Source organism: Peromyscus eremicus, chromosome 2, assembly GCF_949786415.1.
Source record: "Peromyscus eremicus chromosome 2, PerEre_H2_v1, whole genome shotgun sequence".
Classification (NCBI taxonomy): domain Eukaryota; kingdom Metazoa; phylum Chordata; class Mammalia; order Rodentia; family Cricetidae; genus Peromyscus; species Peromyscus eremicus.
In genome coordinates, this window is record NC_081417.1 from 71,558,779 (window position 1) to 71,702,957 (window position 144,179).

A 144,179-nucleotide genomic window follows, 5' to 3' on the forward strand; every position below is an offset into this window, starting at 1 on the left:
TAAGCCCAGTCTTGTGGAGGCATTTTCTCAACAGAGGCTCCCTCCTTACCAATGTGACTCTAGTTTATGTCAAGTTGACATAAAACTATTCAGAACAAGCCAGGCGGCAGTAGTGCACACTTTTGATCCCAGCACTTAGGAGGCAGAGGCAGGCAGATCTCTGTGAGTTTGAGGCCAGCCAGGTCTACAGAGCGAGATCCAGGATAAGTACCAAAACTACATGGAGAAACCCTGTCTCGAAAAACAAAAACCAAACAAAAACAAAAACAAAACTCTCCAGAACAAAGAATGATGCAGTGTGTGAACCAGGAAGTATGGGGGGGGTGATGATGTCAACACCCAAGATCACTGTTGCCTGCTTTTCTTGGGGGTCTGGCCACCAGCCACTGGTCTTCATGGAACACTGACACAGGTCAGAGCTTCATAGTTGGTGATCTAGCCGTAGGCCTCCATGCAGGCGTCATGGGAAGCAAATAATATGAAACTCTAGCTGGTAGGTGCCCTGGAGTAGGCAAGAAGGAGAGAAAAAGGGAGGGGTCTTACGGAGTCATTGGTAGCTATTCAGACCACATTACTTTGCTTTGGCTATGCTTACAAGGCATGTACTGCTTTCAGTATAACTAGTGTTTAAGCTGAGTCCTCTCAAGCTTCAAGTACTAAAATTTCAGCCCTGCTGTGAGTTGTAAAGAGGGTAAGAACTTAAACCAGCTAAGGTGTTCACAGGTGAGTGGTTTGGAAAAGGTGATTTGAACTGGATAAAGTTGCTAGGGTGGGGTCCCCATGACTGAGCACAATGGCTTTACAACTGATTGCATATACATGCTTCAGATCACTTGTCCTGGACTGCCCTGTATAATCTTGGGACTCAGCAAGAAGCCTGTCACCAGCCCTGGCCCCTCAACTTTGCTCTTTCAGAATAGAAGCTCAAACAAACTTCTTCATGTATTTTCTGCTTTGCCAACAAAAAACAAACTACTGGAAGGCAGGAACAGGAAATACAGGGATAATAAATCTGTCATGCATATGAGTAGAGTGTGAATTCAGATGACCTAGCTCTGGGTCAAAGAAACTTCTGTTTCATGGTGTGTATTGTCGCAGAAAGAAAGAAAGTGGGCAACTGACTGTACAGGGACCTCAAAGTCCCACACAATGGAGGCCATCTCTTCCTGAGGTCTTTTTAACCACCCTAGACCCTTCCTCACCTCCCTCACTCCCAAGGAGGGAACAGATCTCCACCCCTCTAGCACAGGGCTGCTTGTGAATGCAAGCCATTCACAGTGCAGATGTGGATGGCTTACCTTGATAAGGCTTTCTGCTGGAGCAGATTGAAGGAAGCTCTTTTCTGTGGAAGGTGGACTGAGTGGGGTTTTGCTTGTCCTACCACCCACTCCTCTGCTCTCCCTGGGCCAGCAGAGGCCCTACAGCCTCTATAATGTATTTTCCCAGCCAGCAGCTTTCCTTCAGTCAGCCTTCTGAACTCTTGTTTGTTTGTACTCATTCAGTCATTCATTTAATCACTCATTTATTCATTAATAAATTCTAAAAGAGTACCTATCTCATGCCAGCCAGGTGCTAGGAGCTAGGATGCAGATACAAACAGACACTGCCTCTGTCTGGCTCTCTGGCTATTGGCCACCTTGAAATGTGCAAATACACACATGTATTGAGCATTTACACATGTTGTTCCAAACATTTCATGTAATAATTCAATGAATTGTCACAGAAACACTTTCAATAAATAGTATTATTATCTCTGTCTGACACAAGAGGAACTACAGCCCAGATGGGTGAAGAGGCTTGCCCTCCATCACACAGCTCCTAGGCAAACCAGGAATCAGACCAGACATCTTGGCCTTTGACTGTGAGATCTTACCCACTTTGACTAATGTAGCTGAAGTTTTCCTGGTCCTGTCAGGCTCCCGAGGCCCTGTGGCTGCTTGGACCCAAGTAAATACACAGAGGCTTATATTCATTAAAACTGCTCAGCTATTAGCTCAGGTCTACCACTGACTAGCTCTTATATTTAAACTAACCCATAATTCTTATTTATGTTTTGCCACATGACTTGGTACCTTTACTCAATTCTGCCTTCACATCTTGCTTCCTCTGTGTCTGGCTGGTGACTCCTGACTCAGCCTTCCTGTTCCCAGAATTCTCCTCTTTGTTCACTCCACCTATGCTTCCTGCCTGACTACTGCCCAATCAGCGTTTTATTTATCAACCAAATCAGAGCAACACACATTCACAGCATACAGAACTATATCCACAGCACTTCCCTTTTTCTTTTTTTTCAAAAAGGAAGGTTTTAACTTTAACATAGTAAAATTACATATAGAAACAATTATCAAGCAAGAATTATAGTTATAATATCTAGTCTATTTGTATTTGGCAAAATTAAAGAAGCTCTAGGACAAGCTAGGGACATGAGTAACAGAGCATAGCGAAACTTGTAAAATGACTTCTTCCAGAAGTCCTCTGAAACAGAACAGAGTGTAGCGACACACAGTGTTTGGCAGCACTAGGCAGAGGCAGCTTCGGTCCCCATGGAGACTACAACAGACACTTCAAGAAACACACACACACACACACACACACACACACACACACACACAAGCATGTGCGAGCACTCCACTTCCTAAGATTGTTATGCTTTCTTCATTGGCCCAAGGTGGTGTTATATGAAATCACATTTAATTTAAAAAGAAAAAAGTGAACTTACAGATGTAATACCTTTAAATGTATAAATGGAGAACAGGCCTGATGGTGTCTGGCTAGGGGGAGCCAGATTTATATAAATAAGTAAGTGTTCAGAATGGGTGCTTTGCTTTCTTCCCTGTTTGTTTTTTTCCCCGCCATTAGGTATACTTTTGTGATTTGGGTTCCTTTTAGATTTGGGGTTCTGGGTGTGTGTATGTGTTTGTGTGTGTGTCCAAACCAGTACAAGCTGGTCTATACAGTCAAACTAGATTCAAGTACTTCTACACTAAAACACATGAACATGGACATGGTGGTAGGATCATATCAGATTAGGAAGAAGAAAAATCAAGTCTAAGGGTTTGCAGAAGAGAGAGATGGACTCTGAGATGTAATCTTTTTCTTTTTCTTTTCTTTTCTTTTTCTTTTTCTTTTTTTTTTTTTTTTTTTTTTTTTTTTTTGGTTTTTCGAGACAAGGTTTCTCTGTATAGCTTTGCGCCTTTCCTGGAACTCACTTTGGAGACCAGACTGGCCTCGATCTCACAGAGATCTGCCTGCCTCTGCCTCCCGAGTGCTGGGATTAAAGGCGTGCGCCACCACCGCCTGGCAGTCTTGTTTCTTTTTTCTTCTCCACAGCATGCTGGAAAGGTTTAAAGAATGAAAATATGAGATACTACAGAAGTTCTTAAGGAATTCAGTACATGGGATAAGCGCAAATAAGGGAATGGTTTAAAAAGACATATGAGGAGTCAGTGTTATTGTTAATGATATTGTGCACGGGGACCAGGGCCAGGGTATTTTAAGGGTGCAGGGAAAACATGCCAGGCAGATGCAGTGACAAGCTGCTGTGTGTGAACGGTCACTCACAGTCAGGCACTGCATCCATGTGGAGATAAGTTTATTATAATAGAGAGATAAAGAGAAAGAGGGAAAGAGGGATACAGAAAGAGAGAAAGAAGGGTCGAGGATGCGCACACCTCGTGGGAATGGAGAGAGAGAGAAGGAAGAAGGGAGGGAAGGAGGGGCAGTTGTCTTTTTTAAAGGGGACCTTACATCAGGACTCTGGGCAGGTCTTCGAGGGGCAGGTTTCCAAGGGGCAGGTTCCCAAGGGGCAGGTTTCCAAGGGGCAGGTTTCCAAGGGGCAGGTTCCCAAGGGGCAGGTTTCCAAGGGGCAGGTTTCCAAGGGGTAGGTCAGAACACTAGCATTTACTCCCCACACATCCTGCCTGTGACAATACATCCTTTTCCTAGAGAACCAGAACCAGGGTGTGGGTACTTAGATATCTTGTGGTGGAGGAAACAATGCATAGACAAGGTTAAGCCAAACACATGTGCCTGAATTGTATCGCTCAGCTGTTGGAATTTAGATTCTAGCATAATCAATTCCTACCCTAGAGTCCCATTTCAGGCTCTCAGTCCATTATTATTCCCACAACAGCTTTCAATTTCCCACCTGTCTTGAATTTGCAACAATTTTCTCTGTAGGATAAAAATATTGTGACAATAGAAAACTTGTGCAAATAACTACTGTTAAATAGAAGATACAGTCCCTGAATCCATACACCAAAGGGTTGTGCTACATAGTTATATCACAGTTAACAAAAATCCAGGAGACCACACCCCGTACTCCTAAGAGAAACAGTAAAGACAAAACAATGTGTCATGTGAGGCATAAATATGGACGATTTCTGGTTGAAGTGGGGGCAGAAACATGATGGGTGGTAGAAACAGCTCACAAAAATAAAAGTTATTGGCTATTGTCTAGCACTTCTTATAAAGAGGATGAGACACTAGCATTTGCAGTGTGAAGAAGCAACAAAAATATTGTCCCTGGTGAAAGGCATCCAAAGGCATGCTCTTGTTTTTCTACCATCTAAAGGCATGGGGTCCTTATAAAGCTTTACTTTCCCTGAAGTCAGAAATGCAGCCACTGTGATATAACCCATGAGTGGGCTCTGCAATTACCAGCTTAGACAGTGCTGCTTCTTTTCAAACAACTTTATAAATAAACCTGGCATTTCTTGAGACTGACAGTAATAATTGGTCTGTAGCATTTTAATCTGACACTGCTGTTTCATGGCTGTCGAGGACATAACTGGCAAACCTCACTCTTTGAGTAGCAGGACAATCGGAGATGAATCTAAAGTATTGAATACAGTGTTTTTAAAAACCATACTGTTTTACTTCTAAGGAAACTTGAAGTTAGAATATGAAAATTCCAGTCTAAAAGAATGCTTTGGGGGAAATGGTCTCAATGAATAAATAAAAACAATTATAATTAGCCTATCATCTAAGGTATTTATATGCAAATGATGCCTCTAAAGTACTTGAGGTTGCCTGCAAGTAATTTCTTCTCTTAGTCATAAACTTTAAGCATTGTGCTCACTGTGGTTTTGCTCTATTAATTCACCTAATAAACCATTTCTTTATCATTAGTGCAAAGGTAAACTTCAACACAATTTAAAAAATTTAACAAAGTGTTGTAATCTATATAAATCTCTAATAAATGCAAATTTAAATGTCAGAAGCAGACCTTGAAAGTTATCACACAAACCTTTTTTATTGTATGTCTGTCTGATCACACAAGGTCTTAGATTAATTGACAGTTGTAACTGAAAAGAACCTAATCTCACTTATAAGACTGTATATGATGCAGAACAATCTTAAGACTGCTGATGTCAAAAGCCTGAGTCTGCCTATATAGGCAGCAGATTTTATACTTGCTATGTGCATTCTCATAAAGGGATCCTGTGACATGCTAAAACACAAGGCAGTCCCCAGGAGAGCAGCTTTCTGAATCTAGTTTTGATGCTGGGAGTCTGTGGAGGAGGTAGGAGCCACAAAGCAGAATCAGCTCCCGTGACAGAGACTCTCAGTTCAAAGAGGTAAATGCAAAAATATGAGAGAAATCACATCTCAGCACAAAAGCCAGGAGGCCCTTGAGAATAGATGATGCCAGAAAAATGTGAGATTATTGTGGCTGCCAGAGTATATTAATACTATAAATATAGATGATTTCCTGAGGAAAAAGGTCCTTGAAAATGTACCAAATGTATGATGCTGAATATCAAGTTCAACAGCCAAGACGCAGAGCTTCAACAGAGTGCCAGTCTCCCTGCCCATCCTTTCATGGGGTACTGAATTATGTCTGCATGACTCACATGCAACTGGGAAGCAACAAGGTGCTAAACAGAAAACCTTAATTCTTTTCAGATTTTTCTCCTCTTTCGAGATTCTCCAGCTTTGAGGGCTCAAGATCTCAAGCCAAGCCCAGTGCCTCTCTTTCTTCCTGCTGCCTGAGGATCTGGATGTAGAACTCTCGGCTCTTTCTCCAGCACCATGTCTAACTACCTGCTGCCATGCTTCCCACCAGGATGATAATGGACTAAGCCTCTGAACTATGAGCCAGCCCCAATTAAATGTTTCCCTTTATAAGAATTACTGTGCTCATGGTGTCTCTTCACAGCAATAGAAACCCTAATGAAGACAGAAGTTGGTACCAGGGACTGAGGTACTGTGGTGATAGGCCTCACCATGCTTTTGTTTGATGAGATGTGGACTTTGGGACTTCGGATTAGAAAAGCAGATGAAGGCTTTAAGTGGGGCTTAATGGGCCATACTTGTAAGAACATGGAAGACAATGGTGCTGAGGGTTTTTTGAACTGTGGGGGCCTGACTCAAGAGGTTTCAGAGGAGAATTCTAGTATGTGGCCTAGAGACTGTTTTTGTTATATTTTGGCAAAGAATGTGGTTGTTTTCTGTCCTTGGCCAAAAAAAATATGCCCAATACTAAATTGAAGAGTATGGATTAACATTATCAGGAGAGATTTCAAAACAGCCCAGCATTGACTGTGTTGTGTGGTTTAGTGGCCAGTCTTACGCAGATCTATAATGAAAAGGAGCAAGCTGAGAAAGGACAAATTCAAAATGTATGGTTTGAGGAGAAAAGGGGCACCAGGACGTTTAAGGGAGCTGAATCCTGTGTTCAAGGAAATAAAAAGATTAAAGTAAAGTCTGATGCTAAATGGAATAAAGGGAGTGGTGATTTTAGGGCAAGATTCCACCCAGCTAAGCTTCCACCTACTGAAAAGGAATTAAAGAAAAGCTTAGGACTATGTGTGGTGGTACATACCTTAAATCACAGCACAGGGAGGGAGAGGCAGGCAAATTTCAGAGTTCAAGGCCAACCTGGTCTACAGGGAGAGTTCCAGGACAGCCAAGTTTAGGAAGTGAAGGAAACCATTAAAAACAGAAAACTGATAAAAATGTATTTGAACAAGGGAGCCATTTTCCAGCCCCAGTAAGCAGCAGAACTTGACAACTTTGGTCATGTAGCTTTAGAGCCAAAGATACAAGAAAGTGGTTATGAAATCTCTGTCCATGACTAAGGAAAGCTGCTGAGTGTTATTTATTAAGCAGTGCAATGTTATTCACTAAGCGGTGCTGTTTATCATGTGAGAAAAGCCATGAGGTACAATAAAACCCACTATAAGAGTTTATTAAGGGAAGGGAACAGAAGGGGTGCTTAGGCCTATGGAAAGATTGTGCAGGGAGAGAAGGCAGATAGATAACTAGGACCCACTTTTATAGATTCCCCCACACATGTGCAAATGGGCTTACGTAGCTACACCATGCATGCACATAGATTATGTGATCACCCTGTGAGCAAATCACATGATCACACAGTGCATGATTATGCAGGATATAAGGCCCTGGGATGACTAAGCATCTTGCCAGTGCATGCACAGTCATGGGGGTGGAGGAGGATGGCTAGGAATTCTAACACTGAGGCCATTGCATGAAGCAGTAATAGTAAAGCCTGGATTGCCTTGGAGATCCCAAGATAATGGAGATGCCAGAGTTGTGGGTTGCCTGCTAAGGAAACCTGCTAACTGGGAATGGAACCAGCCCAACAGAGAGAAATGTGTCACAGTCAACAAAGCTGAAAGGAGTTGGAGACCTGAAGAGAACTTTGACACTAGACATGGAGATGCAGTTTTGAGTTTGCCCAGCTGTTTTTTGGTCTTGCTTTAGTACAGTATTTCCTCATTATGTTCTCTTTCCTCCTTTTTGGAATGATAATGTATATATATCCTGTGCCATTGTATATTGGAAGTATGTGATCTGTTTTTTTATTTTGACTTTAAAGAGGTTACAGTTAAAAGATTGCCATAAGTCACCAAAGAAACTTTGGACCTTTAAACAGGGTTAAGAATGTTGAAGACTATGGGGACTTTTGAAGTTGGACTAAATGTATTTTACATTATAATATGGCTACAAGCCTATGGAAGTCAGGGAGTGAAATATGGTAGGTTGAATGAAAATGTCCTCCATAGACTCATAGAGAGTGGCATAATTGGAAGTATAGCCTTGTTGGAAGAAGTGTGTCACAGGGGGTGGGCTTTGATGCTTCAGAAGCTCAAGCCAGGCCTAGGGGCTCACTCTCTCTTCCTGCTGCCTGAAGATATAGATGTAGAACTCTAAGCTACTTCTCCAGCACTATGTCTGCCTGCCTGCTGCCATGATTCCCAACATGATGATAATGGACTAAACCTTTGAACTATAAGCCAGCCCCAATTAAATGCTTTCCTTTATAAGAGTTGCCATGGTCATGGCATCTATTCACAGCAATGAAACTCTAACTAAGACAGATACCTATACAGTTGGTAAAGGCAGCCTGGGCTTAGCTATATAGTTTCCTGGCTTAAAAGTTTGGCTCAGTCATTGAATATTGGTATTAGTGGGCATGATTCTATTTCTGACTTCTAATGGAAATGTAGGCTGGGTATCTAAACTGGAAATGATAGTATTCACCAGAGTGATTGTTCTAAAAGTGGTGGTCACAGAGGTCTGAGCATGATGACTGACTAATCTGAGCCACTCTGATCTATGTAAATGCAGGGACTTTAGCAAAGAAAGCACAACCAGTAACAACATGTTTCCTTTTCTTCTTGTTTCCTTTAATTCAAGAATGAGATTTTGAATTTTAAGGAATAATTAAAATATTAACATTTATTTGTTGTCTGTGTGTGTGTGTGTGTGTGTGTGTGTGTGTGTGTGTGTGTGTAGGTCAGAGGATACTTTGCAGGAGTGCATCCCACTTTCTATCGTGTAGGCCCCAGGGATTGAGTTGAGGTCATCAACTTTGGTGGTGAGTGCCTTTATGCTCCTTCCTAAATCAGTTACTGACCAAAAAAATGGGATGCCTGTATTAGCTAAAGAATTCATGTATACTACTAAATTAGACTGAGAAGGAACATATGACAGAAAAAGGCTTTTCTTTTATAAATGGGAGAAATGATTGTTAAGTAGGCAATTAATGCAATTAATAGATTCTGTCACAGTTAGCATCCCATGTACCCTGGTTTGTCTGGACAATTCTAGTTTGTTCATACTTATGTTCCAGGGTAACAATAGTGTTTCTTTCACTCTTAAAAGCTTGTATATTCAGTTGATTAGCTTGAACTGTTTGGGAGGTCCCCAGGCAATGGAGCCAGGACCTGTCCTTGGTGCATGGACTGTCTTTTTGGAGCCTGGGGCCTATGCTGGGACACTTTGCTCAGCCTTGGTATAGGGAGGAGGGGACTGGACCTGCCTTCGCTGAGTCTGCCAGGCTGGGCTGACTCCCCAGGGGAGACCTTGCCTTGGAGGAGGTGGGAGTGGGGGATGGATTGTGGGGGGAGGGCTGGCGGGTGGGAAGAGCGAGGATGGGGGAATCCGTGGCTGATATGTGAAATTAAGTTAATTATAAAATAAAAATACTCTTAAAAAAAGCTTGTCTATTGATACTTAATTACATGACTAATACAACTAAAATAGTGCTACCCATTAATAATTAGAGTATAAAATATATGATTTAGTAATTAACTAGTTAATAGTGTTGTCAACGATGTCCATAGATAGACTCAGGAAGATAGTTTCTGTCAGTAAATTGCTTGACACACCAGCATGATAATTTAAATTCATTCCTTAGAACCCTTGTGGAAAAACAAAACAAAACAACAACAAAAAAAAAAAAAAAAAAAAAAAAAAAAAAAAAACAGGCTTGAGCATGGCGGCACATGCTTGTAATCCCAGTGGTGGGGAAGAGGGGACAGCGGGTCCGTTGGACTTGCCACTTAGGCTTGCCAGGCTAGACAGCCTAGCCTAAACAACAAGCTCAAGGCCAGTGACAGAGCACACACCCCCACTAAAAAGACAAGGTGGAGAGCAGTTGAGGAATGGCACTTCCTGCTAACCTTTTGCGTCTATATGCACGCACTCACATGCAAGTACAGGCACAGACATGCTCACTCTCCCCACCCCCCACCCCCCACACATGCAGAAGTAAAGGCCAGTGAGAAAAGGCTTAGAAGTGACTTGAGCAGTGATGACTGAAGCACTGTCATGGTTATGGGGAGAGAAAGAAAGACAATATTCTCACAGAAGTAGAAATTCAACATTGAGCATCTGTTGATATGAGATATGACAATAATATAGACTGAAAAGTGAGAAGAAGCTTAAGTATTTGAAATTTCATGACTGGGGACTAGTCACTAGTGGAAACTACAAAGTTAGAGAGTTCAGTGAGAACAATGATGAATTCAGGCTTGACATGTTGAATTCATTTCTTCTGTGAACGTTGGGTGAGAAATATCAAGCAGGTGTTTTGAGGCTTCTATCAGAGGCCTCTGTGGTAATTTAATTAGCTATATAATCTTATTGCTAGATTCTCATAAAGCTTTGAAGCCAAAACAGAAGTAAATATGTATTTTAGATCTACTGTCTACTCAGCAAATAGTTACTGTGTCAAAATGTTCTTCTAAAAACTGTGGAATCAGAAGTGAACAAAGTGGGTCAAGTCCTCACTCTTTTGGAACTAATGTGGGAAATCATATCAGACAAAAAAATATATCATTGTAGCATATTTCACTGAAGGCTGTGGAAGAAAAATAAAATTATTCAGTTGTTCAGGGTGGTCCCTTTTGACAAGGAGACATTTGAGCAAAGAGTTGAGGGAAGTAAACTCTCCAGGACAGAACACTTAGTCTAAGGGATAACCCGGACACAGATTCTTACTGGAAGTCTCTCATCATCTGTAGAAACAACAGTGAGACCAGTCTGGCACCTAGGGAAAGGGGAGGCTAGAGAAATGTTACAAGATCAGACAGGCAGCCAGAGGGGAGAGAGAGAGAGAGAGAGAGAGAGAGAGAGAGAGAGAGAGAGAGAGAGAGAGAGAGAGAGAGAGAGAGAGAGAGAGAGAGAGAATGAGAGAGAGAGAGAGAGAGAGAGAGAGAGAGAGAGAGAGAGAGAGAGAGAGAATAATGCAAATATTAAGTTTCAAAACAGTATGTTTCTAGTGTGGTGGCACAGGTTTTAATCCCAACATTCAGCATGCAAAGGCAGGCAGGTATCTGAGTTCCAGGCCAGCCTGGTCTACAGAGTGAGTCCCAGGGCTACACAGAGAAACTCTGTTTAAAAAAAAACAAACAAACATAAAATGGAATAGTATGTTTAAATGCTTAGATTAATACTTGATTGGAGACATTCACTTAATAGTTGAAAAGATAGAATTTGAAGTTTGAGGAAAGGTTTGGAATAGAGCTATAAACTCTGAGGTTATGAGAAAAAAACATATATTTAAAATATTGGGTCTTCCCTAGAGAATAAACACAGATGAAAGGAGAAAAACTGTCTAGCAACTGATAGCCCCGGGATATTTCGGTGTTGGAAGATCAAGGAGATGTCTTTGAAAAGTAAGGGATCTCTAAAATATGATTGAACTGATTCAGCAGTGTTTTGATAAATGTTTAACAAATGGTTCTCAAAACTTAAAATCCTTAGTTCTCAGTGCTTGTCAAGTTCAGTGATATATTTTTATCATGATCATTGTTCAATAAACTGTACCAAATGCTCCTTAAAGAACAAACCAGAACAAGATTACTAAATGATCATTAGGGGATAGAGAGATGGCTCAGAAGTTAAAATATCTTACTGCTTAATCATGAGGACCAGAGTTCCAATCCCAGAATCGATGCAACAAGCCAAGAGGGCTAGAAGTGGGGATAAGGGTAAGAGGGGACATGAGGGACTGTCAAGTCTAGTCCAGTCTAAACCCGTCTGGTCTTGTCTAAACCAGCAATGAATTTTATAATCTGAGCTGAGAGCTTTACTTAATTCTTTTCTGGACTGCACTGCCCTGGCATTTAAAGACATGTTTAATCTTATCTTTTATCAATCTCTGTTAACAGCCTACCTTGTGTTGTTTTTTATGTCAGAAACTGCAATGTCATCTTCAACAATTGATCCTTAGCACATCAATCTCGAACCCATCATTAATCTCATCAGTTTCACCCACAACTGTCTCCAAAATCTATCCCATCTACTTTTCCCACCACTGCATTTCTTTGGTTTAGACCCGCACAGAAATCATTTACTCACCAATGACTCTTCTTGCCTCCAATCTACTGCTCTAGCACCAGAGACGTGATTTATGATTTTTTTATCATCTGGTTTTCGGAGAACACTTTTGAGTCAAGAAAGTACCTCTGATGGTTAATCTTGATTGTCAACTTGACTACATCTGGAATCAACTAAAACCCAAGCTTCTGAGTGTTCCTGTGAGTTATTTTCTTAACTGGGATTATTTGAAGCAGGAAGGAAGACCCACCCTAAATCTGGGCCACACCTTCTGGTGGCAGCCCACACAACAGGACATGTGTCACTCTTGATGACAAGTTCATCTTTCCTATTGCTGCCACCAGTTTGACATGCAGCTTCTTCAGGATGCAGCTCTCCTGCAACACTCTGGAACACTGGCACCACACTGGCACTTCAGAGACATCCAGCATCACGAACTGAAAAACTACTGCATTCTCAGCCTTTCTGCTGTGAGATAGCTGTTGTTGAACTATCTGGACCAGAGCCTGTAACAAAGCTAATAAATTCCCCCTTTACTATTCATTCTATCTGTTCTATTCCTTTCGAGGACCCTGACTAATTCAGTTCCACCTTGTTTTCTGCTCTCCAGTCACAAATTTATTCAAAGAAGACCTGTCTGCCAGGCAATTCATTCCTTCACAAATCATGACTATAGAAGACAGAGTTTAACTTAATGACATTAACTCAGCCTACCACTTTCTACTTCAAATGAAACTCTTGTTTAAATAAAGGTCTTCTTTAACAGAAGAAAAATTGAGAGTGGAAAAGGGCCATGGTAGTTAGGCAGCTAACAAATTATCCACAAATCATGATATGGCAAAATGGTAGCTTTTATCCAGGTATTACTTCTTTTTTTAGGCAGAGAAAGAAATTCTTAAATGTAATAGTTAAACTGTGATATGTATCACTTTATTTTTAGGAATGTTTTCTCAACACTCACGTGAAAAAATATGCTAAAATATATATATATATATATATATATATATATATATGCACTAAAATTCTAACAATCATATTTGTACAAAATACAGCACAATGGATTCAGATAGTAATACATTTTATCTCAATAAATATAATTACTACATCTGCACATGACAAGTTGTATACAAACTTTGTACAAGTTCAAAAGCATGGCCAAGCTCATCTAATTTACGTCCTATCAATATCTGCCAATTTAATGGCAACACAGAGATTGCAAAACATTGGTCAATGGTATTGTGTAAAAGACGATGTAGACATATGAGAACGGGAAGAACTTATCAGGGTTTTTAAAACCTCAAGTTTTGGCAGGCAAATGCATCAGTGCATAAGGTTGCCTGCTGCTAAGCCTGAAACGTAAGTGTGATCCTGAGAAACCACATAGTGGAAAGAGAAAATCAATTCCTCACATTGTCCTGTGTCCTCTGACCTCCACACATGCACAATCACACACACACACACACACACACACACACACACACACACACACACACACAGAGAGAGAGAGAGAGAGAGAGAGAGAGAGAGAGAGAGAGAGAGAGAGAATAAATAAATATACATAATGTTTAAAAAAAACACTTTCATTTCAAAATACATCACCCTTGTGACACATTTGGAGTGCCATCTGTTTCAGCTTGGCCCTATGCTATAACTCAGTTCATGTTTTTCATCAATACACTACCTCATTAATTATTTTACTTTCATGTGAAGCTTTGAACATGTTCCACACCTTTGCAGGTAGATTGTAAACAACAATTGACAACTATTACCCCAAAAGGCTTACATTTCTTGTAGCAAGTTAACAGTGCAATCCACTAAACGCTCATTATTCACAATCATTTCTCTTTATGCACATTCCTCTTGGGTTTGTCTATTCTAGAATTTATGCTGATAACGAGCTTTTGAACACTGATTCTGTATGACATGGGGTCATATTTGAAAGCATTTTATCAAAATAACTGGAAATGTAATTTTAAATTCACCTCACTAATACAGCTGTCTTTAATCTCTAGGGATAAATAGTGACAAATGAGGCTTGGTTTTTGACCAGTTTAGCTCTATCTGAAAGAGAGTGGGTGTTTTATTGGAGCTTTTAAGTGGATAATAGGCATGCAGTGAGCATTCTGAGGTATGATAATGAGCTCTATGTATGGATACAGAATTATTTTCCACTATGCTTCTGCACAAGAAAGTATTTGCAATTTATAAAAGAATCAGAAGACTATTTACATGGCCACTGGGATATGTGCTAAATTTCCTTATGCATTTAAATATCCCTATTTTCACACCCACTACAACCATTATTTAGTTTGCAGATTCATTAAACTTCACAATGTGTACTTATTAGCTGCCAAAGAAATCATGCCAAATTAGGTGTGCATTTTTATTACTAAAAAAAAGAAGGAAAAGTATACAATAATGCAACATGCTCAAAAATGTTTGAATCACAAAATAGTAATAAGGACAAAAAATGTTTGGATAAAAATCTTTCAACCAAGTCTTAAAACTAACATGTTTAGTGCGAATGTACTCCAATTAAAGAAAATAATAGCTGTGATTTCATCATTGACTTGATGAAAGTAAATGTAATTATCTACTTGCTAAAATGTGACAGACCACAGAAATGGTCTGTGACTATGGCCAGAATAGAGGAACCATGGAATCATTGCACAAAGCAGAAACTTTCAGTTTTGCAGATCTAAATGTGGTTAGCTCAAATATATATAAAGGGTAAATTAAAAGGCTATGTGCCTTCACAATAAAGAGTCCTGATTTCTAATGTAACCAACAAGAGGTTTTCACAAAATAGGCTAATATGAACACATCTACAAGAATGAGAAATGCCATTATACCTTATATTTATGCTCATCCTTACCCTATAGAAAATAGAAATGTGGTTTTAAGGAAACAGCCTGGACTGTGATACAGACAACTCTAGATTCATACCCTGTCTCTGGCACTTCTTAGACATACAGTTGTAGGCAGACTACATATACCCTTTATTCATTTTTTTCACTATTAAAACATATCAAGGAGGGCCTGGGATGTTCAACTGGTGCATTGCTTGCCTACCATGCATAAAGCCCTGAATTCCATACCTAGCACTTCATAAACCAGGTATGGTAGGTATCACATGTCTGAAACCCCAGTACGTTGCAGGTAGAGGCAAAAGAAAAGACAGTCAAAGTTGTTTTCAGCTTTTTTAATAAGTTCAAGGCTAACCCAGGATACCTGAGACCAAGGCTCAAATTAAAATGACAAATGATAAAACTTCTAACTCAAGTGATGAACTGACTTTAAAGCCCCATAGAGTCAAAATATTCTGGAGTCCTTTAAGTACTAACTAAATAGATCTTGTGTGTGTGTGTGTGTGTGTGTGTGTGTGTGTGTGTGTGTGTGTGTGCTTTTAAGGTATTTCTAGAATTATAGCAATAAAGTTTAATAATCATGCAGCATGTCACTAAAATGAATTGTTTCCCCATAATAAGGCATGAACAGGCCCTGTACTTAGATTCTTATCTGAAGACTTTACCTTAGACCAGCTATGTAGTACAAGCATTAAAATGAAGAGCTGCATTAGGCTAAGAAGTTAAAAAGCAAGCAGAATTGGCTACCCATTGAGTAGCGGCATCAAGTTCCACACAAAGGCACCTGTCAAGTGTTTCTGAAGGAAAGTTTATCGTACATAAGCTCTCGGGATTTCCATGAGCTAAAGTCAAACAGAAACAAACTCACATTCAAAAGAGAGCAAAACGAAAGCCTACATGAATGTGGGGAAGGAAGAACAACACATTCTCAAACTCATTCGAGGCCAGCATCATGTTTGTAACAAAACTGTAAAACAGACATTAAAAGAGAACAAAACTATAAATTGACATTCCTTAACACATAATTAAAATTATTAACAAAACATCTGTAAACAGAATCCAACAATGACCCCATAAAATAAATGCAGATACATTCATATACATAGATACATAAATACACAATATATACATATCTAGGTGTGCAAAAGGATAGTAAATCATGAGCCAATGACCAGCTATATTACACAGATAAAAGCTATGTGACCCTTATAATTATCTCTTAGATGTAGATGAAGCCTTTTCCAAAACTCAATATCTCTTCATGATGCAATCAAAACAATTAAAAATAAAAAAAAACTTTGGCAGGGTTTTTAGAGACAGGGTTTCTCTGCATAGCCCTGTCTGTCCTGGATCTCGTTCTGTGGACCAGGCTGGCCTTGAACACACAAAGATCTGCTCTCTCAAGTGCTGGGATTAAAGGTGTGCACCATCATAGCCCAGCAAAGAAAAAAAATTTTAATAAGCTAAAAATCATCTGAAGGTGAAAAAAGGGCTGTTGAGATGGCTCAGTGGACAAAGCACTGGCTGAGTGAAATCTTTCAACCCACAGTGGAAGGAGAGGGCAGATTCCCAGAAGCTGACTTCTGGTCTCCACATGCATACTGGTGTGCATGTAACAACAACAACCATAATAAAATTATAAAAGTAAAACCTGCGAGTAGTATGCTTAGTTATAGATAGCTGACTATTTTTCCCCTAAGAATGTACTTCTTGGAATATTTTAACCAACATGGCACCCATTAACATTGACTAGTTCAGTAAGGCAAGAACTATAAATAAGAGCATCCTGATGATAAAGATTATTCTTTCAAATGTTTACAAATGTTTACTACATAGCTTTGCATTAGCTTTTTGTCTCTGATCAAAACCCCTGAGGAAAGGAAAAGCTCATTTGGGTTCACAGCTGCAGAAGTTTCAGTCATTCATGGTGGGGGAGGCAGGGCAAGGCAGGGCAAGGTTGGGCACTCATCTCATGGTGGCTAGGAAGTAGAGAGAGACAATGCCTATGCTAACTGGGTTCCTCCTCTTGTTATTCTGTCAAGGTCCTCAGCAGACTGGGTGGTCCTGCTCACATACCAGGGGCATATCTTCCCTCCCAATAGAATAGTCCTCCTAAAAACACCCCCACATCATGACTAGAAGTGTGCTTTACAAATCTCCTAGGTGCCTCTCAACACAATCAAGTTGCCAATCAGGATTAGCCATCAAAATTCTTTACATGAAATTAATTGAAAAAGAGGATAAATGAGGAAAAGTATAATTTAATATGTAAATGAAGCTTAGTGGATACATTATATAATTAGATGAAATCCATTTACCTAATATTATTAAAAGAAAGTATTTTTACTTCTCAAAAAAGACTGATGTTGGAATCATTAGAAATCATAATTTTTACAAAATTTGTTTCTTTTCCCTGTCCAAAATGAAGTACTGAGGAAGAAACTGGTTAGGAATTATTCTATCATTCATTATAATTTCACTTAATTCAGACTACAGTCTACAGTCAAGCTAATTATTCTTGTAGGATTAATTTCAGGTTGATATTAGTTTACTGTTTCTAGAACATTTAATTGAATGTTTAATAAGGAAGATAAAGCATTTCTGTGGATGGGTGATTACACTGATATTGGAAAACTAAAGAAAACATGGAGGTAATAATTCTGTATATTAATTTATCATTGTCTTCTATTTTAGCACAAGAAGCATTCTATTAACAAGGAATAAAATGAACTATAAAGAACAGACTGGGGCTAGAATTCTACTTAGTGGTAGTGACTGTGCTTATCATGATGAAGCACTGGGTTCAGTTCCCAGTGCTGCAAAGAACAGAAGAAACAAAGAGGGAAAGGCAGAGACAGACAGAGACAGAGACAGGCAGACAAAGAGAGAGACAGAAAGAGAGAAAAGGGGGGAAGCGGGGTTCTCCTAACAAGTCCATTGTTTGCACTTTTTCATAAATAGGTCTGTTTTATCCATTGCAGGTGCACAATACACTTTAATGTATTTTTTTTTATAATTAGAACTGAAACATACCTTTTTTTTAAGATTTATTTATTTACTATGTATGCATGAAGAGGGCATCAGATCTCATTACAGATGGTTGTGAGCCACCATGTGGTTGCTGGGAATTGAACTCTGGAAGATCAGCCATTGCTCTTAACCATTGAGCCATCTCTCAGCCCCCACTTTAATGTATTTTTCCTTACCCTTATGTTATGGATTTTCCCCATTTTTCAATGTTGCCTTTACCACAGCAAAAAAAAAAAAAAATTAATGGATAATTTGCAGTCTACAAATTGATACCTTGTTATTTACTGAATTATTTTCCAGTTTCTAAATGTTTATATTTCAATTTATCAGCATTATATGTAAGTTAATGAGCATTTTGCATGTGATTTTCCCCACTGTTCCTTAAAACTAATGAAGAATTTTGGCAATAGCCACAAGTCAGACAGAAAACTTGAACAATTTCAGTTTTGCTATTGGTTTGAAAAGTTTACTATAATTTATATTCGCAGCCACATACATGAAGATAACACTTTCAAGAAAAGCTCATTTATGATACATAACAGTTGTAATGGTAAGTTGTTGGTTTGGCTCTGGGAGGGGGGTATGCTGAGGAGAAAACCCAGGGTATTGTACCTGCTAGGTAAGCACTCTGCCACCAAAGTGCATCCTGGCCTATGACATCTGGTTCTACTTCTTTAATTAGCACATTAAATTTGTGTTTCATATTTGTATATTTTGTAGTATATGAGAGGAATTTAGTCTTTGGAGTCATATAAATGTGATTCAATATTCAGTTCTAGTTACATCTAGTTTTCTAAAGATACATATACATATATATTTTTGTACATAATAGCAATTAATGAAGAAAGAGACCATGAATTGGAAAGAAGGCAAAGAGAGTATATGTGAAGGTCTGGAGGGAGAAAACTATGCAATTTCAATCTCAAAAAAAAAATAAAAAATTTTTTTGAATAGAATAAAGTAAAATAAAACTCAAACTCAGTGGCTTAAAACATAGTTATATTTATTTATCTATGGGTCAGTCACATGATTCTTCTAGTTTTGTCTGGGGTCATTCAAAGAACTATAAATACTTGCAGTAAGAAGGTACCTTGGAGAAGATGGGAATTGTAGGAGCTAGAAGTGTTGAGGACAGCACAAGAAAAAAGCCAAGAGAATAAGCTAAGAAAAGCTCATGGGGCTGGAGAGATAGCCCAGTGGTTAAGAGCACTGGCTGCTCTTCCAGAGGACCCAGGTTCAATTCCCAGCACCCACATGGCAGCTCACAACTGTCTGTAATTCCAGTTCCAGGGAATCTGACCAATGCACATAAAATAAAGTTTAAAAAAATATCTAAAAAAAAAAAAAAAGAAAGAAAAGCTCATAGGGGCTCACAGAGATGGAAGTGACAGTCATGGAGCCTGTATGGGTCTGGGCAAGGTCTTCTGCATGCGTATTATGATTGTTAATTTAGTGTTTTTGTGGGACTCCTAAACAGTGGGAGTAGGGAGGTGTCTCTGACTCTTTTGCCTGCTCTTGGGGACCCTTTTCCTCCTACTGGGTCACCTTGTCCAGCCTTGATAGGAGGGCTTGTGCCTAGTCTTACTGAAACTTAATATGCCATGGAGGCTGATTTGAATTTGTTTGATATCTGTTGAAGGCCTGCTCTTTTCTGAAGGGAAATGGAGAAGGAGTGGATCTTGGGGAGAAGGGAAGTGGAGGGAACTAGGAGGAATGCAGGAAGGGGAAACTGTGGCCAGGATGTAATGTGTGAGAGAAGAATGAATAAATTTCTTTTAAAAAGGTATCTTGGAAAATGTTGTGGGGGGTGGTGCTGGCTCTTTTGTTTTATTTCGGTTTAGTTTGGGGTTTTTTTGTTGTGTTTGTTTGTTTGCTTGCTTATTTGTTTTTTGTCAACTTTATACAAGCTAGAGTCATTTGGAAGAAGGAACCTCAACTGAGAAAAATGTCCCCATTATTTGGCTTGTAGACAATCTTGTGGTGCATTTTCGATTGGTGACTGGTATGGGAGGGTTCAGTTCAATGTGGGTGATTTCACCCCTGGGCTGGTGGTCCTGGGTGCTGTAAGGAAGCAGGCTAAGCAAGCTATGAGGAGCAAACCAGTAATAAGCACTCCTTCATGGCCTCTGCATCAGCCCCTGCCTCCATATTCCTGCCCTGCCTGAGTTTCTGTGTTAATCTCCTTCAATGATAGGCTGAGATGTGGTGCTGTATGCTGAAATAAGCCCTTTACTTTCCAAGTTGCTTTTGGTTATGGAATTTTATTGCAGAAGTAGAAACCCTAACTAAGACAGGGCAGCTCTTTTATGTGCTTGGTTGTTAGGTAGAAATAAAATGATCTAGGATAATCTCACATAGAAGAACCAGGCTGTCTACCACATAGAATCTTATTCAGTCAGGGGCCAGTATAGATTTTTGTTTTTATTTGTTTTTGTTGTTGTTGTTGTTGTTGTTTGTTTTTCACAGAGCAAGTAATTATGTTCTAAGAGTAAGCAAGTGGAAGGCTTCATAAGGTTCTACTGGTGCTGGTTCTAATGTCAACTTGCCACAAATTAGAATTCCCTGAGTAGGGAGCCTCATCAAAAGAAGTGTCCTGATTGCCTTGATTAATGTAGAAAGATCCAGTCCAGTTGTGGGCAGCAACTTGTGGTAGCAGCCCAAATAAAAAGGGTACAGCAGAAGAAACATCATCTCACCCTTTGCTCACTTGGCCTTCCTCTTGCCCTGAGTTAATTTGCCTGTTGCTGATGTTGCTGCTGTTTCCTATGCTGATATTAGAAGTAGCACTTCCAAATTTTCATCCTGGTTGAGGACCAGCAGTTTTCTGGGCTTCTGGCACCATATAGCCTTGTGGACTGAGCAACTACCAGTCATTGTCCCTCACCCCACCCCCAGTGAGAGACACCGTTTTGAGGCTATTCTGACTACTGAGGCACCTAGTCCCTAGACCAAGTAAATCCTAGATTCTCAGCTCTCGGGTGTGATTCTGCTGTTACCATTTTACTAATTTAAAGGTGAATTAGTATATATATATATATATATATATATATATATATATATATATATATATATATATATATATTCATCCCATTGGGTTTGTTCCTCTAGAGTACTCTAATACAGGCTTAAACTAAAAATAACAATAATGATGATGATGATGACAATCACACTCAACATTCTCTTGGTCAAACACTAATCCCATGTGCAGCTCAAATTCAAGCAGTAAAAAGCAAACTTGCACTTCAAGCAGCATCAAAATTCTCATGAGGGAATGTGTGCTCTTCAAGCTTATTATGAAATTAGGCAGAATATTTGGTTATAAAGACCTTAGCAATGGCTGTGTGTTTAATGCATTCTCAATATGTGCCAAACTTGTATCCTTTGTATGGTTTTACCACCAAAACCCTGCCTGTAGTAGGTGTCTTATTGAAGTTACTAGTGCTGTGATGAAACACTGTGACAAAAAGCAAGTTGGGGAGGAAAAGGTTTATCTAACTTACACTTCCACATCATTGTTCATCATTGGAGGAAGTCAGGATAGGAACCTAGAGGCAGGAGCTGATGATACTTATATTGGCTTGCTCCTGCCTTGCTTGCTCAGCCTGCCTTCTTGTAATACCCAGAACCAGAAGCCCAGGAGTGGCTCCACCCACAATGGGTTGGACCCACCTACATCAATCACTAATTAAGGAAATGTCCTACAGGCTTATCTACAACCTGACCTTACGGAGGCATTTTCTCAGTTGAGTCTCCCTCCTCTCTAATGACTGAAGTTGACACAAAACTATACAGTATAATAGGTCTAAAAGGAATATTAAGTAAATATATTATAATAAAATCTTTGGAATGTGTTCTGAAACACATTTAAAATCTGAAAACAGATTTTAAAGATTCTTTGATATAAAAACATAGTTAATTAAATGCAATTTTGCCACAAAAGTATATTTAATTCATGTCCTATAAAATATTCAGCCAAATAAATACTGATGCTAAAATCTATGGCAACTTAGCTATTTATCTTCAACTCCTAAGTTTCCTAATTTATATTTTCAGACACATAAGAAGTGGGGATTTTAAGAGGAAATATTTGATCATACTCAATATGTAATTTGTGCAGTACCATTATTTGGGCAATAGATTTTCTTTATAGTGGGAAAATAGAGTATATAAATTCTACATTGTGTGCTGGGACAGAATCAGTGTGGCTACATACTTCTCATGCTTCAAGGATTTTTGCTGTAATAGAAATCTATAGGAACATGACACATTCGAACTTCACTGCCTCGGCGTGTCAGCAACAGACATGGTAAGAATACATTCCCATGAGTTCTACTTGCTGAAATAACGCACACACGCTGTGTAATAGCTAAACAAATATTACTACTTTGTTTACAATTTTAGAAACCATTTTTCCTTGTCAAAGAACTTTGAAACAATATGTGCATTTTAAAAATGGGTAGATTAAATCAGTTTTAAGATACTTATGTTTCTATATGTAATAATTCTCAGAGCTGAAATTTGAGATGATGGGAGAATATAATCATCTACAATAACAAAATGTGCTACCTCCCTAATTAATCTACTACAGGTTATGATGTTCTATGGAATGCTGAAATGCCCCTTCAGCCAGGGATAGTCATACACACCTGCAATCCAGCACTCTGAAGGCAGAGGCAGGCAGACGATTGTGAGTGTAAGGCCAATTCAGTCTAAAGAGTGAGTCCAGGCTAGCCTGGACTGAAGAGTTTTCATTCAAAGAGAAGACAGTGTAAGAGTCTTTAAACATGTGAAACTATACCCAAGCTTGAACATACGATGAAGAAGAGGATGGCTTGAGCATTTGAGCCTGTGGAGTTACCCCTTCAAAATCATGCAATAGTTCAAAAAGCTGAGAGAAGACATTACAATAATAAAAATCATGAGCTCAGCTGTGTTTCCTACTTTATTTTCCTTGTTCTATTCTTATTCTTATAGTTATATGTAAAATATCTTATATTCATTTAAAATATAGTTGTTCTAAAAACCTTCATGTTTTCACAATCTTTGCTTCTTCTCAAAGATAATCTTTCATTAACCAAATGCTTATCATTTATTTTTGTGTTTCTAATATTTAACATCTATGAATATATGAGTGGTATATTGATCTTTAAGTATTAATAATGTATAAATGATATCATACTGTATGTGTAACTTATTTATCCTTAGAGTGATGAACATTTTAAATATTTCCAGTACTTCCCCTTTTTCAGCAATGATGCCATAAAGTTTTAAACAAATCTTCTTTTGTATGGAAAAGTTTCTCTGCAAAAAAGAAAAATGTTATGAGGAATATACGTCTTCAGCTTTACTATATATTACTATAATTCATCAGCTATATCTGAAAATATCTGGGTTTTTGACAAATTTTCTTTCTAACAGAAGTTAGGTTGTACCTCTTTGTCGTGGCAGAATGACATCTCTAGCCTATTGTTATTCTTTCATCCTCTGTACTAAGAACTCAGTCTAGGACTCCACTATGACACTTGTCCACCTATCTCATCAGAACTGTGAACCATGCTGACACTACAAGGAGGAACCATATCAGCAATGGCCCCTTGTTTCAGAGCAAGGAAGGAGTTTATTTTGTGCTAGCTTGATGTAACTAATGTGAGAGTGGGCACTTCTTTGTATGGAGAAAATGTCTGATTAAAGGCTGCTTGTATCCCGGTAAGACTTACTCAAATGAGTCTACAGAGGTCCAGAGATCACAGAGCAAAACTTTTATCTTCTTTTGTAGCCTAGAATTATTGTTGAGAACCTCTTCCCCCATTTTGTGTGTGTGTGTGTGTGTGTGTGTGCGCGCGCGCAGAGAGAGAGAGAGAGAGGGAGAGGGAGAGGGAGAGGGAGAGGGAGAGGGAGAGGGAGAGGGAGAGGGAGAGGGAGAGGGAGAGGGAGAGGGAGAGGGAGAGGGAGGGAGGGAGAGGGAGAGGGAGAGGGAGAGGGAGAGGGAGAGGGAGAGGGAGAGGGAGAGGGAGAGGGAGAGGGAGGGAGGGAGGGGGAGGGAGGTGAGGGAGAGAATGCACTTGGGTGTTATCCATCTTCATTTTGTTCAGATGGAGTCTGCATTGGCCCAGCCCTCTTGGATTAAGCTAGGCTGGCTAGCCATCAGCCCCAGAGATCCACCCATCCTTATCTCCCTGGGATTTTGACTACAAACACATGGGATTTTGTTTGTTTGGCATGTGTTTACTGTGCATGTGTGTCTGCATGTTCACGTGTGTATGGGTACACATGTATTTGCAAGTGCACCCATGTGGAAGTCAGATATTGATATTGGGTGTTCTCCTCAGTCACTTCTCTCACTTGAAGCCAGAACTTGCCAATTTGGCTAGTTTAAGCAGGCAGCTTGCTACAGGGACTCCTTGTCTTTGTCTCCTGTGTCCTAGGGTTACAGGAGATCTCTAAACATCATTTATGTGAACCTGGGATCCAAACTATGGTCTCCAGTGTACATGGAAAGCACTTTACCCATTGATGCATCTCCTCAGCCCACACATGGCTTTTTGTGTCAGTTCTGAGGTTCAAACTCAGGTCTTCATACTTGTGCAGCAAACATGTTACCAAATGAGCCATCTCCCAGCCTTTGTTAAGCATAGTTAATCTGCTGTCCTGAGTTCTCTTAGAAAGCCTATTTACTGGGAAGTGTTTCTTGTTTTGGGAAGAGACATCTTTAATTTTCTCTGTATTACAGCTCAAGATCCAACTCCCCCCGCCCCCGATTTCTGACATTCCCCACAAAGTAATAGGCTTATTTGTGTCTGTAGCTCTGATGCTGATCTTTCAAATAGTATCATATTTGTCTCATAAGTAGCATGATCATAACTTCATCACTCCCAGATGATCCATTTATTATAGGTGAGACAACTGAGAATAAGGTAATAAAAGCAATCCCTCAAAACAGCTGTAAAGTAGTGAAGGTTGGGACACAGCTCACTCTTTCTGCTTCTTAGCAAAATGATGTTTCTACTACACAATTTACCCAAAATTATTCCCTTTAGTTCTTACAGCTTTTCTCCTGAAATTCTATTGATGTTGTTAAACAAATTAAGTTTTGAAATGTATTCTTAGTAATGTTCTGTAAGTATGAACTTTAACCTCAACATTATGTAACACTGTAGGCAGTATTCTAGTCAGAAACATTCTTTCAACCTATTGACTTACAGCAACAGTTACAGAGCAGAAACAGATCCCCATAAAGTTAGCTCAACATTCTTAATTTTCAGATGAGATAATGTAGATGAAGTCTAAAGAGGTTATGTTACTTGATCAGTGTCATGAGGTTTATAGTTAGGTAGAAGAAGTAACTAATAATAAATAAATAATACAAATTCTACTATTCACACTCAAGATGTGAAAGACATGAATCAAAGATGAGTGGCTGTACCAGGTAATGTAGAGGCATGAGAGTTTCACAAGAAGTCCAAATTAGGTATTGGGTTTTAGGCGAAGTAAATTTGGAGATACTAACAAGGTAGTGGAAATAATGATGAGGAAGTTGGATCCAGTAGCCTGAAGTTTGATGGATATGCTGGAGTATAGCAGAGTCTCCACTATGACAAGCATGGAATGAGGGGGTGGGCAAATTGATAGAGCATCCTGTAATAAAGAGGCTAGCAGATAGAGACTGCTTGGCTTGACCTATAGTCTATATGCCAACTCTTACTACTATAGTTGTGTGAAGACAGGCTAAATTAATAGTTATTGAATATCTATAGACAAATAATGTTAGTAGAAACATTGTAATATAATAGAATGATCCTGGATTTTAAACTAGAACATGATGGTCTTTCACAGAAGAGAATATTGTGGAATATTACTTTAACTACGTAAAGACGTTACATTTATTTACCCTGCATTTGTTTAATTATGTAAAGATATATTGCTTTTACCTTGCCTGCCTAAGGCACCTGACTGGTCTAATAAAAAGCTGAATGGCCAATAGCTAGGGAGTAGATGGATAGGTGGAGCTGTCAGGCGGAGAGAATAAGTAGGAGGAGGAATCTAGGCTCAGGAGAGAGAACAAGGAAGGAGAGAATGAGGGAGAAAAAAAGGGAGACACCCAGGATCAGCCAGGAAGGCAGCCACCAGATAGACACAGAGGAAGCAGCAACGTAGGACATACAGAATGAAAGAAAGGTAAAAAGTCCCAAGGCAAAATTTGATAAAGAGAAACAGGTTAAATTGATATAGGAGCTAGTGGGACAAGCATAAGATAAGGCCAAACATTCATAATTAATAATACATCACTGGGCACTGCTAGTCTGAGAAGGCCTGCTACAGAATACAGCTTCAATTGATGTGAGTCATGAGTCAAATGGGCAGACAACCTTCTCCTGCCTGCACACTGAAGGACTGACTCAGCTACAGTTACCATGTTTTAAAGAGTTATTTAATTTTTAAAACATGTATGAATGTTTTGCCTACATGTATACTTGTGCACCACCATGCCTGTCAAGTTCAGAAGAGGATGTTGGAGTCCCTGGTACTGAAGTTAGAGATGGTTGTGAAATACTTTTGTGGTTGCTGGTAATCAAACTCTGATCGTCTACAAAAGCAACAAATTTCTTAACCACTGTGCATCTCCAGACCCTATAGTCACATTTCTTAAGGTCATACTCCTTCCACTGGCTCACATTCCATGACTGATTTATAAAAGAATAAAAATGCTGGAATCTTAGCTTTTTCAACTTGACACATGCTTGAGTCATCTGAGAAGAAGCCCCAATATGAAACTGCCTAGATCAGACTAACCTGTAAGCAGTCTCTACAGCATTGTCTTGATTGGTAATTGATGTAGGATAGCCCACCCACTGAAGGCAGCACCATTCCGTAGGCACATGGTCTTAGGCTATATTAGGAGAATAGCCAACATGAGCATGAGTCACCAAGCTTTGCTCCTCAGTGGTTTCTGTTTCAAGTTCCAGCTTGAGTTCTTGCCGTAACTTCTCACATTGATGGACTGTTCCCTGGAAGTATAAGCCAAATAAACTTTTCCTCTCCTAAATAGTTTTTGGTCAGAGGGTTTTATCACTGCATCAGAAATCAAACTAGAGCAAGCATCTAGACCTAGTTCAGTATGATGCTGTAGAGAACACTGTAGAATTTATCCTGGTAGAGTTTCTTATCATTAGGATTTCTTGTAGCCCAGCTTTTCCTTATACTCAGTACTGCTACTCTTCCTCTCTTCACAGATGTTGATGTCAAAGGCAGTCTTTAATAAACAGTGCATGGATTAAAATATATCCTGGTACCAGCTCTCTAGAGTACCCAACTCACAACAGTCCGCGTTATTTTTCAACTCCATTATTTACCACATAAATATATTTGTGGTTGGTTGAAAACCTATTAACCAAGTTTTCGATACTATTACTAAATGGCAGATTCTCCTTCTCAATCTGTAAAACTAACTGGCTATGGCTGCTTCAGTGAACTAAGGAACATAGTAGGAAAGGCTTTAGTGTGATATATGACTTTGACACTGGGGAGTAAAGGACATGGGGCTTCTGTTATTTGCTCTTGGGACATTCATTCTGAAAGACTTTTGCTACCGTGTGAGAAATTTAACTTCCATGAAGCTGCCATGGAGACAGAGCAAGTAATGAGACCATAAGGAAACCCATATCTAAAGAACTCTAACTGCTCTTAGCTCCCAGCTGTTTGCATTGTCCTTGAACAGTGACTAAATGTGTAAATAAAGCCTTTGAGGTAAACTCAGTTCCAGCTAATATGAAGTTGCAATTGCATGAGAGTCCATATCTAAAGAATAGCAAAGAAATTACCCTAACTGGACATCATATGCTACCAAATAAAACCCACAGCGACAGAAATAGGTTACATCTTTTTGAGTTGTTGATCAAAGGAGTCTTATAGACTGCCCCCCAAACCTTACAGGCTGTTGTCAATGACATTAATTACCTTCTTCATCCTGAAAGTCAAGTCACTACCGAGGAGAAAGGAAATCATCAATTTCACTCAGCTATGAACCCTTGAGTTACAATAGCAACTTGCCTACAATATGCCCCCTAGTGCAACAGTAGCACAAATGTTACAGAAGTATCCAACTACTTTCTAAAATTGGATTTAAGGCCTGCTCTGTGAGATATAATCCATACATGACACTATTAATGAGGCCAAGAACCTAAGACTAAATAGGTCATGGGCCCTAGGGTTCTTTCCCATAAGTTCTGTCCCCCTACTTCTGATAAATGAACATAACAATAAAAGTGACTCCTAATGATAGATTAATATACCCAAAAATCACTGCATTGTTCAACAATCAGCAGAGAAGATTTTTCTTGCTGTAAATGGTAATTAATATAGAGACCCACACTGAACAATGTGCAGAGAATGATAGACTTTGGAGCACTCAGCACTAAATGGGATGTCTTTATCATACTTTTCCCCTCAAGGCTCAGGGAACTATGCAGAAGAGGAGGTGGAAAGAATGTAAGAGCCAGAGGTGGTGGACAACTCTAGAGAAACAGCAATTTTCAGACATAACAGAGCTGAGGCACATATGAACTGTGACAGCATGCACAAGACCTTCACAAGTTCAAGCCAGACAAAATCCCAGCATGGAGAAAAGGAAGTTGGCACAAAGTCCCAACCCTAGCCAAGAAGCTGTTTAAAATTGATAGCTACTAGGGGAGAGAAAATCTGTTTTCTCTAACGGAGTGCCACTGGGTATATCAACCACACCTCAGGGTAGGCTTCATGCTTAGGAGCAGTTGGCTAACACAAAATAGCTTTTATTTTGGTGTGTGTGTGTGTGTGTGTGTGTGTGTGTGTGTGTGTGTGTGTGTATACTTTCTTCATTTTTATTGTAGGGTTTTTAGTTTAGTTTTGTTTGTCTGTTGGTTTTGTTGTTGTTGTTGTTGTTTGCTTGTTTGTTTTAAGAGGGAGAAAAATATCAAGTAGAATCGGAGGACCTGGAAGGAGTTGGGGAGGGAAAATTATCAAAATATGTTTTTGGTTTTTTTTTACAAAAAACAGATTAATTAAGCCAAGGCAAATCTCCAGTGAGCAAAATAAGTGAATTATTGTATTAAGCAATTGTTTCATGGTGGACTGTTTCTAGATACAAAATAGCTGCAAGAATAACTTAATAAAATTAATCCTCTCATTCTCAATTTCTTGATCTATTACATGAGAATATTTTCTAAGCCCCCTGAACTCATCTTACATCTAACCATATTGAGGAAATAACATTAATAGTATGTGTAAACTTGTTTTACAAGCTGTAAGAGGCATTAAAGGAACGATTTATTATAATTATCACTATAAATCCTCATTAGCTAGGAGCTGATTGTACAGAATACCAAAAAAGCAAGTTGCTAACCTCAAGGAGAATGATATTAGCTCTCAGTTTACAATTATTTATCATAACTACAAAAATTTAAATAGAATTTTCTTGAATAGAAAATAAAAAACAAGTGGATTTAAAAAGAGTAATGCAATATTTGTTTTTCTTAATCTACTCCTTTTGTATAGCGCAGATTAAAAAGGGCATTTTCAAGTTTGTCTATGAGAAGTGTAACTTCATGTGCTCCTGCTATTCCTGTGTTATTCCCATTGAACTGCCCACTGCCATCCACTCTTTATCCTTGCCCTATATATTTTGAATGTCCATATCTTTAACTAGATGTAAATGTCTTTAAACAGAAAGTGCCCTGAAAGTGTGATGTTTTGTAAATAAAAGGTACATAACAAATTTATAAATTAAATTCAAAAAATACAAATATGATTTGATTAATATGGGAGATCAGTGGTTATTTATTACTAATCTCCTGTTTATTTAATTGAGAATTCAACTACGTGCTTACCCTAGTTTCTCTTCAGTTTTTCAGTTTTTCAATTTTTCTGTTTTCCAACCATCTGCCAAATACTCTAGTCCTAGCCCTCTCCCTCCTATTCAGGCACATATGGGATTTGGATTTGTGAGCTCCATGTGATGAATAGCTATTAATCACAGAGAATTATAAGTTGAGTAATGTTTGTTACATTGGGTGGAGCATTTAACTTCTGGTCCAAAAGCCTCCCAGAATTCTTGTTCCCTGTGATAGACTCACAGGATCCTCGGTGACTAACCCATTAGCCCTGCTTCTTTAGTGTTTAACCAGAAATACTGTCCTCCTCTTATGACCTGAAACACAAATGTAGCATCAATAGAAAACAAATTATTGTTACCTTTTAATCCCTTGATATTTAGTCATCTGCTCTCCCCCTGCAGCACTTCCTGAAATAGCCTTGCTGATACACTTAGTGACCACAGTTGATGGATGAGTTTGGCAAAGCCTGAGAGCAGACAAATCACAGCTCAGGTACAATTTCTCTCCATTACAATTCCTTATCAGTGGAATCTAAATTGCTTTAGCAATTCAGCACAGAAGTTGGGATGCCAAATTGTTACTATAGAGACCACATAACGCTTCTAATGACTGAATCACATGCACTCTTTAGGCTTTCCAAACTCTACATTAAATTATGTTAAAATTGTGTTCCAAATTACATATGGAGTTGTCTTTGATAATTTCCTCAGGGTAAAGACGATGAGAAAATTTTATTTAGAAAGATTTTTAGGGAGAGCCATCCAAAACCTTTGTGCCCAAGTGAAGAAGATAGAATTGGTCAGCAGAATTTGAACTGTGGTGCGATCAGAACAAAGGCCTCACCTGATGGAAACAGAGGCTGTTCAGACGATGCTTGAGTATTGCAGTGTGTGAAGCAGAGCTTGTACATGCCTACATCAAACAGTCTTGGGTATGGATCACCACAAAGAAAGAGGGGAAACTCCCAGTTGGACAGCCTCTCTCAGTGAAGGCAAGGTCTGGGGAAGGGGGCTCAGTGGTCTGGTGTCAGTAGTTACTACATGTTCAACTTGAAGGATCCTGTCCCAACAGGGTTTCTGAATGCTGCAACACAGCCTCTACTATATGACTAATATAATTTTTTTTCCATTTTATCATTTTTTTAAATGTGTGTACAGATGTATGTATGGGTGCATGTGCACATGTGTACAAATGGGTGTGACAAAGTTTAACACTGGGTAGTGTTCTCTATTGCCCTATACTTTATTTTCTGCGAAAAAGTCTGTCACTCAACTTAGGCCTTGCTGTTTCTACTAGACTGGCTGGCCACCAAGCCCCTGGGATTCACCTGACTCCATCCTCTGGCACCAAAGTTACAGGTACATGCCACTGAACCTGACTTTTTACATGGGTTCTGGAGAATCTAACTCAAATTTTCATGCTTGCACAGCAGACATTTGCTATATCCCCAACCCCAAACACTTCTAATAATAGGATGGGCAACTCAACACCACATCATTTCCTATTAAAAGTATTTCTTCAGTTTTTGCCTACTACCATGGTATATATGTTTGGCTATTATTTCTGTCTCCAACTAGAAAAAGTATAACTCTCATAAAGATATAGTTCAACTATCACCTGGGAAAACCATTCCAGGAAACTTCTTCTTGTGGACATTCTTGTGCTCTATACTAATCCCATAGTAGAGGTTTGTTTTGATTAAGGAAAAGGCTCTGTAAGCAGATGATGGTAGAACCGACTGCTCCTCAGTTATGAGAAAAAAAAATCCAAAATGAAAGACAGACTGGAGCAGTGTAATAATTAAGGAATGAATAAGAACATTCTAGGTCTTATGTGTCTTCTAGGGTCTTACACAAATAACACCAGTCCTGTGCATCCCAGATTATTTTGTCAACAGATACAAAGTGTTTTGTAAGATAGATTATGTTCTCTTTTCATCTTTTTCTACTGTTCCCCAAACTGTTCCCCATTGCTAGTCACAAAGCTTTAGCAAAGGCTTGTTTAGTCTTATTGTTTACTTCAGTGCTTTAAACAGAATAGATCATTTCAATTCCTTTTCAGACTTTTGGTCTGCCATCATTGACTTAATCCCTAGCCATGGCTGCAGTTTGGTCATGGTATGATTATTGAGAACCTTTACCAAAGAAGAAGGCAAAACTGGGAGGTAACTCTGGGCTGCTACGTCTCCTTTTCCTATTCCAAACCCTTTCTTGGGTCAACCTTGGGTTATTTGTCTTAAGTTTTATTTTCTAGGAAAGCAATTTCTTTACATTTAAAATTAAAATTATTTGTATACAAGTTTTACTGCCTCATTAGACCTGAAGTTACTAGAGATAAAAAGTAAATTTGGGGAAATCACCAGAAGCCTTAATTTCCCCATTTGTAGAAATGAGTGGCTATAATTCTCCAAAGGCTCTTCCATCTGCAGAACTTGCTCATTTTGTGTGAGTCAGCCTGAAATGCTAGGATGTCAGGGTTCTAGAAAGGCTAAGAATGCCTTATCTGTGCTTTCCATATTAGTTTGCTGGCAGACAGACTGCCTACATCATTTTTGCTGCTGTCAGGCCAAATAGCAGCTCTGGAAAAACAAAGTAAAACAAGGCAACTTCACAAGAGGGGTCATTAGAAACTCGGGGAGGGGGGGCAATTTGACTTAAAGCGGCTTGAAATTTCAAAGGAAAAGCAGAAACCACAATCTGTTTTCTCATTTGCTTCCTGCTTCCTCTTTAATCACGCAGGCTCTGTCTCCCCAAAGATCTTCCTCTAAACAGCAAACACATTGCACAGCTTGACCTGTAATTTAAATCACAATTAAGCTTCCAGTTAGAATGTATCTTCCTCATAAATCTGCTATGGAACTCCCAGTGTTTTGTTTAATTCCCTTATCCTCTTAAGCAGCATGACCCCAGTTTTATTTTCCCTTGACATAAAATGCTGAATTATAGCTTATTTATGAGTTTCATGAATAAGACTAATTTTGTTGCCATTTGCAGAAAAATTCTCACCAGGTTATTATACTCCTAGATCCCATTAACTCATAAAATATACAAAATAAAAATTACTCCAAATTAGTCTTCCAAGCAGAACTGCAGACAACATTTCTTTGTATAAAAAGATGCCACCAACCAGCACTAATGGGAACATCTCCTCTTTTCTCCCTGGCTCAGCACTGTACCTATACTACATTTAATTGGGTTTTTATAAAGATTTGTAAAGCTGCCTATTAACTTGTTATGGTTTTTATTCTTAATGAACATTGCTTTTACAATAAGAATTCTACAGTGTTTACAATGATTCCAATTTTATGTTCTTGTCTGAAGCCTGGGCACCAACTATAAACACATACTAGATTGGAAATGTTGGACCAGCTGGTGAGCTAAAATAGTTGGGGTTTCGATGACTTGAGGGCTTTGGGAGTCACATGGGAAGAGCAGTGGCCTCAAGTATTAAAGTTAATAACCACTGCAAGGGTAGCCTAAGATTACTGTAAACATTTGTGCTTTAAATCAATAAGAACTGATATCCACCAGGATGTAAAATGTATGTGGCAGAAATTGTTAAGGTTCATTGACAATGTAAGGTTTCAGATACTTTGTGAGTGAATGGATGGCCTTTTAGTCTAGGCAGTGCTTATGTTCAAAGTCTAGACAAGAGACTTCCCTCCCTCATCTACAAAACAGAGATGATAACAGTAAAATAGTGCTTCATGAAGTGGCTTAGGAAAAGTGATTGGGACTTAGTGGAGCACAAGTCAAGATTTTGAGCAATAAGATTACTATTAACAATAATCTTAAATAACATAAGTCCAAAAATAACATTATTTAAATTTTCCAAAGAGGGACAGCAAGGGAAAAATGTTTAAAAGTGCAAACATTATTCTTTATCCTAGAGTGTGAAAATGTTAACTTTTAGCCTCAAAAAGATTTTGTTTTTGTAAAAATTATCTGAACACCATTTATAACAACATTCTGGTTGCAAAACAAATGCTTTACACATGTAGGCAAATAAATGAATTGCCTTAATATTATAATGTATTAGCTTTTATGTGTACCTAGGTCATACTAGGTCTGTACGTCACTTATTTTCATAAAATCCTGTGTTTTCCCCCAAGCAATTGCCCAAGGAAGACTAGGAGAGGATTCCTTGAAGTGCCAGAAAGAACACAGAGACATGATTTTCATTAACTATTCAAAAGGGATATCAGAACTAGGCATTGATGCTGATACCTCACCTGAACTGCACTATGTCATACAAATGGCAACAGTTTTAAGAAAAAAAAATTCTCAAGACTCCAAAAAAATGTCTTGATGGTATCTAATCATATCCTAAAGACCATCAAAGTCCAAAGGGCAAAACCACTCTCTGAATAAGGAGAGTAGAGGCTTAAAGGCAACCAACTGAAGTGTAGGGATTCCCAATCTGTCATCTACCCACAGTTGGATAGAGGTGAAGTAGAAATCAATGTGTAGATATGGTCAGAACGAGAAAGAGAGGGGAAGTAGTGACCAACATGACTTCTAACTTCCCATGCACTTTATTTTGTGATGAATTGTGGAGATAGTCATTAAGAAATTTAAATGTGGGAAGAAACTGAAAAATACGGACAAGGAATGGATGCTCTGTAGCCTGAAAAGACTGGCCATTTTATGTGTATGTTTATATAGTTGCTTGCCCACTCAACAAACATTCATTAGTAATTCTGAAAGGAACTGCCTGGATTCTAAATTTCCAGAACTAAAACCAATGACAATGTACTTACAGGTGGACATCCAGGGATGCCAATGGGTAATTATCTTGGTTACTTTCAAAGGAAGTGGGATGATTGACCCAGAGCAGGCAACATTCCCTGGTTGTTGTCATTGACTGTGCAAGTGTTCTAGAAAAGGAGCTGAGCAGCAGTATGTACTCATCTCTGTGTTTCCTGATTGTGGATGGCATGTGACCACCTTCTTCAAGTCTCTGTTGCTTGGACTTCCCTACCATAGTTGACTTTACACTTGTACTCTGGGAGAAATAAGACCCTTTATCCTTTGAGTTGCTTTTGTCATGTAATTTATTAAAAAAAAAAACATGAAAAGAAACCAAGATAGTGGGAAATAACCTAGAGAACATTTAGCAGGAGTCTGTCTACATAATAAAGGGCACAAAGGAAGGTTAGTCATACAGTGACAGCTGCTAAGGAGGTAAGCCTTGGATTCCAGTCTTACTGATTTTTATTTATTTTTAAGACAACGTCATGTGTATACCAGGCTGGCTTCAAACTCACTCAAATATCACGGAGAAGGACCTTGAACTTCTGAACCTGTTTCTAACTAAGGGCTGGGATTGCAGGTGTGTCCACCATGCCTGCTTTAGAATTTTAGTCTTTTGTTCTGAAACCACAGCTGTCCTATAGCATAGGAGAGGCTTGTTTCTAGCTCTCCCCAACAAACGACACGTGGAGAAGGATGTGATGCTGAGAGTTCTCTGAAGCATACGTTGGTAGATTCATCTACAGTAGATGCAACCTTATGAATGCTACAGTAGCCAGTGATGGCATTACACAGTCCGTTCATTTAGCCAGCGAAGAGCTTTCAAGGCCTTCAATATGAGATCTAAAGAAAATGACCACTATTACTAAGCTGTGGAACCTTCAAATATTGTATATTTTGTGGGCTATACTGTATATTTCAGTATTCACTGCATTTTAAGTCTTTACATTTTGCACATTCTTAAATTGGACCCCAAAGTAGCAGTGCCAATGACAATGTCCTAAATGGCAGTCTGGGCTCAGCTCAAGCTGCACTCTGATTGGGTAAATACAATTACTAGCAAGTAAACAAATCCTAAATCTCAGCATTCCTCAGAAATCTTCTGAAGTGAGTTTATGTTTATCAGGAAAAGCCATTACTTCACTTATTTGCCCCCAACAGCCAACTACTGGCAATCAGCATCTAGTTTCCAGTCAACTCAAACAAGACTGTAACAGATCAAAGGCCCAACACTAGCCCTCAGGCTGTTCTGGCCTGCACCCCACCTCCCACTGCTCTAACTCCCAAGCTATTCTGGCTCCCATGCACCCCCTCTCCTTAAAATAGACAAGGTTTTCCCTTCTTTTGCTGTCCTCTCTACCCACACTCCAAGAGACAGCCTGGTGGTTTGATTCCCCAATAAAACTTTCTCTCTACGCAAAGAGTGGTCTAATTCAGTGATTTTACTGAACCCTGGCTCACACACACAAATACTATGAACCTGTTCATATTAACCAATGTTTGGTATATTCCTACTAAGTGTTTGACACTGAGGTGTGTCAAAATGGTCTACCACAAAAGGAATATATGTCAGAAGAAAGTGTGGATAAAGAGTTAAATGAATATACAAGCGCCTTTAAGAATGTAGATGGAAGCCAGGTGGTGGTGGCACATGCCTTTAATATCCAGACTTGGGAGACAGAGGCAGGCAGATTTCTATGAGTTCAAGACCAGCCTGGTCGACAGACCAAGTTCCAGGACAGCCAAGTAAGTCTACAGAGAGAAACCCTGTCTCAAACTCCTCCCCCCACAAAAAGAAAAAAAAAAGATGGAGATATAAACAATCCATCAGTAATATCAAAGTTAAAACTAAGATGGTACATTAACTATTTCATAACTGACTTCTGGACATTCTATAAATGTCTTCTAAATTTACTCACTAATTCATCTATTCATTAGAGAAACTATGAAGCACTTCTTTTTTGTCTTCAGTTGGTGCTTGGTTACAATCATGAACAGGAGATGATAATCAGAAGAAACAGACAACAAATACAGTTTGAGAAGAGATAATAAAAAGTATTTCAGCACAAAGAGGTCAAGGTTAATTAAAATGTTCACCAAAAGTGTTTATAGGAGAGAACCAGTCTGCCTCCCTTTTCAGGCATAAAGACCATCTTATAGTAAAGACAAAGTAAGTTCATTCCTGTTTATGATTAAATTGCTTTTTTCAAGGACTGGTCAATGCCCCACCTGTAATCTTAACTACAAATACATTTGTACAGTCTGTTCCAGTAATGGCAAGCATGTCTTTGTTTCAAAAAGTTATTTATAACAATCTTACAACCCTACCTTTGTTTTAAAAGGTTATATGATCACCTATGACTACCTGTTATTTTGACTACCTTGTTATGCCCACCTTGCAACCATGTCTTTGTTTTAGGAGGTCATTAAAAATAGCTTGTTATGCCTATGTTCTGCCCCTGTTACCCCACCTACTTTTTGCCCACCAAATCCCCTATTTGGAAACCTCCTACCCCTGAGCCATAAAGCCTTGTCTCTCACATCCAATGCTGATCTCTCAAACCCCATCCTAATGGGAGGCAGTACATGAATAAAAAAAGCTCACTTGAATTAATTTGGCCATGATGTTTTTGGTCTGTGGTCTTTCTCCTCCTATCATTGAGATTAACAAAACAAATACTAGGACCACAGAAAGGGCAGAGACGGGCTGCTACCTTGTCTTGGATTTTAAAAACAAGAATGAAATTAGAATGTGAAGAAGAGCTATTTTGACTATGGAGGCCTGTAAAATTGTGTAACAAATAGAGGAAGAAAAATTGCACATCTTATGGGAATAATCACGTGTGCAGATCTATTTGGAATCTGATAAGAATTGAGCTAGCTAACAGAGAGAAACCAACTGTTGGAAGGACAGGCAGGTCTGCCATTGATTTAAAATAAAAACCAACCAAAGAAGCACAGCAAGGGGCCACCATGGCAGGGAGAATAATTAAGAGAAAGACACTTGTGGAAGAGGCAATAAAAGGAAAGAGTATGACAAAGTAAAGAGGGATGAAATGATCGCTCTGCCTATAAGCTAACAAAAAGTGGAAAGATAGAATGATAAATATGACATGTGTAAGATCAGACTAGATTTTGTTAGTAATGCTTAAAAATATTTTCTTAAGAGATCGTACCAGACTTCTTTAGCAATCACTGGGTTTTAGGAATAGCTATGTTGAACACAGAATGTGAGAATCTGTAAGTTGGGGTCAGTAAAAGAAAAGAATGAATGACCCCTGATATTCTTCATGAACACAAGAGACTCACCCAACATGGTCCTTTAATTCACTGGCCCCTTTGTGAGGGATCTGATCAATAAGCCACCGTAAAAAGTCGTAACAAAAGAATGGGCAATTAAAAAACAAACAAACAAACAAACACAGTTTTTAAACAAATGCTATCATTGAAATTATAATACATTTGTCTAACCATAAGTGAAAGGATATGACCATTAGGGGAACAGGGAAGATGGCAGAGCTCCACTCAGTCACCCTCAGCAGCCTGAGAAGTCCCACTGCCTTTTAGGGACCTAAACTCAGGCCAAATTGGTATTTGAATGAAATGGAGACATGACCACTCCCAGGTATGTTTGAGGAGGTTTTTATTGTAGATATGAGGGAGAATACAGTCAGAGGCATCTGGAAGAGTACAGAGAAGGAGAGAAAACAGCAGACTGAACATGGCCAATAAACTGAACCAGGCCATGAAAGGAGAGGGAGGAGAGAGAGAAGGGACCATCTAGGGAACCAAGGAAACCAATAGAACCAACAGGACAAAAGAGAGCATGTGGCCAAAATGGCAGGTTTTTACAGGAAAGAGAAGCTGGGGGAAGGGAAGCCAAGCCACTGGGCTGGAGAGGTTTAGCATAGGGGTGTGGTGAGAAGGGCTGAGAGGTGTCAGGGTACTGAGTAACCCTGGTGGCCAGCATGTGCTTTGGTGTGCTAATAGGCACCTCAGTTAGCCATTTGTCCTGAGTTCTTTGGGACCTGAAGGTATTCATGCTGCTGCTTCCCACAAAATGACTAAAGTCTACCAGCTCTTTAGGATTCTACAGTTTGAAGCATCCACCAGTTTTTAGCCCACAGTGATATAACAAGACATTTACATTGTATTTACTCAATAGTCTGTTCCCAGCTGTCTCCTCTACATATGAGGAAGTGTCACTGGCTCGTGCCTTTTCTTTCTCTACTTGTGATCTCAGAAGGCAGAGCCATAAGCTTTTCACCCCTTAATGATTTTCTCAAGTTCCTCTGAACCACGTTTAGGAGGAATTCTTATTTTCTGGAATGAACCAAGACTAAAACTGACAGAGATCACAACTTTTGTGAGCAATTTTAATAAGTAGTTAGGATGGGCATTAAACACTTCAATGTTCTTATCCAGAAAAAGTGCATTCATAGCACCACAATAAACAGATGCCCAAGTCTCTTTTGTATGTTGACTTAGATTTCTTCATGCACAAGAAAAATGAATCATGGCATTTGCAGGAAAATAGATGGAACACAAGATCATCTTGTTAAGTAAAGTAGACTCAGAAAGAAAACTATATTATATTTTCTTATATCCTTATATGTGGAATCTAGATTTTAAAAAAAAGAAAAAGAAAGAAAGAAAGCTCTTGGAAAGAAGGAGTTTAACACCAGGGCAGAGGAATAGACAAGAGACATTAAGGGAGGAGAAATATGAACAAAATACATACTATACATGTATGAACATATCACAATGAAATCCATCATTTTATGTGATAAATATAGCCTAATAAAAAAGTACACTTACCTATAAGTTTTTATTCATTTGACCTAAGGATATCTCCTAGCTATTAATCTATTAAAATAGCCAAAATATTGATGTCTGTCTGTCTTGATACTTAAAATTTTATCCCCCAAATAGATTATTCAATTTGGAAAAATCCACATTACATCCATTCAAAAATTAAAATTCCTTATTCATGAAAAAGTGATCAAAGTAATACAGCAGAGCTGAAGGTAAAAATTTATAATTCAACAGAATAAGTGAAGTGAACTCATTGGAGTTCAGGAGCTATAGGAATTACAGTGGACAAAATATCTTTATTAAAGTGATGTTAGCTAATTCCACAGGACAAATTGGCTGATACCACAGGAAGGTAGGTAGCATGCTAGTATAGATAAATGAACTGTTTCTTAAATAAAAATCCATAAAACTTAACTAAAGTTGAAAAACAATTTCAAAACAAAAGTCCTACTCTTGGTCATTTAAAATTGGTTCAAAATTGCTGTAAGACCAAGAAGACAATGTTAAAATACAAACCCAAAATGCCTATGATTTAAACTTCTTGCCTCAATGTTCACATTCTCAAATCCTAAATCCAAAGCAACAGTATTAACAGGTGGAGCTTGTGGGGCAGTTGATTAGGGATTTATTGGCCTTTATAAAATAGGTCTTGAAAAACTTGTATCTTTACCAGTGGTTCTCAACCTTCTTAATGCTGCAACCCTCTAATACACCTCATGTTGTGGTGACCCTCAACCATAAAATTATTTTTGTTGCTACTTCATAACTTTAATTGTGCTACTGCTAAGTATCTTATATGCAACTCCTATCAAAGGGTCGTTCAACCTCCCAATGGGGTTGCTACTCACAGGTTGAGAATTGTTGCTCCAAACAGTAAGGATGCAGCTAAGTATGAACTGCCACCCTCACCATACATTGACTCTGCTAGTACTTTGTTATTGGACTTCCCAGATTCCACAAACCAGGGGCAGTAAATTCCTATTATTCTTGAGATGTCTGTAGTACTATATTAAAATAGCACACAGACCTCAAGTTTTTATACCTCACTGTATTGGCTAGTTTTTATGTCAACTTGGCATAAGCTAGTCATGTGAAAAGAGGGAACCCCAACTGAGAAAATACCTCCATAAGGTCTGACTGCTGGCAAGCCTGTAGGATATTTTCTTAATTAGCAATTGCTATGGGAGTGCCAAGCCCATTGTGGGTGATACCACCCCTAGGTTGGTGGTCCTGAGTTCTATAAGAAAGCAGACTAGGCAAGCCACAGCAAGCCAGTAAGCAGCATTCCTTTGTTGCCTTTGCATCAGCTCCTGCCTCCAGGTTCCTGCCCTGTTTGAGTTCCTGCCCTGACTGCCTTTGATGATGACTATGATATGGAAATGCAAGTGAAATAAACTCTTTCCTCCCCAAGTTCCTTTTGGTCATGGTGCTTCAAAACAGCAAAAGAAGCCGGGCAGTGGTGGCGCACGCCTTTAATCCCAGCACTTGGGAGGCAGAGCCAGGTGGATCTCTGTGAGTTCGAGGCCAGCCTGGGCTACCAAGTGAGTTCCAGGAAAGGCACAAAGCTACACAGAGAAACCCTGTCTCAAAAAAAAAAAAAAAAAAAAACAAAAAAACAAAAAAAAAAAAAAAAAAAAAAACCAGCAAAAAGAAACCCCAAAGGACAGTCACCTACAACAGAAGCCCCATTATAAAGCTAAACCCCAGCAGACCACGTGCAGAGGCCTATATTCCCAAGCTGCCTCCATCCCCTAGGGACTCCACAGACCCTAACCAAACTTAGCCTCACCCCATCCTTGTGTAAGCCTCCACTACCCAGGGACACTCTATCTGAGAACTTGCTGGACAAGGCTGGCTTGGGAATCAAGTAGGTGATGGTCAATTTCCTCCCTTTTCACCACTGTAAATTCTCCAGTCTTGTCCCCAGCCTGACAGCAGACCACCTGCAAGGGCCTGCCTTCCCTCTCTGAGTGCACTCCCTAGGGAGGGAATCCACACACTCTCTAGGCAGACCCAGCTTTCCTTCTCATGTGGATCCTCTTACACACACCCCACTCTAGCCAATCCTCCTTATCCCTTCCTGTCAGATCCTAACACCTAGAAACACATTCTACCCAGGACCCCCCAGTGGCCACACCTGGCAAGGACTCAGGCAACCCACACCTACCACACTCTTTTAAGATCCAGAAAGGGCAACGAAAACCAAGGAATAGAAAATCCCCACAACAAAGACAAAGCCAGGTATCAATACCTAGAATTACAATCATCCCAAACCCAGATGTCTAGACACCAACATAAAAACACTGTCAATAACCACTAGAACAGTATGTCTTCACCAGAACCCAGAAACCCTACTCCAGGAGGCCCCGAGAAATGCAACATAGCTGAAGCACAAGACCAGGACTTCAAGTAGCTATTATGAATATAGTCAAAGATCTGAAAGAGGAAATTAATAAATCCATTAATGAATTCTATGAAAACACAAGCAAACAGTGAAATTAAAGGAAGAAAACAATTTAACATGTGAAATTAGAAATAGAATCATTAATAAAACCCAAACTGAGGAAATCTGGAAATTAAAAATTTAGAAGCTCAAACAGGAACCTCAGAGGCAAGCCTCACGAATACATGAGATGAACAAGAGAATCTCAGGCACTGAAGATACAATAGGAAAAAAAAAAGGGTCCCTCAGTCAAAGAAAATGTTAAATCTAAAAAAATCTTGGTACAAAACATCGAGGAAATCTTTGACACTATGAAAAGAACAAATCTAAGAATAATAGAAATAGAGGAAGGAAAAGAAACACAAGTCAAAGGCACACAAAATATTTTTTAAAAAATCATAAAAAAAATTCCCCTAACCTAAAGAAGTATTTCAAGGTACAAGAAGCATACAAAACACCAAATAGACTGGACTAAAAAAGAAAGTCCCCTTGGCAAATAATAATCAAAACACTAAATATAAAACAAAGGAAGAATATTAAAAGCTGCAATGGAAAAAGACTAAGAAACATAAAGGCAGACCTATTAGAATTATACTGGACTTCTCAATGGAGACTAAAAGCTGGAAGGGCCTGGACAGACGTGCTACAGACTCTAAGAGATCACAAATGCCAGCCCCGACTACTATACCCAACAAAACTTTCATTCACTATAGATGAAAATAAGACAGTCCATGAAAAAGCCAAATTTAAGCACTATGGACTAGTCTAACTCAACTATGTTCATTGCCGCTCTAGTCATAGGAGCCAGAAATTGGAAACACCCTCGATATTCTTCAACTGGTTAATGAATAAAGAAAATGTGGGCCGGGCGGTGGTGGCGCACGCCTTTAATCCCAGCACTCGGGAGGCAGAGCCAGGTGGATCTCTGTGAGTTCGAGGCCAGCCTGGGCTACCAAGTGAGTTCCAGGAAAGGCGCAAAGCTACACAGAGAAACCCTGTCTCGAAAAACCAAAAAAAAAAAAAAAAAAAAATCTAAGAAAATGTGGTACCTTTACACAATGGATATCAATCAGCTGTTTAAAAGAAAGTGAAATCATGAATTTGGCAGGCAAATGGATGGAGCTAGATAAAGTCATCCTGAGTGAGGTAATGCAGACCTAAGAAAACCAATATGGTACGTATTCCCTTACATGTGGATGTTAATTGTGAAGTTCTCAGTAAAGAAACTACAATCCATATAAGCACAGAGGTTAAGTATAGACTAAGGGACTAGATGGGAGGGAAAAGTTTCTCTTGAGAAGAAAAACAGAATAGATAGTTACAGATGGACAGTGGGTACAGGAGCACTGGAACAGGAGTATCAAACAGGGACGAAGCAAGAAGAGAGTAAGGGGGGGATACAGGGTGGGACAGCTAAAACACAGGGCCATTTGGGGGTCTTGATGAAACCTGATACATTAGAAGCTCCTTTAACACATATATTTACGATATCTAAGAGGCTGGAGGGACAGCTCAGTGGTTAAGAGCAATGGCTGCTCTTCCAAAAAACCCGGGTTCAATTCCCAGCACTTGTCTGTAACTTCAATTCCAGGGCTTCTGATACCCTCACATAGACATGTATGTAGGCAAAACACCAATGAACATAAAATAAAAATAAATTATATATAAAAAAGATATCTAAATTGGAATCACCTAATAATGAGGGAGACAAAGCACCAATTAGACATCTCTCACCAACAGATGAAACCTCTAGTGCTGGGAATGGGTTACATCAAATTAAGAAGTTGGTCAAAGGTGCCCTATAGAAACCTCCAAGCAACACAGGCTATTGTTTGCTCTCTAAAAACTGATGGTAAGGCCCAAATATTAAAGACAACACCAACACAACTCACCAATCACAGAGAAGTCAAGCTGGTGCCTACCTAGGGCCTTCACCCCTACTGAATAGTATTCATGGTATAGGAAGGTACTCTGCACACTACAAAATCAGAAAGGTAAACACTAACACAGCTACAAAACTTTGGTCTAAAATAGTGACCTACCTCTAAGATAAGTTGGTACAATAGTGGTATAAAAGTTGTGGGAGTAGCCGGGCAGTGGTGGTGCACGCCTTTAATCCCAGCACTTGGGAGGCAGAGCCAGGCGGATCTCTGTGAGTTCGAGGCCAGCTTGGGCTACCAAGTGAGTTCCAGGAAAGGCGCAAAGCTACACAGAGAAACCCTGTCTCAAAAAACCAAAAAAAAAAAAAAAAAAAAAAAAAAAAGTTGTGGGAGTAATCAACTACTATCTGATTGGAATTAAAGTCCACTCCATGAGACGGAATCCATGGTCAACATTGCCTGAGTGGCCAAGAACCTGAGACTAGATAGGAAATGGATCTAGGAGACAACCAAATATTACCGTCCTGCTAACAGAATGTAGCAACAAGGCTCCTAACAACATTCTGCTATACTTATAGATGAGTATATTGCTCAGCCATCATCAAGAAAAGCATCCTCCTGCAGGAGATAGGAACAAATACAGAGACTCACAACTGGACACTATGCACAGTGAGACCTTGGAACACTCAGTCCTAAAGAGAATGTCTCCATCAAATCCCTCTCCTCAGGGTTCAGGGAAGAGAAAGCAGAAAGATCCTTCGAGCCATGGAAGGCACCAAGGAAAACAATGTCTCCAAGACAGAACAGGACTGATGCAAATATGAACTCATAGGACTGTGGCAGCATGCACAGGGCCTGCACAGATCTAAGCCAGATGGGGTCCCAGTGCTGAAAGGGGAAGTAGAAATAATCTCCTATCCCTAACTGAGAAACTATATCCAATTGAAAACTGCCTGCAAAGGACAGATTTTTTTCCAGTGAAGTCTCACACATAAGGGCCGTCCCCATGACCAGCAATAAATGGCCAACACAAAACAAACTCAGTGGTATTCTTAAAGGGGTTTTGTCTCACAATGTTTATCTGGACAGTTTTTTTTTAACCTTACAGATCTTTTGCTTATATATTATGGTTTCTGCTTCTCTGTGTGTGTGTGTGTGTGTGTGTGTGTGTGTGTGTGTGTTCGAATGCGTCTCAACATATGTATGTTTCTGGTGCCTTTTCTTTGGCTCTTTTTTCCTGTTTATTTTGTCCTGCTCTGCTTTTTTTCATCATTTTATTATCATTATTATTTTAGAATCCTGTTTGTATTCTAATGAGAGAGAAAAGAAAGGGTGTGGATTTGGGTGAGTGAGGCTCTGAGAGGAGTTGGAGCCTCTCTATATAATCACAATATACGGCAAGAAAAAATTCTATTTTCAATAAAAATAACAAAGCCAAGCCCTTCCCAACTCAGTATAAATATAATTAACCATAACACCATGTTGTTTTAAAAAACTATACACTCTGTTGACGGGATCAGCTATTACTAGCACTGTAAAATTAGCAATTGTAGATAATGCTTTAGTAGCACATGCTCTGCAGTTAGGCTGCCTGGGAACAAAATCTGTCACTTGACTTAGAAGTCGTTTAACCTAGTGACTCAGAGTACTCATCTGCACAAAACGAAACGAAAACCAACAAGAACACTAGGATTATGCCATGTTTGTTGAGGAATTTTTGACAGCCTTTGAAATACAGCTACCCAATACACAGAACTATGTAAATGCCAACTGTCATAAGAAGCTTCTGCAAGATTTCCTGAACCGTTAGGTTAGCCACTGCTTGTCAATAAACAGCTTTTCGGCACAGGGAATCGTACAGCCATTTGCCCAGCAGCTGCTACCCAACTTCACGTTAATGCAGGCGAAGGGTCCCCTCTGGAAACTTGAGACTTTTTCCCAAAGCCAGCGCCTTCCTGATTCAACTAATTAAAGCCTCCATTTCCCAGGAATCGTAGTAATCCGAAGAAAAAGAAGCCTCAGAAGTCAGTTCTGGCCAACCTGTGTTTTCTACAGTATAACCTCCTCCTAGAAAATCGACCTGGCGGAGGCGGAGCCTGAGGACAGAAGCCGGCGGCCGGAAAGGGCAAGAAAGTGGGCGGGGCCGGGGACGCGCGAGGTCCCGACCAGGAAGACGTGCTGCCCGAGCATGCCTAACACGAATGTCAGCGCGACCCATCTTCATTTGCACTTTCCATGCCCACAACATTATAGCCCCTACCATCCACTGTCGAAAACATTATTTACTATCGCCATGTTGTTTCCGTATTTTTACTGGGGTCAAAAGATGAAGCACTTAAGTCAGGCATATACTAGGCACCAACAGAGGACGGACGCTTCGGAGGCGGGGTCCTTTGCTCGCGCCGAAATTCAAAGGAGCAGTTCCGGCACGGTTGTTGGGCTGCGGCGGATGCTGTCCCCGGGATGGTGGCGTTCGCCCGATAGCACCCCAGTACAGGTCGGGTGGCCTCGCTCTCCGCCTTCGCGTTGTGTAGGAACTTTGCTGCTTTCCTCGGCCGGGGCGGCTTTGTAGCCGGTGCGTTGTGCGGCCTTTGGCTCGGCCTGGTGTCTAGGCGGGAGATGGGGTCCGGGGGCGGGGGAAGGCTCAAGGAGGGACTTCAAGCGATAATTAGAGATCTTGACGGTTGTTTATCCTTAAAGTGGATCAGGAAATACTTGGGGGAAGCGAGAAAACACTGGATTTTAAAAAAGAGGCTGTAGAATGGACTCACCTCGTCGTTAAGGTCCGCTAACTACCCGGGTCCTGAGTGTCTTGCGTTCGGAGATTCATGGATGTGTTTAGGCAAAGAGCATAGCGGAACTTAGGACGAGTTGGATAGACAGATAAATGCTGCTTAGTGTCATCTTTTACTGCCGTGGAGGAAAAAGGAATGAGAGGGTGCGTGTGCTTTTACTTAGGGAGAGCCAGAAAGATTCATCTAAGGTGACATTTATGCGAAGAAGTCTGCAGTAAAGGGGGTATCGATTCCAGTACCAGGAAAGCACATTTGTGGAGAGGAGAATGAAATGTGAAATTACCAATAGTCTTTATCAACTACACTGTTATTAGACTGCAGCACAAGCCTAGGAAAGTGGACAGTAATGATAAAGATGGTGACTTCCAGGCAGTGGCTAACTGCTGGTCATTTTTAAATCCGAGGAAGCCATTTTTAGAAATAAAGGTAGTTTGGCAAGTGTATTTTTCCGGTGCTCCATATTCTTATGTATTGTCATATTTACTGTGATTTGTTCTTTTTTTTTTTTTTTAAATCTACTTATGGGATGTTATTTCTGTTTTATACAGACCTGGCTTGTAGCTTGTTGCCCAACAGAGGCTTACTGGCCCAAGACAGTATAGAAAATGTATGTTAAGTCAATCATTCTCGAAGGATTCAAGTCCTATGCACAAAGGACTGAAGTCAATGGTTTTGACCCCCTCTTCAATGCTATCACTGGTTTAAATGGTAGTGGAAAATCCAATATATTGGACTCCATCTGCTTTCTCCTAGGCATCTCCAACCTGTCTCAGGTAAAGTGGAAACTTTCTGATTTATGTAAAGTTTGCCTAGGGCATCTTTGTTAATCTTTGGAGACTATTGAATTTTTTTCATTCGCATGTTTGTACTTCATGTGGATTATGGTATATCGCAGTGCAGCCATTTAAGCAAATACTATTATTATTCCATCCTTTAGATGAAAAGATAGAAACTTTGAGGCCTTGCCTCAGTTTCCCCCTCTTAAACTGTTGTAGTAATGCCCACACCAGCACTATTCAGTGTAGTCTCAGCTTAGAGTTGTGTACCTGCTCTTCTGCCTTACAGTGCTCTTTTAGGCTGTACTAATGGATAGGGTAGCTAGTAAAGTTCATAGACACTACTTACTTGAGTTTTGCAAATTAACTTTTACTACATTAATAAAAATCAGTTCAAAATATAATCAAAGTTTTATTGAAAAAGGTACCTATTATAGGTTATTTATAGTCCACAGTCCTTGTTTTTCTTGCTGATGGATGTGACTGCCTGTGTTTTCCTTAATACTACATAGGTGGGTGTTCCAAAGAAAAACATGTATTTTTTTTTGAAAAACATGTATTTTTAATGCTGCTTTTATACAATATGAAGTTTTGTCAATGAACTTTTCTTTAATTATAGGTGCGGGCTTCTAATTTACAAGATCTAGTTTATAAAAATGGGCAGGCAGGAATTACCAAAGCCTCTGTTTCAATCACTTTTGATAATTCTGACAAAAAGCAAAGCCCTTTAGGATTCGAAGCTCATGATGAAATCACAGTAACAAGACAGGTAAGTAGATGTCAAATATTTGGATACCTTATATCGTGTGACACTATTTCTGGGGAGGTTTCCACTTCCCAGATAGGGAACCAACGACAGACCAAAGTGTGCATACCACCAGATTTCAACAGGATGGACCAGTGAATTGTACTAGGGATACTCACAGGATTTGGGGTAAGGGATTACTACTTAGAGGGTTGGAAATGACTCAAATACAGCTGTATCATCCAACGTGGGTGGCAGCTCACAAAGCTAGGAACCTGAAGCATACTGCATAGCTTGTAGGCAGCTCAACAGATTGGAGAGTATCTTTTCCAGGTATCTCATTTGATCTAAACCTCTTCCAGGCAGCTGGTCTGGTCTCAGTCGCCTTTGCAACTTTTCTCCTCTCAGAGTCTTCTTTGCAGCTCAGCATCCTTCCTTCTGAGGGCACTCAGCTTCTATCCCTTACTCTCACAGGGAGGGGCTTAGTGAGTCTGGTCAATTTCAAGGAGTTCCCAAAGCTATCATGAGTTGTTTACGTCCCTGTTTAAAGAGCTTCCCTGTAGGGTGGGACATTGCATTCAGCCTTGGAGGAAACTTACACAACACTGCACCATGATATATTAGAGCAGGGGTTCTCGACCTGGAGGTCGGATGACGCTTTCACAGGGGTTGCCTAAAAACATTGGAAAACACAGATATTTATGTTACAATTCATAACAGTAGCAAAATTACAGTTATGAAATAGCAATGAAATAATTTCATAGTTGGGGTCACCACAGCATGAGAAACTATATTAAATGGACGCAGCATAGGAAGGTTGAGAACCACTGCATTACAGAGTTTCTCTTCCAGGCAGCTCAGCTGATCTGAGCATCTTTCAGACAGTTTCTGGTCTTAGGCAAGAGTATCTCTTAACAGTGCTTCTTATGTAAGATTAGTGGGGTATAGAGGTGGGCCATGAGTCTGCTCAGTTCCAGGGATTTCCTGACGGTTTTAAGTTGTTTATGTCCTCAGTTTTAAGGAGCTTTCCTGCAGGATGGAATGTTTTCATCTCTGGTTAGAAAGAACAGCCTGTGTCTCAAGGAGTGTCTCACTAAGATAGAATGTTCTTTCTTGGAGGAAATTGCAACATAACACCTAAACGTTTCAAATCTAATGTGTTGCTTGGCAGTACGGTTCAGTAAAAGCTGCCTGGGACTGTGTTGATGAGCAAATCTTAGGAATACTGACTAGAACCCTAGAATATCTTTCTTAGAGAGTCTTGAACTGCAGAATGGTGCTCTGTCAATAATGAACTGTATATTTGATAGTGCCCCTGTAAGATGTAAATGTATCATCCATAAGATATGGAAAGACATGTTGAGAGTCTTCATCTCATGTAAGCACTCAGTTATGATGAGAACTTAAGCTTTGCCAGGTTTGAGTCTTTCTTCCCTGTGAGTACCTCCAGTTACTTCAGATCTTGCTTTCTATTCTAGTTTTGTAAAGAAATTATTAAAAACTAATCTTAAGTTCAGCAGATGTCTGCTAACTTAGTTTTATGTATTAATCTTGGTTCTCTTGAGAGTTTGAAGATGAAATTGGACTTTTTTGTATATTTCGATATTTAGATTGTCTACAGGTCTAAATATTTTCTAAGTGGAACCTTACCAGAGCTGTCACTTAAACCTCTTTCCAGGTCCTTCATTAGCCTAATTACCCCCCCCCACCCCTGCCATATAAGTTTTTTAACCTATGTGGCCTCAGATATAGTGAGACAAAGAAGGCTAATAAAAACAGATATGAACAGAACTAGCATTTCTTCATTTTAGATACTCCACTGGTTTTCTTAGGTTTTCATTTCAATATCCACAACATGACTTGAAGCTGCTCTGATGTTATGTATGTTATTACTTGGCTTCATTACTGCCATTTCTTTTAAAATCATTACAGGCCTGTCATTAGTCCTTCATTTTTTTTCTTATAGTCAGTGCTTTCAGCTTCTTAGTTTTTAAAAATTCTATTAGTTCTCACTTTCTGTTTTAACTTTTGTTAATACAGGTTTTCTTTATTTTTATCAAGCTTTTGATTTATTTATTTATTTGTTTATTTATTTATTTATTTGGCTAGGGCAGGATAGAATTCAGCTCTTTGTTAGGTTTTTAGTAGCCATAAACAGCTACTTTTTGGGAATTGTCTCTACATACCTATTTAATCTACATAATTTTTTTCTATCGTTATTTGGGTCATGAGACTGTATTCTTACCAATTTTTTTTTTTGAATAAAATTCTTGTTTTATTTATGGACATACCTCTCAACCTAGTAATCCTATAAAAAAAGTAAACTAACTTTATTCAGTATTTATTAATTACTGGTGTGTATTGGAGATTCTTGAATACAGTTAGGTGTATATTTTGAGAAACAAGTCTCTCCAACTTTGGTAACTGTGACAGTCATACCCTAAATGGAAATTTTGGAATTATAGTAAAATGTGAACAAGACAGGATCTAGAATGTTGTGATGAGCCCAAGCTGAAGTGCCATTACTCTCTTTGAAGTTGTCAGATGCCATTTTAATGAACTCCTTTTAGAGTTTTGTCAAGAATTCATACCAAAATCCATGTGTTTAGCTTTTAGTATCTTCTGTTCCCATTAAAAAGTGAAAGACAGATAATAACCATGTGTAGTCAATTTCAGAACATGATCAGGAAAGAAAAATACATTTTATACATACTGGAAAAACCAAGTTAGATGTGACTTAGATGAGGTACTTAGTCCAGTGCAGGTTAACAGGCTTGTGCAGTTACATGAACTAGTAGTTAGTCAAAGTACCTCAGTTGTCCTAACCTGAATTAGTGTTCCTTTTGACTGTGACACACATCTTCCACTATTTACTCAGGATTGGGTGTGCCATTACAAGCAGAGTAGTACAAGGTAATAGATCTTGTCATATATTATTTTGGTACAAAAATGTTCCTTTATCTTAAAGGTTGTTAAATACTTCCTTTTTAGGTGGTTATTGGTGGCAGAAATAAATATCTAATCAATGGAGTGAATGCCAATAACACCAGAGTCCAGGATCTCTTTTGTTCTGTGGGCCTGAATGTTAACAACCCTCACTTCCTCATCATGCAGGTATCTTGTTGGGATCGTTTTGTATCTTTCATAATGGTTTTACTTTTGCTTTTCATTTGTTACATAAGAGAATTGTGGAATTTTTTTATATTTGTTTTCTGTGTATTTTTATTTGCATTTTCTGTTATGTGATGCTTTTTTGCAGTTAATTTTATAAGTGAAGCCAATATCAGATAAGTTTTAAAAAAAAAGTGTGTCAGGTTTTTATAGCTGACCAAATGGAACACCCCTCCCCACAAAAAAAGTCAGAGGAAGAAAGGTTTTTTTCATTGAGGTTTCCAGGGTTTCTTGCCCATTGTTGACCAGCTCCATTGCTGTTTGCCTAAGGTGAGGCTGAAGTGTCACAAGTGGAACCCCATGGCAGAGTCAAGTTGCTTACCTCATGGGTACAAGGAGCAGAGAGAGATGTGCCTTAGAAACCCAGTTTCTTGGGGCTCGAGAGATGGCTCAGAAGTTAAGAGCTGGTTTCTCTTCCACAGTTCCTGAGTTCAATTCTCAGCAACCACGTGGTGGCTCAAAACCATCTATAATTCGATCTGGTGCTTTTTTTTGGCATGTAGGCAGAACACTGTATACATAATAAATAAATCTTAAAAAGAGAGAGAAACCCAGTTTCTCAAGTGAGACCTCCACTTCCATAGTTTCTAACTTCACAGTCTAGTGATAGCTACATCAATGGATTAGACCATTGATTAAGTCAGTGTTTTCATGATTGAATCTTGTCCCTAAAGCCCACCTCTGAATGTTTCATTGAGGATGACACCTTCAGCTCTTGAACCCTGTGGGGGAATACTTGATATCAACACCATAGAATCGTTATCTTATAAATGATTAGTTTTATAGCATTTTAATATTGCAAGGATAAACTGAATAATGTCCTTCAGAGACTTAAGCAAATCAAAAGTAAAGTTCCATGCTAGCATTATTTTATTTGGTTCATCTAACCGTCCGTTAAGAGAGTCAAAGCAAGTGCCAAAGTCAGGATCCTGATGGGACCATGGGGTTGTACATTTTATGTTGCTATAAAGGAATAGCACAGACTGGGTGATTTCTAAACAATAGAATTTTTTTTTAATTGGTTCATGGTTATTGCAGGACAATGAACATGGCACAGGTGTGTATACAAGGGCAAGAGAATGGGGGAGCAAGCATGGCCAAACTCACTTTTTATTATGTGCTTAGTTAACAGCAGCCCACTCTAAATATCATTTATCTCTTCACTAGCTGCCTATTACTACATCCCACCTCCCAACATCATCGCATTGGTGATTAAGTCCGTAATGCATGAATTATGAGGAATATATCCAAACTAACTAAAATAAAAATGTATTCACTACAATCTGGCTTCAAAGCTGACAGCTTACTTTCAACCAACTCTAAATTATGACTTGTAATCTGAGGCCTGGATAAATAGGTTTTGGTTTGGGAAGTGAATATAGTTGATGATTTCCTGCCACTGGGAAAAATACAGTTCCACTTTAGGCCCGGAGTCACATGATCTGCTTTCAGAAGATAGATTACAGGGTTTAAAAAATAATCAAGAAATGCTTAATAAGCCCACATCTAGTTTAGAATCTCTACTTATACATTTTTATTACTGACCCTTTCAGAAGTAAATGTCCTGAATTAACCTTGTGTAATTTGTATCACTTAGTAACTTAATTTGTGTCACTCTGATGAGTGAGTTCCAGCAGCTTCCATTGAATGACCTACTTAGTTGACATTTTTTTATAGCTCATTGTAGTTAAACTAAATTTGTTGCTTTCTTTTTAGGGCAGAATTACAAAAGTATTAAATATGAAACCACCAGAGGTAAGAGTATTATTTATAAACAGCAATCTGTTTATTCCAGGCAATCTGATTTTAAAAGTAGTTTCTTATTAGAAAAATAGCTTAATATTTAGCACTGTGTCCATAGTTAAAAGACCTTGACTATATAACACAGTATAGCTAACTATGTTGGGATGAATTACCAAAGAAAAACCTGATGGAAAAAAAAGTATATGAAATTAGCTTCTTTTCTAGAAAACATGAGGTGGGGCAAGGGACTTGTAACCAACTGCCTTGAAAGTAGTTGGTGCGATGAGATGAACTTTTTACTCCTTAAGAGTCTGTAACCGACATCACTACCCTATTTAAGTAAGGTCAAGTGTACTCTCACTAAGGTGATGTCTTACTGAGAGTTACTAATTTAAAGCCTGGTGAACGTGTACAAATCATAGTGAATTCCAGGAAAGAAATGATCCTCTGCAGGTGGGGAGTGAAGATGGTTAGGAACTTTGTAAAAGGTGCTGGCATGCATTTGCATTGCTTTGTTTAGTTACTAGTGGTGGCACAAGACACTGCCCTCGCTCTGAATAGAGAAACGGAAGCATAAAGTTACTTGTCACAACTTGTCACTAATGCATGTGCCATAGTCATTAAGCATATATGCCATGCTTCAGCCTCGGAATAAAATTGTTGAAGTCCAACTTAAAACAGTTTTAAGAGCAAACTTAAAACATTAAAAAAAAAAAACCTTTTTTTTAAATTGCCTTTTTTAGACTTGTATCAGGAAGAATCAGCTTCAACTTCAATTTCAGAAGAGGTAAACATTGGGAAATTAGTGTAGCAGAAGGCTTGATTCAGAAATAAGAGTGAAGCCATAAATATTTCTTCAATTAAGTGCCATGGTCATATATATGTTTTAATCTGATTAACTTTTATAGGGGGGTATATATTACTTAGTAAAATTCTATTGAGGTCAATGTAGTGGTATAATTAATATTAAATTCTAGTGAGACACATTGCTTTGAATTCTTAATACAATTGTCATTCCAGATATTATCCATGATTGAAGAAGCTGCTGGAACCAGGATGTATGAGTACAAAAAAATAGCTGCCCAGAAAACTATAGAAAAAAAGGAGGCTAAGCTGAAAGAAATAAAAACGGTAATTAAATAGACATGAAACAGTTTTGGAGAAGAATCTTGCATTTGGAGTTTATGCTGTAAAGCGAGTAAACGTTGCTCTTCTTAGTTCTGTTCTCCATAGTCTTTCATGTACCATGTCTTAAAACAGAATGCTTAGATGTATTTTCTATTGGTACTTGACCTACTGAAAATATTGCTTGCCTTTTGTTTTCCAGATATTGGAAGAAGAGATTACTCCAACTATCCAAAAATTAAAAGAGGTATATGCTATATGTTAGATATATAGTTAGGATGGTTCTCAATATTGCTGACAGATCCTAAGTTACATAAATACTGCAGAAGTGTCTACCATTTTTTGGGAATTTTTCTATGGGATGAAATACATTCAAATTAGTATTCTGTAATTCAGCCTTCTACTTGCAGTAGATATGCATTTCCTATCTAAATCAAAATGATATTAGAGAATAATCTTCATAGTCTTGGATATAATATTTGCAGCCCCAGGCATAAAACTTGTGATGTTTAAGTGGGGAAAAAAAAGTGTTTGTAAAGCACATTGTTTTTGAAGATGTGCCTACTTAAGACTTACTAAGTAGTCATTGAAATTTGGTATTGATATTGCTCAACTCTTTTTTTTTGTTTGTTTGTTTTGTTTTGTTTTTCGAGACAGGGTTTCTCTGTGTAGCTTTGCACCTTTTCCTGGAACTCACTTGGTAGCCCAGGCTGGCCTCGAACTCAGAGAAATCCGCCTGGCTCTGCCTCCTGAGTGCTGGGACTAAAGGCGTGCGCCACCACCACCTGGCAAAGAAAGCCTGGTGGTCACTGCCTGAGGAAAACTTTTTTGATTTTCCGGAGCTGAGGACCGAACCCAGGGCCTTGTGCTTGCTAGGCAAGCACTCTACCACTAAGCTAAATCCCCAACCCTTGCTTAACTCTTGATAGTGTAGATAATTTGGAAAAGCTGAAAAATTGTGGTCCGAAGGCACCCCCCTTTACATTATTAGCAAACAATAGATTAGAAATATAAACCTAGCCTTTGGACCCCTATTTGACACATTCTTTCTAAATCTGGTAGCAGGGAGAGGCAGTGATGTACTGTAAATTTTTCTTTATCTGCAGTTTCTGGAGTTTAGTTGCTATGTTGCTTCAGTAGGTCCACATGTGAATCAGCTGTGTCACTAATATGCAAGCAAGTTGTTGTGGTACTTGAAAGTTCTGTGGGAATCATAGTGACACTGTTGCCAAATACATTTAACAGTGTGTCCTAGTGGGTATATGTACTTTATAGACTCATACCACCAGTTTATAAACCTTGGAGACGCTTTTCCTTGTTAATCTCAACTGCTCGATCGTAATTAAAAAATAAAAATAAAAATGGCCATATAGGATTCTTTAGAGATGGGAAAATGCTGTCTTAAAAGCCAAAGTTCTGAGGTTAAAGTCTCTAAAAATTTAAAGTGATGTCATTAAAGACAAAAAACTATGAGATCATATAAAGAAAAATTTGATCCAAGTTTGCTATAGTGAGGTTCTCCCTAAATTTGTTTTAAGAGTATGAAATTTGAATTATTATTTACTATAATTTTTCTTTCAGGAAAGATCTTCATACTTGGAGTACCAAAAAGTCATGCGAGAAATAGAGCACCTGAGTCGTTTATATATTGCTTACCAGTTTTTGCTGGCTGAAGATACCAAGGAGCGCTCAGCTGAGGAACTAAAGGAAATGCAGAATAAAATATTAAAGCTTCAAGAAGTACTATCAGAGAATGAAAAAAAAATAAAGGCTCTCAGTTGTGAGATAGAAGAGTTGGAGAAAAGAAAAGATAAGGTCAGAACAAACAAATTAGATAAACACTCTAGAAAAACTGTAGCATAACTAGGATTCACTGGGCAATGTTTTCCACATTGGTTTGTTAATCTGAAAACAGTGATAATAGCTTGTAAAAGGTTAGTATATCATAGAAATCACAGGAGAAAATTGTAACATTAGCAAATTAAGTGATGTGAATTGTGTACATTTGATTGTAGGAAACTGGCGGCGTACTCCGATCTTTGGAGGATGCTTTTGCAGAGGCTCAGCGAGTTAATACTAAGTCTCAAAGTGCATTTGACCTCAAGAAGAAAAACTTGGCCAGTGAAGAAACCAAACGCAAAGAGCTAGAAAAAAACATGGTTGAGGTAAGCAAATAGAACTTATTTACAGTAATGCTCATTTGTCTATGTTATGAATTATGCACAGGGGACCCAAGGCTATTCTGCTGTGCAGGGAAACATGCTGGCATGCTGGGCAGATGCAGTGGCAGGCTGGTGGGTGATCTACACCATGTGGGCATGGTGGCAGGGCAGCGGATGGACATTCACAACCTAGACACTGCATCCATGCAGAAATGGTTTATTATAATAGAGAGATGAAAAGATGGGAAAGAGGAGAGGGTGGGAAGAGGAAGGGGAGGGATTTTTTTTCCTTTACGTCAGTCAGATCACAGGGCGGCCCCAAGGGGTGGGTCAGAATATTAACAGTCTATTCTGTTCATATTTAGTGTCTGCTACCAGGTAAGTATAGTTGTTTGAGTCAGGAATACAAAAGTGGGGAAAAATGATTTAAAAAGAAAAAAAAATATCTCTCCCTTTTGGATCCAGTTGGGGAAATGGTAAGTGAAACATAAAGCTTGTTGTACAGTGATAACTGATGTGGTAAAAACAAACGAACAATAAAGTGAGAAAAGAATAGGTGTAAGGGAAGTGTGCCAGTAAATGTTCTGAAGGCCAAGTGAGATCCTAATTATAGTGTGGTCACATGGTATAGATTGACAGCAGAAAACTACGTGAGTGAGACTAAATGATTTCTTTTTCTCCTTTTTGAGGCCAGGTCTTAACTTCCTAGCACAGACTACTCAAAGGATCTTAAACTTCTGGTCTCCTAACTGTACCTCCCAAATCATAGGATTACAGGAGTACAGTGTCATGGCAAGTGTGTGGGCCTCATTCCATGCTAAGGCAGAACTCTACCAACTGAGTTGCATTCCTCGTAACCTCCATCTCCTTCCTTATTCATTTTATTTGTTTTTAAAGGCTCTCACTTTGTACTCCAGGCTATTCTGAAATTCCCTTTGTACTGAAGACTGATCTCAAATCTGTTGTGATTCTACTATATTAGCCTAGTGATTACTGAGATGTGATGCATCATGCCCAGTGAATAAAAATTATTTTTAAGATACATTTCCTTTGAAAAGAAAAGAATGGAGGTACTAACTGGTAATATAGGAGAATTTAGAAGAGGGGCCTGACTTGACTTGGAACAATTAATAAAATATACAAAATAATTAATAAAATGTACACTGGTGGTAAAAACCCAGTGGTTGGGTATAGTAGCTCAGAGTTCTAATCCCAGCATTCAGGAGGCTGAGATACAAATTTGTATTTGAGTGTAAAGTTAGAGGAGGCGGGCTTTGCAAGGGCTGGTAAAGAATAGATCATCTATGTAACAAGAAGTCGAGTATCTGGTCTCAGTAGGGGATGTGTGTGATGGAGCACATGAGTTTTTCAAGGATGATCCCACTAGGTGACTAAAAGTAGACATCATTGCTTTAAAGTATGAAAACAAAACATTCTTCATACTGTTCTATCAGATACTGTTATATATAATCTATATATACAAGCATTAATAATTTTTTAAAGTAAAATATCAAAGCAGGGTTAGTGTTATAACAGTTATGTTTGTGATACCCAAATGCAGAAATCCATTTTTGAGTTCAATTCATTTTTTTTTTTAATCAGGTTTATTAAGGCTTACATGTGTGGTCCTCTGCCTTGGTCTTAGCTCATTTTCCCCTTATTTTTGCATGGTTCTTTAGCTTCAACACAAGAGTTACTGATTGTTACATTTTTTTGTCTCCTTTTCTGTATCCTTTATTTTTGATCTGTAAATGTTAGCATGCCCCAGGCTAGTGCATAGACATGTTCTGTTTACACTCACTTCTTAGGAGAATTTTATTCCTATAGCTTTAAATACAGTCAGAAATTTCACGCTTTCAAATCCAAGCCCAACTTGACTCCTTCCATGAACTCTGTGAAACAGTTTTGACTGTGTACTGGTTGTCTGGTTATCAGCTTGTTTGAAAAGTCTATTAAGACAAAGTATACAGACACAAGATAATTTATGAAGCTGGCTCAGGTTTATTACTTTAGTTAAAGAAGGTCAGCAACAGTCTAGAATTTGTGAGCTGATTCCTCAAGCTCAGATAAATTTCCCCAGGGGAGGTAGAATCCCTTCTGCATCATAGTCACTGGACCTCAGAAAGCCGCCTGCCCTGGATTTTATGTCCCAAGATTATTTGAGGTGCTACACTAGATTGAGGATGGCCAGTGGCTGGAGGAGGACTGGAATACCAGTCCCTTCATAAGTCAGGATGTTACATTACCAGCAAATTCTACAGCCATCCACTGGGTCCATAAGCCAGAAGAGGAAATTTCAGTTAGTTCAGGCTAGAAAGCTGTTCTGTGTTCTCTCCTGATTCCTAGATAAATCCCCTTAGCAAAGCTAGTACATTTCCTTTGCCTAAGGCCAGCTGGAAGTCTGGAGGAAGAGGTTTGTCTCATTAGGTGTAACACTTCACTAGATACACAGTGCAACTTTGTTGAGCCTCAGCCAGAACACAGGTAAAGAGACCCAGGAGAAACACTGCCGTGTGCAAGTTAGAAACCATCCTGCCTGCCTGGAGCAATGACATGGCCCAGATGCTGGTAGTCCAAGTATTGTTACAGAAGAGATCAGAAAGCAAGTTGGAGGGCTGGCTTCAAAGCTAGAGGTGCTGGTAGTACTTGATTTAAAAACTATAGCTCTCATGTCTTTGGGTGGGTGGATGGTGGGTAGGTGGGATTCCTTCTGTGTAGCCCTTGTTGTCCTAGAACTGGCTCATTATAACAGACTGACCTCCAACTCGGGGATCCACCTTTCTCTACCTCCCAAGTGCCGCCACACCCTGCCACAGCTCTCATTTTTAAAGGGAATACAAAATAATTTATTCTGGAGGTATTTTAAGTGACCATGGCCTGGGAACACAGATATAGGTTACCCCAGATTCCATGTTCCAACATGGAAGCAGTTTCATGGGGTTTTTAGTTTTACAGAACAAAGAAATCATAAATCAAGACAAGTTTAAAATACATTGGGGGGTACACTAGGGAGGCAGGTATAATGAGATTGGGGAGCTGTTTAGGATGCTATCCGAAGACACTTAGCTCTTGGATTGGCAGAATCTAGTTTCTCCTACGTTAATAGCTTCTAAGAGGTTTTTAATTATTCTCAGAGGTGTTAGTTCAGATAGAGTCGGGCAAGGCGTGGCTGTTCCAGAGGCTAAAACTAGCCCAAGATAAAGCAATCAGTCTCTGAACCTACCAAATTCTAATCTCTCATCTGTAGTGAAATTCCAGTCAATCCAATAGCCTCTGCAAACTCAGACTCTTTCCAGGGGGTTTTTTGTTCACAGCCAGACCCAGCTTCTTTTCAGGGATTTCCAGTCACACATCACTCCTTTCAGTTGGGCTAGCAAGTTTACAGGAGCGCTGTTGTTGTAAATGTAGGTTTTGAGGAAACTGAAAGATTGTAATGGGCTACCAAGACTGTGAGTGGTGAAAAATCAGCTGCTATGATCTGCCACAAGTATTTTACCAGTGTTCTTTTAAGAACACTGACTGCTTTATATAACAAACTGCTTTATACCTCTAGGTCCCCAGTATACCTAGCATACAGCTGTAGGCTCCTAACCTAGTGGTGCATCACACATTTAGGGGTCAGACCTTGAGATACCTCTAGCATACCCATTTTACAGGATTCCATTGTTTACCAGCTCTCCAAGCATGACGTAGGCCATCCCACGATTTGCACAGGCTCTAGTCAACATGCATAGAGGTTGAAGAAACATCTAATTCCATTGGGCTTATCAGACTCACAAGGTTTTAAAAGCAGTGTCCATACCCTAACTTGTTCAGTGCTTTGAACAGCCCTGTTCAAAATTGGCAGCTTTACTAAGAGGACCAAGACACCAGTTTTATGAATAGATTCCATCAATGTAAATACTTTTGTTTAGACTGAATCTAGGATACTTCTTGGAGATTTGGCCCAAGTGGTGTTGGCAGTCAGCCTGTTGGGATAGTTTAGTCCCCATGCCTCGAAGGCCTTTCTGACTAGAGGGATTGTCCCAATGTATTTTATTTTAACAGGGTGGCTTGTAACCGTGTAGCTAAGTATGGCCGTGGACTCTCACCTTGTCTTCACTTTCCCAAATGCGGAGATAGAGGTGTGTTTCACCATTTCTGGTTATGTGGTCCTGGGGATTAGTGTATGAGGCTTTCAGTTCGCACAGTTATGTCTGTGTGATCATGGTTTTTGTTGAGTAGCCTATTGGGCCATGGGAAATTTATGTGGCATGAAGTGAGTATATGCCACTGTTGTGGTGTGATTCCTTAGCTGTGAGGGGACATACCCTCTCAGACTGTGATGGTGTTCTGTTCCATAAGCAGCCAAAATGAAGATGCAAATAATATATTCTGCAGTGGGAACCAGGGTCACTGGCACCTAAAATGGCCTAAAGGGCCCCACTCAAAACAAAGAAGCACTGTAGGTCACTGCATTCATCTCATGATCTGGTGTTGTCATCATAACTTTCTTTCTAAGAAAACCTTGAAAAGTGAATTCCTTTCTTTTTGTATCTCATCTTGACAGGGGTAACAGTGCCAGTGTCCACTGTCTTAGTTTCTTACTGTTCTATAGACTATCCCGAGAAAGCAACCTAAAGGAAAAGGGTTTTATTCTGGCTCACAGTTGAAGGGAAGTTACAGCAGCAAGAGGTTGAATTGGCTGCTCTCCTTGCTCTCAGTCATGGATATTGGTTTAAATATTAAGGCCACTCCACATAGTTAAAAGGGAGGTTTATTTTGTGGGGTAACTTACAAGTGAAGGGATAGGTAACAGGGTCTGGGAAAGGTGTGGCGCAGTCTGGCGATGTTCTCTGGAGAACTCTGCTTGGTCTGCCTCCAGCGTCCAGGCTCCGGGAACCAAGAGAGCCGGCCCATCCAGATCTCGGGTCTTCATGGGTCCTCTCTCGGCTCCGCCTTGTAGGCATGACAGTTACTGAAGCCTTAATGGGGGTGGCACTTCCAGGTCAAAGCTGGACCGGCTACCCACGACACATGAAGCAACTAGTGTTGAATGCTGTGCTCATCTCACTTTTCCCTCTTGTGCAGTTCAGAATGCCAGCTCAGGGAATGGCGCCACCCTTGATGGGTGGGTCTTCCCACCTCAGTTAACCTAATCAAGATAACCCACAGGCACATCCAGAGGCCCATCTCCCAGCTGATTCTAGATCTCATCAGTTGATTGTTGAGGTGAACCACCAGAACAGCGCTGTGGGTCTGCAGTAGCCCTTTAACAAACAGATGCCTTAGCAAGCTGTATAAATCTTCCTTAGCCTTTCCCTGTCTCTCTTCTAGGTAGTCTGTTTCTCTGGAGGCTATACTGTGTGTTACTTCCCTCTCACATGGCTCAGGGCCTGTAACCTACTTCCTGAGAATTCTAACCTTTGGGATGTGAAGTTACATTTTCCCCAAACTGGATCTTGTGCTGAACTCCCACATTTGTACATCCCCCCCACACACCCCTCTACATCAGATGTGTGTAGCCAGCTCATTACTGTATGGAGAGAGTAGCCTAGTTCCAGTTTACTGTGTCTTTCTCCCTAAAATGTCAGGTCATGTCTGTGTCCACAAACTGTGAGAGACATGTCTACTCTGCTGCTTATTGAGCTAAAGCCACTTTTACTTTTTCAGTAAAGCAAACGGGATCCCCAGTTTTGTGAAGCATATTCATTCGCTGTGTACTGGTTACCAGCCTGGCCGTGACACAGCAAGTTATGGGAAGCAGATTCATTTCTTTCCTACAGGTGGTGATTATGTAGGAGCCGGGATTATATTGTGGGCCTTTTCCACATGACCCTGGAAAGTTGTCATGGGTGAATGGAGTCGCATCTGTGTATATCCATTTGACCTGCAACTATGGACCTCAGGAAGCACCCTGATAAGAGACTTATACACTGAGTGAAGTGGGATTTACCTAGAGTGATGTGAGAGGCTGTGTTAAAGCATTAAAGGATATATTCCTAACGGGGGAAAGGGATTAGAACACAGCCTTGGGAAGTTGCATTACCAGCACATTCTGCAGTTATTTTTAAGAACTTCATCTAAGTGGGGAATGAACTGGGTCAGTTCAAAGCTATCTGGAGAATTGTCCTTTAATTAGATTTTCGTTTTTCCAGCACTTAATATTTTTACCTGAGTAACTAACAAAGTGTATAAACTTACCACATCTGCAATGGAAGTCATAAATTTTTCCCACCAATGCTGAATTTTCCACATCAGTAAATGACATGACCACACTCTTCATTAATTAGGCCAGAAAGCCTCAAGTTGATCGCGATCTTGTGTCCATCACTGAAAGTTCACTTGAGCTATTACTTCCCATTGGGGCTATTGCAGTACTGGCTTATTAGTTGCTCTGCTTTTACTCTAGCCACTCTATAGTTTGTTCTTTACAGAAACTAAAATATAAATTGTCTAATATCAAACATTTCAAAGTCATATCTGATTCAGTCAGATGGTTATCATAGCCTCCTATATGCTTCACACTATGACGTCTGGTTCCTTTTATATTCTCTCTACTCCAACCACAGTTACTCAAAGTCCTGCCTCCATTACGGTACTGACTGTTGACATGTTCAGCCTTCATTTAGACTTCTGCTCAAATGTCATGCCATACAGGTTTTTGTTCCTAAAATAGTGGCTTCTACTACTTCATTTCTCCTGACTTTCCCTATTTTTACCATATTTTCTGCCTTAGAATATAGACTCCCTAAACACAGGGTTTAATCTGTGTCTTTTAAAGTTATGGAACAGTATCCAGTATATAGTAAGTACCTAGTAAATATTAGATGAATCACAAATAATCAAGTGGCCCAAAATATCTGGCCATGTTTATGTAAATAAGGTCTTTTTTTCCTTAGTTGGTATCTTGTCTACTGTGAGATATCTAATTAATATTCCTTAAAAGGTGTTAAGTATTAGTAGTACTTATTCTGCAGTACTTGAATCTTATGCCACTGTGTAAAATATTTTTGTATATATTTTCTTAATCCTAAAACTTTGAAGCTTGGTGTGGGGTGGCTATTGTTTTACTTTCATAGATTTCAGAACTGACTTTTAGCTTTCTTAAGTGATTTATTTAATATATAGTAACTTTATCCCATTTTCTCCTGGATTTATTGTCCCATATGGAAAGAAAATATTATATAGGTGTCACGTACCCAAAACAGTGAGTTACAGAGTAAGAATTTGAAGTAATGACAGTTAAATTACATTTTTTATTGTGCCCCCTCAGAATGCTATGAACTTTAATAACCAAATGAATTGAATTTTTTTTTAAAATATTTTTTCATTTTAACATTTTCCCCAAAGGACTCTAAAACATTAGCAGCAAAGGAAAAAGAAGTTAAAAAGATAACAGATGGGCTGCACAGCCTTCAAGAAGCGAGTCATAAAGATGCTGAAGCCTTGGCCGCTGCACAGCAGCACTTCAATGCTGTTTCTGCTGGCTTGTCCAGTAATGAAGATGGAGCAGAAGCCACTCTGGCCGGTCAGATGATAACCTGTAAAAACGACATAAGTAAAGCTCAGACCGAGGCCAAACAGGTACATGCAGACGCTGAGAATGGGTGGGGACGGCTGCCGTGTGTGAGAAGCTGCTTTTCACAAGTATGCTTTGGGTTGCTACAAAATCTTGAAAATAATTAGTTGAATGTGAAGGATTTTTTTTTAAATGTACATGTCTACTCTCTAATATGGAAAATCTCACTTTGTTCATTGTTAAATATTGGTAACCTTTGGTTGTCAAGAGCCGTAATTCGATAAATGCTTTGCTGTTTGTAGCAGTGCTTGGAATTATGCATGAATGCTTTTTTATTAAGTGAAGGGGCCACCTTGAAAAGATTTACTTGGAAACATTTGTTTTATTAATTAATTCTAATTAGTTTAAAATATTTGTATTTGCAAATGTTTGTATTTTTCACTCAGAAATAACAGGCATGAAGTTTGTAAGAACTCAATACTATAAAAGTTTAAATTTTTTTTTTTATAAACTTCCTCTGAAGAAATTAGTAAAAATAAATCTGTCACCATTCAATATCAGACTTTTGGCATTACATTTCTGTTAGTGTACCTTCCCTTTTCCGGATTGTCTTGTTCAGCTTCTTTGCTGTTGACAGACAGGATTCACAAAGATATGCAAATAAGGTTAGAAACACATGAGTTGAAAAGGAAGAGACGGTATGCAACCGTCGGGTGTATTTTTAAGTAGCTACTGAGAGTTACTCTCATCAAATTTCTCAACTTTGTTGATAATGTCATACTTTATGAATATTAAAAAAAGCACTTTTGTACTAAATTACTCATAGTAATGTTTTTAAGACAAGAATACAGAGAAATGACTCCCTTTTTGAGTATTAATCCAGGAAACTACCCAGTTCTATTTTCAGTTCTGATGTCTCCATGTTAAATTAATTTGAATGTCTAACTGTTTAGTTGCTAAGACTGTCTTCCTTCATAGTCTGTTACACCCTTCTGTCACAGGCGCAGATGAAGTTGAAACATGCCCAACAAGAACTAAAGAGTAAGCAAGCAGAAGTTAGGAAGATGGATAGTGGCTACAAGAAGGATCAAGAAGCTTTTGAAGCTGTAAAGAAAGCTAAGGAAAAACTTGAAACTGAAATGAAGAAACTAAATTATGAAGGTTTGTCTTAAGTGATTTAAGGTCAAATCATTAGGAGGTTTTTATGCATAGAAACAAAGAAAATAAGGGTTTTTTTAACCTACTCATGGACATTAGAGAAGTGTTTATAAATACAATGAAATTATCTAAAATAATCCAGTTAATTTTTGATATTTCTTGCTTGATCCTTTGAAAGTTTAAAACTGGCATTTATCTGTTTTCACTCCAGTAGGCATTCAGTTGTATGTTGTTTCTTGGATTGAAAATTGTATGATTTTGAAGTTGGAAACATGTCCATTTGATGCTTGATAGGAATTTAGTAGTACACCTGCCTTTTCCTTAGTATTAGCTAGAGATTTACATTTTGCTCCTTGAGTACTTCAGAAGGAGAGGCTGAGGCCTACTGTCCTTAAGTGGTAATGTTTTTAGGACTTGCTCTCAAGCTCCTTGTGGTTACCCCTCAGAAAACAACGAGGAAAGGCTGCTGGAAAAGCACAGGCAGCTCTCTCGAGACATCAGTAATCTGAAAGGAACTTACGAAGCTCTCTTGGCCAGATTTCCCAACCTTCGGTTTGCATACAAGTAAGAGATTTAAATCATACATTTTCAAACAGTAAATAACCCACACACAGTTTTACTTACACTGGAAGGCAACCTGGAAATTTTTCACATGATTTTTAAGTTACATTTCTTTATTTCATATTTTTTCCTTAAATATTAATTGATGTACATCAAATGTTGGGGGTGGGGGATTCTTGTGAAATTAATAGCGACTGATGTCACTCATCTTAAGGCAGATGGGGTGATTTAGTCTCCCTCTGCCCAGACTGCCTTCACAGGTGTCTCGAATTACTGTTGCATCTTCCAGTTTGTTTCACTACATGGGATCTTTGTTCAGTTTTCATCTTTTTCCAATGCAGTACTGAACATTGAATCCTGGGTGTCAGGCATGGGAGGGAGCCAACCCCTGAGCTCCAGCTCCAGCCTTGTTATGGCAGTCCTAATCATAATTGTAGTAGAGAGATTAGAACACCAAAGTTGTTTTCATTACATTGAAAATGGGATGAAAGGGACTGGAAAGACGGGTTAGTGTTTAAGGGAACACACTGCTTTTCAGAGGGCCTAGGTTCTGTTTTCGTCACCCACATTGGTGAGGGGGGCTTACCTCCAACTCTTAGGCATGCAGCACCCTCTTCTGGCCTCCATAAAAAATTGCACTCATATGCATTTACCCCCACATAGACACATGCGTGCACATAATTATAATTTAAACAATAAACGTGTTTTAACTTACTGAAATATTTTACTTTTCAAAAAGTAGCTGACATTTTTAAATTTTGGTTTTCGTAAAACTACTAATTTGTTTGTTTAGAGGTCTTAACTAAAGTACTACAATATTTACCTGAAATTAATTTTTGGTAATTTCTCTGTTTTTAGGGATCCAGAGAAGAACTGGAATAGGAATTGTGTGAAAGGACTTGTAGCTTCCCTGATAAGTGTGAAAGATAATTCTGCTGCCACAGCTTTGGAATTGGTAGCTGGGGAACGACTCTACAATGTTGTAGTAGACACAGAGGTAAATTAATTTGAATTAAAGAAAATTTAAAAATTAATATTTAGCCTGAAAATTCATATACTATTAGAAAAATTTGGTGCTTAACTCCAAGCCGCTTAATCATATAATAGAATTAATCAGTTAATGATTTTTTGATGACGTTAATTCCAATTTATTTTTCATTTTCTGTTTTGCTTTGCAAATTTATATTTAAATTTGTAAAGGAATCTGAATGCCAATTTTCCTACTACTGTCACATTGGATTTATCTATATTTATTAGTTCCCGCTATTCTTGTTCTTGTAAATTAACCAGAGTCCATCATCTTACATTTGATTTTTTAGCTTTAATTTGTGTGTGTTATGTGTCTGCACAAGCATCACATATGTGTGGGTACCTGCAGAGGCCAGAAGAAGGCATCCTATACATTTTATCTCTAGATTCATTGAACTTTTCAAATTACAAATATGTATCTCCCTGCGTCTATGTGTTTGCCCTCCTCCATGCTACTTCTCACCTTCTGGTCTACTCTGTAACAGTTTTTCCTTCTAGGATTCTGTGTGTACACGGCATTGTGCGATATTTTTTCTGACTTACATTACTTAGCAAAAATACCTCCCAAGTTCATTCAAAATGTTCACAAAGGTCAGCATCTCCTTTAGTAAGGCTGAATTATAATCTGTTTTATATACTTTAAAAGTCTACTTCTTGCCGGGCGGTGGTGGCGCATGCCTTTAATCCCAGCACTCGGGAGGCAGAGCCAGGCGGATCTCTGTGAGTTCGAGGCCAGCCTGGGCTACCAAGTGAGTTCCAGGAAAGGCGCAAAGCTACACAGAGAAACCCTGTCTCGAAAAACCAAAAAAAAAAAAAGTCTACTTCTTTGAGATAAAGATACCTTAGATATATTTGATAATGTATTCCTAAATTTATGTACATTTCCATTTTGCTGTTTTTAGTTACCATTAGTAATTTTTCTTCAAATTTCAAATGCATGTTTTTAGGTTACTGGTAAGAAGCTGCTAGAAAAGGGGGAATTGAAGCGTCGATACACAATAATCCCTCTCAATAAAATTTCAGCCAGATGTATTGCTCCTGAAACTCTGAGGGTCGCTCAGAGTCTTGTAAGTCTCATTTTTGTCTTAATTAAATGTTTAATCTCTTTTAATATTAGGAAACACTAATTGTAAGGGGCATATTCATGTTGAATTCCAATCAACTGATGAGGCAGCCCTATTATAGTGTATCTGCTAGTAAGAAAATAGATGTGTACAAGGAAATACATTTTAAATTTCCCATGCATTTTTATTTTTAAAAGATTTTCTGTCGGGCAGTGGTAGCACATGCCTTTAATCCCAGCACTTGGCAGGTAGAGGCAGGTGGATCTCTGAGTTCAAGGTCAGCCTGGTCTACAGATCTGGTTCCAGGACAATATTATTTGTTTTACTTATGTATATGTATGACTGTATGTCATATGCCTGTGCTCTTGGAGGCCAGAAGAGGATGTTGGATCCCCTGGAGCTGGGGTTCCAAGCTTCCTGTTGTGGGTGCTGAGAACTGAACTGTGCTTTGGAAGAGCAGCCAGTGTTCTCAACAGCTGTCTCTCAAGACCCCTACATGGGTGTTGAATGCTGACTAAAAACATGAAGCTAATGACATGTATCAACAAAATTAGCTTGTTAGTGAGCAGTTATAATAAGTGTTTGAGTTGAAAAAATTAGGTGAAACCTAGAAATAGCACTTGTAGTTAAGGTACTGAGCAGACAGCCAGTGTATTTAGTATTACTGAGAAAATTTCAAAATATCCTTGAGGTTAAAAATGCTTGTTTAGGTTAGTTTGTGTAAGTGATGTTCACACACTTAATTTGCCTGTACTTCAGCCCTGGTTTAGGGAGCCGGAATTTCCCACACCGGCAGAGGTACTTCCTTAGAGTTTGTAGCCAGGCCTGTTTAATGGTGTCTGCTGCCTCAGAAGATAAACCTGAACAACAGCTGTTGCTGTGCTTTGCTGTTGCCATAACAATGCTTGGTTCTTCTAAAAAGATGGGAAAGTTGGACATTGTAAACAGAGTTCAGGAAGAGGCTATGGATCGGGATGGAAGACTGGGGCTTGCCCTACCTTTTTATTCTTTCAGTGTTTATTTCTGTCATTTCAAATTGGCTGCTCTAGTACAATTTGAATAAAAAAGCATTCACTGAAACAGACAGATTACTAATAATTGAAACAAGACACTTTTTGTAAGTGTGCTAATGAAGAGATAGTTGTATTTATATAGCCCACGTAGATGTGCAAACTTGGTATTGCCTTCTTGATAGAAACTGATAGCACTTTGTACTTAAAACTGTTTTAGTTAGTAATAGATCTTTCAGTGTTTGAAGTTATATTTTAAATAAAAAATTAATAGTAGGTATATATGATTTAAATATGTATTGTAGAGGTCTTACTAGTTTATATAATAACACTTCAAAGAAAATAGTATGTCCTGTGGTACATATTTTGTTTTCCTGCAGGTTGGTCCTAACAACGTTCATGTAGCTCTTTCCTTGGTTGAATACAAACCAGAACTTCAGAAAGCAATGGAATTTGTCTTTGGAACAACATTTGTTTGTAACAATATGGATAATGCCAAAAAAGTGGCCTTTGATAAAAGGATAATGACTAGAACTGTAACTCTTGGGGGTGATGTATTTGATCCTCATGGGACATTGAGTGGAGGTATGTTGTGTATGCGCTTGTGTAACAGTTCTGTGGTAAACAGTTTGTGCCTCTGTAGCGGTTCCTCTCTGTCTCTATCTCCCAGTTTCTTTTTAAAAAAAGAGTAGTGCCCAGCCCTCCAGTGGCTTATGACACTATCTTGGATCAACTCAGTAGCTTCTTCCTCTACAGCTTGCCCCTGTTTGTGCTTAGGCTGTTCCAGTCACTGAGGTGGTGATGTTAGTATAGTCTTGCTTGTGCATACTTTTTGCTCAGTTGCAGTCACAAAAAAAGGACTTTTTTTTTTTAATTTTGTAATTTCTTAGCCTAACTACCCATTTTTTTAGCAAATTTAATAACTCACACAATGATTATGTTCTAATGCTGTGTCCCAATAATATAACAACAATAAATAGTATTTATTCTGTGTCAGGAATATTGAAGACAATGTTTAGTACAGTGGCCACTAGCCACATTGACTCTTCACATTTGATAAAATGAGAGTAATTTTCTTACTTGTACTAGCTGCTTTTCAGGGGCTCAATAATCACAAATATAATTGGATTATACATGTATAGTATATTCTATAAAGTCTATTCTATGAGCCTTAAATACATAATTAATCCTTATAACAACTTTAAGATAGGAATATATTATCATCACTAATGTGCAGTTGCAGAAATTTAAAAAAGCACTAGTTAAGTAACTTAGTAATTTGCAAAGTTTGGATTTGGAATCCTAGCAGTTGGGTTGCAACTTGTGTTCTTAACCCATTTTAATATCTTTTTAAATGTTCTTTAGTAAGATTTGTTGTTACTTACATGTCTGATAAAGTGAGTGTTTGTGTTTGTGTGTCAGGCCAGAAGCGGCACAAGATCCCCAGGAGCATGTAGTTAGTTGTGAGCTGCCCGACTTGGGTGCTAGGAACTGAACTCTATTCCTCTGGAAGAGCAGGAAACACTGGTAACCACGGAGCCATTTCTCCAGCCAAAGACTTAGGTCTTTGTAGGCCAGGTGAATTAAGTGATCAAGTGTCACACTCCTCAATACATTATCACATGAGTACTGTCTGCATGGAAGAGAAACTAAATATTTTTAAATATCTCAAGCAGAAGAAATTCTTGAGATTTAATTGATTCAGATGTACTTGGAGTTTCTGTTTAAGAAGTGGCATATAAAATGATACTGTATTTTACTAGCTCTAATGGCATTGTTAATTAACCTTAGCATCCTTTCATCAAACCTACAGAGCTTCCTTGTTAGTGTAGTATCTCAAGCTGTCACTGCTGGATAAGTACAGGTATGTGAAGGCAGTTGATTCTGATGGTTTTGCTGCATCTTCAGAGCCTATGACAAGTTATGAGGTGGTATATAATAGCTCTACTAGCTTGAGCTAGTTTATTTCAGTTATATTACAGTTACTACAGGTCAGTTGCCTCTGGTCCCTGTTCTCATACTGTAACTCAGTCTGAAGAAATCCTCTTTTCAATATGCTTTCCTTAGGGCAAATGATGAATTATATACTGATGTTCAGGGGAGTTTTTTTTCCTTTCATTGGTCAGAACAAATTACATGACTAAGTTCAATGTCTGGAGTGGAAAATTTGCCTTAGCAAGATAGATCCATTAGGTAGGGCAGTGGTTATTTTGAATCAATAAACTATGACATCTACCAAGGTTTTGGGAGGTTTTTTTGGTCATTTTCTTCTTTGGTTAATTGGAATAGATTCCTTTTCGTCTTTAGTTTACCAGAAGATTTGATTTCACATCATTTCTAGTATAATTCCCTTAGAAAAGAATGTTTAATAAACGTGTGTTAACATAATATCCAAAGCCTCTGTTAATTTGCTTCCATCCAGGTGCTAGATCCCAGGCAGCTTCTATTTTAACCAAGTTTCAAGAACTCAAAGATGTTCAAGATGAGCTGAGGATCAAGGAGAATGAACTACATGCTCTAGAAGAGGAATTAGCGGGTCTTAAAAACGTTGCTGAAAAGTAAGACTTCTGCTGGACTAAGCTACACATGTTCTGTGGGATAGAAAATTATTAGAAATTGACTTTATTTTTAGTTTTAGAGTAAATTTAGAGTAATTTTTTATCTACTTTTTTCTGGTTTAAAAGAATGTCTTTGTTAGAAGAAGTTGACAGAGTCTAATTAAGCAAATAGGAAAAAAAAAAACAAAACACCTCTTTTCTTGAAAAATTCCGTGGCATCGGTGTCCCCCTGGGCTTGGTGGGGAATGCTTGGATACTCTGGATTGACTCCAGAGGATACTTGAGATCTTGATTTGAATTTCCTCAGTCTAGTATCCTTGATCGGGTGTCAGCACTAAGTGAGCAGTACTCTGTCTGTCCTTCAATACTGAGGTCATTGTGTTGCCTGAGGAGGAGGTAGGTAGACAAGTTCATGTCAGAGAAAAAGAGAAAAATATTCTATTTTTTATTAGTATACTATGTAGCAGGTTTTTTTTTTTTTTTATGGCACTTTCATTCATACTTTGATGGTTCTACCCATCTTTCTCCCCACAAAGTCCTCACCCCCATCTCTGACCCACTCCTTATGTGTACTCTTCTGTCCTGAGTATTCCCCTTCCACATTCATGTCACCTGTAGTCTGTTATTCTTCAGCACACTTTCCTTAAAACCTTGTTTGCCATTCTCTTGGAACCCTTCATAGTCTCATGACACACACCCCAATTCCTCACACAATCCACATACATAGAATTTAGAAGTTAGAATCTACATATGAGACACTGGAGTATTTATCTCTGTGATCCTGAGTCACCTCACTTAATATTTCCAGGTCCATCAATTTGCTTTTAAATTTTATAATTTCATTTTTTATGGCTGAATAAAATTCTATTGTATATATACATCACATGGGTGGACATCGAGGTTGTTTCTATTTTCCTGCTGTTGTAAATAAAGCAGCAATAAAACGTGGATGTGCAAATATCTATGGTAGATTCTGAGTATGTGCTCAGGAATGTTCTCTTAGAGTGTTTCTTTTATGTAGGTGTAGGATAGTCATGTATGCTTTGGATTTGTTTGTTTGTTTTTTGAGACAGGGTCTCATGATTTTGTAGGTGAAATTCTAAATGGTCTTACTAAATAAGAAACACAGAGCCAAATAAAGAGTTAAAAGCCCAGAGATCAGAGCAGTAGCCAAGAGCTAAGACCACTTTATCTTACCACTTGCTGTTGTCCTTCCCCTGAGAGAGAGACCTTCTTCCTGTGCCCTGTCTTTTTATTGCCTTTCATTTCTGCCTTCTCATTGGTTCTAAACACAACCACATGACTTCCTCATCAATGCCTGTCTATACAGACCTCCAGGTCTCTATGGTTCGTACTGAGATTAAAGGTTCTGGTCACTGCTTGGCTGTGTCCTTGAGCACACAGAGACTGCCTGCCATGTGATCGAATTAAGGGCATGTGCCACCAACACTGGACTTCTGCTAAATGGCTAGCTTTTAGCTCTGACCCCCAGGCAACTTTATTTATTAACATACAAATAAAAATCACATTTCAGCACAAATAAAATATCACCATATGATGTAACTAGCTGACCAGAACTCAGAGATCCACTTGGCTCTGCCTTTCACGTGCTAGAGTTAAAGTTGTGCCATCATGCCTGGCATGCATGTCTACTTTTGAACTTCACTTGTTTATAATTCAATTATCAGATTTTTTTCCAAAATTGAGATAAATTTCACCTCTGTTTCTCTTGGCATTATATACTCAAATACATATTGATTGAGTGCTTTGTGTGGGCCAGATACTCTTCATATGAAAAGTGACTAAAATATTTCTGCTTTCCTGGTTTTTATATGTCAGAAAAAAACATAAATTGATAAAAGTATGTTAAATAGTTCTATAAAGCAAAAGGTAAATCTGGAAAGGAAGTGGGAAATAGGAGGTACTGAAATTTTGGTAGGATGACCATGAACAGCTTTACGAAATACAACTACTGAGCAAAGCAAATACCTTAATAGTGTGTAAATGGCCCTATAGTCACCTTGAAGTCTGTGCTTGCCATAAAGCTTCAGCACTGAGTGCTGCAAAGTTATAAGCATTGTTTAAAATGTAATTGTAATTTTCCCATTCCCTTTGAAAATGATAAACAGGGATTGATAAAAAACACTCTTGTTTAGAATTTACGATACTGAATGAAGGTAAAGTAAATCTAAATTTGTGTAAGTCAGTAGCATTCAATTTTTGAAGTTTAAAATTGCAGCAAGACGAGATCCTCTGTATATATTGAAGAGATCTTCATATTCCATTAGAGTGGCCATTCCAATATGAAAATACCCATTTTTCCTCCACATCTTCATTTACCTTAATTGGTTGTAGAACAACTGAATTGTTTTTCCATGAAAAAGATGCAACAAAGTTTTTCTGTTCTGTGGAAGCTCTATCGAGGTGCTGATGAGTTTGTAGTGCTTTGGGCTTCGCAGTTCTCATTTCTTTCAGGTGCAGGAGATTACTTATTCTTCAGACTTGGTTAGTGACTAACGATAGCACTGAGGTAACACAAACTGATTTTGAAAATTTAGAAATGTAAGAATCAGCAAAAGCCATTCTTGTATATTGTATCAGTACATGGGTATTGTAGCTGGAGAATTTCTCTCCAGCTCCCATCGCCAAGTCCCACCAGTCCTGGAGCCCACTTATAAAATAAACACACAGACTCTTACATTATTTAAACTGCTTGGCCATTAGCTCAGGCCTATCATTGTCTAGCTCTCACTCTTATATTCAGCCCATTTCTATTAATCTTTACTTTGCCACGTGGCTCGTGGCTTACCGGTACTTTACATCTTCCTTGTCTTGGCGGTGGCTGCAGCCCGTCTCCCTTTCCTTCCTCAATTCTCTTCTCTCCTTGTCCCGCCTATGCTTCCTGCCCGGTCACTGGCCAATCCGTGCTTTATTTATATAAAGTGATATCCACAACAGGATATGGTTTTCTTCAAAATTTCTGTGTTAACATTTTTTTAATGACTTGGAGTAGAAAGTGCTCTTTTATTTACTGTCAAGCAGTTTCAAGTAAGAATACTCAAGAGTGTTTATATTTGGGTTAATCCTTTTCTCCTCAAAGCTCATGAATTTCTAGTGACTAGTGTATGTTGTGAATTTATATGAACTTGAAATTTCATTGCAACTGAGCTAGTTAAATACTTTGTAAAGAGATAAGGAGCCAGAACATGGGTAGAAGTATATATAGCATTGATAAAATGCATATAGCAGATGCTTAAGGTGAATACACGACTTCTTAAGCTGTCAGTTTCCCTATGAAGAAGCATTATTACTGCTGACATTCGAAAATGGGAACTAATAAGTAGGTGCCAGTTTTGGGGGATTTTTACGTAATTGTCATTAATTTTATTTTTATAGTAATTAGTGATTTGTATAGGTATTTATAGGTATATTTATACATTTAAATTTAATTTATTCAAAGATTACTTTTAGTGTTTTCTGAAATTAAGGGTATTTTGAGAATAGTTATTTGATCATTTACAGTTTACCTGCAGTGATAGCTTTCCATGCTAACCATTGGTATGTCGTTCTATTTATTTTACGTGAGTTCATTTTATTTGTATTACATATGAGTTTATTTCAGGAAAGAGCCTCAAGTTTGAATGCATGTCTCAAATGCCAAGGAGATGTATAAACTTGTCTTTTTAAGGTATCGACAACTGAAACAGCAATGGGAGATGAAGACAGAGGAGGGAGATTTGTTGCAAACCAAACTTCAGCAAAGCTCTTATCATAAACAACAAGAAGAATTAGATGCCCTTAAAAAAACCATTGGTGAGATGCCGCTGTGCCTGATCTCTGTGCTGCTCTCCTCTCCCTGGTACTCAGAAGATTTAAAGAGTTCAAGCACATGTGGGCGTTTTTCTGCAGGACAAGTTCAAGTGTGGGACTTTTAGGACTTAGGGTGTGATCATCCTTGTCTTTATTATGCAACACCAAAATTTGTCTCCTTTTTACCAATATTCACTTACATCAATATGGGAAAAATCTTCATTTCTTTAAGTTCTTTTCTAGACATTTTAGGATTCTCTAATCTTACAGTTGTGAAAATGTGGCATAGCATTCAAGCTAGGATTTAATTTGCATTTCGCTCATCATTAAGGTTTGGGATACCTTTTTTATTGGAGCTTTATGTTTCTATTCCTGTAAGCTTTCTATTTGCCCATTTTTCCTGTAAGTTGTTTTCTCCCATTGTTTACATACAAAAGTATTTAATGTTCAGTACAATGCAATTTATAGCTACTTACCTGTCGCCTAGGAGAGTGATCCTAAAAGTGAGGCAAGCTAAACTCTCATACAATAGCTAACTTTATTCAGAGCATCAGACAATTTATAGTCTGAGAGTATTCTTGAGGCTTAAGCAAGGTCAGGTGAGCAAAAGTCACAAGTTTGGGCTATATACAGTCAGCAGGGCAAGGTCACATTAGTTCACACTGTATGCAGTCAGGAGGACAATCCATGCTTGGAAACATCATTCTGAATAGTAATGGGTAAGATGATGGGTAATCTAAAGTAAAACTCACTCTTATTATTACACCTGGAAGGGGCACAAAAGCATATTCTAAAAAGAACCCATGTTATGGAGGAACAGGGATTACTAAACTCTTATCTTGTTTACTTGGAGCTTTCTCATAAGGTCTCAGAAATCTCACACAGCTTCATTCATGAACATGTTTTGATGCTTTCCTGAAGTGTTCTACATTTATTTTTCCCTCTTCATTATAATTTGATTGTATATAGCAGTTTGTTTTGTTTTTGTCATTCATTGTGACAAAAATCTACATGTGCATTTTTCTACTAATATTTTTTTCTGTACTAAAAAGTAATGGAAAATTGTCCAGTGTTAGCTTCTGGAATTCCATTTGCATAACGGGTCCTAGCTCTGACTGATGTCACACATGATAGGAGACTACCCATTTTTCCTTGTTTGCTTATGTTTAATAAGCAAACTAAACATGTTCAATCTAAACATGTTCTCATCCTTCTCTCTCATCATAGAAGGCTGCTTGGTGGCCATAAGTAGATAGAATCACTATAAGCTCATGCTAACTATAAAATCATGGAAAATAGTATGGCACCAGTGTTGATTTGAGCTGTAAGATAGGAGGCATAATTCAGTAGTATACCATGTGCTTTATATATGCAAGGTTGAGTTTCATTCTTAGCATTTTAAAAACAAAAGCACTCTCTCACACACAAATAAAACTGTGATCTTTCAGTAGAAGTAATTTCACAGATCTCAAATACAGCTTTTAGTGGGATTCATGTTTCATTATTACATTTCCAAAACAGCCACAATGCTTGTATTAATTTGATTTATAAGCTTTTATCTTTGTTATTAAATTAGCCATGTTTAACTACCTTGTGATTCAGAGGAAAGTGAGGAGACATTAAAAAACACCAAAGAAATCCAAAAGAAAGCTGAAGAAAAGTATGAAGCATTGGAGAATAAAATGAAAAATGCAGAAGCTGAAAGAGAGAAAGAACTGAAGGATGCTCAGAAAAAACTGGATTGTGCCAAAACAAAGGCAGATGCATCTAACAGGAAAATGAAAGAAAAACAACAGGTAAGAACCTCCCTTCAAATGGTGGCAGTCTTTTTAAATTGGCATAGAACGGAAGGTGGGGAAATGTCATTGGCTGGCCTTACTCATTAGTGCTGATTCCAAATAAGCACCTTGTTAAATTGTAAATTATGCATCTTACAAGCCAAACACTGTTCTCTGTAAACCCAGCAATTGAGAGTCTCACAAATCAGGAGCAAATCGTGATGTGGCATGTGTCTTACCAGGTTATGTTCCTGTTTATCACTACGTTTGTTGATGTGCACTGTCAGAAACTGAAGAAAAAACATGCTATATTTACAAAGTGTCTTAGGATTGTAGACTTACCTTTAATATCTTTTGTAGAGTGCCGAGCTTTTTGAATAGTGCCATGAACTTTTTTTACGTCTAAACTCTAAATTTTGCCTTTTTACCCAGCTTAAAATTCTTTCATTAAATAGTTTCACAATAATTTTTTAGTGAACTAAAAGTCTATATTGGAAAACAAAATCAAGAAACCTAAGTTTTTGCATGCTGAAATACTTTTGTCAATAAAGCTAACTAGTGCATAGGTTATGTAGAATTTTGCCGGGCGGTGGTGGCGCACGCCTTTAATCCCAACACTCGGGAGGCAGAGCCAGGCGGATCTCCGTGAGTTCAAGGCCAGCCTGAGCTACCAAGTGAGTTCCAGGAAAGGCGCAAAGCTACACAGGGAAACCCTGTCTCGAAAAACCAAAAAAAAAAAAAAAAAAAAAAAAAAGGTTATGTAGAATTTTATTACTTTGCTTTAGTATAATTAAAGGTAAAGGAAATAATTTATGCAGTTTCCTAACCTTATAAAACTTAAACATTTTTAAAGGGAAATAAGCTTCTGTTTTCTTTTTTTTCTGAGGAAACAACTTGGTTTGTTGGTAGTTTAATACTAAATGGTTAGTCTTACTTAAATGAGAATATTGTGAATGTTTATCTCTGAAGCTAAACTTGGCTAGCAGTTAACCTTCACTGCCATGTTTCTGTAGGAAGTTGAAGCAATCACTCTGGAGCTAGAAGAGCTCAAAAGAGAACATGCATCTAATAAACAGCAGCTTGATGCTGTGAATGAAGCCATCAAAGCCTACGAAGGTCAGATTGAAATGATGGCAGCTGAGGTAGCTAAAAATAAGGTAAGGATTATTTATCAAATTAGAGAAATTAAAAACCACTCAGAGAAAGGTTCTGGGTTTGGGTTCAAGGAGCACACTGAAGCAGATTGCCTTTGGGGTTAGGGATTTATTAACACCACAGAGACTGCATGCTGGAGAATCTTAGAGGCCAGGCCCCCAAGGATAGAGGTAGAAGGCTCCCAGGAGAGCTAGGTCCCAGATGTCAGAGAAAGGGAGAGTTCCCTTGCTAAGTGGATGCTGAGTAATTTACAGGAATAGCTTTCAGTCAAGTGAGCTGTTGTTTTCAGGCTGGCTAGACTTGGGTTTCTGGGGGAGTGGGGCTTGCTGTGTGAGGAAGAAAGGAAGGCATCTTGTTAATGTGGGACTTACAGGATATGGGGAATAGAGAGAGAAGGAGCATACCTAGTTAAGGTATACCCATTATCAGAGTGAAAGATGGGTCAAGGTCATTCTCTGTCTCTTAGAATCTCATAACCTGAGCCTGTAAATTTCTTAAGAAAGTGAGAATTATGCTATTTTCCTGGAATTGGTCACTTGGAGTGTCTGTTATTGATAGGCTCTTGTGTGGGTGTTGGGGGGGGGGAGTGCCAGTTTTTGCATAGCAGCTTTGAGAGGGGGGCTGCTGTAGGTGGACAGGGCCTCATTAGTTCCTAGCCTGAAACTTAACACTCATCTACTTAGGAAATGTTGAACTAAGATAACAGACAAGTACTTTAGGTCTTTTCACTTATGATCAGAGCGTGAGGTGAAATGGGGATTCCAGAAAATTATGAAATGACATCAGGGGTTCAGCCTTGTAAGTAAATTTGTTGCAACTCTGTGGGTTTGGTCCTAGAGTTCAGTACCAAAACGTGAGTTTTGCAACTCTGGGGAGAAGTGTCCTGGCTACCTGGGAGTCAGGCAACACCTGGAGCTGCTTAGGAAATTCTGGTGGCTGGAGCTGCAAAGAGACAGCCCAACCCTGGAGGGGAAGTTTTTCTGACTTTTCTCAGGAAATTCAGGCCTAGAACTGCTTCAGCAGGGAAAGGTATCCTGACTGTTCAGGAAAGTCAGGGTATCCTGACTGAAAGTCAGGCTATACCTGATGTGATGAGGGATGGTCTCCCCGCAGATGTAGCAATCTTGCTTCTCTCCTGGATAGCCACTATAGCTGAGCTTTGCTCAGCCCCCCCCCCCCCCCCCCCCTTAAGGAGGCTTCCTAGCAGAGCTCTGCTTCTCTGGCCTAAGAAATTACAAAAATGTAGCAAATCTTCTCTTGGCTCAGGAGAAAAGTGTTACTTTTCAGTAACTCTGTCCACTGAGGGACATCTCAGCAAGGATCTTCTGTTCAGTTCCTCCTTGCTCTGTCCATTGAGGGATGTCTTCAGCAAGCTTCTTCTGTTCAGTAGTGAATGAAGGTCTTCACACCCAAAACTCTTTTGAGAAAGAGATTTATTTGGGAAGGAGGAATCCAAGAAAGTAGCTGCCTCTACCAGGATGGAGAGAACAGCTCACAACTGACCAGGCAGGGCAGTGTATATAGGATGTCCTGTGGTGGGGAGTCAATCTGTGATTGGTTAGTTGTTTTTTTTTTTTTTTTTTCTGCCCAGAGATTGGCTAGTTTTGTGGGCTAGAGACAGAGATGGCCCTGATTTCAGGGCCAAACTGTGTTTCTTTCACTGGCCTTTCTTGGTTTTTTGACACTACCTCTAAGGCCAGGGCACATTTCTTTCACTGACTCTGATTCTAGGGACCAAGAGTGTTATTTTGCCACTAGTTTCAGAGTCAGGGCATGTATCCTTGGTTCTGGGTTTGGGGATAAAGTGTTCATTTCTCTGGCTCAGGTCCCCAACCCAGGCTGTGTTTCTTTCCCTGGTCCTGGGCTCCAGGGCCAGGATTCTACTGTCCTGCTCTGTGATTGGTTCGTTTCACAAGTCAGTTGGCCAGGAGCATAGATGGCTCTGATTTGAGCCAAACTGTTTCTTTCACTGGCCTTATCTGAGCCATCTTTCCCTAATTTAGGGCTCCAGGGTCAGGGTGGGTTTCTTTAACCAGCCCCTTTTCCCTACAAGACTGAATCTACTGAAACAAGTCCATTCAGGAAAATGAACCGAGTTTAAAGAAAAAAAATTAACTGTTTGCATGAAAGGGTTGATCACAGGGGTTGAGAGAAATCTAAGGCATAGAACAACAGAGAGAAATAGGTGTTCCCCCAGGACTGAGGTGATGGCCCTCAGAAATAGCAGCAAATCGGCCTTGGAGCCCTGCTCCTCTCACAGTGCTGAACACCAGGTAGGTCTCTCTGCAGAGGTGTGACTGACTTGGTAAAGATTTAAGTTATCCACAAAAAGACTGCATATGTGTGGTGCCTGCTGGGAAATAAATTTCTGTGAACACTGGTCATTGGATGGTATTCACCTGGAACTAAATAAAACCCTGTGCTCAGATGCCAGGTAGAGCCATGCATGATACTGTCCCCTATACATAGTAAGTTCTACCTTTGAGACAAACACACTGGCCAACAACCACAGCCCCTTCTGCCTACACATCTTTATAGTGATGCAGCATTGTAATGCAGCAGTATTGTTGCAACTGGCAAGGAAGACATGACCAGTTCTCAGAAGGACTGTGAAAGTTAAGATTCAGAGAGTCTAAAGACTATTCCCTACTCATATCTATTTTTAATTTATCCTAAATTCTCTTGTATTTTTACTCCTACTTCTGTAATGCAACCTTAATTTTTCAAGTATTTGAGTTTAGTTTATCGCTGAGATGTATTCTTATTAGTGGCATGAGTTTCATGTTAATTACATACACATTTTATGAACACATTTTTACATACTGCATTGGTGGCAGAATAACAATTTTTAACTACTACTTTTCTGACTAAGAATTTATAATTTGTCTCAGCTTTATGGTTTGTGTTGATTGGATGTTTTACAGTTTCTGTTCAATTTTTCTTTCTAGCTTCCAAGGTAAATTTCACTTTTTGTTGTTCTGATATCCCTCATTTTGAACGTGTATTTTTTTCATCTTAGTTCCTTCCTCTGTCTTCTATTATGCCCTATCAGCATCATGTTTTTCTTTTAATAGGAAACTGTAAGATAGATGAATTGGTCTTTAAAGGTTATTCAATCAGGCTTTACCTTAAAAATTGTTTCCTTTTGCTGATAGAGCAGATTTGCATGCTCTCTGGGAGCTAAGGAAAGAAATGAACTTCCTGTTGACTAATCGACTTGAGACAAACAAGATTAAAACTCTATTCCTGCTCAATCTGAAGTTATAGAGCTCATGTGTGTTTTCTACCAGTGCAGAAAAGACTGACAGTCACACCTACCGTGCACTTATATGTTGGCATGAGAGTCTTCATAAGCGTGCTCTGTCAGACATACCTAAGGCTAAGAAGACTATAGTATTTCCTTTTTATTATATCAGAATTTTACTCACTTTCATTCTTTTCTTCTTCGAAGGGTTTTGAGATGTAAAATATCTTTAGATTTTATGATAAGTCTTGAATGTCGTTTCTCCTGCAGAAGACAGTTAACAAACACAGCTAGGTACTGTAAAAAGATTAGGTTACTCTGAGCACAGTCTGACGTAGAACACTGGCTCAGAATTATGTTGTTTTCCTAATTCTCCCCCCCACCCTACCCCATCTAAATTGTCATTGGTTTGTGATTACTTAATGAGATCATTTTTTAGAGTCTGTCTTAGTTAGGGTTTCTATTGCTGTGAAGAGACACCATGACCGCAGCAATTCTTATAAGGGAAAAACATTTAATTGGGTGGCTTCCATTTTCAGAGGTTTAGTCCATTGTCATCATGGTGTGACAACGTGGTGTGCAGACAGACATGGTGCTGGAGAAGACAGAATGTCCTACATTTTAGCAGACTAAAAACCATGCTGAAATTAGTACTTGGGAAGTTAGGTGGCCTCCACCCTAGAGAGCAGGTGGTAGTAAAACTCAGGGTAAGAAAATTTCTTTTCAACAAGTCTTTCAACAGAAGGGTTCTCTTCATTTCTGATTTGACTGCTGTGTTAAAATCAAGAACTGTCACATTCTGTTGTCACTGGTCATCTCCATCACCTTACATCTGCGGAAGGGGAAAGTCATAAATCAACCTCCCTTGTCTTGAGCCCTTACCTTTGTCCGTCCTAGATTTATGTTCTTCAGGGATCTGTCAGCTTGTCTTCTTGTTAGCTGCTCAGACTGCACTTTTTAAACTAGAGACAGCAGGTCAGCTTTAAGTAGTCCCTCCTCCCAGGCATTTCATTCCAGCTACACTACATACAGTAAAAGCCTGGTTTGTTTAGGTGTAAGCTGAGATTTACCTTGTGTTTGGATTCATGACTTATTCTTTGTGGGTTTAAACTGTGAAGCTTTAGACAGCCATTTACCTGTAGTCACATTGACATGTTTTCTAGAAGTCTGTCAGACAGACTTAGAGCAGAGTTAAAATACTTACCTATTTACCTTACCTTGTGTTCTTTAATTTTTGTTGTTGTTTTAGGAATCAGTAAATAAAGCTCAAGAAGAGCTGACAAAGCAAAAAGAAATAATAACGGCCCAAGACAATATAATTAAAGAAAAATGTGCGGAAGTGGCAAAGCACAATTTGCAAAACAATGATTCTCAGCTTAAAATTAAGGAGTTAGACCACAGTATCAGCAAACATAAGCGGGAAGCTGATGATGCTGCTGCTAAGGTATGGTTATGTTCAGTTTTACAATCGGGATGAGGTTTTATTTCTGAGCTCTTAAAAAAATTCTAGTAACTGTTCAACAGGAAACTTGGTACAAATGGCAGAATCATAGCCTAAAGTCTATTTGAGTTTCTTGGTGTGTTAACTGTTTCTAAGAATCAAGTTTTCAGTAACCCAAATGATTTGGTTTTAAATTTAATTATAGACATTTATTCCTCATTATGAGATGTATTTCTATAATATTGATATCCAATAGAATTGGTATTTTTACCCATACTCATTGATAGAACTTAGTAATGATAATATACATTCTTTATCTTATTACAAATTGAATTAAAGAACTCACGAAAATATGTATATAGATCTCATTTTAAAAGGCATTGGTTTTCGGGTATCCTTATACATTGTCAATGCTATTTATACAACTTTATTGAAAATATATTGTGCATTGCAGTTATTTTGAAGTTATTCCAGGTTTTAATTGCATTTGAAGTCTTCTTTTGCTATGTCACAGTACCTTAAGTATTTTAAAGAGTATATGGTTGCTGTTGTAAAAATTATTGTATCAGACACTATGCTTAAAGATGCAGGGAAAAGTAACATGTCCACGTAGTACCTTCAGAGATCTTATAGATCATCTCAGAAGCTATACTATAGTTGAGAGTTTACTTTGTGGTTTTAGAGGTACCATTGCAGTGGAAGTGGTGAGGGTAAATAGATTGGCAATATTACATTCTACTGATCAGAGTGGATCTCACCCAGGTGTAGAGGACAACCATTAAGGATTATAATTTTAAGTTTGAATTGGTTGTATTATATGAAAAGGTTACATTTTACCTTGTCAGAAGGGGTGGAAGTAGGGATAGTCAACATTTGGGGCATTTTTTTTCTTAGATTATAATTCTGAGACAGTTATTAGTCTGTTAGACAGTTAGGTAGTCACAATTAGGCTTCTATGATTTCATCAAATATATGACTGTTCCTAAGGAAGTTTCCCTACATACAGATTACTTTTTGCCGTATTAGATTGGATTTAGTAAAATCTGAATGAGCCTCATCTGACTTACATTTTTAAGGAAATGTTTTGAGTATACAAATGAAGCATCTTCAATCTGGAAATCCTAAGTGCTCCATAAATCAAAACATTTTGTGTGCCAACATGCCATAAGGAGAAAATGTAACACCTGGCCTCATGTACCAGGTCAGAATGAAAGTAAAGAAGCAGTAAAAATGTCAAGTAAAATTGTCTTCAGATTCTGTGTGAATTTTCTGTTTTGACTTAGATCCTATCTCCAAGATTGCTTACTCTATATATGTAAATATTCCAAAATTGAAATAACAAAGCAAAACCCAAAGCATTTCTAGACCAAAGTGTTTTGGAACAAAGGACACTCAACTTTGGAAAACTTTCTCTTTCACTCATTGTTATTTATTAAGTTGCGCTGTTTACCGTGCGAGAAAAGCCAGGAGATACCACAAAACCCACTATAAGAGTTTATTAAGGGAAGGGAACAGAAGGGGTGTGCATAGGCCTATGAAATGACCGTGCAGGAAGAAAGGGGAGGAATAGATGGAACCTGCTTTTATAGGTTCCCCCCTACACATGTGCATATGGGCTTATGTAGCTACATGATTGCTACATATATAGATTGTGTGACCACGCTGTGCGTAGATTGCATGATCACGCGGTGCCCGGATTGTGGGATTATGTAGAACTTAAGGCCCTAGGATGACTAAGCATCTTGCCTGGCTACTAGACAGTGCATGTACGGTCATGTAGCTGGTGGGGGTGGCTAGGAATTTTAACACTCATCCCTGCTCCTGCATGGTGGGAAGATTCTTCTCTATGAAGTCTGTGCTTAGGTCTGCGATCCCTGGCCAAGGATCCATCCTTATTGCTGTAAATGAGCTGCCCTAGCCTTTCTTTGTCTATGTCATTGTGATTTCTTTAATTCTTTTTTTTTTACTCCCAAATATTTGATTTAAAAGTAGTAAGCATTTCGGAAACATTTTTGAATATGATTTTAGTTCTTTCCTATTTCATATGTGACCAGGTATCCAAAATGTTGAATGATTATGACTGGATTAATGCTGAGAAACACCTCTTTGGCCAACCTAATAGTGCCTATGATTTCAAAACAAACAACCCAAAAGAAGCTGGTCAGAGACTTCAGAAGTTACAAGAAGTAAAAGAGAAACTAGGAAGAAGTGTCAATATGAGAGCTATGAATGTACTGACAGAAGCTGAAGAGCGGGTAGGTCTGCTTCCTATCACTGTTCAGCCATACTAGAACAACGTAGCCATCTGTGACGATATATGACCTCTAAGCTGTTATTAAATTCAACCCTTTGCCTAACTTAGTAGGTTCTTATATTTAAGCTGCATAGCATGGTAGGACTTGTTTATTTTTATTAGATCTTGATAACTGAGATCTAATACCATGAGAGAAATATTGAAAGAATTAGACGCTTGTCCTGGTTAGGGTTACTCTTGCTGTGATAAACTCCACTACAAAAAGCAACTCGAGGAGGACAGGCCTTATTTGCCTTCCGGTCATGGTTGCAGTCTGTCATTGAGGGAAGCCAGTGTAGCGACTCAGTCAGGGCAGGAACCTGGAGGCGGGAGCTGAAGCAGAGGCCACCGAGGAATGCTGTTTACTGGCTTGCTCAGCCTGCTTTCTTAGAGAACCCAGGACAGTGTGCCCAAAAGTGGCACTGCTCACAATGGGGTGAGCTCTCTTGCCTTAATCATTAATCAGGAAATTGCTCCACAGACTTCGCTGTAGGCCAGTGTGATAGACATTTTCTAATTGAAGTTCCCTCTTCCCAGATGACTCTAGCTTAGGCAAGCTGACACAACAAAAAAACAAAAACCCTAAGAAGCGCTAAGGTTCTCTATTGATGAAGAGCTGACCCCTTCCCCTCATGTTTTGTGTCTGTTTATATAAGAACTGAACTTACAGAATAAATAAGATAGAAATGTGGAGGTCACAGGACTGGCTCCAGTTAATATGGGAGGTATGAAGACTACTTGAACTGTAGAACTGTAAGGAGAAATGGGTTAGGAAGGGTAGTAGAAAGTTCTGTACTGTCAGTCATGCATGCAGCTTTCCCACTGCAGCCCTCTCAGCAGAAAGCTAGTGTGAAGCAGTAGCTGAGAGCTGAAACTGAGGGACTACTTACTCAGATACGAAGAGTGCCTTCCAGGAAGACAGAACAGTGCAGGGAACATAGACCACGAATGGGTTTATTATATCCAAGGGACTGAACGAGACCCAAATTGCAGAATCTGAGGAAGACCTAGATTCTGTAGTCAGAATGATAAAGGCCAATTACTATATTACACAGGACATACACAGCACAGTGAAGAATTAAAAGCTTATTCATAGTACTGCTGAAACTGACCCACTTGTACTATAGTTTTCATATAACATTTTCCAGTTTGCTTCGGTTACTAGAAGAAAAGGGCTATTAGTATAGTCTAAATACTTTAAGGACTTATAAATTCTTGGTTCTGGTAGTTGAATTTTTCTATATATTGGTAATATATTTATTTTTCTCATAATTTGGTTTTTATTATAGTTCTGTTACATTGTATCTTTCTAGTAAGTAGGATTGTGTTATGTTTAAAAACAGTGAAGCTTCTTTTTGGCTGACTAAATGCCAGAATGTGGAAGACATTTTGTGTTATACAAATAAAGTATCCCATTTTCCTTACAGTATAATGATTTGATGAAGAAGAAAAGAATTGTAGAAAATGACAAATCCAAAATCCTTGCAACTATAGAAGATCTTGATCAGAAGAAAAACCAAGCCCTAAATATTGCTTGGCAAAAGGTACTTTAATCTCAAAATGTAACCCCAAGTCAAGGATGAAGGATCACATCAGTAGGTTTACACAGTAAGAGCAGTTCAGTGTGGCTTGAATGAGCCATGTGCTCACACCTGAGCCTAGACTTTTTAAATGTGTTTTTGTCTTGACTTTACTACAAGACTTAGAGAAGCAAGTTGATGTCACATCATCATTTATCATGACTGTTACTATTAAAAGAAACACTGTATTTTCTCCTTCCTCGTCTATATTCTTCCTCCAGTATCTGCTACACCCTGCACAACTGCTTAACCCTGAAAGCAGCACATCTCACTTAGACAGCTAGCTAGAAATAAGGACCTTCCAAGGACTCAGTTTCACCATTGTTTATTTCTCTTGCTATTTCCAAAACATATCTATACCACAAATCTATATAGCTCAATAAACTCCTGTGCCAAAATACAGATTTGGGGTATGGTTAGTGTTGCTATAATAATAACAATGACTTGCAAGTTCTGTAAATTGAAGTTTAAAAAAATAAACAGCCGGGTGGTGGTGGCGCACGCCTTTAATCCAAGCACTTGGGAGGCAAAGCCAGGCAGATCTCTGTGAGTTCAAGGCCAGCCTGATTTACAGAGCGAGATCCAGGACAGGCTCCAAAACTACACAGAGAAATCCTGTCTTGAAAAATTTAAAAAAAAAAAAAAACAAAAAAAACAGTAGAAAGACTTTAAGAAATACCTTTTTAATTGCCGTGTAGTAACTACATGTTTAAAGGGTATGCTGTGACATTTCAGTATATGCGATTTGTAATAATGAGGCATAGGCACTCAACATACTCACTTCAAACATTTAATACTTCCTTGTACTAAGATAATCCAAATCCGGTTTTTGTTTGTGTTTTTTAGCTAGTTTGAATTTTCCATTAATTGCAGTTAACAGTAGTTATCATCCTGTGATATAAAACAGGGCAATTGATTCCTCTTATCCAACGGCATGCCTACACCTGTTAACAACTATCTTCTCTTCATTCTCCTTACCCAAGGGTACCCTTCCTGGGCTCATAATGCCTCTTTCCTTCTAGTGCTTTACCTTTCATATAGGTGTTAGTTAACTTTTCTCGTGCTGTGACAAAGAAAGGGGTATTTTGGCTCACATTTTGGGAATATACTTACTTCATCACAGCAGGAACATCCTGAGGCAGGAGTAGCAGGCCACTGATCACATTGTACCCACAGTCAGGAAGCAGAGAGAGATCACTGTGGGGTGGTCTGCTCACTCTTTAACTCAGTCTGACACTCTACCCCCTGAGATGGTGAACACCCACATTTAGGATAGGCCTTCTTGTTTCAGTTAAACCTCTTTGAAACACCCTTACAGATAGAACCAGGGAATTGTCTCCAGGGTGATTGTAAATCTTGTCAGGTGTCAGTCAAGATTAAGTGTTCTGTATACTTATCAGCTATATCCCATTTCATTGTGTACTTCTTTATCAGTAGACTCTGAGTTGGTTTCATCTTGTGACTCCCTGCATCTTTGCTGGCAGAAACTTGTCTTTTTCACATTGCTCATTTTAACTTGAGTGAGATGGTAGGTCACTGTGGTTTTGATTTGCATTAGTGATGGTGAACATTTTTCCTTTCCTTGTTGGTCTTTTGTATAGCTATTTTGAAGAAATTTCTATTCAAGTCATTTACCCATTTTTCAATCATGTTTTGTTCTGAAGTATATTCAGCATAGTACAGCTTTGTAAGTTTACAGTTGTTTCTCCATTCTTCAGATTCTTTCTTAACTCATCATTCTTAAGTTTTAGTTTTTAAGATTATTTTCCAAATATCTGTCTCTTTAGTTTTCTATTTAAAGTCTATTATATCTGATTTAAGTATGGCTGTTGCTGCTCACTTTGGATTTCTGCTTGCATGCTATATCTTTTCATTTCAATCTTCATATATATATTTTACGGGTAAACTGAGTTTCCTCTAGACATTAGATCATTGTATCTAGCTTTTGTCTTTACCCATCAGCCAGTCTGTATCTTAAAGAAATTTAACCCCTTTGCCTTCAGAGATATTAATAGTAAAGATGTACTGCTTCATTCCATTATTTCATATCTTTTTCATTTCTTTGTTCCTCTCTGTTCATCTTTGTTGTTTGGTGATTTTCTGTGTTAGTAGAATTTTATTCTCTTATTTGTCTATTATTTGTATCTGTTGTGTTGTGTTGTAAACTTTCCTGTTTGTTTTGTCTGATTATATTCAGCATCCCTTTACTTACAGTGTAGAACTCTAAAGCAGGACCAGTTGGCTGGTAATAAATTCCCTTAGTTTATTTTACCTCAGAAAGTCTTTTTTTTTTCCCTGATGGAAGCTTTGCAGGTTAGCTTTGTCTTGATTGACAGTTTTCATGAGTTTGAATACCACTCCGTATTTAGTAAAATTGAAATAATTTATTGTATTTTATCTGAATATACAATAAAATAAAAGTATTGAAGTAGCCAGAGAAACTACAGAACATACAAAAATTTGTAGACTAAGGACCCAGCTACTGAATCATGAATGGGTCATTGGAAAACTTAAAGAAACTTTTGTTTTTTTCTTTTTGGTTTTTCAAGACAGGGTTTCTTTGTGTAGTCTTGGCTGTCCTGGAACTTTCTCTGTAGACTAGGCTGGCCTCAAACTAGGAGAGATCTGCCTGCCTCTGCCTACCTAGTGCTAGGATTAAAAGCATGTGCCACCACTGTCCAACTAAAGAATCTTTAAATTTAGGATTGAATGAGATACAATATACAAAAATGTAAGGGGCATAATAAAAAACAGTGCTGTGATGGAAATTTTGACCTATAAAAACCCCCTACATTTGAAAAAGTCAGAGATACAATGTAAGTAATATATATTACTGATGCCACTTGGGGTTTTAGAAAAACAAGAGAAAGTCAAAGGCCAAATCAGTAGATGCAATATCAATGTTAGGGTACAAATTAATGAATTAGAAATGAAAAAGAAAATATAACAATCAAGGAAGAACAGAGTCATTACAACAGCTACCAGTGTAACTCTGAAAGTCACTGGGGTCTATTTTAATAAAATATATTGTACTAAATTAGAAAATGTAAAAGAAATTAACTTCTAGACTCATGGCCTACTGTCTTAGTTACTATTCTATTATTGTGAAGAAACATCATGACCAAGGCAATTTATAAAAGGAAGTATTTAATTGGGGGCTCACAGTTTCAGAGGGTCCATGATATCATGATAGGAAGCATAGTAGCACATAGGCAGGCTTGGCAGTGGAGTAGTAGCTGAAAGCTTATATCCTGATCTGCAGGCAGGAGGCAGAGACCCTCTGCCTGGTATGGGCTTTTGAAACCTCAAAGCCCACCCCCAGTGACATACCTCCTCTAACAAGACCACACTTCCTAATTCCTCCCAAATAGTTCCAACTGGGGACCAATGTATGAGCCTGTGGGAGCTGTTCTCATTCAAACCACCACGCCTACCAAAATTAAACCAACGTGAGATAAACAACCAGACATACAACAAGCAATAGAATCGAAGAAGTAATGCTCATTTTGCTCTTTCCTAATTCCCAAGGTTCACCAGTGCAACTTGAGTATTCAGCATCCAAGCCATCATTCTTCTTTTTCCCAGTATTCAATGATAACGTACTTGGTAGAATCTATTAATATGGCATATGGAGCTTTTTGCCTGAGATAATGTAATGTAAGTTCCTTAGTTAGGTTCATGTTCAAGAATACTTCTGGTCTTAAGCTGCATCTTTAAGGTACTTATATAATATCTAAACAATTACATAATTTGTACAACAGTTCCATGCCCGTAGGGAATCATTGCTGAATCCCACCAAACCTTTAAAGAACTGATCCCAGTGCTTCAGAAATGATTCTGTAAAATCAAATGGATGGTGTGTTGCCAACCTATCTTTATCAAGTCACTATTGGTCATATCAAATCCTGTGAAACACACACACACTGAAGAAAACACAAAGAAAATTATAGGTCAGTCTCCTTGTGTGCAGAAACTTGATTCAAGTATTCTTATAATACATATAGAGTTAATAATGGGTCCTAGAAGACGCCCCCAAGGGTTCCCAAATTTAGTACAAATGAGAATATTTTGTAAATTGATTTTTCTCTTTCCTAATTCCCAAGGTTCTTGCAATGCAAGTGATGTTTATTGATTATTCAGTATGGGAGTCATCATTCCTCATTTTCTCAATTTTCAACAGTAGCCTAATGTAGTAGAAGCTGTTAATATTGGTGTATATATTTCTTTTGGCTGAGGTAGCATGTTACCTAGTTACGTCCATATCCAGGAATACTGCTTGCCTCTAAGAGATTCCTAATTATATTTACTTGTTTATTTGGGGTGCCTACTACTGAATCTGAAGATTTCCTTAGAGACCATGACTATCAAATCCTAGAGGACATGGATTTGACAAGGGGCAATGCTGGTTTCTCTGTGGTATACTCACATTTATCTTCTGAATGCTGAAGTTATTTATCATATTTATAAGACAGATGGCTAAATGCTGATCAGGTGTACATGTGTATGCACTGAACCATTCTGTATGCCATGAATTTGGGCCTAATCTCTGTGTAATCACCTGCTATGGCAATTCAGACAGGCCAAACAGTTTCCTGAGACCTTTTCTTTCTGACATTGGACCTACTGAGTTGCATGTATGTATATTTATAATTGGAAAGCATTCTGATGATTTAATGTGATTTTTTTTTTATCTTATTTGATCTAGGTAAACAAAGACTTTGGCTCTATTTTTTCTACCCTTTTGCCTGGTGCCAATGCTATGCTTGCACCACCAGAAGGGCAGACAGTTTTAGATGGTCTGGAGTTCAAGGTTGCCTTAGGAAATACATGGAAAGAAAATCTAACTGAGCTTAGTGGTGGTCAGAGGTAAGTAATCTCTTTGCAATTTATAATTTTTTATAGCTATTTAGTATAATTCATCATTTCATTACTCTGTAATTCTCTTTCAATTTTGATTTGTTTGGCTGCCTTTGTAGAATTTGAGAAGCCTAATATATAGAACAATTTGTTTGAAATATTTGTTTAAATTAGTAGACAATAACAACTAGAGCTAGGGATATAGCTCCATGTTGGGTATAACTCAGTGTTGGTGTGCCTGCCTAGCATATACAGGGCCCTGAGTTTGATTCCCTAATACTGTAAAAAAAGAATAAACAACCAGATAACTAAACAAAATATAGGAGAAACAACTCATTAAACATTTAAAAATGAGCAAGTCATGTAGGACTCTGAATTCCCAGAAGGAAAAATGGAAATGTCAATCCTGTATTTACCCAGCATACTCCTTAGTGACAATTACTGATCATCAAAAGCAGGGAGGGAAGCTGACTAGAGTTTATTTAATAGTCTCAATACATTTAGGACAATTGGACTTTTGTTTGAGGAAGCGACAGAGAACTAAGTGTTAGATCTGCATGTTCTTGAAGTGAACACTGCTTTAGACAAACCCTAGAAAACTGAACAGTGGACCCTGACCTCAATTTTATCACACACAATAGTGCTCTTTTAAAGAAGGTAGCAAAGCATACACTAAACATGGTGTCCAACCTTTAATAAGAATTCCAAGACACCAGTGTGATGCCTCACTCCTGTAATCCCAAAACGCCAAAATCAAAGGAAAAAGACTACATAATTTTTTTACTTTATTATTAGTAGTAGTAGTATTTTGATTTTTTTCAAGACAGAGTTTCTCTGTAGCTTTGGAGCCTGTCTTCGCTCTGTAGACCAGGCTAGCCTCACAAAGATTCTCCTCTCTCTGCCTCCGAAGTGCTGGGATTAAAGGTGTGTGCCACCACCGCCTGGCTCAGATTACACAAATTTGAGACCATCTTGATATACAACAGTGAGCTAGCTCAACCTAGGCTGCACAGCAAAGTCCTCTATTTAGAATAATAATAATATCAGTAAATTCGCAAGAGAAAATTCAGTTTGCTGAACTAGAGAAGAATAGTTCTTTAAAAGAAACAGTCCTAGAAATGGTGAGATTAATAGATGTGAAATTTAAAGTAGCTGTTTTCAAGAATTACACAGGAAAAAAATACTAACAAATAATTAGATAAACCTGTTTTTAAAATATCAAGTGAAACTATAGAGATAAAATATAACTGAAATGTAAAGTTCACAATATTAATGAGTTAGACACCATAAAATGAAGAAGAGTTAACTTGATGTAGCAGTCAAATCTACTGAACCTAAACTGAGGAGGAAAAAAAAAACAACTCAAAATCAGTTTGGTGTCATGTGGAAGCTGCTTGATACACATGACATTAGTGTTTGAAAATTAGAGGAAAACAAGAAACAGAAATACTTAAAAAAAAAAAAATAATGACAGCAGATCTCCCAGATATGATGAATTCTGCGAAGACTACCATTTGAGCTAGTAAGATAAGCACATAGACCTACTGATACAGCAAGGCATATACAGAATTATTGGAAACCTATATAGTTATAGATTTATAACTTTGAAAGCCAGCAAAAAACACATAGCATAGATGTAAGGATGATTTGAGACTTTAGACTTCTCATCCTAAACTTCCAGCTGGAAGTATTAGAGCATTTAGAAGTGCCAAAAGAAAATGAGTCAACCTAGAATTATGTATCTAAGAGAAGCATTCATATTGAAGCCAATAAACTTTTTCAGACAAAAGCCGAAAGACTTTGATAATTCAAAAAATTATTAAAAAAAAAATTGAGACCTGTTTTTTTTTTTTTTTTTTATGAAGCCCTTTGTCATTTTTGAATAGAGATATAAGGATAAATGTCACTTGATAAAAAGGTGTAAGATCTAGGACTTGAAAGATATCTCAGGTAAGAGCACTGGCTGCTCTTGTAGAGGACCTGGGTTTAATTGCCAACACCCACGTGGCAACTCATAACCATTTGTGACTCCAGTCACAGCGGTTATGATACCCTCTTCTGGCCTGTGAGGGCAGTAGGCATGCATGTGGTGCACAAACATTCATGCAGACAAAACACATGTAATAAATTTATTTTCAGAAAGTAACATGTTCTTCAGTGTAAATGCCAAATGTAATGAGAGTATTAAAATTGTCTCATGGAAATTGTATGCTTGTAAAGAGAGCTTTGGAACCCAGATTCCTTACGACTTTCAGATGAGTCTATACTATGTGTCATCTTAAGGACATTGCAGATTTGCTTTAGTGTTTTGGTAGAATTGTCTATAAATGTCTATGACTTTACTTTCCCCAACCTGTTCTCAGGTCTCTAGTGGCTCTGTCACTAATATTGTCCATGCTCCTCTTCAAACCTGCTCCAATTTATATCTTGGATGAGGTGGATGCAGCCTTGGATCTTTCTCATACCCAGAATATTGGACAGATGCTGCGTACTCACTTTACACATTCTCAGGTAAGGACCACTCCAAAAAATGTCTCAGTTGAAGTGAAATGGTCTTTGTGTTTATTTTATGAAACCAAGTCTTTTTATTAGTAATCGTTGTTAAGTTAGATATTTGGGATTGGATTGGACTGTAGCTCAATGCTGGATTCCTTGCCCATTATGTAAATTGTCAAAAAGAGGGGTCAGTCTCCCTTGAAGGAAAGAACCAGATATTAACACTGTTGATTTAAGCATGATGAAGAACACAACTTAGAATTGATTTAGTGATGATATAACTGTTTTCTCTAGCTGTTTGCCACAAGGATGCCAATCTTCTGCTTCAAGAATATACTTAAGGTATCAGAAACATGTGGCACATAATGGGGGACTGTGGTTTCTTTCAGCTAAAACAGAAAACCCTTCAAGCTAAAAAGACCTTAAAAAAATTAATTGTTGCTGTAGAGCTGTAGCTGCCATATACGGTTGAATAAAACTGCATGTTGTACAGTTCTGGAGTCTCTACTCATTCTACTCATTCTAGAATACGTATTTATTATGGCAGATTTTGGGTACCTGCAGTGAAGTGGTGCCTTTTCCTAAGTATATGAAGGTGGCATTTGGACTCAGGTAGAACTGTAAGAATTTATAATCTTCTTTGGTATTATTAAATTCATCACATAGAAAATTATTTCACTAAATGATTAGAGCTAATAATAAAATAGGGAATGCTAGCCACAAGAGTCAGCTACTGGGAAATAATAACCTTAAGTAATGAAACACTGAAGGTAAAATAAAGAAACTTCTAAGATAAAAGAACATTACTATCTATTTGGGTGCATAGGACCATAACTGTTTTCAGTTAGTATTTGAGGTTGTGCATTTTCTTGGTGGTATGTGTCTAAGGAAAGAACAGAATGACCTCCAGATAATTCTCTTTTTAAATTCAAATATAATTACATCATTTTTCCCTTCCTTTTACTCCCTTCTCCCTTACTGTGTAACCCCCTACCTTGCTCTCTCAAATTGATGGCCTCTTTTTTAATTGTTACACACCACAAACGTATATTCCTAAATATATAAATGTAGCCTGCTTAGTCCATATAATGTTACTTGTATGTATGAGAAGGCTTACTACTTGGTATTGAACAGACAATTATTGCAGAGGCTCTTTTTTAGTTACCTGTAGTTCTTTCTCTGCTGTGGATCCCCATGATGTTTCCCTCTTCTGTATAAGCACATCTGTTGGTGTTGTCCTTATTTAGATCTTGTTTATGCAGTCATGTTACTGAGACTTTATGGGTGTAGCTTCTTGGACATTTCTAGGGGACACACTCTCATAGCAGCCTTTCTGTTCTTTTGGCTCTAACAGTCTTCCCTCCCCTTCCTCAGTATTGCCTGACCTTAGATGCAGGACTTGTGTTACAGATGCATCACAACTGTGCACCATAAGTCACTTGTTCTCTGCATTGTGATCAGTTGTGGTTTTCTAAGAGAAATTTTGTTGATGAGGGCTGAGAGGTACACTTATCTGTGAATGTAAGGATAAACATTCAGAATCAGGAATTATGCTAGTTTAGTAAATGGCAGTTTTAGGTTCTCTTGAGATCCATGACCTCATTAGCCCTGTTTAGTTGGCCAGGTTTCCACTGCCATACATGATTTCCCTCTTGTTGTGGGCCTTAAGTATAAATAGAGAGTTGTTGATTACTGCCAAAATATGCATGCCACTATTGTATCCTTAGGGTTATCATTGCCATACTGGGTAGGACTGTTGGTTGCTTCTCTTCCTTGGAAACTTGGATGGCACCTTCTGACACCCTGAAAGCTAAGTCTCAAGGAACAGGCTTTCAGGTCAAAACCATCAAATATCCTTCAGATCCTGTGTCCAAAGTGCATGGTGTCCTTAGCGGTAGGGTACCTTCCACCAGGGGCAACAACAATAGCCTATGTAATGTTTTGGGAGTTTCTTAGACAATCCTGACCAACAACTAAAAATATTAGTTTATTGGACGTTAGCTCTAAGGAGAGGAGCGCATTGTCAGCCCAGATGGGATAATTTTCATTTAATGTGTGTATTTATGTCTGTGTATAGATTTGTATATGTGGGTGTGTGTATATATATAATATTGAACTTGTATTGAACTTCCTTCCTAATTAAAGCCTACTATCACCCACAGTTTACCATTTATCCTGCTGTTCTATTCCCCCACTACTGCACCCCATCCTGTCCCCCATGTTGTTTTGACGTTTTGGCTTCTGTGCTCCATTCAATTTTTAAATCATCTTTAAGAGAGTAGACTTCTTTAAGAATATTCTCTTTAATGTTTTTGCTTTCTTTCTGTTCCCTTAAGTTCATTGTGGTATCCCTCAAAGAAGGTATGTTCAACAACGCAAACGTTCTCTTCAAAACTAAATTCGTGGATGGTGTTTCTACAGTAGCCAGATTTACTCAGAGTCAAAATGGGAGGATTCCAAAGGAAGCAAAGTCCAAGGGAAAAGGACCCAAATAAGCACGTGCTGGAAGTTCAGAGTACAGACTGCTCCCATTGACCTGTTTTTTACACATGAACTTTCAAGAATTTGAAGTCTAAGTTGTTTATATGGTAATATTATCATTATTTTCTTACTTAATTCTTTATATCACTTGTAAAAGAAGAATCCTCTTTTCTTACCTAGTGTGATTGTGGTCCAATTATTGTAGCTGTGATTACATGAATATCATCAATTTTTTTTCTTACAAAAATCTTTTACGTATTAAGGAACCTGAGATCTGCCTAGTTGGTAAATTCTGTATGCAAAAGCCAAAATACAAAGAAACAGATGAAGTTATAGGAAAAATATAGCTGATGTCAGCTTTTAACTAGTTTAATTTCTAAGGACAGTATTCATGAATTTTCTTTTGCTTATAAAATCATTTGAGTATGGATATTTATAGAGCATGTCCTTGGACCAACAAAGGGAACACAGCAATTATGCATGCACTGAGCTGTTTGAGGCCAGTCCTGGTCCAGTCCTGTAGGAATACCATGCCAAATTCTCAGATGGGAAATGGAACTTGAGAAAAATTTTCACTTTAATTATGTTGGACTATCATGTTTATGTGTGTGCAATAATTGGTCTTTGAGTATTTTAATAGAAGCTTGGGAAGAAATGTATTGCACCATATTACACTTGTATTGCTCTATCTAAAGTCCTCTAATATTTTTTAAGGTTTTTATCAGACTTCTCATAATCTAATCATTAACCTTTTGGTGATTATAGGACCTAGCAGATTAAGTGAAAAGTATATTTTCTAAGAATCTGATAAACCTAAACAAATCTGCCTTTTCTACCAAAATAGCTCAAAGGCTTTATGATTGATGTAATTCTTAGTGCCTTCTACTTGTCCAGGTCAAAGGGTGACACTCCTTTAGAAAGCAGGAGGCAGAGCTAATATTCACCCTGAGATCCTCAGCTGCAGTTCTTAGTCTCTCTAGATAACATTTCCACATCAGCACCTCCACACTTGGAATCCTCAGAGCTCTGATGTGATCTAATATGATTTTACATGTTTGGGCTCATATTTCTTCCTGATACTTAAGCATTTGTTCCTTGGTGTTCTACTTTTTCTGATACCTTATCCAGGCCCTGAGTTGGATATTTCTCAAACTTATTTGCCATACATATCTGTGATGTCCTTAAGTAATTTTTACCCTGTGATATATTGGAAATGATTTCATCTGGAGTGGTTCTGTCTACTGTGGGAGGGAAGAGACACTAAACTGTAAATACTGACCTACAGACAGTGTGGAGCACAGATAATTGACCTACACAGTGTTTTGTTTCCCACGGTGTTATAAACTGTTGGTCAAGACAGTTGTGTCTATTCACACTGTCACTGATACAGTATTCTACTTTCATCACAATCTAATCAATGCCAGCTGTTAATATTTTGGATTAGGCAGTTATAAAATAGCATTGAATTGCTATTTTAGCCAGCATTTTTAAAATGACTTATAAGGTTGACCATTTTGTGTGATTTCCTTTCTTTGGCTATAAATTATTTCCTTGTATGCTTTTCTGTTTTTTTTGTATTATGTATAATTTTGCTCTTTGAAAATTCTTGTGCATATATTAAATTTCTGTGAGGTATATATTAAATTTTTGTAGTAGTGTTTTTTCAATATATGAAAGTTACGGCATTTCATATATTCATAAGACGTTAACAGTAACTTAAGCCAGACGCTTTTCATTTGTATGTATTTTCTTACTTAGTCCTTACGTAGCTCAATGAGGTAATCTTTATCACTGAGGAAACTGAAGAGAGGTTAAGTAACTTACACACAGTAATAACACTTAGTGGATGGCTAACTCTAGAAGCACTGGATACTTAGAATGACCATGCCTCATCCAAAAGATTTGGATCAGATTTGGGAGATGCCTTATTTATTTTTCTAATACTGTGATAGAACTCCATGACCAAGGCAACTAATACATGAAAGTATTTAATTTGGAGCTCGTAGTTCAAGAGAGTTAGAGTTCATGACTGTCATGGCAGGGAGCATGGCTGTAAGTGGGCAGGCATGACATAGGAATAGAAGCTATGAGCTCACATTTTGATCCAGAGTAACGGCCAGTTTTTGAAAAAACTATAGTGACAGACTTTATATTGATGAATGTTATAAGGTTACATTTTATATTTTCTATTGCCAAGGAGGAAACAGTACCTTCTAGGCCTGATCTGATTCTGAAGGTAGCAAATTGAACAGCTGGGAATACTATTTGACCTATGTACCATGTAACAGGGTAGCTTCAAGAAGGACACAACAAGAAAAGGCTTGGTAAAAAGGTAAAACATCTTTATCCCTTAAGAACATTTGATAAGGCAGAGACTCCATGGTGTAAGTACCATTGTAAAGGGCACTGTGTAGAATTTAAACTCCAGTGGGATATTCACAACACAGATCCATCCCTAAGGCAAGACCATGCCATCTACAGTAGCAACTTCACTATCTTCTGAAGCACACTGATGTGTTACCAGACCCTTGTAGAGGAGGAGCACCTAACCCTGGGGTAGAAAATGATCATATAGCCCCAAAGCCCATTTTTAGCTCTGTTTTGCCAGATTTGCTAACTCATAATAGTCAGCAACAATAGATTTGAGGATGAAGTTGGTGCATTAAGAATAAATCCCCTCAGTGGGCCTAATATTCCCAGGTAATCCACCATTGCCTATCATACTCAGGACTTGAGGGGAATCTCATCCTGCTGGTTGACAAGAGGAGAAAGCATGAGCTCCAGTCACAGATGAAAATACTGCTTATGGATGAAATTTACAGTAAATGCCTGAGATATGAATGTGTTGAGAGATGTTGGCAAGTGGAAGTCCAATGGGGAGATTTAAATACTGCACCTAGTAGTGCACTTTGTGTGAAAACAAGACCTGAAGTTAGAATGTACGAAGACTCCTAGGCAATGGTGAATGGCTTGTCTGGCTACGTAGAGACCAGGAGGAGAAGTTTTGGCCGACTGAGTGCAATCCATGCTCAAAGGTACACGAATAGTATGTAAGTAGGTATAAGAATGGTAACAGATGTAAAAATATTTGACTACTACTACTACCACCAGAGGATCTCTACCAGGGAAGAGGCACCAAAGAGCTAAATGATCAGCGAGCTGGGTAACTATCAGCAAGATGGTGCTTCCAGCCTCCCTAGTATGGAGATGGAGGTGCAGAATGCAGTGGGATTTATGTTTTGCCCATTGGTGTGTGTTGACCTTTTTATCACAGCTCGTGGTGTTGCTGAGGGGTGTCTACAATGGAGATAATGGTCCAGCATGTGGAAGGAGATAAGAAGCTTCACCCTTGGTTTGGAAACCAGCTACTACGGCTGTTGTTTGTCACTATGCTACAGAGTTTATTCAATAAGAGCTTTGCTATGACCTTTTGGAAACTTACCAGATGATAGATACACTTGATTGGGATAGTGGTAGATTTGGTTTAGGGGACTATTTGTCACAATTGTTGCAAATGCCACTGGTTGGGAGTCTTCAGCTGTCATCTTGCAGGTTTTGGTTTAGCTCCCAAGAATTACTTTACCTACGATTGATTGCATCTCTGCATGGGGAGGCCTACATCTAACAAATGGTAAGTTAAAATGGACCCAGGAAACCAGCCATTGTAGCCATTTTAATATTTGACAAAATAGACTTGAAACCCAAACTAATCAGAAGAGATAGGGAAGGATAATACATACTCATCAAAGGAAAAATCTACCAAGAGGGTATTGCAATTCTTTACATCTATGCACCAAACACAAGGGCGCCCAAGTTCATAAGGAGCCCAGCTACATTTTAAATCACATAGACCCTAACACAGTGATAGCAGGAGACTTCAATACCCCACTTTCACAAACAGGTCATCAAAACGGTGATACCCGGAGCTAAATCATGTCATAAGCCCAGTGGACCTAACATATTTACAGAACATTTCACCCAAACACAAAGAGTACACCTTTTCAGCACCTCATGGAACTTTTTCCAAAATTGACCACATACTCAGACACAAAGCAGTTCTCAACAAATACAAGAAAACTGAGAAAGCACCCTGCATCCTGTCTGGCCACCATAGATTAAAGCTGGATATCAACAAACAATAAAAAGCTTTCAAGCTCATGCAACAACTCTAGTGAATGAAAAATGGGTAAAGACAGAAATGAAGAAAAAAATTAACACTTTTTAGAATCGAATGAAAATGAAAACAGCATAGTCAAATGTAGATGTAACCAACCGTCTTTTTAAATAAGAAACACAACCAATGCAAAGAAGAAAGCCAAGAGGTCAGAGCTAAGAGCTAAAACCTTACCCTTCCTCCTGTGGTGGTCCTATCTCTCTGAACCAGAGCTACCCCTGTGTTAAAGTCTTTATAGAGAGTTCCTGTTCTGCTTCTCATTGGTTGTAAACCCAACCACATGACCCCTCGTCACGGCCTGTCTGTATAGGCCTCCAGGTTTTCTATGATTAGTATTGAAATTAAAGGCATGTGTATCCAATACTGGCTCTATCCCTGAACACACAGAGATCTACCTAGCTCTGCCTACCAAGTGCTGGGATTACAAGTGTATGCCACCACTGCCCTGCTTTCCTATGGCTTGCTAATAGCTCTTACCCCGGGCAACTTTATTTATTAACATACAAATAACATTTTAATACAAATAAAATATCACCATAGTCAAACATGGGACATAAGGCAGTTCTAAGAGGTAAGTTCATAATACTATGTTTCTACATTTAAAAAAAAGTAGAGAGATCATATATTAGTAACTTAGAACACACATAAAGGCTCTAGAAAAAAAAATAACACCAAAAATGAGTAGCTGTCAAGAAATAAACTCAGGGCTGCAATCAGTAAAATAGAAACAAAAAACCCAATACATACCATCAATGTAACACTAAGTTGGTTCTTTGAGAAAATCAATAGGATTTATAAACCCTTAGCCATAAAAGGCAAAAAGAAATATCCAGATTAACAAAATTAAAGATGAAAAGAGGACATAACAGATACTGAAGAAATCCAGAGACTCATAAGGACATACTTTAAAAACCTATACTCCACAAAATTGGAAAATCTTGAAGAAATGGATAATTTTCTCAATACATACTACTTATTATCAAAGTTAAATCAAGATCAGATAAGCAATTTAAACAGACCTCTAATCCCCAATAAAATAGAAGCAATAATTCAAAGTCTTCCTACCAAAAAAAAAAAAAAAAAAGCCCAGGGCCAGATGGTTTTAGCACAGAATTTACCAGATATTCAAAGAAGAGTAACTGCCAGTACTCAAATCGTTCTACAAAAAAGAAACAGGAGGAGCATTGCCTAATTCTTTTTACAAAACCATAGTTATCTTGACACTTAAACCCCATAAAAACACAACAAAGAAAATTACAAATCAATTGCCCTTATGAACGTAGATGCAAAAATTCTCAGTAAAATATTTGCAAACCAGACCAAAGAATACATCAAAAAGATCATCCACCATGATCAAGTAGGCTTTATCCCAGAAATGAAAGAGTCGTTCAACATATGTAAATTGATAAACATAATCCACCATATAAAGAATTTGAAAGAAAAAAACATTAGCACCTCATTAGATGCAGAAAAGGCCTTTGACAAAATTCAACCAACACCCCTTCAAGATAAGAGTCCTTGAGAGATTAAGTGAAACAAGCCATAGTCAATATCAACATAAAAGTCATTCCACTAAAGTCAGGAACAAGACATGGTTATCTACTCTCTCCATACTTATTCAATACAGTACCTGAAGTCTTAGCTAGTGCAATAAGACAACTGAAGGAAATGACCCTAAAAATTCCAAGAAACTCAAGATACAAAATAAATACATAAAAATCAGTAGCCTGTGGTAGTTTTAATATAATTGGCCCCCATAATCTCATAGGGAGTGGCACTATTAGCAGATGTGGCTTTGCTGGAGTGGGTATGGCCTTGTTGGAGGAAGTGTGTCACTATGGGGACTGGCTTTGAGATTTCCTGTGCTCAGTATACCGCCCAGCATTTAGTCGAGTTCTGTTGCCTGCAAGCCAAGATGTATAACTAGCACCATGTCTGCTCGCACTCCGCCATGCTCCCTGCCAAGATGATAATGGACTGAACCCTGAACTGTAAGGGAGTCCCCTCAATTAAATGTTTCCTTTATAAGAGTTGTGGTCGTGGTGTCTCTCCACAGCAATGAAAACCCAAACTAAGACACCTTCCTATATGCAAAGAACAACAAACAGATTGAAAAAGAAATAAGGGAAACAAAACTTTTGACAATAGCTTCAAAAATCATTATCTTGGGGATAACTCTAACCAAGCAAGTGAAAGACTTGTATAATAAAAACGTCCAGATGTTGGACGGAAAAAAATGAAGATATCAGAAGATGGAAAGATATCCCATGCTCATAGATTGGTAGGGTTAATATTGTAAAAATAGCCACTATACCGAAAGCAATCTACAGATTCAATGAAATCCCCATCAAAATCCCAACACAATTCTTCACAGATCTTGAAAGGACAATTCTCAACTTCATATGGAAATATAAAAAACCGAGATAGAGCCGTGCGGTGGTGGCGCACGCCTTTAATCCCAGCACTCTGGAGGCAGAGCCAGGCGGATCTATGTGAGTTCGAGGCCAGCCTGGACTACAGAGTGAGATCCAAGACAGGAACAAAAACTACACAGAGAAACCCTGTTTCGAAAAACAAAAACAAAAACAAAAAAAATAAAAATAAAAATAAAAAAAAAACAAAAAACAACAACAAAAAAAACCAGATAGATGTAACATTCCTGAACAATAAAATCTGGTGGAGATAGCACCATCCCCGATTTCAATTGGCATTGTGAAGCTATACTAATAAAAACAACATGGTATTGGCACAAAAACAGACATGTTGAGATATGTAATCAAATTGAAGACCTAGACTTAAATCCAGACGTCTATGGACATGTGGTTTTTGATAAAGGAGCCAGAAAATCACACTGGAAAAAAAAAATCTTAAACAAATGGTGCTAGTCAAACTGGATATCTGCATGAGCAAGAATCCAAATTTATGGATTTGATCTAAATTAAATTCATACTTATCACTACAGTCCAAATGGATCAAAGACCTCAACATAAGGTCAGCTACACTGGATCTCATAGAAGAGAAAGTGGGGTCTAGTATGGAACTCACTGGCACAAGAAAGATCTTTCTGAACTATATACACTGTTAGCACAGACACTAAGAAAAACAATAAATGGGACTTCATGAAACTGAGAAGCTTCTGTATAGCAAAGGACTCTGTCATTCAGACAAAGTGATAGATCACATGTAGAATGGGAGAAGTCTGGTCTTAACACAACTCTCCAGCACTGAGAAGCAACTCTAAAAGAGTAGGCTGGAGGTTCTTCAGTCCTTCACGACTTGACGGGACCCTCTATTCAATCTTATTTCCTTTTTAACTCTTGTAGAGATTATTCCTAAGGGAACTCTTCAAATGACAGCCAGCAATCCAAACCCAGTGCTTGAGTTGGCTCAATCATTCCTCTCATGCTGCAACATTTTTAACATCTTATTCCATCTCTCCTATGAACTTGCTAGAATACTTCATCCTAGGAACACCTTATAGTTGTTTGGCCATTCTAGTATTGGCTTTCCAGAAAGGGTATGATTTTAAAATAAAAAATACATAAAGTAACTAGAAAGATACTGCTACGATTTATCTAATCCTCTCGAGAACTGCTTAAAGTATCCAAGTCTTTTGATTTAATCTTTTTTCTGCAACATAATGACTTGCCCATAAATGTAATACTGGGAATGCTGGTCTCTTTGTAGGGCTTCCATGATTTATTAATGGTATTGTTACTTTGTGAAATGATTGGACAAATCTGGGGCGATTACACTTTTCATTTCTCTTGTTAAAAGTAAGTGGTTCCTGTTCTGACTGGCATCATTAATGACTGTGTGGGGTTTGGCAGTCTGTGCTCAGCATCAAGGACAGCAAAAGGGTGAAGAAGCTGCCAGTTTGACTGGCATTTCAGGCAAAAGACATGGATCAATGCATCTCTTGCACGTGGCTCATTGAAAATTATAATTGTGTATTTAAAAATGTATATAAGCATATTTAATATTGAAAGCATGTGTTTTGTGGATCACGTAACATATGACAAGAAACAAACATCTTTACACTGCAGAGGAAATGAGGCCTCTAAATAAAGCACATGATTTTTTTTTTTGAGAATGGAAAGTGTCCACTTTAGTGAGAAATTTTAATTATTAAAGTCTGTATTTAACTAAGGCCCATAGAAGATTGTGATCCACATATTCTTTGATAACTTAACTGGTAATTTGGTTTGGAAACTGGAATGATATGAGGCTTATGTCATTGAGAAGAAAAACTCATTAATTCCCAGTTTCTAATTTACTTTAGGAAATCATTAATGTTGAAAAGATTAGTTGGGAGGAAGATTGATGAGCTCAGTTTTCTCAGGGAATACTGAGGTTGTAAAAAGTCAACTGTGATTTATCATTTTTATATTGTTTGTACTTCGTGTCTTAATGAACAAGCTGACATTTGATGCACTCGATTTTTATTATTTTATAGCTCACTAAGAGAATAAACTTTGGTGGAGTTTCCATCTTCACTGAGATTTAATGGCATAATGGGTGTAAGCAAAGATGTGAGACTTGGAAATCCAAATCCCAACTCTGACCTATTACCTACATGTGTAGATTTATATTATTATTATTATTATTATTATTATTATTATTATTAGCCAAATTGCACTTATCTGTAAAATGAGAACAGTGATAGTAATCACTTAATGGAATTGCAAGGATTAAATGAGATATTACACCCACTCATGGTAACTGTTCTCTTGTGGTAGCTACTCATTATAATTTCAGTGGAGTCAAGACTGAGAAACAGTGCAATTAATGCTCTTTGCCTATCAGAGAAAAGTAACTAGAACACAGATGTTCATGAATCCCCAGAGACTAGTGACAAATAAATAATCCAGCTATTCTAAATTCCAATTTCATATCTCCCTACAAATTACCCCCAAATAGACTGTTTTATGAAGAGAAGAATTTGAAAAGAAGATTTTGATAACTGTAAGTGAAATGTACAATATATATTTCTTTTGGGCTTTAGAGGGGAAGCCTGTAAGCAGCATATACTGTAGCTAGAGTTTTTCTGCCTGGCCTGCAGTCAGGACAAATCTCTTTCACCTGCCAGTCCCACAGCCGCTCAAACCCAACCAAGTAAACACAGAGACTTAAATTGCTTACAAACTGTATGGCCGTGGCAGTCTTCTTGCTAACTGTTCTTACAGCTTAAATTAATCCATTTCTATAAATCTATACCTTGCCACGTTGCTAGTGGCTTACCGGTATCTTCACATGCTGTTTGTCATCATGGCGGCTGGCAGTGTCTCTCTGACTCAGCCTTCCACTTCCCAGCTTTATTCTCCTCCTTGCCCCGCCTATACTTCCTGCCTAGCCAACGGCCAATCAGTGTTTTATTGATTAATCAGCAACACATTTGCCATACACCCCACAGCAATATACTGTAACTATTTGACATGAGATAATCGCACAAAGTGAATATTGAGTTCTTATAGTATACCAAAGTGTGCTAAGTATTTTTTCAACATTCAGTATCAGCCCCATCTTTTTCCTCATGACAACTGACTATCATAAAAAAACAGCATTTTTTAATGTATATATTTTACATATGCTATGCAATTTAATCCTCACATTGACTTTCACTGTTACTTTGTCTAATCTAGTATTATTTGGCCTAATCTCTTCTACCTAATCTAAATCAAGATGTAGAAAATTGAAGGAAGTTGTCCTGGACCACTTTGCTGGTGAATGTTCACACTAAACCTAGACTTCTCTTCAGCTAAGACCCATAGAAGGAAGAACCTTTCTCTTCCAAGTTGCGTTGTTTAGGATTAGATCAGACAGAGCTGAAAAATGTGATGTATGGGTAGCACTGCAGAGGTCACAATGAGGGGTGCTGTGAGCTGTTAGATGTGTCCGAACAGATAGCATATCACCTCCATGATTTCACAGATTCCTTGATTTCTTGTGTCCTGGCATCACTCTCCAACACATAGATACTGTCCTGACATAAAGCACTCACACCCCATTGTGATGGTCCCAAGTTTGTCTTATCAGTACAAAACTCTCAGCTTCTTCTTGGAGAGACCTATTTTGCTGCACTGTCTGGTGGGGCAGGGGTGTGCTTCCACAGAGCGGCTGGAGAGACTGGCTAAAGCCTTGCCTTGGGCTGTGTGTAGATTCCAGTTCTTTCATAGTAATCCTGCACCTTGGACTTTATCCTGTTGACAAACACGTGATGCAAGCCTTGCTGGCAGCAGGGCCTTCAGCTGTTACAGAGTTCACTTGGATTTTCTCCGCTGAGGACTGTCTAGAACCTATAGCCCCAACGTTCAACTCATAACTCAAAATAATAGCCTATTTCCTCCTTACCGTGTGGCCTCATAAATAAATTATAGAATTTCTGTTAGGAAATAAACCAAGTTAAAATAGTGGCCTCATAGCCAAAAAGAAACACTTAATCAATTTTAGAGGTGCCAGGTAAATTTATAAACATAATCTGCAAAGCAACTTAGACTTCTGGCATGGACTGTCAGTGTGGATCTTTTGTATTAAATTTAGAAAGCTTCTATTCAAAGGCACCAAGAGACACACAGAAGTCTCACAGGGGAAATTCTGTTGGAAGAAAGTAATATATTATGAGAATAATATCTTCTTGGGAAAAAAAAAAAAGGCCTAAAGCACCTTAGATGGTTTCTTATCTGAGGCACTGAGATCTCAATTGTGGAAGAGTTTTCATTTGGGAACATGAAAAGAAAACATCCCAGAAGCTCTAGCGAGTTCAAAAGAAAGGTTACTGACTGAGACAATCAAGGTGAATGATGCTTGTATGATGCCCAAGGCCCAGATTGAGGACCAGAGGGACCCAACGTTTACTGATTTCAAGGATAATGTAAAATCTTAGCCAGTGAGCTAGAAGGTCAGTGGAGACATCTAGTAAGTCAGATGCAATTAGTTCAGTACCCAGTGCACGATATGGAAATTGAGGAAGAGAAAGATCTGTTTGCCAGTGGCTTCATGGGCAGCGGTTTATGCCGAAATTGACATTGCAGCATTCCGAGTTCTCTCCTGGAGCCTTCATTACATCCTTGCTGCTGACCGCGGCTGAGATATTTAAAGACGGCAAAGGCAGTCTTGGGGAGGGCTGCTGTTCTTGGTTCATGCCGGATTCATCATGAAGTTTGTGTGTAAAATATAGAAAATACAAGGTCCTAACTGTCCTGCTCTGCAGGTAAGGTCATTATAAACCAGACAGGGTTATTCCATATCACAGTTGGCCTAGAAGCCTGTGTCTTTTCATTTCTGCCACAGTATTATTTTCCTGTGTATGTCCCTCTCAATAAAAGAATGTCACAAGAAACAGGAAAAAAAGGATATTATGAAAGAGACATTCAAGAACTCACTGGACATGCTGGCAGATTATTTCATGGCTGACTACTGTTTCTGCTGGTGTATTTTTTGTTTTAACAAATATCTCTTATGTTCCAAAATATTCTTATTTAAACCTCACAATATTGGGGGGAGGTAGTAATTATTCCACTTACGAATGATGAAGCTGAGGCTTTATGAGGTTAAATAATTCTGTTCAAATGACCAAGGTAGTTTCCAAACCAGATTCCAGTCCTCATGTCTTTTGATTACAAAGTCCACTGTGCTTTCCCTGGGGATTTAAATATGAGTTTTGCAAGTAAGTCTGACCTGGCCTTCAGCCTACTCTTCCACCAGTCAGTTCCCTGGAGAACTCTGAAGTTGAAATATGACTTCAGAGATATTTATTGATTGAGGAAATAGTTTTCAGGCGTTTACATCTTGGCATGGGCCAGTCCTTTCATTGAGTGCCAGCTACCATCACCTTTGGCCAGTAGTTATTCCCAAGAACATTAATCTGCAGAACAATGATTCTATATTTGTGCTGCTACTGAGGCATTTTTTTAGCAATTAAACTAAACCAGGAGGCTGGTGATTTATAAGTGTACAAAAGAGCAAGTATAGATCACCAAACTGAACAGCTAAAAGTGACTCAAGCAGGGACTCGTTCAGATGGGAACAGATTTTGTTTGTTTGTTTAACCAACATGTATTTTCTTAGTTTAGAGGCAGCTTCTGAGGCCCCTCTGCCTTGCAGATGGCTCTCTTCTTGCTGTGTTTTCACATGGGTACTGGAAATCTAAATGTTTCATACCCTGATTTCCATTTTTGAAATTATTGTTTAACAACTTGGCACAGATATATGATGTATTTTGCTCTTTTTGGTCCCCATTGGTATCTCTTACCCCTTCTTAACACTTCTTCCCAACAAGTTCCCCTCCTATTTTCTAGTCCTTTTATTAATTTCCGTATTTTTAATGTTATCTGTTGAGCTTAATTAGGGTTGCCTAGCCAGGTGTGATGGCACACTCATTTAATCCCAGCACCCAGGAGGCAGAGGCAGACAGATCTCTGTGAGTTAAAGGCCAGCCTGGTCTACATAGTGAGTTCCAGGACAGCCAGGGCTACATAGTGAGACCCTGTGTTGAAACAAAACAAAACAAAAATAACAATTAGGGTTGTTTGCATGTTCTTTCCTGGAGCATGGACAACTTCATAGTGCTATACCACTGAAGAAAATGCCCCCTCCCCCAGCAACTATTAACTGCCAATAACTCCTCCAGGGAGGGTGAGGTCTCATGTGCCACTCCTTCATTCATCATGGAATATTGACAGGTTCGGACTTTTACAGGTTTGTATGCACATCACTACACTTGCTGTGAGTTCATGAGTGCAATGGGCATGGCATGGCATGTCTAGTAGACAATGTTTCACATCCTCTAGCTTTTACTTTCTTTCCATCCCTCTTCCTTAATGTTCCTTGGTTCTTGAGGGTGACTAGACTAAAGTCATCTAGTTTGGGGTCAAATGCTTGAGAAGAACTTATTCTCAGCACTTTGACCAGCTACCAGTGCATGAACCATCACTCATTACATATAGGAGCTTCTCTGACCAAGATACACACTGAAAAATTATTTTAAATTATGTACATGTCTCGTGTGTGTGTGTGTGTGTGTGTGTGTGTGTGTGTGTGTGTGTCTGAGTGCAGTTGCCTATAAATACCAGAAGAGGGCATTGGATCCTGTGGAGCTGGAGCTGAAGCTGGACTTAGAGGCAGTTGTGAGCCACTTGAAATAGGTGCTTGGAACTGAATGTAGGTCTTCTAAAAAAAAAAAAAAAAAAAAGCAACAGTATCCAAGATGCACATTTGTTAAAACAAGTGTTGACTTTGATAACACTGTTCTTTTCAGTCTGGAAGAAAAAGAAAAAAGTGAGATTATTCCACATCATTATCTGAATCATGCTGTTTGTAAAAATATTAGTTGATGAATAAAAATGTTAATACTCAGTTTGATATGATTTGGTACCCATAGTTATTCTGTGTGTGCGGTGAAGATGCACAAAATCTAGTCTCCTGTTAAATTTCAAATAAACATTCAATATCGGTATTAAATATGACCCATGGACATCATCCTGCCAGAACTCACTATAGAACTAAAAATTTGCAGTCTTTTATCATTGTCTCCCCATTTTCCCTAATTCCCCACTCTTAGCAGCCACAGTTTTCCCTATACTTGCATGAAATCTTTGATTTTAGAATTCATATCAATGAATCACACAGAATATTCTTTGTCCACTTATTTACTTAGCATAACATCCCTGAGGTTCCCCCGTGTTCTCACAAATGACAGAATCATGTTTTTATGACTGGATAATATTTATCATCTCTCTTCCTCTAAGTACCCACTCCCACACATGTGCACACACACGATCTTTATCCATTCATCTGTCATTGAACACTTAGGTTTGAATCTCTTCCCTATTGTGGGTCATTCTGCAATTATATAGCAAAGTGCAATTACTTCTTTGAGACACTAATTTCACTTTTGAATATATACCCCAAAGTGGGATTGCTGGGTTGTATGCTGATGCTGTTTTTAGTTTTCAAGGAACTTCTATTTTCCATCCTGGCTATTACCATGTATCTTCCACCAGCAATGTTAAAGGAAACCGTCATCAACACTTACTATCTCTCATCTTTTGTTTAAATTGGCTTATAGGGTAACATGTTTCTGTGTGGCACTTTTCACAGTTTTCACTTTGGTAGACTCTCCCCACACTGCTTTCCCATCTCTGTGACCCCCATTTTGCTCCCCTTCTTCTATTTCGCTCTATTGTCTTCCCCAACCCCTCTCTTAATGCTTCCTCTTTCCATTCTCATGGCCTCTGTTGTAGCTTTCTGGAGTTTACCCACATTTCACTCCACCTGGACACATATATTTAGCAGTTCAGAGGCTAAGCTAAAACATATGAGAAGACATGCTATTTTTCTTTCTGAGCTTGGGTTACCATGCTTAATATAATGTTTTCTGGTTCCATCTGTTTCCCTAAAAATTCATTTTTCTTCACTGCAGACTGAAATTCCATTATGTATACCATCTCTTGTGTGCTTGATAGTGGCCATCTTAACAGGCGAGGTGTTAAGGCACTGTGGCTTTGATTTCCACTTCCTTGGTGGTTAATAGTAGTGAGGATCTTTTTACACACGTGTTTGTATGATTTCTTGGGAAAAGTACCTACAAATACCATAAATCTGTGTAAAAAAACAGTCCAACATATTATATACTCACACATGTACACTCCCCCTGCCCCCCACACACAATGTGAGGAGTCAAAGTAGTCTTCAGAAAAGAACAAAACTGAAGGAATAAGACTACCTGATTTCAAACTTTATGATAAAGCTTTATTAATCAAAGAATATGATATTGTCATAAACACAGATACACAGAGTTAGAAGTTACAGACTATGAATGCAAAACCAAACATTTAAATTCATCTTTGACAGAAGTTTTATGGCCTGGATTCAGTTTTACCTAACCAAAACCATCTTGACTGGTAACCACAGTGATTGCCCTGGGTTATACTGGCTGATTTCTCCCACACAATCTTACCAGACTATAGATAGGCAAAGGTGTTAGAGCTGTATTTTGAGTTCTCCAATCAGAACCTGGTATCAGTTGACTGATATTAGCTTTAGCTACACCAGGTACCTTTCAGTTTGAATAAAGTCACTTTTGTACCAAGCACTTCATAAATTGTTGTCTTCTGACCCAAATTGTGAGGACCCAATTAGTCTTGCTCTCTTGTCACCCAGGACCACACATCTGTCATTAAGTCCTCAGTGAATTTCACTACATGAAAGTCTGGATATGTCTATTCTCTTCAGGTTCACAGTCCTTTACAGGTAATATTTTATTGGAGGAGGTGAGTTTCCCTTGGCATGATCAAACAAGCACAATGGGAACATGTCTTGGATAAATGATGTTGGGGAAACAACATCTACTTTTGAAAGGATGTAGCAAAACTGTTTTATACTATCTATGTGTTAGTGAGGGTTACTATTATTGTGATAAAACACCATGATCAAAAACCTCTTGGAGATAAAAGGGTTGAATTTCACTTACATGTCCATTAAGAGAAACCAAGGTAGGAACTCGGGCAGGAAAGGAAACTGGAGGCAGGAGCTGATGCAGAGGCCATGGAGGGGTGCTGCTTACTGGCCTGACACTCATGGATTGCTCAGCCTCTTTCTTATAGAACCCAATACCACCAGCCCGAGGGTGGCACCAACCTCAATGTGCTGGGCCCTCCCCCATCAATCTCTAGTTAAGAAAATGCCCTACAGCCTGATTTTTGAAGGCATTTTCTCAACTGAAGAAGAGTTTCCCTCTTCTCAAATGACTCTTACTGGTATCCAGTTGACATAAAAACTAGCCAACACAATTCGCAAAAATCAAATCAAATGGATTAGAGATTAAAACTGAATAAAAGCAAAAGAAATAAAAAGGGAAAGGACATGATTGGTCCCTGGTTTCAGCACCAGATAAATGAAAAAAAAAAGAAATAAAAAGGAAGGACACGGCTGCTCCTAGGTATGGTGGAGAAGGTTTATTGTAGATAAAAGGGAGAGCATAGCCAGAAGCAGGGACATCCAGAGAGTCCAGAGTGGACATGACCCTGAGCCATGTGAGGAGAGCGAAGAGGGGAGAGGAGCTGCTAACGAAGAGGGGCAGCCTGGGCTAAGAGACTGACCAAGAGAGTAAAGGGTAGACCAAAAAGCCAGGTACCAAAATGACTGGATTATATAGGGAAGGACAGCCCAGTCCCTAGGCTGGAGAAGTTTATGGTAGGGGTGAGGTACGCCAGCCAGTGGGGGGTCCTGTAAGAGGTAGGGCCTGTGGGGTGCAGGGACAACCTGGCAGCCAGCTTCAGCTTTGATATGATAATGAGCACTTCAGTTAGCCATTTGTGCTGGATTTGAGACCTAACAAAAACAGAACACTGAAAACCATACATTTCCTTGAAGGAAACATGGGGAGGTCTTTGATATTGACCTTGCCAGTGACTTTTTCACTACGACTCCAAAAGCACAAGCAATATAATAAGAGCAAGTGAGTAAGAACTACCAAAACCACAAAACTTTCTTTCACACAGCAAAGAAAGCAATGCACGGCAAAGTAACCCATAAAAGGGAAGAATTGTTTGCAGGGTCACGTGGAATATGCAATTAATGCACAAAACATAAAAGGAAACGACACACCTCAACGAGAAGCAAACAGAACCAAACAACAAAAACAAAATTAAAGAAAGAACAGACAACCAGTTCTGGCTTTTGCCTTTGGACAAGATCCACTCTCAAATCAGAAACTGAAATTCTTATATCTAAACACAGAAAGAAGGGTTTAAATTATTTTAAATATGCAGAAAATATTTCAAGGAGAAAGCTTGAAATAAAATTTAGCAGTTTAGAATGTGGATAATCCTATGTAGGCACTGGTATAATTATGGGAAACAAACAAAATATCTCCAGAGAGGTTGTACCAAATATTACTACCAGCTCTGTGTAACCAAGTATTATCCCTGTAGCCTTCTGTATTTCTTCAGGGAAACAAACGAACAAAACAGATTAGAGGTCAGCACAATGTCTCAGTGGGTAAAGGTGCTTGCTGCCAAGTCTGACAACGTGAGTTCAGTCACTAGGATCTTGTAGTGGTTTGAAAGAAAATGGCCCCCAAAGGGAGTGGTGCTAATGGGAGGCATGGCTTTGTTGGAGTAGGTGTGGTCTTGTTGGAGGAAGTTTGTCACTGTGGGGTGCGCTTTGAGGTCACCTATGCTCAAGCTACACCAAATGAGACAGATCACTTCCTGTTGTCTGCCAATTTAGATATAGGACTCTCAGCTCCAGTACCATGTCTGCCTGCACGCCACCATGTCCCACCATGTTGATAATGGACTAGAACTCTGAACTGTAAGGAATCCCCATTAAATGTTTTCCTTTATGAGAGTTGCTATGGTAATGGGATCTCTTCATAACAACAGACTTGCATAGTGGGAAGGGGAGAACTGACTACCTCAATTTGTCCACTGAACTCCACACACAAGCTGTGTCATGCCTATAGACACACAGACACAAAAAAATAAAAATATAAAAAGAAGTGAGTTTGTAATTGAATGTATTGAATACTACATAATATAAAGAAGATATTAAAAATATCCCCAAATGTTAGAAGCTTTCTATCCATGTGATTCCATATAGAAGTATTATAGATCCACACATTGTATCTTAATATGAAAATATTTAACTGGTAACAGCTCAGATATTATTCTTTGTTTCAAGAAAAGTTTGGAGAATAAAGTTATTAATATCTTCTTGTTGGTCTCTGTGCCCAATGATTCTCACAAAATTATTGGAGGTATTACTTTTACCTCCCAACTAATGATTTGTTAATGTAAAATCTGCTGTCATGGATTTGTTAAATTTTGATTGAACATTACCTAAACTAGTAATACCTTTTAAAGAGCTTATTAAAGATACATGCCCAGGGTGAGTGGTTTACCTTGTCATCTTTTTGTTGTTTTGAGTCTTCTATAAGTCGAAATATCTACAGACAGAAAAGCAGTTGATCTGGAGTCAGGTACTCTCGTGTGGATGCTTTGAGCCTTCTGGAGTTAATGCAGCTATTCTCTACTTTCCAGAAATATGATTTCCACATGAATAGTAACAGAAATATTGCACTCACTTTATGTATAGTGACCATTGGAAGCATTGTGATGAGTTACTTCTGTTTGATGGACTTCTAGAACTTTGCAAAGGGGATGGCATGCTTGTCAACTACATGGAAACTTGGAAGGAAGGAAGTAGCATAGCTTTAGAGCATGGAGGACACATGGCTTTTCCCTTGGATGTAATCTGATCACGTCTATTTTCTTCCACTTCCCTCTACTTCAGTTCCTTTGAATCATATTTCATCTGACTGTCTGTAAGTAAAGCAGAAATCCCCCTGGCTCAGCACAGTAGCAGCTCAGTCCTTGCTTGTGGGCATGACATATTGGTGTAGGAATCTGTTCCCTGAGTTGCTCAGAAGACCAGACTGACGTTCTGCCATCTATGTCAGTCCTATCAAGAATCATGCCTCTTTCATGATAGTAGCAAGCTGGTAACTGGGAAAGATGCACATTTATTATCAGCCTTTCCTTCAGAAAACGGCATGTGCCTATTTACCTTTTTGTTGTTTTACAGACCAGACTGCAGACAAGTTTCCAGCCAGTGGCAATTGAGTCAGGAAATGTAAAGGCTCAGAAAAAATATTTGGTGAGTATACTGTCTCTGTCTTAGTGAAGTGTGTGTGTTTGTGTTTGTGTGTGTGTGTGTGTGTGTGTGTGTGTGTGTGTTGTGCATGTGTGTTTGTGGGTGTGCTTGTCAGTACAGTACATAGAAGTGTAGAAGCGAGAGGTTGACATTTGGTGTATTTCTCTCTCACTCTCCACCTTAATGTTTGAGACAGGGTCCCTTATTGAACCTGGAGCTCACTGTTTTGGCAAGACTGGCCAACCAGGAATTGCCCAGGATCCACTTGTGTGTACACTCACCCAATCCTGGAGTTACAGACTGCAGCACTATACCTAGCTTTTACATGGATGCCATCAGACCTAAACCATACTTGTACTTTCAAAGCAAGCACTTTGCCCACAGGGCCATGTGCCCAGCCCCCTTGGTGCATTTTGACAGAGTTTTGAGAAGTGATTTTAGTGTGAGATAAAAATATAAACAAGAGGAGCCATATCTACAGGTTGGAAATGGTAGAATATCAGCAGTCTCATACAGCTCAAATAAATCCCTAAATGCATAATGTAACAATATGTAACAATAGCTTTGCTGTTTCAGCACAGCTCTGGGAAAGCAAAGACTGACAACTCAATGGAGCAGTTAGTTGAGATGATGCTCCGGTGTGATATAAATCACATTGTCATTGCTGCAACAAGCATCTGACATGAGGTTAATTTAAAAGAGGAAGGTTGCTTTGGTTTGAATTTCAGAGGTTTCAACCCATGTTTGCTTGGTCTCATGTTTCTGCATCTGTGGTAAGATATGGTGGTGGGAAGCATATCACAGCATGTCAGCTAGGAAGCAGAAATAGACTAAAGAGGTCTGTGACAATATTTGCAACCCCCAGGACATATACCCAGTGACTTCCTCTGACTAGGCCCCATCTCCAAAGGTTTCAATCTCCAGAAATTACTGTCCAATTTTGAATCTGTCTGCAGATTAGGCCAGAGCCACCAAGTTGTAATGTCCTCTCAGTAACTGATCAGCAGGGAATAGAAGCTTTCAACAAGGAGCCTTCTGGAGAGATTCTTTATAGCCAAACATAACAGATGCAGTAGGAAAGAAAATATGAAAGACAGTAAGAATCAGTTGTTTATTGCTATTGATCATGGTGGTAATTGGAATGTAATTGACCCCATAATCTCATAGGGAGTGATACTGTTAGGAGGTATGGCCTTGTTGGAGGAAGTGTGTCTCTGTAGGGGCAGGCTTTGAGATCTCTTTTGCTGAAGCTTCATTCAGTGTGACACACAGTCCATTTCCTATTGCCTACAAGATGTAGGACTGTCAACTACTTCTCCAGCACCATGTCTGCCTGCACTCTGCCGTGTCCCGCCATAATGGACTAACCCTCTGAATTATAATTGAGCCAGCCCAATTAGATGTTTTCTTTATAAGAGTTGCCATGGCCATGGTGTCTCTTCATAGCAATAGGAACCCTAACTAAGACAGAAGTTGGTACCAAGGACTGGGGTATTGTGATAGGCTGGATCATGTTTTTGTTTGGAGTAATAGGGACTTTGGTACTTTGGATTAGGTAAGAAGTGGAATGGCTTTAGAGTTAAGGATAGAAGAAAGGGATTATGGAATTTGATCCAAGATTAAGGAAAGCCAGTGAGATCAGTTCTGTATCAGGGGTGTACTTGAATGGACACCTAGAGGCTATTACATGAAGCCTGGATTGCCTTGAAGAACCCAAGATATTAGAGAAGCCAGAGTTGTGGGATACCTACCAAGGAGAGCTGCTAACATGGAGTGGAACCAGCCCAAGAGAAGGAAGTGTATTGCAGTCAACAAAGCTGAATGGAGTTGGAGATCTGAAGAGCCATTTGACATCAGACATGGAGATGCAGAGTTTAGAGTTTGCCCAGATGGTTTTGGTCTTGTCTTGGTCCAGTATTTCCTCACTATGCTCCCTTCCCTATGTTGAAAGTATATGATTTGCTTTTTTCTTTTTTTTTCTTTTTTGGTTTTTCAAGACAGGGTTTCTCTGTGTAGCTTTGCGCCTTCCCTGGAACTCACTCTGTAGACTAGGTTGGCCTCGAACTCATAGAGATCCACCTGCCTCTGCCTCCCAAGTGCTGGGATTAAAAGTGTTCACCACCACCACTCAGCCTTGATTTTGATTTTTACAGGTGATTACAATTAAGAGATGGCATAAATCTCTGAAGAGACTTTGAACTTTAGACTTTTAAATAAGTTTAATAAGATTGTTAGAAACTATAGGGACTTTTGAAGTTGGACTAAATGCGTTTTGCAGTACGATATTGTTACAAGCTTATGGAGGCCAGGAAGTGGAATGTGGTAGTTTGAATATAATTGGACCCATTATCTCACAGGGAGTGGCACTATAGATATGGCCTTGTAGGAGGGAGTAAGTGTGGCCTTCTTGGAGGAAGTGTGTCACTGTGGGGGCAGGCTTTGAGGTCTCTTTCATTCAAGCTTCACTCAATGTGATACACAGTCCATTTCCTGTTGCCTGCAAGATGTAGGACTCTCAGCTACTTCTCCAGCATGTCTGCTTGCACTCTGCCATGCTCCTTGTCATGATGATAATGGACTGAACCTCTGAACTGTAAATGTTTTCTGTATAAGAGTTGCCATGATTGTGGTTTCTCTTCACAGCAGTAGGAACCTTAACTAAGATAGTCATCATGAAGAGAAAGTAAATAACACCCAGATAGAGAACAGCTACCAATTGGCAAGAATGAAAGAAAACTGTCATATTTAGACAACCCAGAAAAACCTCAAAAAAAAAAAACTTGAAATGTTGTTAGCATGTAGAAAGCATAGACCTGGAGACAATTTTGAGTCTCTTTTACCTTTCTACAGAAGAGAACTTTAAGTTATGTCAGGGAAGACCTGGAGTGATGGGGTCAGCTCTGGCTCTTGGGAAAAGAAGAAATTAACATGCAAGAGATACTTGATATTTTAAAGAAGATAATTCCTTTTGCAGTGTGAAGAGTTTCTTTATAGTTACAGTAAAGTTTTCCAGTCTCACAGTAGTTGACGAGTATAAAAATCTACAGAAGAGCTGTGAGTGTGTAGGCCTGCTCTCCAGTGAGTGGTGAGGTAAATGGCTATAGTATGAAGTATTTATCACAGCTCTGCCATGTCCCTTGAACTCCACATCCTAACATCTTTTAAGGTTCTAGTTATATACAACATAAAATGTTATTTTAAAATCATAAGAGTGAGATGAGATCTCAAAGGTTCGGGGGGTCTATTCCTATTAGAGACTTTCCTATTAGAGAATTTTGCCCAAGGAATACTCAATCATACCATAAAGACACATGCTCAACTATATTCATAGCAGCATTATTTGTAATAGCCAGAACCTGGAAACAACCTAGATGCCCCTCTACTGAAGAAAGGATTAAGAAAATGTGGTACATATACACAATGGAGTACTACTCAGCAGAGAAAAACAATGACATCATGAAATTTGCAGACAAATGGATGGAAGTAGAAAATATCATCTTGAGTGAGGTAATCCAGACTCAGAAAAACAAACATGATACGTACTCACGCATAAGTGGATACTAGATGTAAAGCAAAGGATAACCAGACTGCAACCCACAGCTCCAGAGAAGCTAGCTAACAAGGAAGACCCAAAGAGGGACACATAGATCACCCTGGGAAGGGGAAATAGATGAGATCTCCATGAGTGAACTGGTGGTCAGGGGTGGTCAATGGAGGGTAGGGGATGGGGGAGAGAACATAAGGGAATGGGATGGTTGAGCTGGAACAAGGATGGAGTGGAAAAGCAATGAAAGAGATACCATGATAGAGGAAGATATCATGGGGATAAGAGAAACCCAGTGCTAGGGAAGTTGCCAGGAATCCCCAAGGATGACCCCAGCTTGGACTACTAGAAATAGTGGAGAGGGTGCCTGAACTGAACTGGCTTGCCCCAGTGATCAGATTGGTGAATATCCTAACTGTCATCACAGAGCTTTTTTCTAATGACTGATGGAGGCAGATGCAGAAATCCACAGCCAAACACCAGGCAGAGCTCCAGGAGTCCAGTCAGAGAGAGAGAGAGAGGAGGGATTCTATGAGCAAATGCATCAGGATCATTATGGGGAAACCTACAGAGACAACCAAACCAAACTAGTGGGAATTCATGAAAGTTGGATCAATGATGTGGAACCTGCATGGGACTGGAGTAGACCCTCTGCATGGTGAGACAATTGTGTAGCTTGATCTCCTTGGGGGATCCCCAGGCAGTAGGATCAGAATCTATTGCTGGTGCATGAGTGGGCTTTTTGGAGCCCACTACCTATAATGGGACACCTCATGCAGCCTTGAGGCAGGGAGAAGGGCTTGGACTTGGCTTTACTGGATGTGCCTCCCCATGGGAGGCCTGGCCTTCTTGTGGAGGGGAGTGGAGAGAGAGTTGGGGGAGGAGGCTGGGGAGGTGGGAGGGAAGAGGGGAATCTTTGATTGGTGTGTAAAATGAATGAAAAAAATTTCTTAATTAAAAAAAAAACTGGTCCTTGTAAATGAGGGCACAGTGAAACCACTGAGCTAGACCACTCCATGGATAAAAAGAAAGGTCTATTGAGCATCAAACTGACAAAGCTAACTCTTAGGGACAGAGAGAAGCAAAATGGCAGAAAACAAGTGGATTTTCTATGACAGTGGGCATGGGATCTCAGGGCTGATAAATCGGCAACTAGATGCCTTTGCGTGAGGTGGTTAACCTTTGGGGTGACTGAGGGAGGTTCCTGGTAAAACAGAAAGCCATTTTAAGGAATTCCTGAGGAATGCTGAATTTGGGCTTCTAATCTCTAACAACCCTTAATACTTTCAATAGCAACACTTCTCTATACCTTTCTGTTCTTCCGCTTAGGACACTGTCACCAGCACTGACATTCTGGGGTCCACTTTGGCTCTAACAGCCCTGAGCTTGAGTGGACCCTTGAGCATGGATTTGTTCTCATGAAGGACCATTACATTTTAAAAAGGGAAAATATTTAGCTGCTGTCTGCATGGTTGCCATTACCAAGACAAGAACTTGAAAAAAAATGGAATAAGTAGTGGAGAAGGAAGAAAGACTGGAAAATAACCACAGTGTTCTTTGGTTTTAGTTTTGTGTTAAGCTAAAATGTCCATAAAGATATTTGGCTGAGCACCGTAGGGTTGTTTAAGTGATAATTACTATGACTACTTCAGCTTTCTAATTCCTTGGCACACTTAGAGGATATCCACGGAGTATGAACATAAATCTCCCTGCTGACCTCCTCTATGGAGGACTGTAGCAGACAGAGAATGAATGACAGAATGATATTTGTCTTTAAAGTTCTCCAGTGTCCGTTTCATCAGTGGTACAGGTGTTGGGATGCTGAACCAGGGTCCATTGCTGTGCACAATAAATTGGGGTGTAGGAAAGGGATTCTGTGGAGGGAAATTTTGGGAGGTGGCACAGTCCTGATTTCACTGCAGTCTGTATGCAAATACCTTGTGTGAGGACGGTTTTAGAGCTTTTCAAACCAGTTCTATCAAGCTTGTTAAAATGTGAGAACTTCTCTCAGTATTTGGCAACAATATGGGCTAACTTCATGACATAATTTAGGGGATCACTAAGTATCTTAAAGTGAACTTAAACAGAAACTTTTTGAAAAGTAAATTAATGTGAAAGGATTCCCAAATCATATTCCAGTCTCTCTTCAAATTCTAAGTGGTGTATGGGAACTGTATTTGTCCACAGCAGAAGAAACAATACACTGTCATCTCTACTGAAGGTGTCAAGGAGTCCAGTGTAACATAGATGAGCACTTCATTCTATTTATGTATTTATTTAGTGACCAGGGAGTCCAGTATAATGTAGATAAGTGCTTCATTTTTATTTGTTTGTTTGTTTATTTGTTTACATTGAGAACAGGTCTCTTGTAGCCCAGGGTGTCTTTGAACTCACTTGGTAGTCTTGTAGCCAAGGCTGTCCTTGAACTTGGTAGTTGAGGATGACCTTGAACTTCTGACCCTTCTGTCTCAGTCTCCCCAGTGCTGGGATTATAGGCATGTGCCATCATACCCAGTTTATGTGGTAGTGAGGATTGATCCCAGAGCTCTTCCCATGCTAGGCCAGTCCTCCAGTGACAGAGTTGTATTCCCAGCTCCTGTGTCCTTCTTTTATACTATGGCTCCCCACACAATCATATGCCCGTAAGAAGATGGAAATTTGTCTATGGAAACAATAACTTTCTCTTTTATTTATAGAGCACTAATATGCAGTACATAAGCTAATACATAGTAGACATAAATGAGTAACATTTCATGGAAAAATAATAAAAATAAATTCCAGAAAGGGTTCCTTACTGGTTTTTGACTCAGTGTGAGTTCTCTCATCTTTTTACCAGTAAGCAGTTAGGTTTGTACTTAGAAACTCCTATTATATTAAAGTATGTTGTGGTTTGAATGAGAATGGCTACTACAGACTCATGTTTGAATACTTGGTCCCCAGTTGATGGAACTGTTTGGGAAGGATGAGGAGGTGTGGCCTTGTTGGAGGAGGTGTAGCACCTAGGGGAAGGCTTTGAGACTTCAAAAGCCTCTTGACAGACTTAGTACAAACTCTGCCTCCTGCTTGTGGTCCAAGATCCAAACTCTCAGCTGTTGCTCCAGCCACCTGCAACCTGCTACCTCTGCTCTCAACCTATGGGTCTCAACCCCTTTGAGGGTCAAACAACCCTTCCACAGGTGTCACCTAAGACCATCAGAAAACACAGATATTTATATTACAATTCATAACAGTAGCAAAATTATAGGTATGAAGTAGCAACAAAAATAACTCTATGGTTGGGGGTCACCACAACATGAGGAACTGTAGTAAAGAGTCACAGCATTAGGAAGGTTAAGAATCACTGTTCTAGCCAGGCAGTGGTGGCGCACGCCTTTAATCCCAGCACTCGGGCGGGAGGCAGAGGCAGGCGGATCTCTGTGAGTTCGAGGCCAGCCTGGTCTCCAAAGCGAGTTCCAGGAAAGGCGCAAAGCTACACAGAGAAACCCTGTCTCGAAAAACCAGAAAAAAAAAAAAAAAAAAAAAAAAGAATCGCTGTTCTAGGGGAAAAAAACTAATATATTTTCACTCATTATCAATATAATTGATTCAAGCAATTTTGTTGTAAATTGATAAAAGATGGAAAAACACAAAAAGTAAGATGGCTCAAGACAAAATTATTCAAAGAAAAACAAATATAAAGAAGACATTGGATGGCCAGTGCTGTGTGCCCTTTGCAGAGTTAGGAGCCACTAAAGGAAGGAGTATGTCTGTGAGGGGCAGGCCATACATTTTGCTCAGCAATCTTTATTCTAAATCTCTTTTTGTTCTGCCTCTAATACTTAGCCTAGTTCAATGTCAAGCCCCTACCCACTGCTTCCCTCCAAGAGTGCACCCTTCACAGCCCAGTTTTCATTTCCTTCTTTAATTCATTTAATGAATTTGCCAACTGATGTATATGTCCCAGGCCATCTGTAGGACACAGAGAGCACATGGAAGCCAGGCATTTTCCTTGTATTCCGGGGCGTGGGGGGTTGTCACACAGAAAGTGGCTTGGAACTTAGCTTTGAAGCATGAAGAGGGGGATTGTTATATCAGGTAAAGAGGGAGGAGAGGGAGTCTAGGTTCAAGGGCAGCATATGCAAAAGCAGAAATTTAGGGACAGGGGTACATCTTCAGGACACCAGAATGACAGTCTGTCTGAACTACAGGATGGAGCAAAGGAACACTTATGTGACCTCAGTTAAGAAGCACACTGTCAGCTTCCTGGGAAAAGTGAACTTGTCCTTTTCCTCTGCTCTTGAGCTCTAATCCTAAACAGTCCTTTACATACTTCCTAATCCTAATTAGCCTCTGGTATCTCTGGGGAGGAAAGTCATTTCTTTTGCACCAGCAAATAATTTCTGTAGTCAATTAACTTACATATGGAAAGACAATGCATACTTAATCACACCAACTATAGACCACATCCAATTAACTAATTATTGAAGCAAATATTTGGGGAGATACACAGTATGTCTAGGACATGTAGCCATCAAACCATAGTGTTAGGAGTCGAATGAGTTGTTAACCATCTTTGAATATCAGCTTAGACTTCTAAAATGAGAGTAGTTGCTTCTATCTCATAAGAAAGTTTTGAAAGTTTAGTTACTTCTTATGCATATTTATTGGTTGCCTTCGCAATCTCTGCCTTCCTATAAGATCTGCTGTGTCCCAGAGCAGATTTCTATAGACATTGCCAACACTCCCTTGGCAGGCTGATTCCTATGGCTCTGGCAACCCTAATGTCCTAGGCTCAGCCAACTGCCCTCTATAGGACAATTAGTAGTGAAAAGCAAAAAGAAGAGATTTATGCAGTATGCCACAATGGGAAAAGAAAAATAGTCTATTAACCTGAAAGACTATCTTCAAAGTTCTGCAGTGATGTTTAGGTTTAAACAGAAGGCAAGAGATGTGCATCACATGATCAGTATGTGGTCTGCCTGTCACTGACCCGTCCATCATCTTCAGAGCTGTCTTCTCTGCTGCAAGGTCTTATGAAAGGTTGTCAGAAGTGTGCATTTTAAAATTCTACAAGACTACAGTAGTATCTGTGTCCCATCTGTTATTGCCTGTTGATTCTCTCTTTTTTGGTTGAGATTTCCCTGGTCCTTGGTGTGTACACTATGTTATGAGACAGCCTATGGCAGGGTATGGTAAGGGTAGGGCGGCCTAACAGCTGGTGAATGATGGAGGGATTTGAGGCTCTCTCTGTTAGGTCTCTCCTGATCCATGGCTGGGAGAAAGGGAGACACAGTGTTTCCTCCTGTGTTCTCCACTGCCAGCAGGGAAGGAAGAGGATGGCTTTGTTGATTGTGGGTTGTGGGGACTCTGCCTTGTCTGATACTGGCAGTGAAGGAAAGAGCTGCTCTGTTGTCACCAGGCAGGGGGTGGGAAAGCAGGATCCCCACGCGGCCTTCAGTGACATGATGAAGGAAGAGGACCTTGTGGCTACTGTGTGGGGAGAAAAATCTCAGATATCTCCATTTAATACTATCTTGGCTACCCTGGAGGGCTGAAAACGTTCGTGGCAATCTTGTGAAGGTATAGCTTACACTTTCACCTGGCCTCTGAGTGGGACAGGGGTGGCTCTAATTCCTCTTTGTCTGGCATAAGGTGGTACTATCTCAACTTTCTGCCTTTTGCACTTGCCTTTTTCCTGGTGTTGTGGCCATACACATATGGTCAGTCTTGACTTGGAGTTTTTCTCATCTGCTTTCATTAGTGTTACCAGATTTCCAAGTTCATCGCACAAGGTATAAATTCACCATTATCTTATTCTTTGAGTCATGTGGTCTCTAGCAGGTCTGTGTTTTTCTCTGTACCTTTTGGTCTAATGTTTATTTTACACATAACACCCCCGGGGTTTTATGCTGTTAGTGAGAGAAATAAGGAGAAGATGCATTTACGCTGTTGATCAAAGTAACTTCTGATGGAGGGGGGTGGGGATATCTGTTGTCTGGACTCAAGGTCTGAATGAGCTCGAGGTTTTATTTCTTTTTGTTTTTTGTTTTCTCTACAAATTGAATTTAGCTATCTGCTCAGGAAGAGAGCAACTAGAATAATCTATGTCTTCCAGAGAGAAGAGGGCGAGTGTGTATAACCTTAGGGAGAGCAAGTCCTTGGAGAAGGGTGGTGACCTTCCTCTTAGTGATACCCTTGCATTGTTAAGACCTTTTTTCTGTAGGTGGCATGAGCAAGGGGGAGAGGGCAGAGGATTTTCTTCTAATATGTTCAAGAAAGGGGTATCTCCTGTCCTAGAGTCAGCTGCAGGGCTCACGGAATAAGAGGAGGACTGTTATTCCTGTAGTCAGGAGCTGGAGGTAAAGATTTCATTTGCCTACTGTTGCAACAAGAAAATGCTCTTTAGAAATCCAAGCTCATGGTATAGCAGTGCGCTGATGGCCAGCCACACTGTGCTGGAAATTGTTCTTTCAGCCCTGATGGAGATTTAAAATTGTGTAGCCGGGTTTCATGCAGTCTTTCTAGTGCATTAAAATGACCTTCCCCACCACTCACACTTAACCTGGGACCCTGAGGCACGGTTCATGAACTACCTTGTGCCACCAGGCACAGGGGTGACCCTCTTTTCAGAATATGAAGGAGATGGTAGGGAAACTGTTCTGCCCTTCAAGTGGGCTACTCTAACCCACAAGTGGGCACAACTGTTGGTAACAACAATTTAAAAATGAAAGGGATTAAAGAATGATTCTGTTAATGAACAAAGATAAAGGTAAAGGAGGCCACCTGCAGCTCGGCGACACTGCAGAAGTCCCCAAGGTGGCCTGGTGCTCTTCCTGGAGCATGGAGGCTTATCCTGCACAGGTGCCTGTTCTGTGTGAGAAAGTGCACGTTTCAAATCCCGCCAATAAAGTGGATTCCTCTTTAAAACATAACTAAATAAGAAGTTTATTAAATTGAGGGGCTTAAACTAATGAGGGTCAGATGTATAATTTTGAAAAAATATTCTAATTTGATTTTTTTTCATGTGCCTTTCCCCCACTTCACTCCTTTTAGACCCTCCACACCCATCTTTATGTTCTCTCTCTCTTGCTCTCTCCCTTTCCCTTCTTCCTTTTCCCTTTCCCTTCCCTGCTCTCTCTCCATATCTGCAAAACAAAACAAAGCAAAACAAAAAACAGGGAACAAGTTCTTGTGTGTGTTGCCACAGACTCTGTGAGCTCATATGTGAATCAGTACTGTTGTGTCTGAAAACCACTGTTTCCTTGGAGTTATCCATCACTGCTAGCTCTTACAATCTTTCTGCTTCTCTCTTTTGCATAGATCGCTGAACCTTGAGAGGAAGGCTTTAATGAAGATAACCCATTTAGGATTGAATACTCCAAAGTCTCTTACTTACTGCACACTATCCAGTTGTGGGCCTCTGTGTTAATTCCTACCTACTGCAAGAGGAAGCATCTCTGATGTGGTTTAAGCAAGGCACTGATCTGTGAGTGTAGCAACAGGTCATTAGGATCTGGTTTATTGTTCTGTGCCTTTAGCAGAGTAATAGCATTAGGTTTTTCCCTAGGCCCATCACCTATCTAGTCTCAAGTTCTTGGCCACTTAGCAGTATCAAGTACCAGTTTGACCTCATGGAGTGAAACTTAAATCCAATTTAAAAAAGTGGTTAGCTACTCCCATGATATTCATGCCATTATTATACCAGTTTCTCTTGCAGGCAGATCACTGTTGTAGGTCAAAGGGTTTGTTGCTGGGTGATATTGATGATTACCTCTCTCCTCTGGTAGCATGCAGAGTACCTTCTAGTACTATGAATGCTAATCAGTAGGGGTGAAACTTCTAGTTAGGCATCATCTAACTTCTCCATGTCCAATGACAGAAGTGTTGCCATCAGCAATAGATCCTAACCATCAAATTGTAGAGAACAACCAATAGCTTTGGCAATAGCCTGTGATGTTTGGGGGTTTCCGTGGTAGAATTCTTAAAGATGTCTCTGATCTATCTTTTACGATGACTTTTTAACATCCTTTCAGGAAACCCACAGTGAATTTCTGCAATAATTTTTTCTATTTGAATTCACATTTATGTAAAGATTCTATGTGTTATTACCAAACTGAGACAACATTCTGTACAGATAGTAAAGCTTTCATGTGGCAGCTTGCTTTAGAAGTTGGGTGGCTATGACAGAACATATCCTCTCTGCCTGACTGCAGAATCTTCTCATGTCTCTATGCTGGTCATCAATTGTAGTGCTGCAAAATGTAAAATTCACAAGTATATTTATTCTCCGTTGAAATGAAAAATCAATATTTCAGGCCTGAAAACTCATGACAGTGACAAACAACTTGTTTTCTTGAAGCAGCAAAAATGTGAAAATTATTGGAAATTTATTATTATCTAACAATCTCAGGTTGAAGCCTTAATCTCTAAATATAACAACCCTATTTTACACCATATATTGATTCTGGTTATGTTTTTACTCCTACTTGATTACTTAATTTATCCAATTATTTTGCAAAATAGTTAATTGAGTCACAACAAGCAAAATATAAATTTAATTTTGAAGCACACACACAAAACTAAATATTATTGGATTAAAAACTCACATGTAATAGAGATAAATAAAATGAAAAGCTGAAATCTGCTATGCTCCAGTTCCTAACTTCTCTGAAATAATTTCTTTCTCTGACTATAACCAGTTATTGTAATATTATGTTAATATTACCTGTTTCCATATATATATACACACACATATATTATATTCATACATGTTTGTTCAAATTTTGTAAAAATATTGCTGTAACCTCGACCCTCGCCCTTCACTACCCCCACTCCTGTCCAGGCTGTTCATGTAGATCTCATTCCATTTCTCTGTCGTTGGGCGATCCCTGTGTCTTTCTTGGGGTCCTGTTTTCCAGGTAGCCTGCCTGGTGATGTGAGTAGCAGTCCAGTCATCCTTGTTCCACATCTAGTATCCTGTTATGAGTGAGTACATACCATGTTTGTCTTTCCAATGGCTGAGGGGTCACCAACTGGATCAGGCCCTCTGAGTGGGTGAGACAGTTGATTGGCCTGATCTGTTTGGGAGGCATCCAGGCAGTGGGACCGGGTCCTGTGCTCATTGCATGAGTTGGCTGTTTGAAACCTGGGGCCTATGCAGGGTCCCTTGGCTCAGCATGGGAGGAGGGGACTGGACCTACCTGGACTGAGTCCACCAGGTTGATCTCAGTCTGTGGGGAAGGCTTTGCCCTGGAGGAGATTGGAATGGGGGGCGGGCTGGGGGGAAGGTGAGGGGGGCGGGAGGGGGGAGAACAAGGGAATCTGTGGCTGATATGTAGAACTGAATTGTATTGCAAAATAAAAACTAAAAAAAAAAAATATTGCTGTAATACATTGCTGTGTAAACTTTCTCTTTTGACAGTAGTACACAGAAATCTTGCTCATCCTTATAAATAATTAATGTCTACTTGATATACAAAGCATGTCTTCACTGATGTCCACTAAGTGTCATTTCATTTTTGTTGAGTGACTGATTCATTCATTTAGTGAGCTCACTGATTTCCTATTATGTACCTATTGTCTGTCTGGTACACAGGCTAAGTATAAAACAAATATATTTCCAGACCTCCAAGAGGAGGAACAGAAAACAAATTTAATCTACTCTTGTTAAATGCTGTGAAGTAAGCTGGGCATAGTGGCTCATACCTTTAATTTCAGCATTCTAGAGGCAGGTAGATCTCTGTGAGTTCAAGGCCAGCCTGGTCCACAGAGTGAATTCCAGGACAGCCAAAGCTTCACAGGGGAACCCTGTGTTGAAAACCAAAGCCAAACAAAAAACAAAACAAAAACAAAAGGCTATGATGTAAAAACGAAGACAGAGGATAACGAGAGATCCCATGTTACATAAAGTGTTCAGTAAAACCTTGATAAGAGTAAATTTTGGAGACCCAAATACACAGATGCCCCATAAGAAGTGTGGAGGAGAGAGAGCTGTTTTGACAGGGCTAGCATCTGTAGATGTCCCATGGCAAGAGCTTGTGGCGTCCAGAAAGATGAATGGCTGGTGGTATGAGGGGCTAAGAGTGTCAGTGAGAGCTATGAGCAGCTGCAAGGAACTCTGATCTTATCTATCCTACATGAAACTGGAAGCCAGGAAGCAAAGGACGATACAGAACAATCTTCAGCTGTGTGGAGAACTACCCAAAAGGAGATTCAGAGGGTAAAGGGAGAATCCTGGCTGTATTTGTTGTGGAATATTTGTTTAACAAGGCACAGATTTGTCACATTTGTTTATGCTGCATTTGTTTAATGATGTAAAGATGTGTTCTATTTGTTTATGTTGCATTTGTTTAATTCTGTAAAGATGGGTTGCTGTTTCACCTTGCCTGCCTAAGGCATCTGATTGGCTTAATAAAAAGCTGAACAGCTAATAGCTAGGCAATAGAGGGATAGCCAGGGCTGGTGGGCAGAGAGAATAAGTAGGAGAAAGAATCTAGGCTCTGGGGAAAACGAGAGAGAGGGAGACACATGAGGCCAGCCAGGCAGCCACCAGTCAGCCAGACATGGAGTAGGACATACAGAATGAAAGAAAGGTAAAAAGCCCTGAGGCAAAATGTAGATGAAGAGAAACAGGTTAAATTAAGTTATAAGAGCTAGCTAGAAAGGATTGTAAGGCCAAGCATTGATAACTAATAGTAAGTCTAATGTCATGATTTGGGAGCTGGTTGGTAATCCAAAAGAAAGCATGTTACAGTGTCTAACTGAGACATAATGAACTGGATTCAAGTAATAGAAAGTGAGATAAAGAGAAGTGAATGGAGATAATATATATATTTGGTTTTTCAAGACAGGGTTTCTCTGTGTAGCTTTGGTGCCTGTCCTGGATCTCGCTCTGTAGACCAGGCTGGCCTCAAACTCCAGAGCTCTGCCTGGCTCTGCCTCCTGAGTGCTGGGGTTAAAGGTGTGTGCCACCACCACCCGGCTGAAACGCATTCTTCAGTTAAAGCCTGCAGTAGCATTGGTGAAGCACAGAAGTTGACTTTTGCAACTAACTCAACAAGGCTCCAAGTTACAGGATTTTTCATATCAAATAGAGGACATGCACGTGCTGTCTTCATCCACCTGCCAGCAGCTAGGTTCACCATAGCTTGAGTTTGCTAGAGGGCTCTATCATGGCTCAGAGCATTTGGAGAGCAAATAAAATAAATAATTGAAGCTTTGTGTCTATTTTCTAATAAGACCAAATAATCACTAAATGCTTCAGTTTACAAGTAAATAAAAGTACTTAAAGTAACTCATATATTTAAAAAATTCATTGTGGTAAAATACACACAATATTTGCAATTTTAGCTTTTCTAAATTTAAAGTTCAATGACATTTTCCTTGTGTATCGATCACCACCACTATTTATCTCCAAAACTCTATTTTACCGAAGTGAAATTCAGTACCCATTCCCTGCTTTTTTAACTCCTGAAAACTAAAGTTCTACTTTCTGTCCCTAATGTTCTTGACTCTTTTAAACATCTCATGTAAAAGCAGAATAATTTATTTGCCCATTTTTGATTGGCTTATCTTACTTAGTAGAATGTCATCTAGGCTCCTTCACGTGGCAGCCCTTGGCAGAGTCATCTTCTTCAAGGCTGGATTTTATTCTAGTCTATGCAAATATCACATTTTTGCATTCATCCATGGTTGTTGCACTCAGCTATTGGGTCGCTTCCATCCTGTGGTATTTTAACTAATATAGATGCTGTGAATGTAAGTGAAAGGTACATATTTTGTAAAGCCCATGTTTTAGTTCTTCTAGATGAAAACTTGGTATGCTTTGATAATGATTTTTTTTTACAATTATAGCTTTAATATTTTTTTTCTTCTTTCTTTTCTTTTTCTCTATGGAGCTCAAAGTCTCCTAGCTGATCTTGAACTCACAATCCTTCTGCTCCAATCCATCTAGTGCTGGGATTATCAATATGTGACACCACACCTGCCTGATAACTCCAAATTCATATACTGTCTAATACCTAGAGTAAAATTAGGGATTATGAAAAGAGGAGACAAAAGATGTATTCATTTGGTGATGATGTGTTGTAGAACTACCTAGAAGGTAAAAATTAAACCCAATGATTTTAAAACACCTTTTTACATTTACTTATTTACTTACTTAGAGGAAAGTGAGTGTATACTATGTCAGAGGAGTGGAGGTCAGGACACAACCTTCTGGAAGTCTGTTTTCTCTTTCCTCCATGTGGTCTTTGGGGATCAGTCTCAGATGTCAGGCTTGGCAGCAAGCTCTATTTCCCACTGAGCCATCTTGCTTGTTTTTAAGCCCAGTTTTTGACAGATTTTGTGCCAGAAAGTTCATGTTCCTGAGTCTCAGTTTTCTCATCTGTATATGTGAATAAGATGACTACTTAACATATCACCAAGCTGTCATGAAAACAAAAAAAATGGGAAATTGTGATTAAAATACTTTATACAGCGAAAAGCAAAATTTAATAGATAATAATTCAGCCACTATTTGAAAAGTCAGTGAAAATTACTAATGTTTCTTCTTGGCTTGTTTTTAACAGATTTATGATTGACAGATGATGTACGATGTACAGATAATAACCTGTGGCATGTGTCACCATATTCATCACCTCCCAAGTCTCTCATTTCCATAATTTCCCCTCTGCCCCTCCTCATCTCCATCCAAAACAAGGCTTCTAAATCCATAGATTTATTTGCATTTTGTGGCAATTTATGCACATGAAATTACTTACTTCTTACTCAGTTGTCTAACAGTATTAGGTCTCTCTTACTCATTCTAATATTTCATGACCGCATCTGACCATGCTGGCTTCCTTAGAAAAGAAAACCAAGGAGAAGAATAAGGACCAAAATGCCCTATGGGAGAATGTTAATATCATAAATATTTATTGCTGCCATCATCTGAATTTCAAGAGCAGCTGAACCATAACTTAAGAGAGAGCTACTATGATATAAAGGGCAGAAAAGGCGATAAACTGATGAGATGAGAATGTAAGGATGTCCCCTGCAATTTAAACACAAAAAAAGTCATGGAAAAGTACTTAAGTGCTCAATATTAATTGACTAAATGACAAGTTTTAGCCATGGAAAGACCCTGCTACATCTTCACTGCTATTAAAAAATGCCATAACTAAAGATGCAAAATGCATCCTGGAAGGAAGTGCTCCTGAAAGTTAGTAGTGACAAGATGGGTGTTGAGAGGCGTCTCTTGAGAACTTGGAGTCCTATAAAAACAACTATTTTCTTTAAAAATAGAAAAATCAATACAAGCAAAAAAAAGCAGTAAGTGCTATTTTATGAAGCTAAGTCTACTTTTACTTAGCTGTGAAATTTAAAGCCATAAGCATACCAAAACTTTTATAAAGAATCATACATAAAACATAAAAAAGTAATATTTCCGATGAGATCGTGGGTCACTTTAAAAAATTATTTTTGAGACAGGGGCCTCATGTATTCCAGAGTGATCTAGAACTTGCTATGTATCTAAAAAATGACCTTGAACTTCAAGTTTCACCTCCTAAGTCTTGCACACCACCACACTTGGTTTTTGTGGTGTTCATCGATAGAACCCAGGGACTGTGCATGGTGTAAAATTATGCAAACCGTAATGCATCCCAAACCATGCTTTTTACTGTTAAATTTCCATCCGGTCAAAAATTTTAATTGTTACCCAGTATCAGCGAAAATAAATAGCAAAGCATCTTCCAAATTGAAAGTAAACAGCTATGAAAAGTTTTTCTACCTGTACTCAAGTAAGGAGAGAAAAGAATGCTTCTATAGCTTTAAATGATAAAGAAAATAGTTAACTACTTCTGGTAAAATAATTGGTATGTCTAGGCTTCAATCTTATATTTCTTTCTATTATTAACAATATTCTCAAAATATGGTAGTTATTTTTGTCACAGAAATGCCAGCAATTGTCAAAGCATAGGAAGTCATTGTCAAAAGCTCTAATTTTGCACTAAGAAACTCTCATTTATTGTAATAAATTATCTGGTGTTATTGAAGAGCTTGGGGATTTAATCACAATATCTATTCATAGTCAGTTATTGACCCCAAACTGCCAAGTCATTTAAGACAAGATCCAGAGCAAATGAAGATAACTTGTTAGAGAAAGTCTTTGTATAAGCAGTCTTTTTCTGTTTAACTTCAATCCACAAGAGGATTTATTTTTTTATGTATACTAGCCATGGGAAGACGAGTGACTAAAAACATCCAAGGCAAAGAATGGGAAAGGGGAGAAGGCAAGTGAGTAAATCAAGCATCAGTACCAATCTTCACTGAGTAAAGGTATGGGGAGGTTTTTAAATCCTTTTTTTTTTTTTTTGGTAGAAATAAAACTGGACAATGGCATTATAAAAAACAAACTTGTACATCTGAATGATACATTCCTGTCCATTCTGAATTACCTAAAATTAAAATATTTTCAAAGGCAGGGGCTATCTGTTAATTATCTTGAAGTTTCACGTCTAACTCATAGAGAACTGTCAAGTGGCTGACTGCATTGTGGAATTATTGGGTAGAGTTCTGACGTGCTGTGGATAGTAGGGTCAAATAGTGGCAGGGCTCAGTCTTCCAGACCCCAGAAGCACCCTGCTACTGTCACCTGCATTCTTCAGTTCGTTAGATCTGATGGTCCCTACTCTTCAGCAGGTTTTAAAGATTATTCACCCTGTCACTTCTTTCTTCGCATCTTTGACGTAGCTTCCCTTCACCTCCCTTCACCTCCCTCACTGTCTTTCCCCAGTCTCCGCTGTTGGCTGCTCTTCTAGTGAATCTGTAAATGTTGATGAGCTGAAGCCATTGAGCTGGGCTGGCTCTCATCTTCTTTCCTCTGTTTCTTCATCTAACATTTCATTGTTCTCAGCTCCATGCTGATAACATCCTAACATGTACAGTAGCCCTCTCCTGTCTCTAAATGTAGCTACCCGACTGTCATCTTCATCTAGATTCCTAGCAAACATTTCAAACTTAATGTACCCTAATAGAAGCTTTGAATTCTAATCCTGCCATCAACCAAACATCTGCCTGCTCTCAACAAATGACTCTCATGCCCACTTACTTTCTTAAGTCAAAATGTGAGTCATCTTTGATTCCTTTCTTCCCTTCAGCATGTCACAAACAGCATCTTTAATTCCCATTAATGAGAATATGACTAGGTAATATACTCTCCTTGAGCTTCCAAATGATTTCTGTTTTTTTAATCACCATCTTTTTCTTATATGAAGACAAAACCTCTCCTAATTGGTGCCTTGTTTTCAAGCTTCCCACACACCTCATCTCAATCTATTTTCTTTAAAGAAAGAATGACAGTTTCAAGATGAAATAGAATACTGTTGTTCTGCTTAGCATTTATGACTTTCCACAAGTAACTCTTGCCCCGACTACCTTCCTGGCTTCATTTCGTGGAATCCTCTCTGTTACTCTCATCTGTGGACCCCCTGGATACCCTCCTCTTTGTCATGTCTTTCAAGATTGATTCCACCATTTGCTATTATTTCTACATTGAACGTTTCCTGCCCCAACCCCACTCTTCAGGGAAGTTCTCTATTTTACCCGCACCCTAGAGTGTCACATTCTCAAAGAAGTTTTTCCAAATTATCCAATAAAAAAGCCCTCTCATCTCTTCACAGTTGTTCTCTATAATAATATATAGTTTTGGTTTATAACCACATAAGTTTGGTTTATACTCATAGTTATTATTGAAAATTACCTGATTTATTTATTTGTTGTCTGGCTCTCTGAGTACAGTTGATTCTTTCTACGTGTCCAACTAGATCATCTTCTGTTTCCATTAAACTAATGGATTTTATGATACTTATACACAAGAAGGTATTAAAAAAGACAGTAGAAAATAATATTTATTTATTCAACACTTATTATTGCCATGTGTCTTAGCTAGTGTTTTTATTGCTGTGAAGAGACACCATGACCACAGTAACTCTTACAAAGGAAAACATTTAATTGGGTCTGGCTTACAGTTCAGAGGTTTAGTTTATTATCATCATGGTGGGAAACATGTCAGTGTTTAGGCAGACATGGTGCTAGAGCTAGAGCTGACAGTCTACATCTTGCTCCACAGACCACAGGAGAGTGTGTGCCATACTGAGCAAGGCTTGAGCATATAAGAGATACATCAAAGTCTGCCCTCATAGTGACACACTTCCTCCACCAAGGTCACACCTACTCCAAAAGGCCACACCTCCTAATAGAGCTAGTCCCTATGAGCCAAGCATTTAAACACATGAGTCTGGGTCCATATTTATTCAAACACCATGTACTGCATGAAAGAAAACAAGAACTGAAGTAACTATAGATACATTAAGGAATGAATAATTAGAAGGTTAGGAAAGTCTATGATAATCTAAAAAAGAAGTAGGAGTCAGAAGAACAAGCAAGCGATATATTGGGATTCTAATAAAGTGATGATTGTATTTAAACAAATCTTATGACAAAATTTTACATTAAAGGCTATTGAAAAATACTTAAAAGTCATATAAGTTAGAAGTGATGATAAATCATCACTTTTAATTATTAACTTTCTTTTCTGTATAATTTTAATTTTTACTGGAAATATATATATAATTTTTTTTTTTTTTTGGAGACAGGGTTTTTCTGTGTAGCTTTGTGCCTTTCCTGGAACTCGCTTTGGAGACCAGGCTGGCCTCGAACTCACAGAGATCCGCCTGGCTCTGCCTCCCGAGTGCTGGGATTAAAGGCGTGCGCCACCACCGCCCGGCTTATTTTTATACAGTATATTCTGATCACAGTTTCCTTTTCTCCAAGGCCTCGCAGATCCTCTCCATCTACCACCCACTCAAATCAACACCCTTTCTTTCTCTCTTGTTAGAAAACAAACAGGCAACTAGAAACCAACCAAGCAATCAAACAGAATAGGACAGAACAAACAGGAAAAAAAAATAGCTAAAGAAAAAGGACAAGAAACATATATAGAGCCAGGCAGTGGTGGCACACATCTTTGATCCTAGCACTTGGGAGGCATAGGTAGGCATATCTTTGTGAGTTTGAGGCCAGCCTAATCTACAGAGCTAGTTCCAGGACAGCCAGGTCTACATAAAGAAACCCTGCCTTAAAAGACCAAAAAAGAAAAAGAGAGAAAAGAAACACATACAGATGCAGAAACACATACTCTGGCACATACAGAAATCCCAATAAAACAAAACCAGAAAACATAATTTATAACCCAAAGACCTGTAACATTAAAAACAAAAGTGCCTAGACAAAGCATTATGAGACAAAAACCCTCCCAAAATATCATTGGGTTTGTTTTGTGTTAGCTACCTACTGCCCTGCATGGTGCCTGCCCTGAAGTGTGATTTGTATATCAACTTTCTTAACTTTATGTTTGTCCTTGCTTCCAAGGTAATAATTTTGATTCCCTGATGGGAACATATCACAAACTACACAGCATCTTTTCCTATATTAGATATCTCCATTGCTATGAAATCTACCAGGCCATATCACTCTCATAACAGGCCTCCTTGAACCTAGAAACTGGTCCTATTTCAGAGATGGTCCCACTCAAATATATTTGTCTTACGTTTACTGTGTTTTAACTATGTATTGTCCATAGGTATAAAATAGGCTGCGAGCCGGGCGGTGGTGGCGCACGCCTTTAATCCCAGCACTCGGGAGGCAGAGGCAGGTGGATCTCTGTGAGTTCGAGGCCAGCCTGGTCTCCAAAGTGAGTTCCAGGAAAGGCGCAAAGCTACACAGAGAAACTCTGTCTCAAAAAAAAAAAACCAAAAAAAAAAAAAAAAAAAAAATAGGCTGCATCCATTACCGGAAGAGCCTTGCCAGCACTGGCCCTTCTCAATGGCAGTAACTCTTTTTACTTTTGAAGTAGATGTCCCACTGTGCTGTTGACAATCCCATCCTCTAAAGTTTTACTTGTGAAGCGAGGCATTGAATCACTGCAAGACTTATCTCCAACAATCTTGAGAGTAACAACAACAAAAGGCACTAATAAGAAGAAATACAACAATTTTAACCTTTTGTTGTAGTGAAAAACCACTGTTCTGACACAGTTTTTGAATTATCAGAGTATGAAATGTCAGCCACTGGTTACAACTCTAAAATATGGTGTATGAAGGAAAATCATAGATGGCAGATGCTTGGCTTATAAAGGACGATTATGGTTCTTTCTGGCTAACCTTCCTTAATGTTTTCTAAAGTCAAAATAGAAAGACACCCCTGCATGTCTGTCACACAAAGCCAGTGGGCTCCTCGCCCACTGAATTGAGTGAAAATCTATCTTGCTATGCTAGTCCAAGAGTCCTTCAGTCCCCTCTAGATGTCTAGAGTCCTCGTGACTTCCTCTAGCCATTGACAGTACTACACTGGCAGTTTACTTGTGTTCATGACTTGCTGCTTGGCTTTTGGCTTCTTTTGTGAAAACTGTTGCATACTCTTTTGGGGAGTTGTTTAAGATGTACAGAGGGTGGGAAGATGGGATGCCTTCATTCTCTCATTGGATTTTATACAAGTCCTAACAGTCGGTAAAATGCCTGTGTGCAAACCTCAAAGGCACTCCATCTCCTCTGTTTGTACCTGACTTTAATACTGAGATGAGTCAGTTACACTTTGGACCTCCAGGGGATTCTGACTAATGGTGTGAAATGACCCAGTGGCTTTTGCCCTGGGAGAATCATCTCAGAGAGTCTAGACCATATGGCCAGTTTGCAGCATGAATTGAAGGAATCAGTTCTCTCAGATAACCCTTAAGTGACCCCAGTGGTGTTCATCCTTGAAATGAGTCTTGCAGTTACAGTGTTAGCTCCCAGATTACCATCTGGAACCATACAATGGTGATGTTACAGGAATTACCGACCTGCTCAGTAAGTACTGAGTAATGATTGGAAACTTCTGATTGGGAGACATAAGGGATTTAAAGATCACAACTCAACTTAGATACAATAGATTTTTTTTTAATTATGAAAAATTTCCAACTTCCATAATTATCACTGAGTCAGGACCACACCTTGCCTTTACTGAGAAACAGCTGTAGACTTTTGAGGCATGGAAAGGAGAAGCTGAAGGAGACTGCCAGTTGTTAGAGCTTGGAGTTGAGCCTGCTTGCTGTTGGTTCTGCTCCTACCTGGGTCCTCAGTTACTCCAATCTCATTTTGTTTCCTTAACGATTGGGAGGAAAAGAAAGGCTTTTAAAAAGTTGAAGATTTATTATGAGAACTACCTTAAACACATACTTTATGTTATTCCTCAGACTTGTTGTATAGCCAAGCATGACCTTGAACCCAATTCTTCTGATCCAGGTGCTGGGATTACAGGTATGTGTTGTTATGTTTAGCATCTCTGACTTTAAAACTCATCACTTCACAAGTACCTCTTCATAGCAAGCCTCCTGCCACGTGATCTCCTGTCTTCTGGGTGCTCCATTACTTAGTGTTTGTTATCTGGGGAAGAAATTCTTAATAAGATTCCAGGGTCAGTTTCTCCCCTATTTCTAGGCAATTCAGATCAGGACTATATCAACTTCTGTGTGAGTTTCTACCTGACCTCTAATTTTGGACTTACTAGCAAAGCAATTACATTTAATCAACTATAAAAACTATGCAACATATTTATGTAGCAGTGATTTTATTTACAGAGAAGACATTTAACTGGTTTTAAAAATTAATGAAAGCATTAGTCATCCTTGTTATTTATCATATTTTATTAAAATGTGAGAATAATTCATAATGTATCATTCAATTTAAAAAGGTTAATTAATCTAGGTTAACAGCAAAAATTGTCAGGATTCTGAATTGTTTACTGAAAAATTATTCATTATATTTTTAGCTTATATAATTGTCAATCTGCTACATTTTCTCTGTAGATTGATACAGGGTGGTTCAGTTAATTCCTTCAATGAGACATTTGATCACTAAATATGCACTGGAAACTTTTGTTTTAAACATTACACTATGTATTAGGACTATGAAAATGAAGGCACAGACATGATTCTTCCTTTTTCTCTCCATTGGACCAGACTAAGTGAAATACAGTCCAAGAATGAGAGAAGGTTGTGCTTTGGAGAATGTTGGGTTCTTTGGTGCCATGTGGGAAGGCAGCTAACCCACACATTAGGGAGCTAAGAACCAAACTAAGAACAGGCAACTAAGTAAAAGCCTAGTGAACAGAGATGTTTGCAGTAGGAAGAGAGTCACTGACTGTATGAAGGACAAGGGGTGAGAGGGCTTGTGGATGTTAAAGAGTCATACCTGGAACCAATCAGTGAAAGAGAAGATGAGTAGGAATAGAAAGCAAGAGATGAAGCTGAACACATCATTCAAGGGAAAGCTCTATAAGCTGTGTAAAGGAGTTTGGACCTAAGCCTGATAGTGACCTAGACTTGAGGATGTAATTTCAAAAGGGAGAAACAGCGGTTGGTGCAGAATTATGTTCTGCCTCAGACTCCACACTAGACCTGTGTGTTCTGAGCTGTAATGATCCTCAAATAAGTCACATGCCGTTAATCTCTGAGAAGCACTAACATTGAGTCACCAGAGAGCTTTAACTGGGACAGGCTGAAAGGGATCCTTGACATAGCTCAGCTCTTGCTGTAGGTGTGGATCTGACTTAAATGGTTGTTCTCAGGACCTTCCCAGAAGCTTCCACTACAGCTCAGGGCTATCTTGTTCTCAGCCCCCATCCCTCTCATTCCGCTGTGACCATACTCTCATTTTTAGCTAGACATATTCTCAAGGAACTATTCCTGGGTATAGAAAACATGCCTCATGCTCGGGGAATTTCACATCTGCTTTAGATTCTGCCCTGAAATTCCTGCTCCAGATAACTGGAGAACATTTCCCCTGACTCACCTCATTCCAGTCTGCCCTCCAGTATTACCTTAACATAGCCATGATGTCTTCAATTTGAGTTTACCTTGATTTTTAGAATCACATATCAACATATGACATTATTGACATAGTTTTATTCTTTTAATAAATAGTTGCTTAGTTATTGGTAAGCTCCCCTAACTACAACCTAAACTTCATGAAGGCAGAGACCCTTCTCTTCATTCCATATCTTCACTGAATGAATAAAATAACTGCAGACTATCTGGAATGAATGAACAGCTAATGCACAGAAGCTGGAAGCTGCCTATCACTGGCATCCTCTCATTCTCAGATAGTCCCCTTTATAGTACAAAGGAGATCTCTTAGTCTAAACGCACAACAGGAATAACATCAGACCTCTATAGTTTCCTGATATAGGTTATGTAGGAGGAACTCATGCTCATCAAGTATTGTAGAAATCCTGGTGTATGGAGGCAAACTTCTACATTCTTTGGAATTTCTACCTATTCTAGGGTCAAGACGAAGTGAGTTTTTAAAAATAACAAAGAGTTTTGAGATGCCATATAGAGCTTTAAGGAGTATGGCAATCTATGGGAATCATTTTATAATTTAACAAGAAATACTTTATAGCTTAACATTCCCCCTTCAATATCAATAACTCTACTATTAAATATATTCACTGTTTGTAATTTCAAGTGCTCAGTAGCCCCTGTGTAGTGGTTGTTGTATTGGACGGTTCAGAATTACAGGGTATTTCCATGACTGGCATTATTGAAGAAATTTTTGTTGAACAGCAGTGTTACAGACTTTTTCATCCAGCCCTGTAGATACTCTAGGGTGCAGTGTGCTTAAGAAACTTAATAAAAATTACCTAAACACCTGTAGCAGTAAATGTAGAAAGGCAGGCACCAATATACCTGCTGAAGTAGCAAGAAAGTTTAACATTTTGTTTATTTAGTTTTTGACAATTTCATACATGATTACAATGTATCTTATATCTACCCCTGACCTCCTCCCTCCAACTCCTCTGCCCTACCACTACCCCCAAGGCATCACCCTCAACACCACGTCTTTTTTTCTTCCTTGTTTTTTAATAACTCACAGAATACAATTAGTGCTGCCCATATGCACATGGCTGTTACACCCTGGGACATAGGCAGCCTACCAGAGGCCACCCACTAAAGAAAAGTGACTCATCCTCCCCCAGCAGCCATCAACTGCTAATAGCTACTTGCTAGGGTTAGGGGTTTAGGAGACTCTAACCCCTCCATGCTGGAATTTTAAACTTGCTTGATCTTGTGTATGTAACCATAGCTGCTGTGAGTCATGTGAGCAACAGCCATGCTGTCCACATTACAGCATTTCTCAACAATCTTCTCCAACCTTAAGCTCATGTGTGTGTGTGTGTGTGTGTGTGTGTGTGTGTGTGTGTGTGTATTGCCCCCTTTTCCATGATGTTCCCTGAGCCTTGGGGGAAGGAATTAACTTAGGGGTCTTATCTACAGCTGAGTATTCATAGTCACTTATTCTTAAGACTTTAAATAGTTTTGAGTCTCTACATTAAACACTGCAATAAAAAAACTTCTACGACCAAGGTTGGAACAGCAGAACTCTGTGGATATTCAAAAACACTTAGAAGTCAGTTTGAAAGCAGTACCATTTAGCAGAACAACATCAATAGATGTACCCCTTGTGCCCATGGCTTCCCTTGACATGGTTTTAACGTTGTTTACACCATAGCACAGGTATGAATTCTTTCCTGTGGAGCAAGTCAATCATGAAAGCAGTTGGTCAACCCCATAAGTCTTGTCACTATTGTACATCTTGCCCGGCAGGCCAGTGTTGTATAATGCAAGGTCCAGTGATATAAGACCATCGACATCTTCTCCCCAGCTGCCTGCATAGCACCGTTCAGTACTGTGAAAGATAGCCAGTTGGGCGACTTCAACATATTTCTAAGTATGAGTCTAAAAGGACCAAGCATGTCAGTACAATTCAGGAAAGAAGAGTTAAAGAATGAGTGATATATATGCAATGAAAGGAATGTCCTTCATGTCTCCAATGCTGGATGATAGAGACATGTTTGGTTCTCAACATAGAAGACACCTCCAGTGTTTCTATAAGAAATGTCTGCACCACCTCCTGGGGAGATACAAGTATGTGACAAGTGCTAGGGGGGATTATGACAGTCAGGGCTAGCCATGAGATGGGACTATTGCTGCTTTTTGAACAGACAGGGCTAGTGATTAAGACTCCATTTGTGTGCTTGTGTGTTTCTCTACCCTGTCTGCATCTTTCAGGCATTTTCATGTCTATGTGTAATAGTGAACTTCTTACTTGAGATAAGTGCAAAGTAAATATAATAAAGGTAGTTAAAGCCTAGAACTGCATATTTAAATAAGAATCTTCTTTCCATATCTTACTACCCCATTGTAAAGGATTACCTACAATAGTTCTATTGATCCAGTGCAACATTTATCACTCCTGTATCATCTATCTATCTATCTATCTATCTATCTATCTATCTAGGAGAGCAGAGCAAGTTTCAGAAAAGATGTAATAGGGCTATTGGAATGATCAGATTAGTAATTTAAAGCAATAATGAGTAGCATATGAAGGATTCCAGTGGCTAACAGAGAGAGCATGTAAAGATAGATGGGCAATGTAAGCAGAAAGTCTTCACATGCTCTCTCCTTTATCCACTGGAATCCTTCATATGCTAGGCATTATTGCTTTTTCTTTTTCTTTTCTTTTCTTTTTTGGTTTTTCAAGACAGGGTTTATCTGTGTAGCATTGCGCCTTTCCTGGATCTCGCTCTGTAGACCAGGCTGGCCTTGAACTCACAGAGATCCACCAGTCTCTGCCTCCCAAGTGCTGAGATTAAAGGAGTGGGCCGCCGCTGCCACCGCCCCCGCTGCCGCCACCACCACCACCACCACCCAGTGCCTTTTCTTAATTCAAGATGAATACACCACAACAGAACTGGAATTCCCTGATGGGCTCTTTTGTAGACTGGACACAATTGAAGAAAGTGTTCTTCAGCTTGAAGAAAACCTCACAACTGAAAAGCAAAGGGAATCCAGGTGGTGGTGGCACATACCTTTAATCCCAGCACCTGGGAGGCAGAGACAGGTGAATCTCTGTGGGTTTGAGGCCAGCCTGGTCTACAGAGTGAGTTCCAGGACAGCCAGAACACCACAGAGAAATCTTGTCTTGAAAAACCAAAAAAGGAAGAAAATCAAAGAGGAGAGACAGTAAATAACATACAACAAAACAAATCCAAACATTGTGGATCAGGTACAAAATATGGTGTAATGTGTAATGCAAATACAGAAAATAGCAATGAAGAAAAAGGAAAAATATAGGGAACAAGAAATAGTTGAAACAGCAATGGCTAGGATATCCCTAATTAAATGCCACACATGAAACCACAGATCCAGGAAGCTAAAACACTGAGGTACACGTCAGAAAGCACTTAGGCATATCATCTTCAAGTTTCAGAAAATGAGAAACAGAGAAAGGCATTTCCTGAAAGGAACCATAAGGAAAAAATCAGCTTGTTTCCAGAAGAGCACACAGAAGAATTACACTTGGTTCCTCTCAGAAGCTGTGCAAGCAGGAAGAGGGTAGAATGAAATATTTAATGTGCTGAGAGAATCAAACCATCAACCGAGAATTTTGTACTCTGTGGAACTGCCCTCCAAAAGTGAAGGCAAAAATACTTTTTCAGACAAATTGGAGGAATTTGCTGTCAGGAGATGTACCTTAGAAGAAATGTTAAAAGAAGTTCTTTAGATATAAGGAAAATAATAGAGTTCCAAGTCTCAAGCCTTCACAAAGGAACAAAATGGAAGAAAAAAATGCCCATTTTATTCCCTTCTTTGCAGATTTATTGAAATGATTGCCAAATAAAAGTGACATATACTTGACATTTGAGCATATGCATACAGTACAAAATGGCCACCAAAATCAAACTAATTAACATATCCAACACCCCCTATAGATACTACTTCTCTGTATGTGTTAAGTACACATGAGAATCACTCTGCTGGCAAATTTCAAGTATATAATACATTGATTGTATCATGACACTCTACTATAGATCTCCAGAATTTACTATCTTATCATTGAAAGTCTGTGCCCCTTTGCCAAAATTCCTCATTTCTCTACCCTTCAGCACCCTTCAATTTTATTGTCACAAGTTCTAGTCCTTTAGACTCCACATATAAAACCACACAGTGCCTGTCTAACACTAGTCATAACTTATATGTGATAGTTTGGGTAGTGTCTTGCTTAATGTATACCTTATGTATTTATCTCATTCAGAATAATCACTTTGCTCACAAAAGACTCAATTCCTGAGGGGAATGCTTTGAGAAAGGCCCTTATCCTGGGTAAACTTGTAAATCTATCACATGTCATCTTCAGTCTGCCCTTTAATCCTTCAATTTTACTTCCTGCTCTGTGCATTTGTGGCTCAAGGCTGCCTACTCACCCTTTTGTGTTCTGCTCCACAGTCGATATTGCACCTAATAGCTGAGATGCTCTGTGACTTTGCTTTCATCCTCAAACCTGATAATCTGTACTCTGTACTCTTTAGGCTCTGTTAACTCTGTGTTTCCCTATGTAATCATTCTGGCAGATTCAGGCCTGGCTTGTAATAGTGAGTTAAGATTGAACCAAAGAACACCATGGCTTT

General features: G+C 38.9%; 1 protein-coding gene and 2 long non-coding RNA genes across 4 annotated transcripts; 1 reads left to right on the forward strand and 2 right to left on the reverse strand.

Moving 5' to 3' along the window:
- Positions 1–32,558: 32,558 nt before the first annotated feature.
- Positions 32,559–45,860, reverse strand: LOC131904702 (uncharacterized). Its single transcript, XR_009377803.1, has 3 exons — positions 45,827–45,860; positions 35,335–35,451; positions 32,559–32,650 (listed from the first exon to the last, which is right to left on the reverse strand). It is a non-coding gene; the product is annotated as an uncharacterized LOC131904702 (long non-coding RNA).
- A 286-nt stretch (positions 45,861–46,146) lies between these two features.
- On the forward strand, positions 46,147–97,923 carry Smc2 (structural maintenance of chromosomes 2). 2 transcript variants are annotated; one of them, XM_059254350.1, is made up of 25 exons: positions 46,147–46,243; positions 47,090–47,314; positions 47,937–48,086; positions 51,054–51,176; positions 52,950–52,988; positions 53,997–54,107; positions 54,304–54,348; positions 55,683–55,916; positions 56,117–56,266; positions 63,596–63,829; positions 64,766–64,925; positions 65,369–65,486; positions 66,342–66,480; positions 67,460–67,579; positions 68,967–69,171; positions 71,009–71,144; positions 74,833–74,957; positions 76,557–76,750; positions 77,746–77,889; positions 82,381–82,575; positions 84,627–84,827; positions 86,293–86,409; positions 91,151–91,311; positions 93,666–93,813; positions 96,135–97,923. In XM_059254350.1, exons 2-25 carry the CDS (start codon positions 47,147–47,149, stop codon positions 96,291–96,293), a joined length of 3,576 nt encoding a protein of 1,191 aa, XP_059110333.1. In that variant the 5' UTR covers positions 46,147–46,243; positions 47,090–47,146; the 3' UTR covers positions 96,294–97,923. The 2 variants fall into 2 exon arrangements, with proteins under 2 accessions (XP_059110333.1, XP_059110332.1); XM_059254349.1 differs by having other exon boundaries at positions 46,169–46,321.
- LOC131903646 (uncharacterized) lies at positions 63,482–71,526 on the reverse strand. Its single transcript, XR_009377557.1, has 2 exons — positions 71,337–71,526; positions 63,482–63,786 (listed from the first exon to the last, which is right to left on the reverse strand). It is a non-coding gene; the product is annotated as an uncharacterized LOC131903646 (long non-coding RNA).
- Positions 97,924–144,179: the final 46,256 nt, after the last annotated feature.

Bases quoted from the DNA above. Each gene is read 5' to 3' on its own strand.
- Smc2 (XM_059254350.1), top strand. From the start codon at position 47,147: ATGTATGTTAAGTCAATCATTCTCGAAGGATTCAAGTCCTATGCACAA. The intron at 64,926-65,368 runs GTTTGTCTTAAG...GTTACCCCTCAG, and splicing joins GAAGAAACTAAATTATGAAG to AAAACAACGAGGAAAGGCTG. The intron at 76,751-77,745 runs GTAAGAACCTCC...ATGTTTCTGTAG, and splicing joins AAATGAAAGAAAAACAACAG to GAAGTTGAAGCAATCACTCT.